We start from the raw sequence: 144,179 nt of genomic DNA on the forward strand, positions 1-144,179 counted from the left end.
TTTACATTGATTGATTTTCTAATGTTGAACCATCCTTGCATACCTGGTATGAATCCCACTTGGTCATGGTGTATTATTTTTTTTTTGAAATGATGCTGGATTCTATTAGCTAGAATTTTGCTGAGGATTTTTGCTCTATAATCATGAGTGATATTTGTCTGCAATTTTCTTTTCTTGTGGTATCTTTGCCTGGTTTTGGTATCAGGGCTATGCTGGCTTCGTAGAATTAATTCAGAAGCATCCCTTCTTTTTCTGTGTTCTGATAGTTTGAGTAATACTGATGTAAGCTCTTCTCTGAATGTTTGGTAGAATTCCCCAGTGAAGCTATCTGGGTGAGGGTTTTTTTTTTTTTTGTTGTTGTTGTTGGAAGTTTTTGTTATTACTTTTCAGTCTCTTCTCTTGTTATGGGTCTGTTCAGGTTTTCAACTTCTATTTGTGTCAGTTTGGCTACGTAGTGTTTTTCTGGAAATTTGTCCATTTCCTCTAGGTTTTCAAATTTGTTGGAGTATAGTTTTTCATGGTACTCTGTTATGATCCTTTTTATTTCAGTTGGGTCTGTTATAATGTTCCCAATTTCATTTCTTATTTGGGTTATTTGTGTTCTCTCCTGTTTTTCTTTTGTCAATTTGCCAATGGTTTGTCGATTTTGTAAAGGACCAACTTTTGGTTTTGTTGGTTCTTTCTATTGTTTTTCTATTCTCTAACTTATTTCTGCTCTGATCTTTATCGTTTCCTTTCTTCTGGTGGCTGTGGGCTTCTTTTGGTGTTCTCTTTCTATTTGTTTGAGTTGTGTAGCTAATATTTTAATTTTTCCCTTTCTTTTTTTGGTGTGTGCATCTGTTGCTGTAAATTGACCTGTGAGCACTGCCTTTGCTGTGTCCCAAAAGTTTTGGTATGGAGCATTTTCATTCTCATTTGATTCTAGGAATTTTTTTATTCCATCTTTGATATCTTCTATTACCCAGTGGTTTTTAAGCAGGATGTTATTCAGTTTCCAGGTATTTGATTTTTTTTCCTTGCTCTTCTTGTTATTAATTTCTACCCTTATGGTGTTGTGATCAGAGAAGATACTTTGTATTATCTCAGTGTTTTGGATCTTGTTGAGGGTTGCTTTGTGGCCTAAGATGTGCTCTATTCTGGAAAATGTTCCATGTGCACTGGAAAAGAATGTGTACTTTACTGCTCTTGGGTGGAGTGTTTTATATATGTCTATAAGGTCAATTTGGTTGATTATGGCCTTTAGATCTTCTGTGTCGTTGCTGAGTTTCTTTCTAGATGTTCTGTCCTTTACTGAGAGTGGTGTTTTGAAGTCTCCTACTATTGTTGTAGAACTGTTAGTCTCTCTTTTCAGTTCTGTTAGAGTTTGTTTTATGTATTTCAAAACCCTGTTGTTGGGTGCATAGATATTTATTATGGTTATGTCTTCAGGATGGATTGTCCCTTTCATCATTATATTATTTTCTTCTTTGTCTTTTATGATGGGTTTTGTTTTAAAGTCTATTTTATCTGAGAATAGTATTGCCACTCCTGCTCTTTTTTGGTTGCTCTTTGCTTGATATATATTTTTTCCATCCTTTGATTTTTAATATGTTTATATCTTTGTTTCTAAGGTGTGTCTCTTGTAGAAAACATATTAATGGGTCTTGCTTTTTTTTTTTCCAGTCCATTCTGTCACTCTCTATCTCTTTATGTGTGCATTTAAGCCATTTATGTTCAGTGTGATTATTGATAGGTGTGAGTTTATTGCCATCATTTTGTAGCGCTTTCTTTTTGTGGTGCTCACACTTTCTTTGTTCCTCTTATTCTCCTGTGTTGAATTGTTTTTGTCTGTGGATTGTTTTCTTTCGTTTTTGTAGATTTTGTGTTTATTGAGACTTTTTTTAGTCTTTATTTTGGTGAATAGGTTTGTAAACTTTCTTTGTGGTTACCTTGTAATTGACCCCTATCTTCCTAAGTTTGAATCAGCTTTTTATTGCTTGATATTGACTTGACTTCCTCTCCATTTGAAAGTTCTATACTTATACTGTTTATTCCCTCTTTTATGGTTCTGACATTGTTGTCATTTACAGATTGACATCTCTGGTTCCCTGTTGTACATTTTTTAGTTTTGTTTTATCCTTGAGAGTTCATCACTTAGTTTGGTATCTGGCTGATGTGGTCTTGTATCCTAGATTCAAACTATTGTCTGATGTTGTGGGCTTTCTAACCAAAGGACTCCCTTTTATAATTCTTGTAAGATTTGTTTGATTTTTACATATTCCCTTAATTACTGTTTATCTGGAAATGTCCTAATTTCACCATCATATTTGAGCGAGAGTTTTGCAGGATACATTATTCTTGGCTGGCAATTTTTTTTCTTCCAAGATTTTATGTATGTCATCGCATTGCCTTCTTGCCTGCATGATTTCTGCCAAGTAATCAGAGCTTAGTCTTATTGTTTCCCCTCTGTATGTGACTTTTCATTTTTCTCAAGCTGCTCTCAGAATTCTTTCTTTGTCTTTGGTTTTAGTGAGTGTGGTTATGATATGTCTCGGTGATTTTCTTTTGGGATCTATCCTATATGGGGCTCATTGAGCTTCTTGGATAGTCAGCTTTTTGTCTTTCAAGATATCAGGGAAGTTTTCTGTCAGTAAATCTTCAATGATTCTCTCTGTGTTTTCTGTCTTCTCCCCCATTCTGGAACTCTGATCACAAGCAAATTTTCACTTTTGATTGTATCTCACATCCTTCTCAGGCTTTCTTCATTTTTCTTCACTCTTTTCTCTGATTTTTCCTGAAACAAATTGGTACCCAAGGATTTGTCTTCAATTTCATTGATCCTGTCTTTCATTGTTTCAGATTTGTTACTAAAACCTTCTATGGCACTGTCTTTTTCTGAAACTTTATTGTTTATCTTTTGCATTTCTAATTCTTCTTTTTGTATGATTTCTAGCTGTTTGTTTATTTTGACATTTTGTTCCATTATTATTTTCCTGTATCTTCCATTGTATTGTCTGTCTTTTCAATGATTTATTCTGTATTTTCCATGACTTTGTCTATTTTTTCCATATTTTTGTCTGGGTTTTCCTTCATCTCTTGGATAGCCCTGAATGTTAGAGTTCTGAATTCCCTATCAGGTAGTTCCAGCACCTTTTCTTCTCCTGGAAGGTCATCTCATGTCTTGTTTTGGATGTTTTCTGAAGCCATCCTGTTCTGTTTTTTTTTGTATACATTTTGATATTGTCTGCTCTCTTTGGGACATTCGGGAATTATTTTCTTTGTTTCTTGATTGTGGATTTGATTGTTTCATCATGCTTTTTTGCTTTATTTGGTTATGTCTGGGCAGGTGAGCTGGGTGTTCTTTGTTCTTTGCTTGTCTGTGGGCATGATACTTCTCACCACCGTGTACAGGTGGGCTGGGCTGGTCACTCAGCTGTGGTGCAGCAAGGCAGGTCCAGTGGAGGGGGAGGGGTAGGGATGGGTCATTTGCGGCATATACTGGGGCTAACAGGGCAGGGCTGCGGGCAGTGAAGGATGGGGCGTGGTGGTCCACACCTATGCCACTCGGGGATGTGGGGTTCAGCATGCAGTACAATTGGGCAGGAGGGGAGGGACAGCATGTGTTGTGTGGAGCTAGGTGGTTGTGGAAAAAAGGAGAGAGAAACAGAAGCTCAAAGCAAAAGAAAAAAAAAAAAGAAAACCAAAACAAAACAAAGCAAAAGATAAAATAAAAATAAATAAATACAGTGAAAAAAAAATCAAGGAAGCCCACTGGTGTGGCGGTGTGATTCAGGGAGGGTGTGTGTCAGTAGTTCCCTAGCTGAGTGGTGTGTCACTGCACATCAAAAAGCAATGGAGGAGGCGGAGCCAAGGTGGTGGAATAGACAGGTGCTTCTATCGAGCCCTCTTTACAAAAAAGACCCCCCAAAAACAAGTGAAAGGAGTATATTTGTGACAAGCTGGGAGCCCTGAGCATCAAAGGCAAGCTTACGCAATGAACTGAGGGGCAGGGGAAGGAAGAGACTGTTCAGAAGCGGAGAGGAGTTGCCGAAATTGAATTGCGGAGACCTCAGGCACCATCCCCGGAGTAGTGGTGGTGGTGGTGGGCTGGTAGTAGTGTTCAGCTCCAGTTTCCTCAGGGAGAAGCAGCCAGCCACACAGCCCACTCACACCTCCGGAACCTGAGGAGAACTGCAAAAGCTAAGTACTTGAGTACATTTTACCGTGCCCTCCCCACCCCCAAGCCAGCTTCAGCGGCCGAATCCCTGGGCCTGAGATAGAGCCTGGTGAGCACCTAGAGCCCTTCTCCTGGCCTTGGGGAAGGAAAAAATTTGCAACTGGGGGGAAAAGATAATTTGCTAGCTCCATTAACTGGGGGAGCTCAGGACAGAAGCAGCTCCTGTCCAGGCATAAACCGTCCATGGACCTTGAGCACCTGTGCCTTCTGCATGGACCTGTGTGGGCCTATTCCGGGAGAATAGGCCCTTGCTGGCAAACTCCAACCATTTCAGCTGTGCGGTGGAGAGGTAGCTGTTTGACATTTGACATTGCTTTGCCTATTAAACAAGGTTCTCACCTACCCACAACAGGGACCTAAGGACTGGTGGCTCCACTTGGGTCGGCCAGCCACCCATGACAGGGGTCCAGGGATAACTGGTACCTCCCAGTCCTTACAACAAAAAATTTGGGTGCCCATGGTCACTCTGCAGAGCCCACCCACCAGCATGCTGTAGGGAACAGAGACACGTTTTCCTCAGGGACACTTGGGGGTTGGTTCTCAACCCCCTGCCTTGTTCAGAGGGTGACTCCCTGCTACAATCAGATACCGGTATATACGCCAATCACTCCTGCCCCTCTAAGACTGTAGGACAGAGCCTGTACCACACACTTGATATCAGCTACCTGGAAACCTGAGCTGAATTCATACAAGAAAACTGAATGGACTCCTAGACTGATATACCTGATAACAGCTCTAGTCAGCTGGGGACAGGACACCAGAGCTCCAAAGGTGAAAATAATCAAGCTAGGTCACTCAAGCAACCCATAGCCATATACCAAAACAAAACAAAGCAAGCAGCTATGACACAATAAGCAAGCATGAACAAATACAATAACTTATAGATGGCTCAGAGACAACAGTCAATAGCAAGTCACATAAAGAAACAGGCCATGATCACCTCAACAGGCTCTCAAAACAAAGAATCCAGGGATCTTCTAGATGAGAGAGCATTCCTGGAATTACCAGATGCAGAATACAAAAGTTTAATATACAGAACTCTTCAAGACATCAGGAAGGAAACGAGGCAATACACAGAACAAACCAAGGAACACACAGATAAAGCAACTGAAGAAATCAGAAAGATTATTCAGGAACATAATGAAAAGTTTCATAAGCTGGAAGAATCCATAGACAGACAGCAATCAGAAATTCAGAAGATTAACAATAAAATTACAGAATTAGATAACTCAATAGAAAGTCAGAGGAGTAGAATTGAGCAAGTAGAAACTAGAATTTCTGAACTTGAAGATAAATCACTTGGCACTAATATATTTGAAGAAAAATCAGATAAAAGAATTAAAAAAAATGAAGAAACCCTAAGAATCATGTGGGACTCCATCAAGAGAAATAACCTATAAGTGATTGGAGTACCAGAACAGGGAGGGATAACAGAAAATACAGAGAAAATTGTTGAGGATTTGTTGGCAGAAAACTTCCCTGATATTGTGAAAGACGAGAAGATATCTACCCAAGATGCTCATCGAACTCCACATAAGGTAGATATTAAAAGAAAGTCACCAAGACATATTATAATCAAGCTGGCCAAAACCAAAGATAAAGAGAAAATCATAAGAGCAGTGAGGGATAAAAGAAAAGTCACCTATGAAGGAGAATCAATAAGAATAAGGTCGGACTACTCGGCAGAAACCATGCAGGCAAGAAGGCAATGGGATGACTTATACAAAGTTTTGAAGGAAAAAAACTGCCAGCCAAGAATCATATATCCAGCAAAACTGTCTCTTAAATATGAAGGTGAGATTAAGACTTTCCAGATAAACAGAAGTTGAAGGAATTTGTAAAAACCAAACCAAACCAAAACTACAAGAAATACTAAAGGGAGTTCTTTGGTTAGAAAATCAATAATATCAGGTGTTGACCCAAGACTAGAACACTGGGCAGAGCAACCAGAAGTCAACCCAGACAGGGAAATCCAAAAGAAAAAGAAAGCAAAGCAAGATTTAAAAAGAAAAAAAAAAAAAAAAAGCCAAACACAGGGTAACGGCAATGTTATTCTATAAAAGAAGACAACATTAAAATAATAAAAAGGGACTAAGAAATGTAATCATACACCTTCCATATGGAGAGGAAGATACGGCGATACAAAGAAATAAAAGTTAGTTATAAATTCAGAAAAATAGGGGTAAATAACAAGGTAACCACAAAGGAGACAAACTATCTGGAACATCAAAATAAAATACAAGGGAAAAATACAGACTCAGCAGAAACAAAATCAACAACACATATGAGGAAAGGACAATATACAAAGAAAATCTACTCAGCACATAAAATCAAGTGGGAAAAAGAAGCTGTCAATACACAAAGAAAGACATCAAAATGATAGCACTAAATTCATACCTATCATAATTATCCTGAATCTAAATGGACTAAATGCACCAATAAAGAGACAGAAAGTGGCAGAATGGATTAAAAAACAAGATCCATCTATATGCTGCCTACAAGAGACACACCTTAGGCTTAGAGAAACAAACAAACTAAAACTCAAAGGACGGAAAAAAATATGTCAAGCAAACAACAATCAAAAAAGAGCAGGAGTGGCAATTTAAATTTCTGACAAAATAGACTTTAAAGTTAAATCCACCAGAAAGGATAAGGAAGGACACTATATAATGATTAAAGGGACACCAAGAAGGTATAACCATATTAAATATTTATGCACCCAATGACAGGGCTGCAAGATACATAAAACAAATTCTGTCAGCATTGAAAAGTGAGATAGACAGCTCCACAACAATACTAGGAGACTTCAACACACCACTTTCGGTGAAGGACAGGGCATCCAGAAAGAAGCTCAATAAAGACATGAAAGATCTAAATGCCACAATCAACCAATTTGGCCTCGTAGACATATACAGAACACTCCACCCAACAGCAACCAAGTATACTTTCTTTTCTAGTGCATATGGAACATTCTCTAGAAGAGACCACATATTAGGTCATAAAGCAAGCCTTAGCAGAATCCAAAACATTGAAATATTAGAAAGCATCTTCTCTGACCATAAGGCCATAAAGTGGAAATCAGCAACAGGAAAAGCAGGGAAAAGAAATCAAACACTTGGAAACTGAACAATACCTTGCTCAAAAAAGACTGGATTATAGAAGACATTAAGGATGGAATAAAGAAATTCAGAGAATCCAATGAGAATGAAAACACTTCGTATCAGAACCTTTGGGACACAGCAAAAGCGGTGCTCAGAGGCCAATTTATATCAATAAAGGCACACACCCAAAAAGAAGGGCCAAAATCAAAGAACTATCCCTACAACTTGAACAAATAGAAAGGGAGCAACAAAAGAAACCCACAGGCACCAGAAGAAAAGAAATAATAAAAATTAGAGCAGAACTAAATGAAATAGAAAACAGAAAAACAATTGAAAGAATTAACAAGACCAAAAGCAGGTTTTTTGAAAAACTCAACAAAATTGATAAACCACTGGCCAAACTGACAAAAGAAAAACAGGAGAGGAAGCAAATAACCCGAATAAGAAATGAGAGGGGTGATATTACAACAGACCCAACTGAAATTAAAAGAATCATATCAGATTACTATGAAAAACTATACTCAAATTTGAAAACCTAGAAGAAATGGATGAATTCCTACAAACACACTACCTACCTAAACTAACACAGAGGTAGAACAACTAAATAGACCCATAACAAAAGAAGAGATTGAAAAAGTAATCAACCCCCCCCCAAAAAAAAACACTGGTCCAGACAGCTTCACTGCAGAGTTCTACCGAACTTTCAGACAAGAGGAGTTAACACCACTACTACTAAAGGTATTTCAGAGCATAGAAAAGGGTGCAATACTACCAAACTCGTTCTATGAAGCCAGCATATCCCTGATACCAAAACCAGGTAGAGACACTACAAGAAAAGAAAATTATCAACCTATATCCCTCATGAACTTAGATGCAAAAATTCTCAACATAATTCTAGCCAATAGAATTCAACAACATATCAAAAGAATAATTCACCATGACCAAGTGGTATTCAAACCGGGTATGCACGGATGGTTCAACATTAGAAAAACAATTAATGTAATCCACCACATAAATAAAACAAAAGACAAGAATCACATGATTTTATCAATTGACGCAGAAAAGGCACTTGACAAAGTTCAACACTCATTCACGATTAAAAAAACTATCAGCAAAATAGGAATAGAAGGAAAATTCCTCAACATAATAAAGGGCATTTATACAAAGCCAACAGCCAACATCACCCTAAATGGAGAGAGCCTGAAAACATTGCCACTGAGATCGGGAACCAGACAAGGATGCCCATTATCACCACTCTTATTCAACATTGTGCTGGAAGTCCTAGCCAGAGCAATTAGGCTAAATAAAGAAACAAAGCGCATCCAGATTGGCAAGGAAGAAGTAAAAGCATCTCTATTTGCAGATGACATGATCTTATACACAGAAAACCCTAAGGAATCCTCCACAAAACTACTGAAACTAATAGAAGAGTTCAGCAGAGTATCGGGATACAAGATAAACGTACAAAACTCAGTTGGATTCGTCTACATCAACAAAAAGAACATAGAAGAGGAAATCACCAAATCAATGCCATTTAGAGTAGCCCCCAAGAAGATAAAATACTTACGAATAAATCTTATCAGGGATGTAAAAGACTTATACAAAGCATACTAGAGTACACTTCTGCAAGAAACCAAAAGAGACTTTCATAAGTGGAAGAACATACCTTGCTCATGGATAGGAAAACTTAACATTATAAAAATGTCTATTCTACCAAAAGCGATCTATACATTTAATGCAATTCTGATCCAAATCCCAAGGACATTCTTTAATGAGATGGAGAAACAAATCACCAATTTCATATGGAAGGGAAAGAGGTCCTGGATAAATAAGGCATTACTGAAAAAGAAGAACAAAGTGGGAGGCCTTACTTTACCTGATTTTAGAACCTATTATACTGCCACAGTAGTCAAAACACCCTGGTACTGGTACAACAACAAATACATGGACCAATGGAATAGAATTCAGAATCCAGACATAAATCCATCCACATATGAGCAGTTGATATTTGACAAAGGTCCCAAAACAGTGAAACGGGGAAAAGACAGTCTTTTTAACAAATGGTGCTGGCATCACTGGATATTCAACTGCAAAAAAATGAAACAAAACCCATACCTCACTCCATGCATGAAAACGAACTCAAAATGGATCAAAGACCTGAATATAAAATCTAAAACGATAAAGATCATGGAAGAAAAAATAGGAACAACGTTAGGAGCCCTAATACATGGCATAAACAGTATACAAAACATTATAAAGAATGTAGAAGAGAAACAAGATAACTGGGAGCTCCTAAAAATCAAACACCTATGCTCATCTAAAGATTTCACCAAAAGAGTAAAAACACTATCTACAGACTGGGAAAAAGTTTTTAGCTATGACATTTCTGATTAGTGCCTGGTATCTAAAATCTACATGATACTGCAAAAACTCAATGGCAAAAAGACAAATAACCCAATTAAAAAATGGGCAAAAGATATGAATAGGCACTTCACTAAAGAAGACATTCAGGTAGCTAACAGACATGTGAGGAAATGTTCACGATCCATAGCCATTAGAGAAATGCAGATGAAAACTACAAAGAGATTTCATCTCTCTCCAACAAGGCTGGCATTAATCCAAAAAACACACAATAATAAATGTTGGAGAGGCTGTGGAGAGATTGGAACACTTTTACACTGCTGGTGGGAAAGTAAAATGGTACAACCACTTTGGAAATCGATTTGGTGCTTCCTTAAAAAGCTAGAAATAGAACTACCATATGATCCAGCAATCCCACTCCTAGGAATACACCCTAGAGAATTAAGAGCCTTTACACGAACAGATATATGCACAGCCATGTTTATTGCAGCACTGTTTACAATAGCAAAAAGATGGAAGTAACCAAGGTGCCCATGAACGGATGAATGGATAAATAAATGGTGGTATATTCACACAATGGAATACTACACATCGATAAAGAACGGTGAGGAATCTGTGAAACGTTTCATAACATGGAGGAATCTGGAAGGCATTATGCTGAGTGAAATTAGTCAGTTGCGAAAGGACAAATATTGTGTAAGACCACTATTATAAGAACTTAAGAAATAGTTTAAACTAAGAAGAAAACATTCTTTTGTGGTTATGAGAAGGGGGAGGGAAGGAGGGTAGGAGAGGGGTATTCACTAATTAACTAGTAGATAAGAACTACTTTAGGTGAAGGGAAAGACAGCACACAGTACAGGGGAGGTCAGCACAATTGGACTAAACCAAAAGCAAAGAAGTTTCCTGAATAAACCGAATGTTTCCAAGGGCAGCGTAGCAGGGACAGGGGTCTGGGGACCATGGTTTCAGGGGACATCTAAGTCAATTGGCATAATAAAATCTATTAACAAAACATTCTGCATCCCACTTTGAAGAGTGGCGTCTGGGGTCTTAAACGCTAGCAAGCAGCCATCTAAGATGCATCAGTTGGTCTCAACCCACCTGGATCAAAGGAGAATGAGGAACACCAAGGACACAAGCTGATTACGAGCCCAAGAGACAGAAAAGGCCACATGAACCAGAGACTACATCATCCTGAGACCAGAAGAATTAGATGGTGCCCAGCTACAGCAGATGACTGCCCTGACAGGGAACACAACAGAGAAGCCCTGAGGGAGCAGAAGAGCAGTGGGATGCAGACCCCAAATTCTCATAAGACCAGACTTAATGGTCTGACCGAGATTAGAAGGACCCCGGTGGTCATGGCCCCCAGACCTTCTGTTGGCCCAGGACAAGAACCATTCCTGAAGCCAACTCTTCAAACATGGATTAGACTGGACAATGGGTTGGAGAGGGATGCTGGTGAGGAGTGAGCTTCTTGGATCAGGTGGACACTTGAGACTATGATGGCATCTCCTGCCTGGAAGGGAGATGAGGGGGTGGAGTGGGTTAGAAGCTGGTGTAAAGGACACGAAAAGAGAGAGTGGAAGGAGAGAGCAGGCTGTCTCATTATGGGGAGAGTAATTGGGAGTGTGTAGCAAGGTGTATATGGGTTTTTGTGTGAGAGACTGACTTGATTTGTAAACTTCCACTTAAAACACAATAAAAATTATTAAAAAAAAAAAGCAATGGAGATGACACATGTGGCCAGGTGGTCAGGAGAAAGGGAAGGAAGGAAGGTGAAGAGAGACATGAAGCTGAGAAAGAAAAAAATGCCTCAAGAAGCTCACTCACATGGCGGTATGGACTGGGGAAGCCATGTGCCAGTGGTTCCTTAGCTGAGTGGTGTGGTACAGCCTGTCAGAAAGTGGCGGAGATGGCACCTGGATAAAGGAAAGGATGGAAGGTAGAGTTAAGAAATCAAGAAAAGAAAAGCCCTGAGGGAGCCCACCGGCATAGTGGCACTGACAGGGGAAGTGGCTCCCCAGCTGAGCAGCATGGCACAGCCTGTCAAAAAGCAGTGGAGATGGCACCTGGAGAAAGAAGAGGAAGGAAGGTACAGAGAGTCAGGAACCAAGAAAAGAAAAGAAAAGAAAAAAATGTCCCGAGGGAGCCCACCAGCGTGGCAGCGCGGATGGGGTAAGTGGCTCCCCAGCTGAGTGGTGGGACACAGCCCATCAAGAAGCAGTAGAGATGACACACCAAGCTAGGTAGAGGGCAGAAAGGAAAGGAAGGTGGCAAGAGAGAGACAAAATTAAAAGAAGCCAAACAACAAAAACAACAACAAAATTGCCCTGAAGCAACTGCCTGGTGGGGGTGGAGTGAGTCCAGGTGGCAAGGAGCCATCATCTCTCCAGCCGAGGCCTTTCTGGTAGAGGCCACAAAGAGGGAAGAAGGGTAGTGGGTGGGAAAGCATGTGTTCCTGGTTACCGGGTGCTCTATCTCCTGCTGGGAGTGACATGAATTTGACTTCTCCCACTCCCTGTGGAATGCTCTTGGTGGCTGAGGGGTCCAAGATGGCATCTCTGCACTGCATTAGTTGGTAGAGGATCTCCACTCCTTAGCTTTCCTCACTCTCTGCTCTCTGTCAGTTTCCTACTTCCTTTGGTGCTTGGTTGAGTTTCCTATCCCTTCATTTGATGCCCAGGGTTCCAGGGTTGACGATTGTAACTATTTTACTTAGTTTTTTTGGTCTTTGTTGTAGAGGAATGGTGTGGTGTTTCTGTCTGTAATGCCATTTTGGCTCTGCCCCCAGAATCTACATTTTGAGGTATTATTTTAGTTTTGGAAACTGGTAGTGTGTAATGAAGCGTCTGACACCACTTTCTGATGTTCGACTGCTAACAGCGTTTAAGCTCCACCCTTACTTCTTCCCCTTCTGCCTCACATCCTGGCAAGCAGATCAGAAAGTACAGGCCTACTTGGGCAAGTGGGAGGATCAAAGCACCCATACCTCTGCGGGGGTGTTGTCACCCTCACCCCAACCCCACCCCCTAAAAAACTACCATAAAAACTGTAAGCCAGTTTTATATCCTTTCTCTTTCATGGCACTTTTGGACTTGCTTGGGAGCCACCCTGCTCTCCCTAGAAAGTCTCATTATGAGAGTATTAAACAGTGTGTCATCATCACTTTCCACACCTGAATGAAATTTTGGGTAGAGAGTCCCCCAGCCCTTTGGCCACCATCCTCTTGGGCTGATGTGAGCTTGTATGAGAGGCAGAGCAAGCAAGGAGTTAGACTGGCAAAGGTAAGTTACTGAATTTCAAAATGGTTTTGAAAGTTCAGTTTCTATTTCTTATAACAATAGCGGAAGACATAACCACCACCTGCAAATCTAGTCTTTTTTCCCATGATATTTCTTCAGACATGAGGAAGACAAGCATCATGGCCACATCTTCTTCTTTTCTCTCAGCTAAACAGTCCATCCCAATGTAATTAGGGTCCTGGATTAGATGTTGGAAAAGGAAAAGGGCATTAAATAAAAGTGGGCAAAATTCAAATAAGGTCTATAGATTAGGCATATTTTATATTTTAGATATATTTTTCTAACATTTTCTAGCAAAAACAAGAAATTCTGTTTCTAGCGTTTCTTGTTCCTTTTATACTTAATCATCATACACTTCCTCTTTGCTACTCTGTTGCACTCCACCCTGACCACACTTTTGAAATTTGTGTATTTTTTTTTTTACTGCACTTTAGATGAAGGTTTACAGAGCAAACTAGTTCTCATTAAACAATTAATACACATATTGTTCTGTGACATTGGTTGCCCACCCCATGGTGTGTCAACACTCTCCCCTTCTTGACCTTGGGTTCCCCATTAACAGCTTTCCTGTCCCATCCTGCCTTCTCATTCTTGCTCGGCTGGTGGGCCCCTTTAGTCTCGTTTTATTTTTATGAGCCTGTCTTATCTTTGGCTGAATGATGGACCTTAGGAGTGACTTCAGAACTGAGCTTAAAAAGGTGTCTGGGAGCCATACTCTCGGGGTTTCTCCGGTCTCTGTCAGACCAGTAAGTCTAGTCCTTTTTTTGTGAGTTAGAACTTCGCTCTACATTTTTCTCCAGCTCTGTCCGGGACTCTCTATTGGGATCCCTGTCAGAGCAGTTGGTGGTAGCCAGCACCATCTAGTTGTGATGGACTCAGTCTGGTGGAGGCTGTGATAGTTATGGTCCATTAATCGTTTGGACTAATCTTTCCCTTCTGTCTTTCATTTTCTTCATTCTCTTTTGCTCGAGATGGAATGGGATCAGTGGAGTATCTAAGATGGCTGCTCACAAGCTTTTAAGACCCCAGACACTACTCACCAAAGTAGGATATACACATTTTCTTTATAAACTATGTTATGCCAGTTGAGCTGGATATCCCCCAAGACTATAGTCCCTAGCCCTCAGCCTAGAAATTCAGTCCCTAAGGGAGTTTGGATGAAATTTGTATATATATATATATTTTAATAATTTTTATTGTGCTTTAAGTGAAAGTTTACAAATCAAGTCAGTCTCTCACACAAAAACCCATATACACCTTGCTACACACTCCCAATTACTTTCCCCATAATGAGACAGCCTGCTCTCTCCTTCCACTCTCTCTTTTCGTTTCCTTTTCGCCAGCTTCTAACCCACTCCACCCTCTCATCTCCCTTCCAGGCAGGAGATGCCATCATAGTCTCAAGTGTCCACCTGATCCAAGAAGCTCAGTCCTCACCAGCATCCCTCTCCAACCCATTGTCCAGTCTAATCCATGTTTGAAGAGTTGGCTTCAGGAATGGTTCCTGTCCTGGGCCAACAGAAGGTCTGGGGGCCATGACCACCGGGGTCCTTCTAATCTCGGTCAGACCATTAAGTCTGGTCTTATGAGAACTTGGGGTCTGCATCCCACTGCTCTCCTGCTCCCTCAGGGCTTCTCTGTTGTGTTCCCTGTCAGGGTAGTCATCGGTTGTAGCCAGGCACCATCTAGTTCTCCTGGTCTCAGGATGATGTAGTCTCTGGTTCATGTGGCCATTTCTGTCTCTTGGGCTCATAATCACCTTGTGTCCTTGGTGTTCCTCATTCTCCTTTGATCCAGGTGGGTTGAGACCAACTGATGCATCTTAGATGGCTGCTTGCTAGCGTTTAAGACCCCAGATGCCTCTCTCCAAGGTGGATGCAGAATGTTTTCTTAATAGATTTTATTATGCCAATTGACTTAGATGTCCCCTGAAACCATGGTCCCTAGACCCCTGCCCTGACTATGCTGGCTTTCGAAGCATTCGTCTTGTTCAGGAAACTTCTTTGCTTTTGGTTTAGTCCAATTGTGCTGACCTAGCCTGTATTGTGTGCTGTCTTTCCCTTCACCTAAAGTAGTTCTTATCTACTATCTAATTAGTGGATACCCCTCTCCCACTCTTCCTCCCTCCCCCCTATCGTAACCATCAAAGAACATTTTCTTCTCAGTTTAAACTATTTCTCAAGTTCTTATAATAGTGGTCTTATCCAGTATCTGTCCTTTTGCAACTGACTAATTTCACTCAGCATAATGCCTTCCAGATTCCTCCATGTTATGAAACGTTTCACAGATTCCTCACTGTTCTTTATCAATGCGTCGTGTTCCATTGTGTGAATATACCCTAGTTTATTTATCCATTCATCTGTTGATGGGCACCTAGGTTGCTTCCATCTTTTTGCTATTGTAAACAGTGCTGCAATAAACATGAGTGTGCATGTATCTGTTTGTGTAAAGGCTCTTATTTCTCTAGGATATATTCTGAGGAGTGGGATTGCTGGATCATATGGTAGTTCTATTTCTAGCTTTTTAAGGAAGCACCAAATCGATTTCCAAAGTGGTTGTACCATTTTACTTTCCCACCAGCAGTGTAAAAGTGTTCCAATCTCTCCACAGCCTCTCCAACATTTATTATTGTGTGTTTTTTGGATTAATGCCAGCCTTGTTGGAGAGAGATGAAATCTCTTTGTAGTTTTCATCTGCATTTCTCTAACGGCTATGGATCGTGAACATTTCCTCACATGTCTGTTAGCTACCTGAATGTCTTCTTTAGTGAAGTGTCTATTCATATCTTTTGCCCATTTTTTAATTGGATTATTTGTCTTTTTGCCGTTGAGTTTTTGCAGTATCATGTAGATTTTAGATATCAGGCACTAATCAGAAATGTCATAGCTAAAAACTTTTTCCCAGTCTGTAGGTAGTCTTTTTACTCTTTTGGTGAAATCTTTGGATGAGCATAGGTGTTTGATTTTTAGGAGCTCCCAGTTATCTAGTTTGTCTTCTATATTCTTTATAATGTTTTGTATATGGTTTATGCCATGTAATAGGGCTCCTAACGTTGTCCCTATTTTTTCTTCCATGATCTTCATTGTTTCAGATTTTATATTCAGGTCTTTGATCCATTTTGAGTTCGTTTTCGTGCATGGAGTGAGGTATGGGTCTTGTTTCATTTTTTTGCAGTTGAATATCCAGTGATGCCAGCACCATTTGTTAAAAAGACTGTCTTTCCCCCATTGCCCTGTTTTGGGACCTTTGTCAAATATCGACTGCTCATATGTGGATGGATTTATGTCTGGATTCTGAATTCTATTCCATTGGTCCATGTATCTGTTGTTGTACCAGTACCAGGGTGTTTTGACTGCTGTGGCAGTATAATAGGTTCTAAAATCAGGTAAAGTAAGGCCTCCCACTTTGTTCTTCTTTTTCAGTAATGCCTTATTTATCTGGGGCTTCTTTCCCTTCCATATGAAGTTGCTGATGTGTTTCTCCATGAAATTGGTATATTTTTGAGGGACTAAAATATTTGGATTAGTACCTTAATTAAAAAAATGGTCTTTTCCCATCAGTTAAAAAGATCATATATGTCTTGTGAATACATTAAAAAAAAAAAAAAAAAGACAATTGTCATCAAGTCGACCCTAGCTCGTGTGCCAGAGTAGAGCTGCGCTCCACAGGGTTCCCAATGGCCAATTTTTCAGAAGAAGATCAACAGCTGCCCCCACTCCCCCGTTCCCCGCAGGCACCTCTGGGTCAATTCGAATCTCCAACCCCTCGGCCAGCAGCTGAGCCCACCAACTGCCTGCGCCACCCAGGGACTCCTGTGAGTATATAGATGAAGGTAATAAATCCTTGAAGGCTGACTGTCATATATTTACACTGGGCTTCTACATCATGTCAGGTTTATCTTTAAAACCTTCCCTTCTGAAAAACAGCACTGCTTCTCCCACCTAAGTAATAAACGTCATCCTAGTTGCCCTGTGTGTGTAGGCCCTGAAATGTTTCACTGCCAAACTTTTTTCTCTCAATATCAATATAGGTATATAATAAAATATAATACCTATTTTATATATATGTATATAGGAGACACATACATATATATGCATACACACACACACGCACACACACATGCACACACACACATATACATACATATATCTCCTTGGAAACCCCACGGGGCAACTGACTTAATGGTAACGGGTTTGGTTCAGTATATATATATATATATATATATATATATATATATATATATACACACACACACACACACACACACTCCTATCTGGTGGCACAGTGGCTAAGAGCTTAGCTGTCAATCAAAATGTAGGCAGTTGGAATCCACCAGCCGCTTCCCAGAAACCCCACGGGGGAGCTCTACTCCATCTCACAGATTTGCCATGAGATGGCTGACCACATTTCTGGCAACCCATGAGAAATTTTTGGGTCTGAGGATTATGCCTACCTCCTAGTTTTTCTGAAATGGAGTTTGCATGGGCTTATTGCTTTCATTGATATTTCATTCACTTTAATGCCTTCATTGATATTCAGTAAGAGAAAGGGAAGCAGTTATTCCATATTTCCTTGTTCATACCAAGAGTCCTGGATAGAGTTTTACAAATAAGCTTGATATATATTTCTAGTAATTGTTCAGTGGCTTAATTGTATTTTGCTTGGGTTACATATTATAACATTATTAACTGGATTTTGGATATCAGAATTCATAATTCTTAAGGTAATTAGTATTTGTACTTATCCAAACATATGAGAAATTAGAACTGCTATAATTGATTATTAGGCTGTTAATATATGTATAAGGAGCTCTGGTGGTACAGTGGCTAAAGTACTCGACTGCTAACAGAATGGTTGGCGGTTCCAACCCACCAGCTGCTCCTCGGGAGAAAGATGTGGCAGTCTGCCTCCATAAAGATTACAGCCTTGGAAACCCTATGGGGTAGTTCTACCCTGTCCTATAGGATCGCTATGGGTCGGAATCGACTCGACAGCAGTGGTTTTTTTTGAAATCTATGTATAATGAAAGTAAGGAATGCTTTTTGACTCATGAATCGTAAAAAGACTGTAGACAGTATCTCAATAAATGCGTATGTACTTGTGGTAACGGTGACCGCACGTGTGTAAGAGTAGAACTGGGCTCCATAGGGTTTTTGGTGGCTGATTTTATGAAAGTACATTGCCAGGCCTTTATTTTGAGGTGCCTCTGGGTGGACTCCAGCCTCCAACCTTTCAGTTAGCACAGAGTAAGTGATCACTTGCACTCCCCAGGGGCACAGATGAGGTTGCCAGGAGTTGGAATTGACTTGATGACAACTGGTTAGCCAACCAGTTACTTCTAGTTAACCCTAGAGAACTTCAGCCAAGATATCTTATACCTTCTTTAAAATTTTTGTGCAGGAAAATTAAAAATGTATGATTAGTATTAAGTAAAATAGTACTAATTTTGGGAATCATTTGGGTACATACAATATTAACTCCAGAATAACAATGCATTGCATACTTGAGTAAAAGGAAATTGTATGTTACATAAGAAAAGGAAAGCTTGTAGTTCAGGAAGAAGTAAGTAAAATTAAATTTGTTGCAAGTCCCTGGAGAAGGACATCATGCTTGGTAAGTTAGAAGGTTATCAGAAAGGAGGAAGACCCTCAATGAGATGGATTGACACAGTGGCTACAACAATGGGCTCAAGCACAACAACGATTGTAAGGATGGCACAGGAAGGGGCAGTGTTTCGTTCTGTTGTACACAGGGTCACTGTGAGTCAGAACTGACTTGATGGCACCTAACAACAACAACAATGACATGTATAATAACTGAACTTAAATGGAATACTTAAAAGTATGTAGATTTTAATATAGTCATTACAAGTTGGATTGTTGTTATTGTTGTTAGTTGTTTTTGAGTATTGTGACTCATGGTGACCCCATTTGTGCAAAGTAGAACTGCTCCACAGGGTTTTTAAGGTTGTGACCTTTTGGAAGCAGATAGCCAGGCCTGTCTTTCGAGGCCTCTCTGGGTGGGTTCAAATTGCCAACCTTTCGATAATAGTCAAGTGCTCAAACGTTTGCATCACCAGGGACTTGTACAAACTGGATAGAAGGCAGAATTGGTTTTCCCAGTTGGCACAGATATGAATAACTATTATACCTATAACTAGATATTTAGTAATTGTAGATGGACCAGTTGGTGGCAAAAAAATTTTTTTGTTTCTTACTTTGGAAGTTGAAATGCTGAAACTTACTTCTCCTAATTCCCATGTGCTGATTATTCCCACGGAGAACTTCAGCTGAAAACCATCACCTGCTAAGAAGTTACAAGGCTTGGATTTTAGATGGCCATTGGCCTTAAACTTAAAAAAAAAAAAAAAAAAAAAACCCTAAAAATTGAAATGAAAGTGTACTTTGAAAAATTAATTGAATTACCCTACCAAATGAAAAATTATGAAGGACCCCCAAATTATGTGACTGTATAACATTGGAGCCCTGGTGGCATAATGGGTAAGAAAGCTGCTGTTAATCAAAAGGTCAGCAGTTCAAATCTACTAGCCACGCCTTGGAAACCCTAGGGGTCAGTTCTACTCTGTTGCTATGAGTTGAAATCACTCAACGGCAATGGGTTTGGGTTTTCTTTTTTTTCTTATGTATAATGATAAAAAAAAAAATAGTGAGAGGCAAACGAAGGGCAAAAAAAATAATAAAATAAAATAAACAGCTGCAAAAAGAACTGAATTTCATTCAGTAGTTTTAGTGTTAGTAATAGCATGGAGTATTTTGGGATTGTTTTTGCATTGCTAGATAAAGCTGAGAAGTAATTAGTTTTGTTATATGCACACATGTAGATGTAAAAATATATTCTTTTTGGCTTTGTCTAGGAGTCCCTGCTGGCACAAACTGTTGAGCTCATGGCTACTAGCTGAAAGGTTAGAGGTTCAAACCCACCCAGAGGCACCTCAGAAGACACACCTGAAGATCTGTTTCTGAAAAGTCACAGCATTGAAAACCCAATGGAGCAGTTCTACTCTACACACACAGGGTCGCCATGAGTAGGAATCAACTCGACGGCAACTAACAATAACAACAAGCTTTGTCTACTGAAATGATTTATGGACGGTGTCAACCCAGAAACAAGAACCTGATATGTCCACCTAGAGTCTATCTATTTTAAATCCTAAATCTCTAATACCAGTTGGATTAGAGGTCAACTCAGTATGAGAACCAATCCAGTTCAGCTGTGAGAACTGATCCAGCCAGATATTTTTCTTAAGAATTTTAAATAAACAATACGGAGTCTGAAGTCATGCTATGCTGTTGTTTTTAGCGGCTGTTGAGTTGACATTGGATCGCGGTGGCCTTATGTACAACAGAAGGAAACGCCGCCTGGTTTCACATCATCCTCATGATTACTGGCATGTTCAAGTCCATCGCTGTGGCTATTTTGTCAATCCATCTCACTGAGGGTCTCCCTCGCCCTCAGTGGCCCTCTACTTCACCAAACACGATGTTCTCTAGCAATTAATCCCTCCTGATGACATTTGTTTTTTTTTGATGACATACCCAAAACAAGCGAGTCAGACAATGTTCTGTTGTGATCCCTAAGGTGTTCACTGGCAACTTTTCTGAAGTATATCACCAGGCCTTTCTTCCTACTTTGCCTTAGTCTGGAATCTCTGCTGAAACTTGTCCACCATGGGTGACCTTGCTGGTATGTAAGATACTGGTGGCACAGCTTCCAGCATCATAGCAAATGCAAGCCACCACAGAACGACAAATTGACAGACAGGTGATGGTCTCTAACACCAGAAGTTATTGTTTCTATGTCTTTTTTATTTGAACAAAAACAGCTGTACCAAAAATAAAAATTACTGAAATAATCCAGATTATACCATTCTAGGGAAAAAAAGTTATTCTTTTCCTACTTCACATTTTATGCTCTTTGTTCCAAGTGCATACCACTATTGGAGACAACTCAACTGATAGATCTCTTTTGAATGGACAATAAGCAATTCTGGCTATTTTGTAGAGATAAAAAATGCTAACATTTGTTTGAAGGTTCCTCTGACTTACACAATACAACCTTATTTTTTCAGGGTTCCTAGAGACACAGTGGAGAGAGAAAGACAACATTTGATAAATGGAACAAAAAAAATCTCTGGAAAAGGAGAATTCTAGCCTCAGTAGAAAGCTCCAAACATGGTGAGAGAGTGTGTGGACTCTTGATGGCTTTGATTCCTGTGTGTCTTGTTGTTCCATGAGATACAGAATACCATGGACTTGTTCTAAGATAGAAAATGTGGCTTACATTTTTTTTTAAAACAGTATTTTATTGTGTCTTTGGTGGAGGTTTACCCAGCAGTTTAGGTTCCCATTCAATAATTTCTACACCAGTTGTTCGATGACATTGGCTACATTCTTCACGAAGTGTGAACATTGTCATTATTTTGCTCTGGTTGTTCCGTTTCCATTAGTCTAGCTTCCCTTCCCCCTTATATTCTCATCTTTGTTTAAAAGTAATTGTTGGCTGTTTGGTCTTATATAGGTGATGTTTTAAAGGAGCGCAGCACTTATGGCTGATATTAGTTATTTTGTGAACCAATCAGTTATACAGCCACAAAACGACCTCAGGTGTTAGTTTCAGTTCAAAGTTTGAAGAATATCTCAGGGCAATAGTCTCAGGGAGTCCTCCAGTCTCCATCTGTCCAGTAAGTCTTTTTTTTTTTTTTTTTTTTTAGGAATTTGAGGTTCTGTTCCACTTATTTCTCCCATTCTCTCAGGGTCAATCTATTGTGGCCCAGATTAGAACGGTTGGTAGTGGTAGCTGAGCACGATCTAGTTCTTCTGGTGCTGCTTACATTTTTATTCATTCACTTGATTTCCATATAACAGAACAGAAAGCCCCCCATGGACACCCAGTATATTTCCGAGACCTGTCCTCCTCATCACTGGTTTCATAACCTTGATTCTGACCATGATAATTCACACCAGTACAAAAGGGAGTCCAGGGGTGTTCCTCCAGCTAGTTCCCTGTGGTATGGATTATATGGCCTTGGGCATGCTCTTGACAATCTCATAGCGTGAATCTCAGATCCAAGCAGAACATTGTAGCCCGAGCCACTGAGCTGTCTTCATGGAGCTTCTGCTTTGCATCAACATGCTTTCCAGAGGCTCATGTCTCTTCTGTGATGAATAAACGCACAGTTTTGCACGCACTTGGAATCCAAAATAGATGAACATGACCAAAGATTTCTATGTATCCAATTCAGATACTCTGGCATGCATAGAAGTCTACAGACTAGGGACTATTGAGAATGATTGGGGTAAGTTATTTTGTTTGGGAAACCAACATACTACGTAATTTTACACTTTTTTTATTAACTTTTTTTTATTATTACTGTCACAAGAATTTTTCGATGATGGTATAAAATCCTTGTTTTGCACATTAAAAAATTGAGTACTAAGAGAGGTTCCAAATTTCTTGGCATAGACGAGTGAACACATCCAGTGCAGCATCCATTCGTCGAAACATCTCAGTTGAGATTCCATCAATTCCTGGAGCCTTGTTTTTTGCCAGTGCCCTTAGCGCAGCTTGGACTTCTTCCTTCGTATTTGTGCCTATACCCAAGAAAGGTGATCCAACCAAATGGGGAAATTATTGAACAATATCATTGACCTCACACACAAGTAAAATTTTGCTGAAGATCATTCAAAAGTGGCTGCAGCAGTATATCGACGGGGAACTGCCATAAATTCAGCCAGATTCAGAAGGGGATGTGGAACCAGGGATATCGTTGCTGATGTCAGATGGATCCTGGCTGAAAGCAGAGAATACCAGAAAGATGTTTACCTGTGTTTTACTGGCTATGCAAAGGCATTTGACCGTGTGGATCATAACAAATTATGGATAACATTGCGAAGAATGGGAATTCCAGAACACTTAATTGTGCTCGTGAGGAACCTGCACATAAATCAAGAGGTGGTCTTTCAAACAGAACAAGAGGATACTGAGTAGTTTAAAGTTAGGAAAGGTGTGCCTCAAGGTTGTATCCTTTCACCATACCTATTCAATCTGTGTGCTGAGCAAATAATCTGAGAAGCTAGACTCTATGAAGAAAAACAGGGCATCAAAATTGGAGGAAGACTCATTAACAACCTGCGTTATGCGGATAACACAACCTTGCTTGCTGAAAGTGAAGAGGACTTGAAGCACTTAATGATGAAGATCAAAGACCACAGCCTTCAGTATGGATTACACCTCAACATAAAGAAAACAAAAATCTTCACAATTGGACCAATAAGCAACATCATGATAAATGGAGAAAAGATTGAAGTTGTCAAGGATTTCATTTTTCCTTGGATCCACAATCAATGCCCATGGAAGCAGCAGTCAAGAAATCAAAAGACACATTGCATTGGGCAAATCTGCTGCAAAAGATCTCTTTAAAGTGTTGAAAAGCAAAGATGTCACCTTGAAGACTAAGGTGCACCTGACCCAAGCCATGGTGTTTTCAATTGCCTCATATGCATAGCTGGCTGATGAATAAGGAATTGTGGTGTTGGCAAACAATATTGAATATACTATGGACTGCTAAAAGAAAGAACAAATTTGTCTTGGAAGAAGTACAACCAAAATGCTCTTTAGAACCAAAGATGGCAAGACTATGTCTCACATACTTTGGGTATGTTATCAGGAGGGATCAGTCCCTGGAGAAGGACATCATACTTGGTAAAGAACAGGGTCGGTGAAAAACAGGAAGACTCTCAACAAGACGGATTGACACAGTGGCTGCAACAATGGGTTCAAGTATAACAGCTATTGTGAGAATGGCGCAGGACTGGGAGTGTTTCATTCTGTTGTATATAGGGTCACTATGGATCAGAAATGGCTCCACGGCACCTAACAACAACGAGAGGTTAAACAGCAATTTTGTCATGAATGTAACTGCTAGGAAAGGGCAATACAGGCACTGAATTCAGGGCTCTTTGTTCTTCATGTTATTGTCATTAGTTGCCATAGATTTGATTCCTACACAGGACTACCCCATGTATGTCAGAGTAGAACTGCTCCATAGGATTTTCAAGGCTGTGAGCTTCTGGAAGTAGATTCCAAATTGCCTCTGGGTGGATTGAAACCACCAACTTTCAGTTAGTAGCCGAGCACTTGAGCCTCTTCACCACCAGGGGAGGAGGGCTATTGTTGTCAGTTGCTGTCGAGCCCATTCTGACTCATGAGGACCCCATGAGTGAAGGATAGAACTGCCTCATAGGGTTTTCAAGGCTGTGCCCTTTCAGAAGCAGATGGCCAGTCCTGTCTTCTGAGGTGCCTTTGGGTGGGCCTGAACAGCTAGTAGTAGGGAGGTTAAATGCTTGCACCACCATGGATTCCTATGGTCTTTACAGTTCATGAGAAAATAACACTAAAACAGAGATACTGGTTTTTAAGAAATTTAGTTCAATTTAACTTAAACAGACTAATACTCTTTACTCTTTTGAACTAGTTGAAGATGCAGGAAGTAAGGAACTTTTTATCCTCCTATAAGTGGCATCACTAAGGTTGGTGTCACCCTTCCCCCCATGAAACTAAATCATGAGATAATTTCACAAAATCTGCTAGTATAAAAACACCGGCAGCAACAAAAACAATAGAAAGTACATGTAGTGTGTGTGGATGAAACCAAGTGATTCGAAGCATTATGGTAACTGGGTAATTATGACAGCTCGGACTGGAGTATGTTAGAAGGATCAAAAAGTAAATTAGCATAGAGTTTTAGCCTTGTAGGTATATTGACACATGTAAACTGGGATTAAAACAGATATTATTGTTATAACTAACTGCAGGGATATTCTTATAAAAAATAATAAATTACTTCTGAAACACTGCATAGAATTTCACAGACAGTCATGTTGGTGTCACCCCCCTGACAGTGTCTGCAGTCTGCACTCCCGTCACCCCTAGTGACGCCACTGTTCCTACAGTTTTCAAGAATGCAGCATCCTTCGACAAGCATAGAATGAGTCTTGCCAAGTAACAGGCACCGTAACAAACATCATGTTAGGTAAAGTAGACGGTCAGCAAAATGAGGGAAACCCTCCATGAGATGCATTAACATGATGGCTGCAACAATGGGCTCAAACACACCAAAGATCTTGAGGATGACCTGGCTGTCATACATAAGGTTGCCATGAGTTGGAGCCAACTTGAGGGCAACTGACAACGACAAACAAGTGTTAAAATTGAAACCAGTTCCCATGAAGTAAATTCTCCAACTCATGACAACCCCATGTGTGTCAGATTAGAACTGTGCTCCAAAAGGCTTTCAATGTCTGTGATCTTTCGAAAATAGATTGACAGGCATCACTGGGTGAATTTGAACCACCAACCTTTCAGTTTACAGTTGAGCACATAACCATTTGTTCTACCCAGGGGCTCTGTAGCAAGCATTGGGGATTGAGAATGGAATGAGGCATTTCTCCTGAGATAAGAGCAGAGACAGAGGTATAGTAAATTCAATGAGATATAGAGAGGAATGGGCTCTTGCTATAGGACAGGCATCAGAGAAGACATCTCTCAAGATGTGACAACTCACCTAGGCCCCTTCCACTACATCACAGTGAAGGGAATGTCCCACCACCCAGTGCCTCCCACCTGCTCACATTACATCTCCCTTTGTGTTTTTCCCAGGGTTCATCCATGGAGGTCCAATGCATGCAGACAGGAAGGCTCATTGCAACGTTCGTCTGGTTTTGCAGTCTGTAAAAGGCTAAGTTCCAGTGCCAGCTCTTCTGACCAGCGTGAATCACTTATGAGATTCACTCCTAGGTAAGGGAAACTATAGACTGTGGGATGAAAATGAGGTTTTTGTGCCCTGCTCCTCTCTTTCTTAGAGCTTCATGTCTGAATCAGAAGTCCCGAATAAGTCTTCTCCGTGGAAGAAGAAAAAGGAGTGAAATATCCAGCATTTCTTTCCTCTGACCATTCTCTTGCTCTGCCCAGAGCACCTCACCGTGCAGAAGCAGGAAGCAGAAGCAGAGTCATATGGGCTCATATAACACATACATCATCTCACTAAGGCTCTGGAGTTTCAATCAGTCAGGTTAGGGTCCCCATTCTCTTGGGCACCAATGAGGGATGAAGGTAGAATATAAATTCAGAGTCTCCTCTCTCCTTAAAATTCTCAGCAAGGTAGATTAGACCAACAAGCACATTGAACTTTTATGAAACAAAACTTCGTTATGAGCACTAACCATAAGAAAACCAAACCTGTTGCCAGTCAATTCCGAATCACAGTGACCCTTTAGGAGAGAATAGAACTGCCCCAGAGGGTTTCCATGGCTGTAAATCTTTAAAAAAATTTTTTTTATTGTGCTTTAAGTGAAAGTTTACAAATCAAGTCAGTCTCTTATGCAAAAACTTACATACAGCTTGCCACATACTCCCAATTGCTCTCCCCCTAATGAGACAGTGTGCTCCCCCCTCCTCTCTCTCTTTTCGTGTCCATTTGCCAGCTTCTAACCCCCTTTACCCTCTCATCTCCCCTCCAGGGAGGAGATGCCAACATAGTCTCAAGTGTCCACCTGATTCAAGAAGCTCACTCCTCAGCAGCATCCCTCTCCAACCCATTGTCCAGTCCAATCCCTGTCCGAAGAGTTGGCTTTGAGAATGGTTCCTGCCCTGGGCCAAAGGAAGGTCTGGGGGTCATGACCACCGGGGTCCTTCCAGTCTCAGTCAGACCATAAGTCTGGGCTTTTTACGAGAATTTGGTGTCTGCATCCCACTGCTCTCCTGCTCCCTCAGGGATTCTCTGTTGTGTTCCCTGTCAGGGCAGTCACCGGTTGTAGCTAGGCACCATCTAGTTCTTCTGGTCTCAGGCTGATGTAGTTTCTGGTTTATGTGGCCCTTTCTGTTTCTTGGGCTTATAATCGCCTTATGTCTTTGGTGTTCTTCATTCTCTTTGATCCAGGTGGGTTGAGACCAATTGATGCCTCTTAGATGGCTGCTTGCTAGCGTTTAAGACCCCAGATGCCTCTCTCCAAGGTGGATGCAGAATGTTTTCTTAATAGATTTTATTATGCCAGTTGACTTAGATGTCCCCTGAAACCATGGTCCCCAAACCCCTGCCCCTGCTATGCTGGCCTTTGAAGCATTCAGTTTATTCAAGAAACTTCTTTGCTTTTGGTTTAGTCCAGTTGTGCTGACCTTGCCTGTATTGCGTGTTGTCTTTCTCGTCACCTAAAGTAGTTCTTATCTACTATCTAATTAGTGAATACCCCTCTCCCACTCTTCCTCCCTCCCTCCTATTGTAATCATCAAAGAATATTTTCTTCTCAGTTTAAACTATTACTCAAGTTCTTATAATAGTGGTCTTATACAATATCTGTCCTTTTGCAACTGACTCATTTCACTGAGCATAATGCGTTCCAGATTCCTCCATGTTATGAAATGTTTCATGGATTCCTCACTGTTCTTTATCGATATGTAGTATTCCATTGTGTGAATATACCCTAGTTTATCCATTCATCCGTTGATGGGCACCTTGGTTGCTTCCATCTTTTTGCTATTGTAAACAGTGCTGCAATAAACATGGGTGTGCACATATCTGTTTGTGTAAGCCTCTTATTTCTCTAGGATATATTCTAAGGAGTTGGATTGCTGGATCGTATTCTATTCCTAGCTTTTTAAGGAAGTGCCAAATTGATTTTCAAAGTGGTTGTACCATTTTACATTCCCACCAGCAGTGTATAAGTGTTCTAATCTCTCCACAGCCTCTCCAATATTTATTATTTTGTGTTTTTTGGATTAATGCCAGCCTTGTTGGAGTGAGATGGAATCTCACTGTAGTTCTGATTTGCATTACTAGTGGTTAAGTGCTACAGCTACTAACCAAAGGGTCGGCAGTTCAAATCCTCCAGGCGCTCCTTGGAAACTCTATGGGACAGTTCTACTCTGTCCTATAGGGTCGCTGTGAGTTGGAATCGACTCGACGGCCCTGGGTTTTCTGGGTAATGGCTAGTAATGATTGTGAGCATTTCCTCATGTATCTGTTAGTTACCTGAATGTCTTCTTTAGTAAAGTGTCTATTCATATCTTTTGCCCATTTTTTAATTGGGTTATTTGTAGTTGAGTTTTTGCAGTATGATGTAGATTTTAGAGATCAGGTGCTGATCAGAAATGTCATAGCTAAAGACTTCTTCCCAGTCTGTAGGTAGTCTTTTTACTCTTTTGGTGAAGTCTTTGGATGAGCATAGGTGTTTGATTTTTAGCAGCTCCCAGTTATCTAGTTTCTCTTCTGCATTTTTAATAATGTTTTGTATACTGTTTATGCCATGTATTAGGGCTCCTAACGTTGTCCCTATTTTTTCTTCCATGATCTTTATCGTTTTAGATTTTATATTTAGGTGTTTGATCCGTTTTGAGCTCGTTTTTGTGCATGGAATGAGGTATGGGTCTTGTTTCATTTTTTTGCAGATGGATATCCAGTGATGCCAGCACCATTTGTTAAAAAGAGTGTCTTTCCCCCTTTTAATTGTTTTGGGGCCTTTGTCAAATATCAACTGCTCATATGTGGATGGGTTTATGTCTGGATTCTCAGTTCCGTTCCACTGGTCCATGTATCTGTTGTACCAATACCAGGGTGTTTTGACTACTGTGGAGGTATAATAGGTTCTAAAATCAGGTAGAGTGAACCCTCCAACTTTGTTCTTCTTTTTCAGTAATGTTTCACTTATCCAGGGCCTCTTTCCCTTTCATATGAAGTTGGTTATTTGTTTCTCAATCTCATTAAAGAATGTTGTTGGAATTTGGATCGGAATTGCATTAAATGTATAGATCGCTTTTGGTAGAATAGACGTTCTTATAATGTTAAGTCTTTCTCTGCATGAGCAAGGTATGTTTTTCTACTTATGTAGGTCTCTTTTGGTTTCTTGCAGAAGCGTATTGAAGTTTTCTTTGTATAAGTCTTTTACATCTCTGGTAAGATTTATTCCTAGGTATTTTATCTTCTTGGGGGCTACTGTAAATGGTATTGATTTGGGGATTTCCTCTTCGATGTTCTTTTTGTTGGCGTAGAGGAATCCAGCTGAGTTTTGTATGTTTATCTTGTATCCCAATAATATGCTGTATTCTTCTATTTGTTTCAGTAGTTTTCTGGAGGATTCCTTAGGGTTTTCTGTGTCATCTCAAATAGAGATAATTTTACTTCGTCTTTGCCAATCTGGATGCCCTTTATTTCTCTACCTAGCCTAATTGCTCTGGCTAGGACTTCCAGCACAATGTTGAATAAGAGCGGTGATAAAGGGCATTCTTGCCTGGTTCCCGACCACAGTGGGAATGCTTTCAGGCTCTCTCCATTTAGGGAGATGTTGGCTGTTGGCTTTGTATAAATGCCCTTTATTATGTTGAGGAATTTTCCTTCTATTCCTATTTTGCTGATAGTTTTTTTTTTTTAATCATGAATGAGTGTTCAACTTTGTCAAATGCCTTTTCTGCATCAATTGATAAAATCATGTGATTCTTGTCTTCTGTTTTATTTATGTGATGGATTACATTAATTGTTTTTCTAATGCTGAACCATCCCTGCATACCCGGTGTGAATACCACTTGGTCATGGTGAATTATTTTTTTGATGTATTGTTGAATTCTATTGGCTAGAATTTTGTTGAGGATTTTTGCATCTAAGTTCATGAGGGATATAGGTCTATAATTTTCTTTTCTTGTGGTGTCTCTACCTGGTTTTGGTATCAGGGATATGCTGGCTTCATAGAATGAGTTTGGTAGTATTGCACCCTTTTCTATGCTCTGAAATACCTTTAGTAGTAGTGGTGTTAACTCTTGTCTGAAAGTTCGGTAGAACTCTGCAGTGAAGCTGTCTGGACCACAGCTTTTTTTTAGGGGGGAGGAGTTTTTTGATTACTTTTTCAATCTCTTCTTTTGTTATGGGTCTATTTAGTTGTTCTACCTCTGTTTGTGTTACTTTAGGTAGGTAGTGTGTTTGTAGGAATTCATCCATTTCTTCTAGGTTTTCAAATTTGAGTATAGTTTTTCATAGTAATCTGATACGATTCTTTTAATTTCAGTTAGGTCTGTTGTAATATTGCCCATCTCATTTCTTATTCAGGTTATTTGCTTCCTCTCCTGTTTTTCTTTTGTCAGTTTGGCCAGTGGCTTATCAGTTTTGTTGATTTTTTCAAAGAACCACATTTGGTCTTGTTAGTTCTTTCAGTTGTTTTTCTGTTTTTTATTTCAGCTCTAATTTTTATGATTTGTTTTCTTCCGGTACCTAAGGGTTTCTTTTGTTGCTCTCTTTCTATTTGTTCAAGTTGTAGGGATAATTCTTTGATTTTAGCCCTTTATTCTTTGTGGATGTGTGTATTTATTGATATAAATTGACCTCTGAGCACTGCTTTCGCTGTGTCCCAAAGGTTCTGATAGGAAGTGTTTTCATTCTCTTTGGATTCTGTGGATTTCTTTATTCCACCCTTAATGTCTTCTATAATCCAGTCTTTTCTGAGCAGGGTATTGTTCAGTTTCCAAGTGTTTAATTTCTTTTCCCTGCTTTTCCTTTTATTGATTTCCACTTTTATGGCCTTATGGTCAGAGAAGATGCTTTGTAATATTTCAGTGTTTTGGATTCTGCTAAGGCTTGCTTTATGACCTAATATGTGGTCTATTCTAGGGAATGTTCCATGTGCACTAGAAAAGAAAGTATACTTGGTTGCTGTTGGGTGAAATGTTCTGTATATGTCTATGAAGTCAAGTTGGTTGATTGTGGCATTTAGATCTTCCGTGTCTTTATTGAGCTTCTTTCTGGACGCCCTGTCCTTCACCGAAAGTGGTGTGTTGAAGTCTCCTACTATTTTTGTGGGGCTGTCTATCTCACTTTTCAATGCTGATAGAGTTTGTTTTATGTATCTTGCAGCCCTGACATTGGGTGCATAAATATTTAATATGGTTATATCTTCTTGGTGTCCCTTTAATCATTATATAGTGTCCTTCCTTATCCTTTCTGGTGGATTTAACTTTAAAGTCTATTTTGTCAGAAATTAATATTGCCAGTCCTGCTCTTTTTTGATTTTGTCTGCTTGATATATTTTTTTCTATCCTTTGAGTTTTAGTTTGTTTGTGTCTCTAAGCCTAAGGTGTGTATCTTGTAGGCAGCACATAGATGGATCTTGTGTTTTAATCCATTCTGCCACTCTCTGTCTCTTTATTGGTGCATTTAGTCCATTTAGATTCAGGATAATTATGGATAGGTATGAATTTAGTGCTATCATTTTGATGTCTTTTTTTGTGTGTTGTTGACAGTTTCTTTTTCCCACTTAATTTTATGTGCTAAGTAGATTATCTTTATATATTGTCCTTTCCTCATACTTGTTGTTGTTGATTTTGTTTCTGCTGAGTCTCTACTTTTCCCTTGTATTTTTTTTTTTTTTTGATGTGTAGGTTAGTTTGTCTCCTTTGTGGTTACCTTATTATTTACTCCTATTTTTCTAAATTTAAACCTAACTTTCATTTGTTTGTATCACCGTATTTTCCTCTCCATATGGAAGGTGTATGATTACATTTCTTAGTCCCTCTTGTTGTTTTAACATTGTCTTCTTTTATATAATAACATTGCTGTTACCCTGGTTTGAGCTTTGTAAGAATCTTGCTTTGTTTTTTTGATTTCCCTGTCTGGGATGGCTTCTGATTGCTCTGCCCAGTGTGCTAGGCTTGGGTTGATACCTGATATTATTGATTTTCTAACCAAAGAACTCCCTTTAGTATTTCTTGTAGTTTTGGTTTTGTTTTTATGAATTCCCTGAACTTCTGTTTATCTGGAAATGTCCTAATTTCATCTGCATATTTAAGAGACAGTTTTGCTGGATATATGATTCTTGGCTGGCAATTTTTTTCCTTCAGTTTTTAAAATAAGTCATCTCATTGCCTTCTTGCCTGCATGGTTTCTGCTGAGTAGTCCAAGCTTATTCTCATTGGCTCTCCTTTGTAGGTGACTTTTCGTTTACCCCTAGCTGCTCTTAAAATTCTCTTTTTATCCTTGGTTTTGGCAAGTTTGATTAAAGTATGTCTTGGTGACTTTCTTTAACAGCTATGTGGAGTTCAATGAGCATCTTGGATAGATATCTTCTCATCTTTCATGACATCAGGGAAGTTTTCTGCCAACAAATCAACAATTCTCTCTTTATTTTCTGTTATCCCTCCTTGTTCTGTTACTCCAATCACTCATAAGTTATTTCTCTTGGTAGAGTCCCACATGATTCTTAAGGTTTCTTCATTTTTTTTAACTCTTTTATCTGATTTTTCTTCAGATATATTAGTGCCAAATGCTTTATCTTCAAGTTCAGAAATTTTGCCTTCCACTTGCTCATTTCTGCTCCTTTTTCTATTGAGTTGTCTACTTCTGTAATTTTATTGTTAATCTTCTGAATTTCTGATTGCTATGGATTTTTCCAGCTTCTTAAATTTTTCATTATGTTCCTGAACAATCTTTTTAATTTCTTCAATTGTTTTATCTGTGTGTTCCTTGCCTTTTTCTGTGTGTTGCCACATTGCCTTCCCAATGTCTTGAAGGGTTCTGTATATTAATCTTTTGTATTCTGCCTCTGGTAATTCCAGGAATGCATTTTCATCTAGAAGATCCCTGGATTCTTTGTTTTGAGAGATTGTTGAGGCAATCATGGTCTGTTTCTTCATGTGACTTGATATTGACTCTTGTCTCCAAGCCCTCTATAAGCTATTGTATTAGTTTATTTTATGTTTGCTTACTGTGTTGTAGCTTTTTGCTTTTTTTTTTGATATGCCCAAATGGGTTGCTTGAGTGAGCTAGCTTGATTATTTTTGCCTTTGGAGCTCTGACGTCCTGTCCCCAGATGACTAGAGCTGTTATCAATTATATTAGTCTAGGAGTTCATTCACTTCTCTCATATGAATCCAGCTCAAGTGTCCAGGTAGCTGATCATCAAGTATGTGGTACAGGCTCTGTCCTATAGTCTTAGAGGGGCAGGGTTGATTGGCAAATATAGGGGTATCTGATTGCAGCAGGAGGTCACACTCTGAACAAGGCAGGGGGACAAGAATCTTCCCCTACATGTCTCTGCGGAAAGCCTGTCCCTGATCCCTACAGCATACATGTGGGTGGGTTCTGCAGATGGACCACGGGAACCCAATGTTTTTGGTTGTAAGAACTGGGAGGTACCAGTTATCCTTGGACCCTTGTCTCAGGTGACTCGGTGACCTGAGTGGAGCTACCAGTCCTTAGGCCCTTGATGTGGGTAGGTAAGGACCCTGTTTAATAGGGAAAGCAGTGTGAAACATCAAACACCCAGCTCTCCTGCACACAGCTGAAATGGTTGGAGTCTGCCAACAAGGGCCTATTCTCCTGAAATAGGCCCACGCAGGTCCACGTGGGGGGAAAAGGTACTCAAAGTGTACAGACCGTTTTTGCCTGGACAGGAGCCACTTCTGTCCTGAGCTCTCCTGGTTAGTGGAGCTGGCAAATTATCTATTCCCCCAATTGCAAATTTTTTCCTTCTCCAAGGCTGGGAGGATGGGTCTAGGCACTCAACAGGGGCTTTCTCAGGCCCGGGGAATTCAGCCGCTGAAGCCGGCTTGGGGGTGGGGAGGGCACGATAAAATATACCCAATTACTTAGCTTTTGGGGAGTGCTCCGTTCTTCTTTGGTTCCAGAGGTGTGAGTAGGCTGCGTGGTTGGCTGCTTCTCCCTGAGGAAACTGTGGCCGAACACTAGTACCAGCCCACCACTGACACTCTGGGAATGGTGCCTGGGGGCTCCCCGTGTTTCAGGTCTGGTAACTTCTCTCCATTTCTGCCCTCAGTTTGTTTTCTAAGCTTGCCTTTGATGCTCAGGGCTCCTAGCTTGTCATAAATATACTCGTTTCACTTGTTTTTTTTCGAGTCTTTGTTGAAAAGAGGGCTTGCTGGAAGTGTCTGTCTTTTCCGCCATCTTGGCTCCCCTGGTCTTTCTTTTTGAGTTAGAATTTTGCTCTGCATTTTTCTCCAGCTCTGTCCGGGACCCACTATTGTGGCCCCTGTCAGAGCAGTCAGTGGTGGTAGCTGGGCACCATGTCTTTGTACTAGACTCAGTCTGGTGGAGGCTGTAGTCCATTAGTCTTTGGACTAATGTTTCCCTTGTATCTTTAGTTTTCTTCATTATTCCTTGCTCCCAAAGGGGTGAGACCAGTAGAGTATCCTAGATGGCTGCTCACAGGCTTTTAAGACCCCAGACGCTACTCATGAAAGTAGAGTGTAGAACATATTCTTTATAAACTATGTTATGCCGATTGAGCTAGATGTTCCCTTAGATCACGGTCCCCGCAGTCCTCAGCCCAGCAATTCGGTCCCTCAGGGAGTTTGGATGTGTCTATGGAGCTAATATGACCTTGCCTTTTACAGGTTGTGCTGGTTTCCCCAGCATTGTATACTGTCTTACCCTTCACCGAAGTTTCCACTTATCTATTGTCTGTTAAGTGTTCTTCTATCCCCACCCCTCCCCTCCCTCATAACCATGAAAAATTGCATCTTTTTGTATGTAAACCTTTTCATGGTTTTTTTACAGTAGTGGTCTTGTACAGTATTTATCCTTTTGTGATTGACTTGTTTCACTCAGCGTAATGCCCTCCAAATTCATCCGTGTTATGAGATGTTTTACAGATTCATCATTGCTCTTTATTGTTGCATAATACTCCATTGTGGGTATGTATCACAGTTTGTTTATCCATTCATCTGTTGAAGGGCCTCTAGGTTGCTTTCATCTTTTTGCTATTGTGAACAATGCTGCAATGAACATGGGTGTGCATGTCTGTTCTTGTGACAGCTCTTATTTCTCTAGGATATATTCCTAGGAGTGGAATTTCTGGATCACATGGTATTTGTATTTCTAGCTTTCTAAGGAAGCGCCATATCATTTTCCAAAATGGTTGTATCATTTTGCATTTCCACCGACAGTGTGTAAGAGTTCCGATCTCCCCGCAGCCTCTCCAACCTTTGTTATTTCCTGTTTTATTCATCGGTGGGTGGCTGTAAATCTTGATGGAAGCAGACTGACACATTTTTCTCCCAGGGAGCGACTTATGGGTTCGAACTGCCAACGTTTTGGTTAGGAGCTGAGCACTTAACCACTGTTCTACCAGGGCCCTAACTCGTAAAAATGAAAACAAAGACAAAGAAACAAACGGAAAAATCATTGCTGCGGAGTCGATTCCAACTCATAGTGACCCTATAGGACAGAGTAGAATTGCTTCATGGGGTTTCCAAGGCTATAAATCTTTTTGGAAGGAGACTGGCACATCTTTCTCCTGCTGAGTGGCTGGTGGGTTAGAATCGCAGAACTTTTGGTTAACAGCCTAGCACTTTAACCACTATTCCATCAGAGCTCCTTATTTATCCCCCTAACTTACTGAATTTATTAATCTTATAGTCATTTTCAGATAATTTGTTGGGCTTGTTTATGGAATCATTCGCAATTACTTATTCTTTAATCTTTTCCCTTTTAATAATCTTACTTCTAATTCATTAGTCTTTTCCAGTGGTATTGATGAATGCTTTCAATATTTTAATAAAAACAGTGTTCCCATTTTCTGGACTTTAGTGGGATCATTCCATAGTTTCCACATGAAACGTGGTTCCATCTTTGGCCTGATGGACATATTTTATCGAGGGAATATTTGTCACTTTCTATACATTAATTATGTTTCAATTGTGTAAAATAGTTATAGCTTTTTGTGAATGATTTTTTGATCTTTTTAAAAAACTTTATTGTGTTTTAGGTGAAAGTTACAACACAAATTAATTTCTTCTTAAAATATTTATACACAAAATTTTTTGTGACATTGGTTGCAATCACCACGATGTGTCAGCACTCTCTCCCTTTCCCTTTCCACTTGGGGTTCTCTGTGTCCTTTTGTCCAGCTTTTCTGTCCTTTCCTGGATTTTCATCTTTGCTTTTTGGGCACGTGTTGCCCATTTGTTCTGATTGAACTAAGAAGCATGTTCTTCACGTGTGTAATTGGTTGTTTTACAGGCCTGCCTAATCTTTGGCTGAAAGGTGGTCTTAGGGAGTAGCTTCAGTTCTGAGTTAGCAGGGAGTTCTGTGGCTATAGCCTTGGGAGTTCCTCCAGAGCTGGAGATAGAAAACCAAAAGGGAAGAACAGCCTCGGCATTTCTCAAGCTGAAAGAACTGAAGAAAAAATTTAAGCCTCAAGTTGCAATAGTGAAGAAGTCTATGAGTGAAAATATTAAATGATGCAGGAAGCATCAAAAGAAGATGGAGGGAATACATAGACTCATTATACCAAAAAGAATTGGTTGATGTTCAACCATTTCAAGAGGTACCATATGATCAAGAATCGATGTTACTGAAGGAATAATTCTAAGCTGCACTAAAGGTGTTGGTGAAAAACAAGGCTCCGGGAATTGACAGGACACCAATTGAGATGTTTCAACAAACGGATGCCGCACTGGAAGTGCTCACTAGTCTATGCCAAGAAATTTGGAAGACAGCTACCTGGCCAACCAACTGAAAGAGGTCCATATGTATGCCTATTCCCAAGAAACGTGATCCAACTGAATGTGGAAATTATTGTACAACATCATTAATATCACGCACAAGCAAAATTTTGCTGAAGATCATTCAAAAGCAGCTACAGTGGTATATTGACAATAAACTGCCAGAAAGTCAGGCCCGAATCAGAAGAGGACATGGATGCAGGGATATCATTGCTGATGTCACATGGAACCTGGCTGAAAACAGAGAATGCCAGAAGGATGTTTGTCTGTTTTATTGACTATGCAAAGTCATTTGACTGTGTGGATCATGACAAATTATGGATAACATTGCAAAGAATGGGAATTCTGGAGCACTAAATCGTCCTCATGAGGAAACTGTACATAGATCAAGAGGCAGTTGTTTGGACAGAACAAGGGGATACTGCGTGGCTTAAAGTCAGGAAATGAGTGCATTAGGGTTGTATCCTTTCACCATACCTATTCAATCTGTATGCTGAGCAAATAATCTGAGAAGCTGGACTACATGAAGAAGAATGGGGCATCAAGATTGGAGGAAGACTCATTAACAATCTGCATTATGCAGATGACACAACCTCGCTTGCTGAAAGCAAAGAGGACTTGAAGTACTTAGTAATGAAGGTCAAAGACCACAGCCTTCAGTATGGATTACACCTCAACATAAAGAAGACAAAAATCCTCACAACTGGGCCAATAAGTGACATCAGGATAAATGGAGAAAAGCCTGAAGCTGTGAAGGATGACATTTTACTTGGATCCACCATCAACACCCATGGAAGCAGCAGTAAAGAAATAAAAAGACACGTTGCATTGGGAAATCTGCTTCAAAGGGCCTCTTAAAAATGTTGAAAAGCAAAGACATCACCTTGAAGACTATGGTGCGTCTGACCCAAGCCACGGTATTTTCAATCCCATTGCATGCATGAGAAAGCTTGACAATAAATACGGAAGACAGAAGAGAATTGACACCTTTGAATTGTGGTTTTGGCGAAAAGTACTGAACATATCTTGGACTGCCAAAAGAATGAACAAATCTGTCTCGGAGGAAGTACAACCAGAATGCTCTTAGAAGCAAGGATGGCGATGCTACGTATTACATACTTTGGACATGTTATCAGGAGAAATCAGTCCCTAGAGAAGGACATCATGCTTGGTAAAGCACAAGGCCATTGAAAAAGAGGAAGACCCTCAATGAGACGGATTGACACAGTGGCTATAACAGTGGGTTCAAGCATAACAATCACTATGAGCATGGTGCAGGACTGGGCAGTGTTTCATTCTGTGATACATAGGGTCGCTATGAGTCAGAACTGACTCGATGGCACATAGCAACAACAACAACACTGACAAACAAACATTAAAACTAAAACCACTTGCCATGAAGACAGCTTTCCAACTCATGACGACCCCATGTGTGTCAGATTAGACCTGTGCTCCATAATGCTTTCAATGGCTGTGATCTTTCGAAAGTAGATCGACGGGCATCACTGGGTGAATTTGAACCACCAACCTTTCAGTTTGCAACTGAGCACATAACCATTTGTACTACCCAGGGGCTCTGTAGCAAGCACTAGAGATTGAGAATGGAATGAGGCATGCCTCTTGAGATAAGAGCAGAGGCAGAGGTATAGTAAATTCAATGAGATATAGAGAGGAATGGGCTCTTGCTATAGGACAGGCATCAGAGAAGACATCTCTCAAGATGTGACAACTCACCTAGGCCCCTTCCACTACATCACAGTGAAGGGAATGTCCCACCACCCAGTGCCTCCCACCTGCTTACATTATATCTCCCTTTGTGTTTTTCCCAGGGTTCATCCATGGAGGTCCAATGCATGCAGACAGGAAGACTTATCACAACTTTTGTCTGATTTTCGGATCAGTAAAAGTTCCAGTGCCAGCTCTTCTGACCAGCTTAACTCACTTATAAGAATCACTCCTAGGTAAGGAAAACTATAGTCTGTGGAGTGAAAATGAGGTTTTTGTGCCCTGCTCCTCTCTTTCTTAGAGCTTCATGTCTGAATCAGAAGCCCCGAATAAGTCTTCTCCGTGGAAGAAGAAAAAGGAGTGAAATATCCAGTATTTCTTTCCTCTGACCATTCTCATGCTCTGCCCAGAACAGCTCACTGTGCAAAAGCAGAAAGCAGAAGCAGAGGAGCAGATTCATTTGGGCTCATATAACACATACATCATCTTACTAAGGTTCTGAAGTTTCAATCAGTCAGGTTAGGGTTCCCATTCTCTTGGGCACCAATGAGGGATGAAGGTAGAATATAAATTCAGAGTCTCCTCTCTCCTTAAAATTCTCAGCAAGGTAGATTAGACCAACAAGCACATTGAACTTTTATGAAACAAAACTTCATTATGAGCACTAACCATAAGAAAACCAAACCTGTTGCCAGTCAATTCCGAATCACAGTGACCCTTTAGGATAGAACTGCCCTAGAGGGTTTCCATGGCTGTAAATCTTTTTTTTTTCTTTTTTATTGTACTTTAAATGATGGTTTACAGAACAAACTAGTTTCTCATCAGTTAATATACCCATTGTTCTATGACACTGGTTAACAACCACATGACATGTCAACACTCTCCCTTCTCAACCCTGAGTTACACATTACCAGCTTTCCTGTTCCCTCCTGCCTTCCAGTCCCTGCCAGGGCTGGTGCGTCCCTTTACTCTTTTTTAAAAATAATTTTTATTGTGCTTTAAGTGAAAGCTTACAAATAAAGTCAGTCTCTCACACAAAAACCTATGCGACAGCCAGCTCTCTCCCCTCCACTCTTTCTTTTCGTGCTTCTAACCCTCTCCACTCTCTCATCTCCCCTCCAGGCAGGAGATGCCAACATAGTCTCAAGTGTCCACCTGATCCAAGAAGCTCACTCCTCTCCAGCATCCCTCTCCAACCCATTGTCCAGTCCAATCCATGTCTGAAGAGTGGCTTTGGGAATGGTTCCTGTCCTGGGACAACAGAAGGTCTGGAGGCCATGACTACCGGGGTCCTTCTAGTCTCAGTCAGACCATTAAGTCTGGTCTTATGAGAATTTGGGGTCTGCATCCCACTGCTGTCCCGCTCCCTCAGGGGTTCTCTGTTGTGTTCCCTGTCAGGGCAGTCATCGGTTGTAGCTGGGCACCATCTAGTTCTTCTGGTCTCAGGATGAAGTAGTCGCTGGTTCATGTGGCCCTTTCTGTCTCTTGGGCTCGTAATCGTCTTGTGTCCTTGGTGTTCTTCATTCTCCTTTGATCCAGGTGGGTTGAGACCAACTGATACATCTTAGATGGCTGCTTGCTAGCGTTTAAGAGCCCAGACGCCACTCTTCAAAGTGGGATGCAGAATGTTTTGTTAATAGATTTTATTATGCCAATTGACTTAGATGTCCCCTGAAACCATGGTCCCCAGACCCCTGCCCCTGCTATGCTGGCCTTCGAAGCATTCAGTTTATTCAGGAAACTTCTTTGCTTTTGGTTTAGTCCAATTGTGCTGACCTTTCCTGTATTGTGTGCTGTCTTTCTGTTCACCTAAAGTAGTTCTTATCTACTATCTAATTAGTTAATGCCCCTCTCCTACCCTCCCTCCCTCCCCCTCTCATAACCACAAAAGAATGTTTTCTTCTCAGTTTAGACTATTTCTCAAGTTCTTATAATAGTGGTCTTATGCAATATTTGTCCTTTTGCAACTGACTAATTTCACACAGCATAATGCCTTCCAGGTTCCTCCATGTTATGAAATGTTTCACAGATACCTCACTGTTCTTTATCGATGCATAGTATTCCATTGTGTGAATATACCACCATTTATTTATCCATTCATCTGTTGGTGGGCACCATGGTTCCTTCCATCTTTTTGCTATTGTAAACAGAGCTGCAATAAATATGGGTGTGCACATATCTGTTCGTGTAAGGCTCTTATTTCTCTAGCATATATTCCAAGGAGTGGGATTGCTGGATCGTGTGGTAGTTTTATTTCTAGCTTTTTAAGGAAGCGCCAAATCGATTTCCAAAGTGGTTGTACCATTTGACATTCCCACCAGCAGTGTATAAGTGTTCCAATCTCTCCACAGCTCTCCAACATTTATTATTGTGTGTTTTTTGGATTAATGCCAGCCTTGTTGGAGAGAGATGAAATCTCTTTGTAGTTTTCATCTGCATTTCTCTAACGGCTAATCATCGTGAACATTTCCTCATATGTCTGTTAGCTACCTGAATGTCTTCTTTAGTGAAGTGTCTATTCATATCTTTTGCCCATTAATTGGGTTATTTGTCTTTTTGCAGTTGAGTTTTTGCAGTATTATGTAAATTTTAGAGATCAGGCACTGATCAGAAATGTCATAGCTAGAAACTTTCTCCCAGTCTGTAGGTAGTCTTTTTACTCTTTTGGTGAAGTCTTTGGATGAGCATAGGTGTTTGATTTTTAGCAGCTCCCAGTTACCCAGTTTTTCTTCTACATTCTTTATAATGTTTCCTATACTGTTTATGCCATGTATTAGGGCTCCTAACGTTGTCCCTATTTTTTCTTCCAGGATCTTTATTGTTTTAGATTTTATATTTAGGTCTTTGATCCATTTTGAGCTTGTTTTTGTGCATGGAGTGAGGTATGGGTCTTGTTTCATTTTTTTGCAGATGGATATCCAGTGATGCCAGCACCATTTGTTAAAAAGACTGTCTTTCCCCCATTTCCCTGTTTTGAGGACTTTGTCAAATATCAACTGCTCATATATGGATGGATTTATGTCTGAATTCTCAATTCTGTTCCACTGGTCCATGTATCTGTTGTTGTACCAGTACCAGGCTGTTTTGAATACTGTAGTGGTATAATAGGTTCTAAAATCAGGTAAAGTAAGGCCTCCCACTTTGTTCTTCTTTTTCAGTAATGCCTTATTTATCTGGGGCCTCTTTCCCTTTCATATGAAGTTGGTGATTTGTTTCTCCATCTCATTAAGGAATGTCCTTGGGATTTGGATCGGAATTGCATTAAATGTATAGATCGCTTTTGGTAGAACAGACATTTTTATAATGTTAAGTCTTCCTATCCACGACCAAGGTATGTTCTTCCACTTATGTAAGTCTCTTTTGGTTTCTTACAGAAGTGTACTGTAGTTTTCTTCATATAAGTCTTTTACATCCCTGGTAAGATTTATTCCTGAGTATTTTATCTTCTTGGGGGCTGCTGTGAATGGCATTGACTTGGTGATTTCCTCTTCGATGTTCTTTTTGTTGATGTAGAGGAATCCAACGGATATTTGTATGTTTATCTTGTATCCTGATACTCTGCTCAACTCTTCTATTAGTTTCAGTAGTTTTCTGGAGGATTCCTTAGAATGAGATCCTTAGAATGAATTCCTTAGGATTCCTGTGTATAAGATCATGTCGTCTGCAAATAGAGATACTTTTACCTCTTCCTTGCCAATCCGGATGCCCTTTATTTCTTTATCTAGCCTAATTGCTCTGGCTAGGACTTCCAGCACAATGTTGAATAAGAATGGTGATAAAGGGCATCCTTGTCTGGCTCCCGATCTCAGTGGGAATGTTTTCAGGCTCTCTCCATTTAGGGTGATGTTGGCTGTTGGCTTTGTGTTAATGCCCTCTATTATGTTGAGGAATTTTCCTTCTATTCCTATTTTGCTGATAGTTTTTTTTTTTTTTTTATCATCATGAATGAGTGTTCAACTTTGTCAAATGTCTTTTCTGCATCAATTGATAAAATCATGTGATTCTTGTCTTTTGTTTTATATATGTGGTGGATTACATTAATTGTTTTTCTAATGTTGAACCATCTCTGCATACCTGGTATGAATACCACTTGGTCATGGTGAATTATTTTTTTGATATATTGTTGAATTCTATTGGTTAGAATTTTGTTGAGGATTTTTGCATCTAAGTTCATGAGGGATATAGGTCTATAATTTTCTTTTCTTGTGGTGTCTTTACCTGGTTTTGATATCACGGATATGCTGGCTTCATAGAATGAGTTTGGTACTATTGCACCCTTTTCTATGCTCTGAAATACCTTTAGTAATAGTGGCGTTAACTCTTCTCTGAAAGTTTGGTAGAAGCCGTTGGGACCAGGGCTTTTTTGGGGGGGGGGGGGAGTTTTTTTATTACCTTTTCAATCTCTTCTTTTGTTATGGGACTATTTAGTTGTTCCTCCTCTGTTTGTGTTAGTTTAGGTAGGTAGTGTGTTTCTAGGAATTCATCTATTTTCTAGGCTTTCAAATTTGAGTATAGTTTTTCATAGTAATCTGATATGATTCTTTTAATTTCAGTTGGGTCTGTTGTAATATCACCCATCTCAATTCTTATTCAGGTTATTTGCTTCCTCTCCTGTTTTTCTTTTGTCAGTTTGGCCAGTGGCTTATCAATTTTGTTGATTTTTTCAAAAAACCTGCTTTTGGTCTTGTTAATTCTTTCAATTGTTTTTCTGTTTTCTATTTCATTTAGTTCAGCTCTAATTTTTATGATTTGTTTTCTTCTGGTGCCTGTGGGTTTCTTTTGTTGCTCTCTTTCTATTTGTTCCAGTTGTAGGGATAATTCTTTGATTTTGGCCCTTTCTTCTTTGTGGATGTGTGCATTTATTGATATAAATTGGCCTTTGAGCACTGCTTTTGCTGTGTCCCAAAGGTTCTGATAGGAAGTGTTTTCATTCTCATTGGATTCTCTAAATTTCTTTATTCCATCCTTAATGTCTTCTATGATCCAGTCTTTTTTGAGCAGGGTATTGTTCAGTTTCCAAGTGTTTGATTTCTTTTCCTGTTATTGATTTCCACTTACAGGCTTTTAAGACCCCAGGTGCTACTCACCAAAGTATAATGTAGAACATATGCTTTATAAACTATGTTATACCAATTGAGCTAGATGTTCCCTTAGATCATGGTCCCCACAGTCCTCAGCCCAGCAATTCATTCCCTCAGGGAGTTTGGATGTGTATATGGAGCTAGTATGACCTTGCCTTTTACAGGTTGTGCTGGTTTTCCCAGTATTGTGTACTGGCTTAGCCTTCACCAAAGTTTCCACTTACCTACTGTCTATGAGGAAACCCCGGTGTCATAGTGGTTAAGTGCCACAGCTGGTTACCAAGAGGCCGGCAGCTCGAATCCACTAAGTGCTTCTTGGAAACTCTATTGGGCAGTTCTACTCTGTCCTATAGGGTCACTATGAGTCGAAATCGACTCGAGGGCAGTGGGAGTTTGGTTTCTATTGTCTATTAAGCGTTCTTCCATCCCCACCCCTCCCCTCTGTTGTAACCATCAAAGACTGGGTCTTTTTGTAGGTAAACCTTTTCATGGGTTTTTACAGTAGTGGTCTCATACAATCCTTTTGTGATTGACTTGTTTCACTCAGCAAAATGCCCTCCAGGTTCATCCATGTTATGAGATGTTTCACAGATTTATCATTGCTCTTTATCATTGCATAATACTCCATTGTACATATGTACCACAGTTTGTTTACCCATCCATCTGTTGAAGGGCCTCTAGGTTGTTTTCATCTTTTTGCTATAGTGAACAATCTGCAATGAACATCGGTGTGCATATGTCTGTTCATGTGACGGCTCTTATTTCTCTAGGATGTATTCCTAGGAGTGGAATTTCTGGATCATATGGTATTTGTATTTTTAGTTGTCTCTCCAGAACACTTAATTGTGCTCAGGAGGAACCTGTACATAGATCAAGAGGCAGTCTTTAGAACAGAACAAGGGAATACCGCGTGGTTTAAAGTCAGGAAAGGTGTCATCAGGGTTGTTTTCTTTCATCATATTTATTGACTCTATATGCTGAGCAAATAATCTGAGAACTATGTGCAGAAGAATGGGGCATCAGGATTGGAGGAAGACTCATTAACAGCCTGCGTTATGCAGATGACACAACCTTGCTTGCTGAAAGTGAAGAGGACTTGAAGCACTTACTGATGAAGATCGAAGACCACTGCCTTCAGTATGGATTACACCTCAACATAAAGAAAACAAAAATCTTTACAACTGGACCAATAAGCAACATTATGATAAATGAAGAAAAGATTGAAGTTGTCAAGGATTTCATTTTACTTGTATCCACAATCAACACCCATGGATGCAGAGGTCAAGAAATCAAAAGATGTGTTGCATTGGGGAAATCTGTGGCAAAAGACCTCTTTCAAGTGTTAAAAAGCAAAGATGTCACCTTGAATACTAAGGTGAACCTGACCCAAGCCATGGTTTTTTCAGTCACCTGATATGCATGTGAAAGCTGGGCAATGAATAAGGAAGACCACAGAAGAATTGACACCTTTGAATTATGGTATTGGTGGAGAATATTGAATATACTGTGGACTGCCAAAAGAACGAACAAATCTGTCTCAGAAGGAGTACAACCAGGATGCTCTTAGAGGCAAGGATGGTGAGACTATGTCTCACATACTTTGGACATGTTATCAGGAGGTATCAGCCCCTGGAGAAGGACATCACGCTTAGTAAAATAGCGGAATAAAAGGAAGATCCTGGATGAGATGGATTGACACCGTGGCTGCAACAATGAGTTCAAGCACAACAATGATGGCAAGGATGGTACAGGGCTGGGCAGTGTTTGATTCTGTTGTACATAGGGTCGCTATGAGTCAGAACCGACTTGATGGCTCCTAACAATAACAGCAGCAACAAAGATCTCTTTTGGTTTCTTGCAATAGTTTTTAGCAGTTTACCCTGGTAGCACAGTGGTTAAGAGCTACAGCTGCTAACCAAAAGGCCAGCAGTTTAGATCTACAGGTGCTCCTTGGAAACCCTATTGAGTGGTTCTACTCTGTCCTATAGGTTCTTTATGAGTCCGAATTGACTCTACAGCAATGGGTTTGGTTTTGGGTTTTTTTAATGCCCCTGGTTAGATATAATCCTAAGTATTTTATCTTTTTTAGAGCCTATTATAAATGGCATTGATTTCCTGATTTTCTTTTTGAAGTTCTCTTTGTTGGTGTAGACCCACTGCCATCGAGTCAATTCCAACTCATAGCGACCCTATGAGTCAGAATCGACAAGATGGCAGTGGGTTTGATTTGGCTGTTTGGTTGTTGGTGTAGAGGAATCCAACTGATTTTTGTATGTTGATCTTGTATCCTGCTACTTTGTTGAATTCTTCTATTAATTCTAGTAGCTTTTTTGTATAATATATGGAGTTTTCTATGTATAGGGTCACATGATCTGTAAATACGGAGAATTCTACTTTTTCCTTACCAATTTGGATACCGTTTCTTTTTCTTGTCTTATTGCTTTAACTAGCACTTCCAGCAAAATGTTGAATCAGACTAATGATAAAGGACACCCTTCTCAAGGCGATTTCTTTCAGTCTCTCCTCATTAAGAAAAATATTTGCTGTTGATTTTGTATAAATGCTTTTTATCATGTTGAGGAATATCTCTTTTGTTCTTATTTTGCTGAGAGTTTTTATCAGGAATGCATGCTGGACTTTATCAAATGCCTTTTGTGCATTGATTGAGATGATCATGTGATTCTTTTCTTTTGCTTTGTCTATGTGGTGGATTACATTGATTGATTTTGTAATGTTGAACCATTATTGCATACCCAGTATGAATCCCACTTGGTCGTGATGTATTATTTTTTTGATAAGCTGTTGAATTCTAAGGAGCCCCGGTGGCACAATGGTTAAGCACTTGGCTCCTAACTGAAAGGTCAATGGTTTGAACCCACCGGACACTGCACGGGAGGAAGACATGGCATCCTGGTTCTGTAAAGATTACAGCCTTGGAAACTCCAGGGGCGGGTCTACTCTGTCCTGTAGGGTCACTATGACTTAGAATAGACTTGACAGCAAGGGCTTTTTTTTGTTGTTGTTGTTGAATTCTGTCGGGTAGAATATTTCTGAGAATTTTTGCATCTGTATTCATGAGGGATATTGTTTTTTTGTGGTGTTTTTGCCTGGGTTTGTTATGATGGCTATTTTGGCTTCATAGAATGAATTTGGAAGTATTCTTTCCTTTTCTATGCTCTGAAATGGTTTCGGTAGTATTGGTGTGAGGTCTTTGAATGTTTGTTTGAATTCTCCAGTGAAGCCACCCAGGTCAGGGTTTTTTTTGTCGTCGTTGGGGTTTTTTTTTTTTTTTTATTACCTCTTCAATTTCTTCTTTCGTTATTAGTCTTCTTAGTTTTTCTATCACAGTTTGTGTTAGTTTAGGTACGTAGTGTGTTTCCAGAAATTTGTCCATTTCCTTTAGGTTTTCACGTTTGTTGGAGTATAGTTTTTCATAGAACTCTGTTAGGATTCTTTCTGTTTCAGTTGGTTCTGTTGTGGCATTACCACTCTCCTTTCTTATTCGGGTTATTTGAAATTCCTGCTTTTCTTTTGTCAGTTTGGCCAGTGGTTTGTTGATTTTGTTGATCCTTTCAAAGAACCAACTTCTGGTCTGGTTGATTCTATTGGTTTTTTTTGTTGTTGTTGTTCTCTATTTCATTTTATTTCTGGTGTAATCTTTATTATTTTCCTTCTTTTGGTGACTGTGGGCATCTTTCGCTGCTCTTTTTCTATTTGTTTGCATTGTAGGGCTAATGTTTTGATTTTGATACTTTCTTCTTTTTTTGATGAGTGCGTTTATTGCTATGACTTCACCTCCAAACACTGCTTTTGCTATGTCCCAAAGATTTTGGTAAGATAAGTTTTCATTCTTGTTAAATTCTAGGAAATTTTTCATTCCATCTCTGATTTCTTCTATTACCCAGTGGTTTTTAAGGGAGGTGTTGTTCAGTTTCCATGTATTTGACTTTTTTCCCTTGCTATTCCTATTATTGATTTCTACTTTTATGGCATTGTATCAGTAGGCGTTTCAGGATACCCCACAGGAAAAATCTGCAGATGCTCAAGTCCCTTATATAAAATGGCATAGTATTTGCATATAACCTATGCACATTCTCTGGTGTACTTTAGTTTATCTCTAGATTACTTATAATAGTTAATACAATGTAAATAGTTGTTATACAGTACTGTATTGTTTAGGGAATAATGACAAGACACGAGGCAAATGATGCTCAAACAATGAGTGCTGGAGTATCTGTGAAATGATGGGAGGCTACAGCAGGGTATGCCTACATATCATTTCATTCAGGTGGATTCAGCATAGTGCTTGGCATGAGGCAATTTTGCTTTTCTGGAACTTTCTTTTTTTCAAATATTTTCAACCTGTGGTTGTTTGAGTCTTCAGATTTGGAACTCGCAGATAAGGAGGGCCTACTTTTATGGGATTATGATAAGAGAAGGTGCTTTGCATTATTTCGATCTTTTGGATTTTGTTAAGGCTCGCTTTGTGGCCTAAAATGTGGTCTGTTGTGGAGGACGTTCCACATGTTTTGGAAAAGAATGTATTCTTTGCTGCTGTTGAGTGGAGCGTTCTATATATGTCTATGAGGTTGCGTTAGTTGATTGTGATGTTTAGATCTTCTGTATCTTTACTGAGTTTCTTTCTAGACTTTCTGTCCTTCACTGAAAGTTGTGTGTTGAAATCTCCTACTATTATCGTGGAACTATCTATTTGTCTTTTCAGTGCTGTTGTAGCTGTCATTGGATGTGTATATAATTATTATGGTTATGTCCCCCTGGTGGATTGACACTTTAATCATTATATGTGTCCTTCCTCATCTTTCATGCTGTATTTTGCTTTAAAGTCAATTTTATCAGCTTAATATTGCTACGCCTGCTCTTTTTTGATTATTATTTGCTTCATATATTTTTTTCCTTTTTTTGAGTTTTAGTTTGTTTATGTCTTTGTGTCTAAGGTGTGTCCTTGTAAATAGCATATTGATGGATTTTTTTTTTTTTTAATTCATTCTGCCACTCTCTGTCTCTTTACTGGTGCATTTAATCCGTTTACATTCAGTGTAATTATTGATAGGTATGAGTTTACTTCTGTCATTTTGTACTTTTTTTTGTGATGTCGGCAGTTTCTTTGTTCTGCTTAATTTTTTGTGCTGAGTTCTTTTTGTTTGTGGATTTTCTTTTCATTTCTTTGTTATTATTGATTTTGTGTTTTGTGTGAGTCTTTATGTTTTTCTTCTTTTTTATTTTGAAAGGTAGGTTGGTTAACTTCCTTTGTGGTTCCTTTGAAATTTACGTTTATCTTCCTAAGTTTAAAATGGTCTTTTATTTCTTGATATTGTCTTCACTTCCTCTCCATGTGAAAGTTCTATATCTACACTTTCATGGATGGAGATCTAGTGTATGCATACCAGAAAACGCACCACAATCTTGGTCTCATGGTCAAATCTTGCAAACTGTAGGTTCCAATGCCATCCCTTCTATTTGGCTTAACTATTTTTTTTTTTTTTATCACAAGACAATGAAACATAGATAAGAGAAACTATAGTCTGTGCGGGTGAAAATGAGGATTTTATGCCCTGTGCCTCTCTTTCATAGAGCTTCATGTGTGAATAAGAAGCCCCAAATACGTCTTCCCCATGTTGATGTTGTTACTGGGTGCTGTCAAGTCATTTCTGACTCATATCAACCCCATTACAACAGAATCAAACACTGCCTGGTCCTGCACTATCCTCACAGTTGTTATTATACTTGAGCTCATCTTTGTAGCCACTGTGTCAGTCCATCTTGTTGAGGGTCTTCCTCTTTTTTCTGAGATGAAGTCTCACCTTCCTTGCTTCTAAGGAGTATTTTGGCTATGCTTCTTGCAAGACAGATTTTTCCTTCTTTTGGCAGTCCATGGTATAGTCAGTATATACCATAGTTGGCACATAATTCAATTTTTCTTCAGTCTTCATTATTCGTTGTCCAGCTTTCAAATGCATATGAGGTGATTGAAAATACCATGGCTTCTGGTCAGGCACACCTTAGTCTCCAAAGTGAAATCTTTGCTTTTGAACACTTTAAAGAGGTCTTTTGCCATACATTTGCCCAACTCAATATGTAGTTTGATTTCTTGACTGCTGCTTGCATGGGCGTTGATTGTGGATCCAAGTAAAATAAAATCCTTGGCAAATTCAGTTCTTTCTCTGTTTATCATGATGTTGTTTGTTGGTGCAGTTGTGAGGATTTTTCTTTTCTTTATGTGGAGGTGCAATCCATACTGAAGGCTGTAGTCTTTGATCCTCATCAGTAAGTGCTTCAAGTCCTCTTCATTTTCAGAAAGCAAGGTTGTGTCATCTGCATATCACATGTTGTTAATGAGTCTTCCGTCAATCCTGATGCTGCATGCTCCTTCATATACTCCAGCTTCTCAGATTATTACCCAAGCCATGGTGTTTTCAGTTGCCTCATATGCATGCAAAAGCCGGATAATTAATAAGGAAGACCAAAGAAGAACTAATGGCTTTAAATTGTGGTGTTGGTGAAGAATATTGTATATACTATGGCCTGCCAAAAGAACAAACAAATCTGTCTTGAGAGAAGTACAGCCAGGATGCTCCTTAGAAGCAAGTATGGTGAGACTACCTCTCACATACTTTAGACATGTTATCAGGAGGGATCTGTTCTTGGAGAAGGACTTCACGCTTGGTAAAATACAGGGTCAGCAAAGAAGAGGAAGACCCACAATGAGAAGAATTGACGTGGCGAGCACAACAATGGGCTCAAACATAATAACTCTTGTGAGGATGGTGCAGGACAGGCAGTGTTTCATTCTGTTGTACATAGGGTTGTTATGAGTCGAAACTGACTCAGTGACACCTGATAACAACATATAAATTGAATAAGTATGATGAAAGAATACAACCCTGATGCACACCTTTACTGACTTTAAACCATGCAGTATCCCCTTGTTCTGTTCAAAAGACTGCCTCTTGGTCTATGTCCAGGTTCCTCATGAGCAAAATTAAATGTTCTGGAAATTCCGTTCTTCATAATGTTATCCTTAATTTGTTATCAGTCACAGAGTCGAAAGCTTTTGCATAGTCAATAAAACACAGGTAAACGCCTTTCTGGTATTCCCTGCTTTTCAGCCATAATGCACCTGGCATCAGTGATGATATCTTTCATTCCATGTCCTCTTCTGAATCTGGCTTGAATTTCTGGGAGTTACATGCTGATGTACTGTCATAACCACTTTTGAATGATCTTCAGCAAAAATTGACTTGTGTGTGATATTAATGACATTGTTTGATAATTTCCGCATTCTGTTGGATCACCTTTCTTCACAATGGGCACAAATACAGATCTCTTCCAGTCAGTTGGCCAGGTAGCTGTCTTCCAAATTTCTTGGCATAGATGAGCGAGTACCTCCAGCACTGCATCCATTTGTTGAAACTTCTCAATTGGTATTCCGTCAATTCCTGGAGCCTTGTTTTTCGCCGATGCCTTCAGTGCAGCTTAGACTTCTTCCTTCAATACCATCAGTTCTTGATCATATGCTACCTCCTGAAATCGTTGAACGTTGACCAATTCTTTTTGGTACAGTGACTTTGTGTACCCCTTCCATCTTCTTTTGATACTTCCTGCGTGGTTGGATATTTTCCCCATAGAAAACTTTAATATTGCAACTTGAGGCTTGAAATTTTTCTTCGGTTCTTTTTAGATTGAGAAATGCCAAACGTGTTCTTCTCTTTTGGTTTTCTAACTCCAGATCTTTGCACATGTCATTATAATACTTTACTTTGTCTTCTCCAGCCGCCCTTTGAAATCCTCTGTTCAGCTCCTTTACTTCGTCATTTCTTCCATTTGCTTTAGCTACTCGACTTTCAAGAGCAGGTTGCAGAGTCTCTTCTGACATCCATTTTGGTCTTTTCTTTCTTTCCTGTCTTTTAATGACCTCTTGCATTCTTCATGTATGCTGTTCTTGATGCCATTCCACAACTCGTCCGGCCTTCGGTCATTAGAGTTCAACGCATCGAATCTGTTCTTGAGGTGGTCTCTAAATTCAGGTAGGATATACTCAAGGTCATACTTTGTATCTCATAGACTTGTTCTAATTTTCTTCAGTTTCAGTTGTAACTTACATATGAGCAACTGACGATCTGTTTTTCAGTTGGCTCTTCCCTTGTTCTGACTGATGATCTTGAGCTTTTCCATCATCTCTTTCCACAGATTTAGTAGATTTGATTTCTCTGTATTCCGTAATAGCCCTTTATGTTGTTGAAAAAAAAGTATTTGCAATGAAAAAGTCTTTGGTCTTGCAAAATGCTATCATACAATATCCAGTGTGGTTTCTAATACCAAGGCCATATTTTCCAGCTACTGATCCTTCTTCTCTGTTTTCAACTTTTGCTTTCCAATCACCTGTAATTTTCAGTGCATCTTGATTGCATGTTTAATCAGCGTCAGACCCCAGAAGTTGGTAAAAATCTTCAGTTTATTCATCTTTGACCTTAGGGGTTAGTGGATAAATTTGAATAATAGTCATATTAACTGGTATTCCTTGTTTGTTGTTGTTGTTAGGTGCCATTGAGTTGGTTCCGGCTCATAGCTACCCTATGTACAACAGCACAAAACACTTCCCTGTACTGTGACATCCTCACAATCGTTGGTATGCTTGAGCCCATTGTTGCAGCCACTGTGTTAATCCGTCTTGTCCAAGATCTTCCTCTTTTTTGCTGACCCTCTACTTTACCAAGCATGATGTCCTTCTCCAGGGACTGATCACTCCTGATAACATGTCCAAAGTATGTGAGACATAGTCTTGCCATCCTTGCTCCTAAGGAGTACCCTGGTTGTACTTCTTCCAAGACAGATTTGTTCATTCTTTTGGCAGTCTTTTGTGTATTCAGTGCTCTTCTCAAACACTGTAATTCAAGGTGTCAATTCTTCTTTGACCTTCCTTATTCATTGTAGGTGTATGGATGTTACTCTGTCACTGACAGCATTTCCTCCAGGATAGATCTTGAAACCTGTCCACCATGAATGACCTGCTGGTATTTGAAACACCGGTGGCATTGGTCCAGCATCACAGCAACATGCAAGCCACTATAGTATAAAAAACTGACAGACAAGTCTTTCCCATGGAAGAAGAAAAAAGAATGAAATATCTAACATTTCTCTCCCTCTGACCATTCTCATGCTCTGCCCAGAGAACCTCACCATGCAGAAGCAGAAGCCAGAAGCAGAGGACCAGAGTCATATGAGTTCATATAACACATACATCATCTCACTAAGGCCCAGGAGTTTCAATCAATCAGATTAGGGTCCCCATTGTCTTGGGCATCAATGAGGGATGAAGGTAGAACATAAACTCAGAATCTCGTCTCTCCGGAAAATTCTCAGCAAGGTAGATTAGGTCAACTAGCATGTTGAAATATTATGAAACAAAACCTTATGATGAGCACTAAACAAAAAAACACTAAATCCATTGTCATTGATTCCAACTTGTAGTGACCCTACAGGACAGAGTAGAGGTGCCCAACACGGTTTCCGAGGCTGTAATCTGTAAGGGAGCAGACTGCCACATCTTTCTCCCATGGAGTGGCTTATGAGTTCAAATGGCTGAACATTTGCTTAGCAGCTGAATGCTTAACCACTGTGCCACCAGTGTAGATCCCATAAAGATTAAAACCAAAAATAACCATTATCATCAAGTTGACTCTGACTCATAGTGACCCTATGGGACAGAGTAGAACTGCTGCATAGTGTTTCCAAGGCTGTAAACTTTCAGGGAGCCTACCCGCCACATCTTTCCCCTGAGGAGAGGTTAGTGGGTTCAAATCGCTTACCTTTTGGTTAGCAGCTGAGTGCTTTAACCACTGGGCCATGAGGGCTCCTTATTTATTCCCCCAACTTACTAAATTTATTAATTTTAGAGCCATTATCAGATAATTTGTTGAGCTTGCTTATGGAATCATATCATTTGCAATTACTTATTTTTAATCTCTTCCCTCTTAATAATTTTACTTCTAATTTATTTATATTTTCTGGTCATATTGATGAATGCTTCCAATATTTTAATAAAAAGAGTAGTGAGGTGCACACTTCCCATTTTATGGACTTTAGTGGAATCATTCCATAGTTAATACATTAAGCTTGATGCCATCTGTCTTTGTAATCTAGTGCTGCTATAACAGAAACACCACAGGTGGATGCCTTTAACAACAGAAGTTAATTCTCTAACTGTCTGCTAAGCTAGAAGTTCGAATTCGGGGTGCCAGCTCCAACGGAAGGCTTTCTCTCTCTGTTGGCCACAGACGAAGGTCCTTGTCATCGATCCTTCCTGGTCTTTTATATCTCAAGAGAGAATGAATCAACATACAACCTAATCTTGTACATGGAGCCCTGCTTTATTAATGTAACTGCCTCTAATCCCACCTCATTAACATCATAGAGGTAGGATTTACAACACATAGGAAAATCACATCAGATGACAAAATGGTGGACAATCACATAATGCTGGGAAACATGGCCTAGCCAAGTTGATACATTGTTGGGGGACACAATTCAGTTTTTAACACCATCTTTGGCCTGATAGACACACCTTATCAAGGAAATATTCATGCCTTCCTACTTAAAAAAAAAAAGTGTTTTAGTTGTTTAAAATGTTTGCTGATTTTTATAAATGATTTTCTTTTGATTGTTCTTTACCTCATAAGTCTTGCTGGTCCTTCTCATCTATTTTCTTGTCGTGTTTTGTAGCCATCTTCTGCCATCTTCTTTCTATTAATTATCATAGAATGAGTTGGATTATTCCATGCCTACTTATATATCTACTTTTATTAGTATTTTGTGAAATCTGTCACTTCTGGACCATTTTTCTATTCTTTGGGATTGTCAATGCACCCTGCTCCTACCATGTTTGTCTCTTGTTCAGTCTCCACTCCAATAGCCCCAAACCACAAGGCTCTTGTACACAAGGTCTATAGTTTTATCATGTTAATATATTTTTCTAATATTTTCTTGCAAAGGCAAGAAATTATTCTTCTAGCATTTCCTGCCTTCTTTATGCTTCCTCACCATGCACTTCCTCCCTGCAACTCTGCCACACTCCACTCTGACCTGATACACTTTTGGCAGCCCAGGAGAAACTTTTGAGTCTGGGGACTATATCTACCTCCTAGTTTTTCTAAAAATGGAGTTTACATGGGATTTTCCATTCATGTTATTGCTTTTATAGATATCTATAAGAGAAAAGGGGAGTTCTTTTCTCACATTGCCTTTTACATACCAGAAGTACTAGGTAGAGTTTTAAAAATAAGCTTGATACATACTTCTCATAATTATTTAGTGACTTAATTATATTTTGTGATGATATTACTTGGGTTATATATTATAACATCATTATTTTGTCTTTTGATATCTGAATTTGTATAGCTATAAGGTAAGTAGTATTTGTATATATCCAAAGTTCTGAGAAATGACCTGCTGTATTAATAATAAGGCTACTATTTTTTTTTATTATAGATATAACTGACATCACAGATGCATTTTAACTTACGAATTGTAAGACAACTGTGAACAAAGTCTCGATAAATGTGGACATACTTCTAATTAATCCTAGAAAACTTTAGCTAAGATAATGTATATCTTCTATAAAATTCCCAAAAAGTAAATTGAAAAATGTGTAATTACTACTACGAAAAAATAATATAAATTTGGGGCATAGTATTAATTCTTGAATAACAATACATTGCAGTAAGTAAAAGAAAATTGTATGTTATAAAGAAAAAGAAAACTTGCAGTTTAGAGAATTAAAAAAAAAAAAAACCCAAACCCCTTGCCATAGAGTCAATTCTGACTCATAGCAACCAGGGAATAGGTAAATTTAATTAAATTTATTGCATGTTATGACAGGTATCATTACTGAACTGGAAAAGCACACATAAATATATGTATATTTTAATATTTTCATTCAAAATTAGAGGGGACAATTGGTTTTCCCAGTTGGACATACAACTATGTAACATAAGCTAGACATTCAGTAATTGCAGGAGAATCAGTTTTAGCAAAATAAAATGTTTGTGTAGGACTTGGGAAGTTGAAATGCTTAAACTCATTTCTCCTTCCAATTCCTGTTAGATAATTATCACCACCAAGAAAACTCTAGTAACTGAAAACAACCACCTTTTAAGAACTCAGAACTCTCAAATTCAAGGGGGCAGGGAAGCTAGAGTACTGGAAATGAAACAACCAGAATGCAATTAATGAGAATGTTGACACATTATAAAAAATGTAACTAATGTCACTGAACAACTTGTGTAGAAATTTTCAAATGGGAACCTAATTTGTTGTGTAAACTTTCACTGAAAACACATAAAAAATTATGAACAAACAAACAAACAAACAAACAAAAAACCCTGTGGAGCACAGTTCTACTCTCATATACATGGGATCATCATGACTTTGAATTAACTCAGTGGCAAACTGACTTGGTTTAATATTTACAAGAAAAATTTAGATTGTCATTAGCCTGAACTTAAAAACAAAGTAAAACTTTTAGAAAAAAGAGTACTTTGAAAAATAATTGAATTAACTTTCTGAGAGGTGTGGAACCCCCTTTTCAGTAAACAATTTGGTCTTTGGTCCTGGTTCCTGAGAGCTGGACCACACCTGAGGCCAATGAGTGGGGGCTGACCCAGCCCGGAGGCCCAATGATGACTGAGCCTCAGGTAGCTGATGTAATGTATCATGGTCACATGTTGAAGCCAATAAAGGCTCAATGGAGCTTCCTGGGTGGTGAGAGCTAACATCTGCTCTTAGGAGGGTAAGCGGATCCCTGGAAACATAGAAGCTCTGCACCAAGACCCATCCCAGACCTTGCCCTATGTGTTTGTATCCTTTTTTTCTGCTAGATTGAAGATACTCCTTTTCCTGTAGTGTATGAGTCATTTAAATGTATTATTAGACCTGAGAAACAGAGAAAGGTCGGTACCCACCAACCGAGGCCCAGGGGAATGGGGATGAGAGACAAAGGGCTTGAGGATCAGCTGGTGTCTGGACTGACCAGGGAAGGGAAGCTGAGATTTCCACAGATGCAGTTGGCGTGTATAATGGGGTTGATTATCCATCACAAATTTGGCATCAGAAGTGGATGATCTCAGCCTCCCTGGACGGGTTTGAAACAATTGGTACAATGAGCAGGGTTAGCTAGAGAAAACTCTGACCATTGGACTTGCCAAGTAAGAAATTATAAGGGACCTGAAAATTATATGAGATACAATGTTACTGAGATGAAAACTCAGGATAAAAATATTGCAAAAATGTATATGGATTTCATTCAGTATTTTCAGCATTAGTATTAATATGGAGCTAATTTAGAGTTGTTTTAGCATTGTTAGATAAAACAGAAATAATTGTTTTGTTTTACATATATACGTATATGTATATAAAAAAAATAATAATTAAAAAAATCCATTGCCCTCCAGTTGATTCCGACTCACGGTGACCTTATGGGACAGAGTAGAACTGTCCCATAGAGTTTCCAAGAAGCAGCCTACCATTTGGTTAGCAGCCATAGCCCTTAAGTACTGTAACACCAGGGCTCCGTGTGTGTGTGTATATATATATATACACACACATCATCTTGGAACAAAATTCTTGTTGACTTTATAATTACAGTGTACCCAATATAATATGACCTCGAGGTCTGTGCTGCTTATTTAAAATTCTTATAAAAAATTGTTCCCCCACACATCTGTCAGTTTGTCGTACTGTGGGGGCTTGTGTGTTGCTATGACGTTGGAAGCTATGCCACTGATATTAAAATACCAGCAGGGTCACCCATGGTGGACAGGTTTCAGCTCAGCTTCCAGACAAAGAGAGACTAGAAAGAAGGACCCAGTGGTATATTTCTGAAAAGAATTAGCCAGCGAAACCTTATGAATAGTAGCAGAACATTGTCTGATATAGGACCAGAAGATGAGCCCTTCAGGCTGAAAGACACTCAAAATATGACTGGGGAAGTGCTGCCGCCTCAAAATAGAGTTGACCTTAATGATGTGGACTGAGTAAAACTTTTGGAACCTTCATTTGCTGATGTGGCATGACGCAAAATGAGAAGAAACAACTACAAACATCCATTAATAATATGAATCTAGGAAAATTGGAAGTAGTCAAAAATGAAATGGAATGCATGAATATCAATATTCTAGGCATTAGTGAACTGAAATGGACTGATATTGACCATTTTGAATGGGGCAATCATATGATCTACTATGCTGGGAATGACAACTTGAAGAGGAATGCTGTTGCATTCATCGTCAAAAGGAATATTTCAAAATCTATCCTGCCAGTGAAAGTATAATATCCGTATGCCTACAAGGAAGACCAGTTAATAGGACTATTATTATTCAAACTTATACACCAAACACTAAGGCCAAGGATGAAGAAATTGAAGATTTTTACCAGCTTCTGCAGTCTGAAATTGATGGAACATACAATCAGGATTCATTGATAGTTACTGGTGATTCGAATGCAAAAGTTGGAAACAAAGAAGAAGGAGGATCAGTAGTTGGAAAATGTAGCCTTGGTGATAGAAACAATGTCAGAGACTACCTGATAGAATTTCACAGAACCAATGACTTCTTCATTGCAAATACCTTTTTTCAACAACATAAATGGAGACTATACATGTGGACCTTGCCAGATGGAACACATAGGATTCAAATTGATTACATCTGTGGAAAAAGACAACCAACAAGCTCAATATTATCAGTCAGAACAAGTCCAGGGGCTGACTGTGGAATAGACCATCAATTGCTCATATGCAAGTTCAAGTCGAAGCTGAAGAAAATTAGAACAAGTGCACGAGAGCCAAAGTATGACCCTGAGTACATCCCACCTGAATTTAGAGACCATCTCAAGAATAGATTTGACACATTGAACGCTAATGCCCAAAGACCAGATGAGTTGTGGAATGACATCAAGGACATCATACATGAAGAAAGCAAGAGGTCATTAAAAAGACAGGAAAGACCAAAATGGATATCAGAAGAGACTCTGAAACTTGCTCTTGAACACCGAGTAGCTACAGTGAAAGGAAGAAATGATGAAGTAAAACTGCTGAACAGAAGATTTCAAAGGGCGGTACAAGAAGACAAAGTAAAATATTATAATGACATGTGCAAAGACCTGGAGCTAGAAAACCAAAAAGGAAGAACAGGCTCGGCATTTCTCAAGCCGAAAGAACTGAAGAAAAAATTCAAACCTTGAGTTGTGATATTGAAGGATTTTACGAGGAAAATATTAAACGATGCAGGAAGCATCAAAAGAGGATGGAAGGAATACACAGAGCCACTGTACCAAAAAGAATTGGTGGACATTTGGCCATTTCAGGAGGTAACATATGATCAAGAACTGATGGTATTGAAGGAAGAAGTCCAAGGTGCACTGAAAGCATTGGCAAAAAACAAGGCTCCGGGAATTGATAGAATATCAACTGAGATGTTTTCAACAAAGGAGTGCTGCGCTGAAAGTGCTCACTTGTCCATGCCAAGAAATTTGGACGACAACTACCTGGCCAACTGACTGGAAGGAATCCATATTTATACCTATTCCCAAGAAAGGTGATCCAACTGAATGTGGAAATTATTGAACAATATAATTAATATCACATGCAAGTAAAATTTTACTGAAAATCATTCAAAAACAGCTGCAGCAGTACGTCAGCAGAGAACTACCAGAAATTCAAGCCAGATTCAGAAGAGGACGTGGAATGAAAGATATCATCACTAATGTCAGATGCATTATGGCTGAAAGCAGAGAATACCAGAAAGATGTTTGCCTGTGTTTTTTTGATTATGCAAAGGCATTTGACTTTGTGGATCATAACAAATTATGGATAACATTGCAAAGAATGGGATTTTCAGAACACTTAATTGTGCTCATGAGGAACCTGTACATAGATTGAGAGAAACTTGTTCTAACAGAACAAGGGGATACTGCATGGCTTAAAGTCAGGAAAGGTGTGCATCAAGGTTGCATCCTTTTACTATGCTTATTCAGTCTGTATGCTGAGCAAATTATCTGAGGAGCTGGAGTATATGAAGAACAGGGCATCAGGATTGGAGAAAGACTCATGAACAACCTGAGATATGCAGATGATGCAACCTTGCTTGCTGAAACTGAAGAGGACTTGAAGCACTTACTGATGAAGATCAAAGACCACAGCCTTCAGTATGGATTACACCTCAAAACATAAAGAAGACAAAAATCTTCACAACTGGACCAATAAACAACATCGTGATAAAGGGAGAAAAACTCGAAGTTGTTAAGAATTTCATTTTACTTGAACCCACCATCAACACCCATGGAATCAGCAGTCAAGAAATCAAAAGATGCATTGATTTGGGCAAATCTTCTGCAAAAAGATCTCTTTAAAGGGTTAAAACATAAAGATGTCACCTTGAAGACTAAGGTGCACCTGACCCAAACCATGGTGTTTTCAGTCACCTCATATAGATGCGAAAGCTGGACGATGAACAAGGAAGACCGAAGAAGAATTGATGCCTTTGAACTGTGGTGCTGGCGAAGAATATTGAATATACTATGGACTGCCAAAAGAATGAACAAATCTGTCTTGGAAGAAGTACAATCAGAACGCTCCTTAGAAGCAAGGATGGTGAGCTTAAGTCTTACATACTTTGGACATGTTGTCAGGAAGGATCAGTTCCTGGAGAAGGACGTCATGCCTGGTAAAGTAGAGGGTCGGTGAAAAAGAGAAAGACCCTCAATGTGATGGACTGACACAGTGGCTGCAATCATGGCTCAAGCGTAACAACGATTGTGAGCAAGGTGCAGGACTGGGCAGTGTTTCTTTCTGTTGTCACTATGAATCTAAACTGACTCAACGGCACTTAATAACAACATAAAAAATGGTTAGTTTCCACATTGAGTTGATCTCTTATGTAACCAGTTTTAGAAATTTAGAGACCAAAATATGGACTCTAGGTCAATATATCAGGTTCTTGTTGCTGGGGTTATATTCTCCCTAAATCATCTAGTAGATAAAATTAGAGTGTATATATCTATACGTACACATTATTCATAATAGCCTCAAATTGGAACAAACCCAAATGTCCATCAACTGGTGAGTGGATAAGCAAAATTTGGTATACTCATACAATGGGATAGTATTTGGCCACTGATACACGCTACAACGTGGATGAACCTTGAAAACATTATGAGAAAAGACAGTTATGAAAGACCACATATTGTATGATTCTACTTACATAAAATGTGCAGGATAGACAAGTCCATACAACCAGAAAACTGGTTGCCCAGAGCTGGTAGTTGAGGAGGGAAGGGGAGTGCCTGCTAATGGGCACAGGGTTTCTTTTTGGTGATGAAAATGTTCCAGGTGTGGTGATGGTGCTTGTTGCCCCACTCTGTAAATAACTTGTTTATTTGTTTTTTAACATTCAGTTGTCTACTTTAAATGGATGAATTGTATGTTGTGAGAATTTATCTCAATAAAGCTGTTATTAAAAACTGAATCTTTAGAAAAACTTGCAGGGCAGAACACATGAAAGTTAGGGGTTGGGCAATTATTCATCAACCTAAGAGTTTGAAAGGAAAAAAAATGATGAAAAATTTAGGAGAGGAAAAAGATAAGAGTTCTCCTACGAGAGAAGTATGTTGTGGCAAAGCAAGGAAAAAAAAATCACATTCGTAGTGGTACCTTTCGGGTGGGATTCTCTAACATAGAAGTTATTATTTCTATCTTTTTTTATTTGAATACAAAGGCCTGAATCGAAAATAAAACAATTCTTAAAATCCAGAACCCTGCTAGTCTAGGCACACACAAAAATAACATCCTATACCATAATCATTGCGAAAACCATAGTCATTACAAAACACAGTCATTTTCTAAACCAGGAAATTAATATTAACACAATACTATTAACTCAGGTACAGATTTTATTTCAGAGTGATATTTGATGGGCCGATGGTACTGCAGGAGCCCTAGTGGTACATTGGTTAAAGTGCTCTGCTGCTAACCAAAAGGTTGGCCGTTTGAACCCAACAGCTGCTCAGCAGGAGAAAGATGTGGCAGTCTGCTTCTGTTAGGTTTATAGCCTTGGAAACCCTATTATGCTGTTCTACTCTCTCCTATAGGGTCACTATGAGTCGGAATCAACTTGACAGCAGTGGGTTTTTGGTTTGGAGGTATTGTCTGTCATATTTCCTTAGTCCTTCTTAGCCTATGCTCCCTTTCTTCAAGGGATATTTGCAGGGCAGTGATACAGATAAGAAACCATGACTTTCAAGGACTCAAAGAACAACTTTATTTTGGTTGGCCAATGCCAGATACCCCAAAGCAGGTCTCTGTAGTCAATTGAACTTAGCAGATGGCTACGGCAAGGCCTAAGAGAACTTTTGCCATGAGGAAATGATCTATATCTGTGCTGTAGAATATGGAAGCCACTGGATACATTGGTTTTAGAGTACTTGAAATATGGCTTGCACAATGAGGAGCTGATTTTCAAATTTTAATCACAGTTAGTCTCCGATCTACAACAGGCTACATTCTGATGAATCTGTCCTAAGTTGGATCTGAAGTAAGTTGAATACCACATTTTTTTTTAAGTTTTCATTTCAAAACATGGCAGTGTTTTGGACAGTAAATCATAAAATCGTACTTCTGAGAGTGAACATCAAGAATGATTAACATTAACAAATTGCCCTGTGCAATATTCTATGTAGTAAATATTACTAATGATAAAACCAAAACCAAACCAAACCCACTGCCATTGAGTCGATTCCGACTCATAGTGACCCTACACTAATGATAAGATGTATAGAAACAAATGGACAGTCATAAATGTGGTCTGGAATACATCCTAAGTTGGGGACTACCTGTAATTTAACTTTAAATATGCTCATGTGGTTGGTGGCTATCATACTGAGCAGTGCAGATTTTACCTCAAGGGACTTTCCCTTGCTGTTAACCCCAGTCTAGGTCTTAGCCAGCCAAAGGAGATCAAAGAACCTACCCCTCAAGAGTGAACAAGTAGAAAGGACCTAGCCTAGGGATGTCCTGTTCCATGTCTGAATCAGGAGCCTTAAATAAATCTGCCCCATTGGAGAAGAAAAAGGAAGTAAAATATCCAACATTTCGTTCCCTATGAGGTTCTCATGCTCTGCCCAGAGTACCTCACAGTGTAGAGGCAGAAGGCAGAAAAGGAGCACCACAGTTGTATGGGTTCATAGAACACAAACACCATCTTGCTAAGGTCCTGCAGCTTCAACCAATCAAATTAGGTCCCCTTCTCTTGGGCACCAATGATGGGTGAAGGTAAAATATGAACTAGGAATCTCTTTCTCCCTAAAATTCTCAGCAAGGTAGTTATGTCAAGAAGGATGTTGACCAGTTATAAAACCAAATCTTGTGCTGCGTATTAGGTGTTGAGAACTGACTAAGGTCTGCTTCCTGGGATGAAAAGAGCACTATTTAGTGGGAGACAGAGACACAAACTGTTAAATTCAATATATTGAGGGATGAGATGGATTTGTGTCATAGAATGAACCTGAAGGAAGACTTCCCAAAAGAAAAACACAGAGTCTATGGCTATTTAGAGACTGTCCTACCACGAGATCCATCCCTTAAATGCTCAGTACAACTCCCATTTGTGTTAAAAATTTTTTTTTGTGGTGAAATATATGTTACAAACATTTTCAACTGTTTTTTTTTTTAAATGCCAAAAAACAAAAGTAGGACTTCTTTTTTTTGTGCTTCAAGTGAAAGTTTACCAATCAAGTCAGTCTCTCATACAAAAATTTATATACACATTGCTATAAAAAAAAAATTTTTTTTTAATGTACTCTTAGTTTCTCTCCCCCTAATGAGACAGCACACTCCTCTCCCCCCTCTATTTCCATGTCCATTCAGCCAGCTTCTGACCACCTCTGTCTTCTCATCTGGCCTCCAGACAGGAGCTGCCCACATAGTCTCATGTGTCTACTTGATCCAAGAAGCTCACTCCTCACCAGTATCATTTTCTATCTTATAGTCCAGTCCAATCTCTGTCTGAAAAGTTGGCTTTGGGAATGGTTCCTGTCTTGGGCTAACAGAAGGTCTGGGGACAATGACCTTCAGGGTCCTTCTAGTCTCAGACCATTAAGTCTGGTCTTTTTAGGAGAATTTGAGGTCTGCATCGCACTCAACTGTTCTTATTTGTACAATTCAGTGAGATTAACTACATTCACTGTGCTGTGCAGCAAGGACCACTATCAGTTTCGAAAGTTTTTTTAACACCCGTGGAAGCAGCAGTCAAGAAATCAAAAGACGCATTGCATTGCATTGGGTAAATCTACTGCAAAGGACCTCTTCAAACTGTTGAAGAGCAAAGATGTCACCTTGAAGACTAAGGTGCGCCTGACCCAAGCCGTAGTATTTCCAATCGCGTCACATGATGTGAAAGCTGGACAATGAATGAGGAAGACAGAAGAAGAATTGACGGCTTTGAATTGTGGTGTTGGTGAAGAATATTGAATATACCATGGACTGCCGAAAGAACAAACAAACCTGTCTTAGAAGAAGTACGGCCAGAATGCTCCTTAGAGACAAGGATGGCGAAACTGCGTCTTACATACTTTGGACATGTTGTCAGGAGGGATCAGTCCCTGGAGAAGGACATCATGCTTGGCAGAGTACAGGGTCAGCGGAAAAGAGGAAGACCCTCAATGAGGTGGATTGACACAGTGGCTGCAACAATGGGCTCAAACAACAACGATTGTAAGGATGGCGCAGGAGCGGGCAGTGTTTCGTTCTGTTGTGCGTAGGGTCGTTATGAGTCGAAACCGACTTGACGGCACCTAACAACAACAGCAGCAGCAACAACAACAATGTAAATCTATTGCATTTTCCAAGGGATATTTTAGAGAAATTGGATGTTACTGGAGATGATATCTGTATCCAGCAATGTGAGGAGGTGATGACGTTGGAGCAACTGCTTTATGACCTTAGTTTTAAATATAATTTATTTAAATGTAAGTTTAAATGATTTAATTTTTAATGAGTGTATTGAACAACTACTTTAGTTTGCTACCACTGCTATAACAGAAATACCATGAGTGGGTAGCTTTGAAGAACAGAAATTTATTTTCTCACAGTCTAGAAAGCTAAAAGTCCAAGTCAGAGTCTAGTCCATGTCGATTACTTTGGTGTGTCTCTCTCGTAGTTTCTGTGATCCACAGATAATCCTTGGCTTGTATATGGGCCATCCATTGTGTCTGTCTCCCCTCCTCCCCGTATATGTCTCTGTGTCTATTCAGCTCTTTTTATAACTCTGAAGTGATTAGGTTTAGGATCCACCCTGCTCTGGTAAGGCCTCATTAACATAACAAAAGAAAACCCCTATTTCCAAACAGGATCACATTCATAGGTACGGAGGTTAGGACTTCCATATACATCTTTGAGAAACACAATTCAATTCATAATAGCAACCTATTTGGAATTCCTGAAAATTTAATAACTCATCATTTGGTATGAGCTGGCTACAGCTCACCACTGTGTTTCTGCTGTACTCCTGAATTTGGCCTTATCAGACAGCCAGCCACCAGTATCCAGGTTGCACATGCATCATGAAAGAGACTATAAAATGACATATTCATCATCAGTGCTTTGTGTGGGGCTGGCATAATCCTGGGCTAAATTAGTAGCCCTGAACATAGCACCAAGTCTAAGGAAGGCAGCCCAAGTGTCTCTGACTTTATGGCCTGCCCACAGAGCCCTTCTGAAAGAAGAACTATAGACCCTTTCTTCTAATCCCCTCCCATGTTAGTCATATCATATATATCATTTTCTCTGTAATCCCTTCACATTGAAATGAATACATATATCCAATACATCAATGACTCCTTGGATATATCAAGAAATCAAGGGAACCTAAGAAAATGTCAGCAGAAAACTGGACCACATTTCGTGATGCCCCAGCAGCACCTATCATGGAATAACAGTCTTCTCCACAGAAGTAGATATTTTTATTTTGCTGTTTAATCACATCCCCTCTTAGTGATGGGGACTTGAGCCTTCTAATTCCCCAGGTGTTGATTTGTTCCAGGTTCAAATTCCCCAAGGTAGAGAAATGGATTGAGTTGGTTGTCTTCCTCCAGAAGGCAACATCTCTGTTAAGACATATTTCTTACACCAGACACTGAATGAACCACTAGCTGTCCCTATAGATCATGTGTTTTAACCTTGGCACAACATTGGGATCACTTGGGAAGGTTTAAAAGTACTGAAAGCTGGGTTCTACCTCTAACATTTTGATTTAATTGATCTGGACTGTGACTTGGGTATGGAGGGGTGATGGGTTAAAACTCCCAGGCATGGTCAAGGTTGGGTACCAATGCTAATGCATGCATTTTACTCATGGGTCAACTACTGATTCACTATTTTGATCCCAATGGTCATATGATACCAATCAGAAAATTTCAGTAAAAGAAACTGGCTGTTATGGATTGAATTGTGTTTCCCCAAAATGTGTCAGCTTAGGCCATGATTACCAGTATTGTGTGGTTGTCCACCATTTTGTGATCTGATGTGATTATCCTATGTGTTGTAAATCCTAATCTCTATGAAGTTAATGAGGCAGGGCTTGATCTACAGGATTAAGTTGTATCTTGAGTCAAACTCTTTTGAGATATAAAAGAGAGAAGCAAATAGAGAGGAAAAGGACCTTATACCACCAAGAACGGAGCACTAGGCATGGAGCTTGTCCTTTGAACCTGGGGTTCCTGTGCTGAGAGACTCCTAGACCCAGGGGAAGATTGATGACAAGTGCCTTCTCCCAGAGTCGACAGAAAGAGAAAGCCTTCACCTGGGGCTAGAGCCCTAATTTGGAATTGTAGCCTCCTAGACTGTTTGAGAATAAACTTCAGTTAGTGAAAGCCACCCAGACATTTCTGTTGTAGCAGCACAAGATAGCTAAGTCAGAATTTGGTACCAGGAGAGTGGAGTGGTGCTTTAACAGATACCTAAAATGTAGAGGCATATTTGAAACTGTGAATGAGTAGAGGCTGGAAGAATTTTAAGTTGTGTGCAGTAGTTAAGAGCTTGGCTGCTAACCAAGAGGTTGGCAGTTCGAATCCACCAGCCACTCCTTGGAAATCCTATAGGGCAGTTGTACTCTGTCATACAGGGTTGCTATGAGTCAGGGTTGACTCAATGGCAATTTTTTTTTTTTTTAATAATAGAATGCTAGATTGCCTTGAAAAGACTGTTGATAGAATTATGGACATCAAAGACAGTTCTGGTGAGGGCTCAGAAGGAAGTGGGAAGAGATGTAACAGCTGAGGCAGAGCAGATGGTGAGAAGCAGCAGCAGAGAAATGGCAGGAGCAGAACCAGGAGACCAACAGGAGACAGTGTGGGAGCCAACTTACAGAGCCAGAGATGACTGCCTTTGGCAGGAGATTTCCTGGCGGAGTGGGGTACCTCCAGGCACTTATCAATAAAGAGCTTTGGAACACTTGCCTGAGCAAAGTGTTTGGACACTGGTACAATAGAAGGAGTAAAGGAAGAATAGTCAAGACACATTTGGTTCCAGAGAGTCTATTAATTTAAACTATCTATAAATTTGGTTGACAAATCTCACTATCCAAGCCATCTCTTTTTTTTGATTGTCTATATCAGCTCTGTCCAATAAAACTTTCTTTGATGATGGAAGTGTTCTGTTCTGTATTTTCCAGTATGTAGCCATCAGCCACATGTGGTTATTGAGCACTTGAAATGTGAATAGTACAATGGATGAACTGAAATTTTTTAAAAAATTATTTTTATTGTGCTTTAAGTAAAAGTTTACAAATCAAGTCAGTCTCTCACACAAAAACCCATATACACCTTGCTACACACTCCCAATTACTCTCCCCCTAGCCTGCTCTCTCCCTCCACTCTTTCTTTTCATGTCCTTTTCACCAGCTTCTAACCCCCTCCACCCTCTCATCTCCCCTCCAGGCAGGAGATGCCAACATAGTCTCAAGTGTCCACCTGATCCAAGAAGCCCACTCCTCACCAGCATCCCTTTCCAACCCATTGTCCAGTCCAATCCATGTCTGAAGAGTTGGCTTCTGAAATGGTTCCTGTCCTGGGCCAAAGGAAGGTCTGGGGGCCATGACCACCGGGGTCCTTCCGGTCTCAGTCCGACCATTAAGTCTGGGCTTTTTACGAGAATTTGGTGTCTGCATCCCACTGCTCTCCTGCTCCCTCAGGGGTTCTCTGTTGTGTTCCCTGTCAGGGCAGTCACCGGTTGTAGCTGGGAACCATCTAGTTCTCCTGGTCTCAGGATGATGTAGTCTCTGGTTCATGTGGCCCTTTCTGTCTCTTGGGCTCATAATCTCCTTGTGTCTTTGGTGTTCTTCATTCTCTTTGATCTGGGTGGGTTGAGACCAATTGATGCCTCTTAGATGGCTGCTTGCTAGCGTTTAAGACCCCAGATGCCTCTCTCCAAGGTGGGATGCAGAATGTTTTCTTAATAGATTTTATTATACCAATTGACTTAGATGTCCCCTGAAACCATGGTCCCCAGACCCCTGCCCCTGCTACGCTGGCCTTCGAAGCATTCAGTTTATTCAGGAAACTTCTTTGCTTTTGGTTTAGTCCAATTGTGCTGACCTCCCCTGTATTGTGTACTGTCTTTCCCTTCACCTAAAGTAGTTCTTATCTACTATCTAGTGAATACCCCCTCCCACCTCCCTCCCCCCTCTCGTAACCACAAAAGAATGTTTTCTTCTCATGAACTGAATTTTTAATTTAATTTTAATTAGTTTAAATTTAAATAGCCACATGTGGCTAGTGGCTACTGTATTGAACAATACGGATTTAGTTTTTAATTGCCTCCCCTTCATATTCATGAACTGATTCTTAGTATTTTTCAAATTTTTGAAACACAAGGCCCACAGACACCAATGAGCCAGAAGACCAGCAATCTCTACAGATGCAACAGAGACAAGTAACAGGTAATTTGCTAATATAGAGAATGATCCAAAGGTGTGTCAGCCAGTTCACTGAAATGTTCTGTTTGTTTACATGGAGAACACAATTTCGAGGTCTTTAGTGGATTTGGGGAAGATTAAAAGGGAGCCCCAGGGTGGTACAAATGGTTAAAGTGCTCAGCTGCTAACCAAAATTTTGGAAGTTCCACCCAGAAGCACTTTGGAAGACAGGCCTGATGATTTACTTTGGAAAAAGTCAGCCATTGAAAACCCTGTGAAGTACAGTTCTATCCTGACACACATAGGTCACCATGAGTCAGAGTTGACTTGATGGCAGCTTGTTTTTACCATAGTGCACTATGCAGCCTAAATGGGGATACTAAATATTTGTAATTTTAGGTATTAATTCTCAAATGCGTTCTATAATTCCACCATTGTTAGGTATTTTATACACGTTCTCTTTTTATAATCCATGGAAACTGTATTAGTGGATTCTATAGCTTTTAGAAATGAGTAAAATAAAGTGGCAGATGAGAAGTCACTCAACTTCATTCAGCCAGTAGGAGGTGTGAGTCGGCATTTGACCGTATTTGGCTTAATCAAAAGGAGCTCAGTTTTTGTGTTTGTTTTATCTTAATCCATCTCAGTCTTCACAAAATAGGCAATGGGTTGTTAAGGGCCTTGATATTTTAAGACATTTGTACTGTGGAGGACCGGGCTAAAAGACTTTCCTAGTCTTATGGCATAAGATTTTTAAAAAACATTAGTCAAAGCTTGACAATTCTAGGTCCTGTTACAAGGCCCGCCTCTAAGTACTATGGTTTGAAAACGTCCCACATGGTGTGGAATAGTTTGAAAGTCATGTGAGATTCAAGAGCACGGAAATGGTGTTACATGTACTGTGATGCCCAGCTCAGACCACATGCTTACTAGCCATGTGGTCATGAGGTAAGTTCATTTGTATTAACATTAATAGCTGACATAGAGTGCACATAGTTCTCTGGGTACCAGGCTATAGGTACCAGGGTTCACATTAACTCTAAGATTTGGAAAGTATTGTTCTCCATTTTACACAGAAGGAAACAGGCTTGGAGAGGTTGGGTAACTGAGACTGTTTATTTTGCCTAAAAATAATCTTTGCTCTCCACAAACACAAGACAATGAGATCCCTTCAATTGTAATTCTTTGAAAACTAAATTCATCAAATGACAATATAGCAGAGACTTTTATGATATAGTGTATACATATTTACTGTGTGTAAACAGTCCTTGTCCCAGAGCCTGAGCAGTGGACATGGAATAGAGCAGAGTAGGTGTGGAGGGTCCTGAGAGTTGCTGATAGTCTGCTTCCTGCTGGATTGTAGAAATGCTCAGGGGAACCAGGCATGGTCTGGGGTCATTTGGGAGGGTGGTGGCAGGGTACTTAGGAGGAACACATGTTCTTCTTCCTCTTCAGCTTTTGTGCTTCTTCCTTTTTTGGCAACTTTCCTTACCAACAGAAGGTAATATCAGCTATTTAGGACAATATACAAATTGAACTGGTGTGGTTCCAACCCTAGAGAAATAGTTCCCAGCACCAAAGCTATCAAATGTGGCTTTCCAGAAAAAAACACTTTGAGATTTTGGGGATACAAATTTGTCCAGATTAAAAAACCACAAGCCTAAGTTCTAGCAACATATTGTTCTCTCCAATATCTACATTCTCAATATCATGTGTATAATTCAGCATCCAGCACTCCTACAGACCATGCCTTTTCCATCAATTTGCTTCTTATATGCACAATGTATTTTGCTTCATTTTCAGAAAATATTTGTTCAGTAGAGAAGTAACTAATATTTTCCTAATCTCTCATTTGATATTGAAACAGATTGCAAAAATAATCAGTTTCATGGACCTGGAGGAAATGTGGATGTTGAGTTGATTGACAAAAGCCTAAACAGACACAGGTAAGAATAGAATATAGAGATTATGTAAATACAACTCTAATATAAGGGGAATATACATGATTCCTCATTTAAGATACCTGAAATGTTATCAATTATCTGTTTATTTCCTGCACTGTCGAGTTGGTATTTTAATTTCAACATATACAGATGTGAGGATGGCAAGGTGGTCCCTACCAATGGCTCTATAAAAAGGTTAAGGAGAGCAAACCCCAATGTTCAGGACTAAATTGTTTCCTCCCAAAATAAGTGTGGTAAACCCTAACCTCTACTATACTTGTTTTTATAATCCCATTTGGGTATAGACTTTCTTTGTTAGGTTAATGAGGCAGTATTAGTATAGGGTGTGTCTTAAATCAATCTTTTTTGAGATATTAAAAGAGATTAAGTAAGAAAGCAAGCAAAGATGGGGGAAGATGGATGCCAAGCCACATGAAGATTGCTGAGGAACAGAAGTTCAAAAGGGACAAGGGCCTTCATCCAGAGGGGACAGAGAAAGACTTCTAGACTTGGCACCCTGCATTCAGACTTCTGGCCTCCTGTCTTGGTCATCTAGTGCTGCCGTAACAGAAATACCAGAAGTGGATGGCTTTAACAAAGAGAAATTTATTTTCTCACAGTCTAGTGGCTTAGAAGGCCAAATTCAGGGCATTGGCTCTAGGGGAAAGCTTTCTCTCTCTGTCGGCTCTGGAAAACGGTCCTTGTTCTCAGTCTTCCCATGGCCGAGGAGCTTCTCAGGCACAGGGACCCCATGCCCAAAGGACGTGCTCTGCTCCTGGTGCTGCTCTCTTGGTGGTATGAGGTCCCCCTGTCTCTCTGCTTGCTTCTATCTTTTATACCTCAAGAGAGTGCCTCAAGACACAATCCAATATTTAAGATTGAGTCCTGCCTCACTAACACAACTGCTGCCTATCATACTCCCTGTTAACATCATAGAGGCAGGATTTACAACATATGGGAAAATCATACAATACTGGGAATCATGGCCCAGCCCACTTGATACACACATTTTTTGGAGGACATAATTCAATCCATGACATCTCCTAACTGTGAGAAAATAAATTTATGTTTGCTGAAGCCACCTACTTGCAGTTTTCTGTTATAGCAGCACTAGATAACTAAAACACCCACCTTTATCACTAACTGCTTAGGAAGGTTCAGCATAAATCCAATTCCCACCTAAAAGCGGATCCATGCGTCACCTTCCCACATTTCCATGCCTTGTTGCCACCCACTTCTGTGGCAATTCCTCTCTCTGAATCTAACCACCCAGTGTTAGATCAGACCTCATCTCCAGGTATCCTGAGCTGGGGCAAAACATCCCTGACCACTTGAGGCTGGGTCATCAGGGAGCAGCTGTAGGCTCAATAGTCTGCACAACTTTCTGTACTTCAGACCAGCCAGTCTGTCTCTTGTCCTCTAGGACTAGGTCACAAGCTAGAAGAACTCTATCTTCTTCATTGACTGCCCTTGCAGCCTTTCTCTATCACCCAGACATCCAGAGCTGGGTCTACACAAACCAAGTCTGTACTGCCAACCCCTGCTAGCTCATGGCCTCTGTGGGTTTATTAATTCTCTAGAAAAAAAACAACAAAACAAAACAAAACCTGTTGCCATCCAGTTGAGTCTGACTCATAACAACCTTACAGGACAGAGTAGAACTGATCAACAGGGTTTTCAAGGCTCTTTATGGAAGCAGACTGCCACATCTTTCTTCCACGTAGTGTCTGGTGGGTTCCAACTGCTGACCTTTCAGTTAGTAGCCGAGTACTTAACCACTGTGCCACCAGAGCTCCTTAATTCTCTAGAACAGCTCACAAAGTTCATGGAGACTGTTACCTATACTTACAGTTACCGATTTATTATAATCAGAAAGGATACAAAGGAAGAGACTTATTAGAAAAGGTCTGGGGGAGTTCGTGGCACGGGGCCCTCCACGTCCCCAGGGATGTGCAGCTCCCTTCTCTGTGCATGGATGGTCTCACCAATACAGGAGGCCTCAAAGAGAGCACTTCAAGGTCCCGAGTCCCTGAGTCATGAAACCTCAATGAATATGCTATGACATGACCTTAGTGCATATTATGATACCTCCAATCAATGAAAAAGCATGACTGCATTAGGCCCCCCCCTTTCCTGAAGTTAATTTGCCTAATGTGGAGCCTGTGCAGCTCCTTCTTGCTTGATTATTTTGTAAAACAAAGGCATTTTGATTGCTTGGGTTATTTTCAGAAACCAGACTTTAAGGACCAAACCAAGTTCTTTGTCTCACAATGGAGAGAAATTGGGGCTCAGAGAGCTTAATTAAATTCCCAGATTTTTCTAATTTAGTAAGGTTGTAGATGGATCTTGAACCTTTTCCTAATACCAAATACTACATCCTCTACACAATGTGATTTAATTTAGAGTCTTGGTGCCTCTCCCGTCATGATGCTCTCCTCTGGCTCTTTCAGTGTCCACTTCCCCACCGCTGGGTGGTATCTGTGGCCAGCCACAGGCCTGGGCTTTGGTGTCAGGGAGGCGGTGACTGTGACGATTTCGTTTGAGTCTTGGGGTCAGCACCTGGACCTGGCCCTGCAGCAGGATGAGCACTGGATGGTGGCAGGTCCTTTGTTTGATATCACTGCAGAGCCTGAGGGGGCCATAGCCAAAATCCAGCTGCCCCACTTCATCTCCCTCCAAGGTAACGTGGGGAAAGAGGAGGCTGTGGGAATTATTCAGCAACATTTTGCACAATTGTCATTGTGGCTCTCCTACAGGAGGTGAGGTTGATATCTCCTGGTTCCAAGTTGCCCATTTTAAGAATGAAGGAATGGTCCTGGAGCAACCAACCCGGGTGGAGCCTTTCTATGCTGTTCTAGAAAACCCCAGCTTCTCTCTGATGGGAATCCTGCTGTTGATTGCCAGTGGTACCCGACTCTCAGTTCCTGTCACTTCCACCACACTGATCCTCAAGATCCTCATCACCCACATCCTCAAGATATTAAATTCCACTTGTACCTTATCCCCAGCGATAATACGCTAACAAAGGTAAGGCTGACCGATTCTTTCTGTGTTACAAGAAGACAAGAATTATATTTCTATGTGATCACGTTGGTCTGCCCATCTCCTTGTCAAACAGAAAGGACGTGAACAGCTTTAATTGAAGGAAGCATGAATCACCTGCCATGATGTCATTTAATGTGTGCTTACCATTGTACCATAGGCAACAATCTGTGATAGAAATTCAGTTCCACTGAAAACTGAGCTTCCCTTTTCTGACTCTCAAAGAAAGGAGAAAGGGGCAGGATTCTTTGGGGGGTTTTCAGAAGGAGTAAGATCCAGAGATTTCATCATCATGTTTAAAATTGATTGTAGCTGAATTAAGACATGCACGCACATGTTTGAATCATACCATACGTTCTACTTAAAAAAATTATAATTTTTTATGCCACTGTTTTTGCTTATTTACTTTTTTTTTTTCCTTTCTAACTTCTTTCTGTCTTAGGCAATAGATGAAGAGGAAGACAGGTTCCATGGTGTGCGTCTGCAGAACTCGCCCCCAGTGGAACCCCTGAACTTTGGTTCTCGTTACATTGTGTCTGGATGTGCACATCTGGAAATAGTTCCCAAGGTCAGTAGCATCTGAATTTAACTCAGCAGGTTTCACTGTACATTATACTTTCAAAACAAATGGTAGAATCTTGGGAAAATGCAATACTTTTCATTATGAATATCAAATATGCCCCTTTAAAAAACTGAAAACAGAGACTATAAAAACGGCACGGTGGGGGCATCATCTGACCTTCTCTAACTTCATAAGGGGGAAGGAAAAACATTATCAAACTGCCCAAGACTGATTCCCATGAGGTGGAAGTCAGACATACCTCCTCTCAGCAACCGTTTTACAAATTCTGACACCAGCACTCTCTACTTCTCTACTGGTTTCGATAATTCATTGCAATAGCCACCCAGAACTCACAGACCATACTCACAATTGTGGGGTTTATTAGGGAAGTAACAAGATACAGCTTGAGATCAGGACCAAATTAGAAGTAACAGGAACAACTAAGAGCAGAGCTTTTATACAGAATACAAAATACAGCTTAATTAGGACAACTTCTTCTCCCCTCTGCCGTGGGGTCTTTCTTGGGGCCTTCTGCTGCTGGGCTCTGCTTGGTGCATTCTTGTGCAAATGTTCAACTCTTAGCTCTGTGGATCAGCTAGCCTAGTTCCGCCAAGTGCCTGGAGGCACTCCGCTCTGCCAGCAAGTCTCCTATCCGAAATCGCTCAGCTTTCTTGCCCTGTGGGCTAGAAAGCCCGCCACACGGTGGTAGTCTCCTAGTTCTGCTGCCCCTGCTGCTGCCGTTTCTCTCCTGCTGCTTCTCGCCATCTTCTCTTGCTGTCTTCCGTGTTACAGCTTTCTCTCTATCTCCTGGGCCTAGGAGGTTCCCAGCACAGGGACTGCTTGTCCAAAGGACGGGCATTGCTCTCATCTCTTCTTGGTGGTAGTGAGTTCCCCCTGTCCACCTCTGGGATGGCTCATTTTAAGCCTAGTGGGTTGATAAAACTGACCATGCCTCATTAAGGTTCCATACACCTCATTTGCATGGTCCCAACCCCACAATGGTGCCATGACCTTTATTTGCATTATTAGCAAGCTGTCCAATCGCCTTGTGGGACACAGCACCTCATCTGCGTAGTCCCACCCAGTCATTTGGTGGGAGTTTCAAAGACTATGGCTAGAAGGGCCATATCAAGTAATTCGCTGCACTACAGTGACACATAGTATTAATCACATTACATGCTTCCAAGACACATAAGCAGAGTTAACATTTTGGCCTTTAGTGTATTTATTTTGTGGTAAAAATTATACATTGTTAGTTCCTTTTTTATAACCAGAAGTTCAGTTTGCCTGGCATCGTTGCTTCCAGGCCTGACACCTTGCCCAAGGAATGCACTTCGTGTGTGTATGTTAAAGTAGGCAAATGAGGAGCTGATTTTATACTATAAACTTAATTTTATGCATTTTTCAATTAAGATTGTTATATGTGTTCTGTATAATTAAAATTATTCCTATATATTATTTAAACAGGGCATAATATGCCATGTAGCTAAAATCCTTAAGCTTACTTAAGCACTCCACTACTATCCATCATTTAGATAGATAGATAGATAGATGCTATGGAGTCAGCTCCAACTCATGGTGACCTTATGTACAACAAAACAAAACAGTTCCTTATCCTATGTCATCCTCACGATTGCTGTTATGCTAGTGTCCAGTGGCACAACTGTTGTGCCAATACAGCTCACCAAGGGTCTCCCTCGCCCCAACTGGCCTGCTACTTCACCAAATATGATATCCTCCACCAGCGATACCTATTGATATATCCAAAGTAAGCAAGTTGGACAATGTTCCTTTGTGATCCAAAAGGTTTTCATTGGCTAATATTCGGAAGTAGACTGTCAGGCCCTTCTTCCTGGTATGTCTTAGTCTGGGAAGCTCCTCTGAAACCTGTCCACTATGGGTGAAACTGCTGGTATTTGAAATACTGGTGGCATATCTTCCAGGATCACATCAACACACAAGTCACCACAGTAGCATAAACTGACAGATGGGTGGTGATATTCAGCATTTAGTTGCTTCTAACAACAACAATTTCTCATTATAGGTACCCTGACAACAAATATTTCCATACATACAGTTTTACACTATACCTGTTGGAGCTACAGTATCCTAAGTGAAATTACCTATTCAAGGGGTATTAACAAATTTAAAGCTAGGGTATTTCCAAATAGATCTCTAAAGTTTTTGTACAATATAATTTCCAATAGTGAGAATGAGATTGGCCAGCTAATTACATGACCTATAGCATAAAGTACCAAAATTTATTTGTTTTTCAATTTGGATGGAAAAAACAAATTTCAATCAGTTTTAATTCTTTCATCGAAAGTGATTGATCCATTATACTGTTTTTGGATCGATATTGTTTTGTTTTGTTTTCCTATTATAAATTCACGAAGATAAAGACTCAGGGTTGGCAAAATCAAGAGGGTTAAGTGTCTATATTATCATTTTTCCTTTTTGAACACTGAGGCTAAAGTACAAAAATTATTTTTCCCAAAGTCACACGGACAACAAGTTGTAAAGCCAATTGCAAACATCAATTTAGAGCCCTTTTTCTAAGTATACTACACCATAAGAATATAATAAAGTGCCTCTTCTTGGTCTGCTTATAGTTTCCAATTTTCTTTAAAAACTCTGAATCTTCCAAGGCACAACAATTGATCTCTATTTGCCTGGAGCAACAGAGAAAGAAGGAGGGTCAGGAATAGAAGGAGGAAATGGAACGCGTGGCTAATTGCCTCCACAAACAACTGTCTCCTTTGCCATGAGACCAGAAGACTGGATGGTGCCCAGATACCGTTACTGAACATTTTGATCAAAGTTTCTGTAGAACAATACTGATAAAAAGGGGGGAAATTGAGAACAGAATTTCAAACTTTCATGGACTCTGGACTTCCTGGAGCCATGGAAGGTGAATGAAACCCTGAAATTATTGCCTGAGATAATCTCTAAACCTTAAACCAAAAATATCCCCTGAAGTCTTCTTAAAACCAAAAGACAATTTAGCTTAACTAATAAAGAATGTCTACCTTGAGCATCGTGCTATTTTAAGATCAATTTATACGGAACCAAAGTGTCAACAGGAACTGGAAAGATTAGATAGGAAACTTAGGAGGCAATGAGTTTATGTTAATGCGGGAGGAACAACTCAGAAAAGGAAGGTGAGAATGGTTGCACAACCCAAAGAATGTAATCAATATCACTGAATTGTGCACATAGAAATTGTCGAATTGGTGTATGTTTTGCTGTGTAGATTCTCAACAACAACAACAACGAAATTCTGAATTAACCATTCAGAGCAAGAACTGCCTTTCAGACACTTGGTCAGACACTTGGTCGTCCTCTAGGCAAGATATATCCTTGGCTATTGCAGGACTTGCCATAACCACTGGTGATACGGAGACGAATAAGACACAGTGTGTTCCTGTGAGAGTAGAATATCGTAAACATGAGCTATGAAATGGAAAATTTTAATATGCGGTGATAAGTAATCCTAAGCAAGGTAAATGGTCCTCAAGATCATCTTCCATCTGAAAGACAGAACCAATTATTTCACCTCTGACAATTTTTTTTCATTATTATTATTTTCCAAAAGGTGTGAGGCTTGTCTCCAAAAGGAACCAGGCTTGCTTCAGCCAAACTTTTCTTCATTCTGTCCTGGTCAGGAAGTTAGCGCCAATTCCCGCATGGCAGGAGTCCTTGGGAATCCTGAGGGAATGTGGAGCAGAGCATAGTGATCTGAAATGACCCTCGGTATTCCCAGTTAGGCTGAATAAGGACTGATGAGGTTCCCTTGACAGAACTCTCACTTCTCCGAACAGCCTCAGATTCTGATCTGCTGGCATCATTAATGAAGGACCTTAAGAACCTAAGAGTTTGTATTCAGTCAGTAGCTCAGACAATTTTTTCTCTGACAATGCAAAGTTGAGTCTGAGGCTACTCTGCCTTCCGTGGAATAATTATATTTCCTGAAAAATTGTAAATATAAAAGCATGTTGACCTGTCTCTGTCCTTTTAGTCTTCAAAGAGCCATGAGATACATGCAGAAAACAGGGGTTAAGTTCCATTGGCTTGTTCATTCTAGGGATCCATTCTTTTTCACCGTCCACTGCTTCAAAGTAAGTGGTATATTCTCTCTAGGAGTTGAAATTATCCTACAGGAGCCCTGGAGAGATCCAGCCCTTCTCTAAAATCTATGCTGGGCAGATGAAAGAACCAATCCAACTGAAAATTACTGACAAAAGACTTGGGAGTCTTACCTGGGAGACTTTTGTAAAACCAGGTAGGTAAAAATATGATGACGAATTTTTTGAGAAGGAAAAACCAAGACCCTTAATCCTTGGGTGTAGCAAAGTGGGTCAAAAAAGATAGTCTGTTTCTAGTCCCATTCCAGAGAAGAAAATAAATCTACTATCAGTTTATATTTAATAAGAATGAAATAAAGATGGCGGCAATGGTTCATCTCTAGGGAGTGAAACATGTAAGTGGAGTGGAGACAGATGTCAGTGCAGAGAATAGGACCACTCACACCTAGAGGGTTAATAATAACAAAAGCAAAAGCAAACTCATTGCCGTTGTGTCAATTCTGAATCACAGTGACCCTATAGGACAGAGTAGAACTGCCCCATAGGGTTTCCAAGGCTGTAATCTTTACAGAAGCAGGCTCCTACATATTTTTCCCATGGAAGGTGTCTTAGTTATCTAGTGCTGCTATAACAGAAATACCACAAGTGGATGGCTTTAATGAAGAGAAATTTATTATCTCAGAGTCTAAAACCCAGAAATCTAGGAGGCTAGAAGTCCAAATTCAGGGTGCCAGCTGTAAGGGAAGGCTTTCTCTCTCAGTCAGCTCTGGGGGAAGGTCCTTGTCGTCAATATTCCCCTGGTCAAGGTGCTTCTCAGTGCAGGGACTCTGGGTCCAAAGGTCCTGGTTCTTCATTCTTGGTGACATGAGGTCCGCCTGTTTCTCTGCTTACTCTTTTATATATCAAAAGAGATTGATTTAAGACACAACCTAATCTTATAGACTGAGTCCAGCCTCATTAACATAACTGCCTCTAATCCCACCTCATTAACATCATAGAGGTAGGATTTACAACACATAGGAAAATCACATCAGATGACAAAATGGGGGACAATCATGCAGTACTGGGAACCATGGCCTAGCCAAATTGGCACACATTTTGGGGGAACACAATTCAATCTATATAAGAGGGGTTGGTGGGTTCGCACTGCTTGATCTCTTGGTTAGCAGCCAAGCACTTTAACCACTGACCAGGGCTCCTTGGGGTAAAGAAGAGGAGACACTAATTTTAAGAGTCAGAAGGAACATAAAGGCCAATTAATTCCATCTTCTGCACAACTTCATAATGTCCTCTATGGTCACAAATCCCAATTTTTGGAGTGTTATATGCCTTTAGACAATCTGATGAAAACTCTTGTAAAACGTTTTATTGATTCACACAAACTCAACAACCTAAACATAATTTCAGGAAGTTTAGTAATTTGTAGACTTCAGCCAAAGATCTTCCATGGGTCCTCAAATCCCCAGATAAAAGCAAAAATCGTAAGACAGCACCGCTTGCAAAGGCCACCCTCTGCTTGAATACCTACAAGGATGGAGACACGAACATTTTTTAAAGTAATTAATCATTACCTTGGGCAATATTATGCAAGAAAGAACTTTTAGAAAGCTTTATTGGGAGATGTGCATTAAGATAAAATTAGCAGAGGAGCTATAAATTGTTTAATCTTTTTTGTACTAAAAAAAAAAACCTATTGTCATCAAGTCGATCCCAACTCCTAGCAAGCTTATAGGCCGGAATGCAACTGCCCCATAGAGTTTCCAAGGAGCAGCTGGATTCGAACTGCCAACGTTTTGGTTAGTAGCCGTAGCACTTAAACACTATTTCACCAGGGTTACCTTTTTTGTATAGTAATATGGAAATATAGATTGAACTTTAGAATTGTTCCTTGATCCAGGAAGTCACTTTTAGAAATCTATTCTGTAGAATAAAAGCGCTCATATGCTTTTCCATATGCAGGGAAATAGAACGCAGAGCTATTCCTTGAATAAGTAAGGTATATAATTGATCTTATCCTCCAATTTTCCTTCTTTCCTAGTGGATATCCAGCTTGGCGCTGCATCAGCCCCTCCTACTTTCTCAGGTCAGTGAAATGTTTTTATTAAAAGCCAGAGAGATGGGTCTGATTTGAGGAGGTCTTTGAGTGGTTTGATATACTCAGTGAGGGTTCATTCCTTTCATCTGTGTTATTTACAAAGACTGACTAATGTTAGAGACAAACACAGAAAATGAGTATGATTTCCTTATGCATGGATTTTAGGGTGTGTCTCAGTCATCTGGTGCTGCTGTAACAGAAATACCACAAGTGAATGGCTTTAACAAAGATAAATTTATTCTCTCATAGTCTAGGGGGCTAGATGTCTGAATTCAGGGTGCCATCTCCAGGGGAAAGCTTTCTCTCTCTGTCAGCTCTGGGGGAAGGTCCTTGTCATCAATCTTCTGCTGGTCTAGGAGATTTCAGTGCAGAGACCCCAGGTCCCAAGGGTGTGAGCTCCTGGCTCTTCTTGCTTGGTTGTAATGAGATCCCCATGTCTCTCTGCTCGCTTCTCTCTTTTACATCTCAAAAGAGATTCATTTAAGACACAACCTAATCTTATAGACTGAGTCCAAACTCAGTAACATAACTGCTTCTAATCCTACCTCATTAACATCATAGAGGTAGGATTTACAACACATAGGAAAATCACATCAGATGACAAAATGGTGGACAATCACACAATGCTAGGAATCACGGACTTGCCAAGTTGACAGATTTTTTGGGGGACACAATTCAATTCATGACAGGGTGTAATATGCAGACAGAAGAGCATGCAACAACAAATTATTGGAGAAAACATCTTGCATCTGGGGAAGTATAAGTAAAAGTAGTTTATGTGACTGGAACATAAATTATTAGAAGGACAAAGTAAACATGAGACTGGAGAGGCAGGTAACCAAAGATGATGGTCCAAATATTTTAGAGTTTAGACTAAAAACATGGGAGAACTGTTAAAAGGTGTGTAACTGTGTTCTGACTCCTCCAAACAGTGTGATTGACTGATCGTGGTTGGCAATAAGACATTGGAAGTGAAGAACTGGGTTATGAGGCTGTTAGGAAAAACAAGACCAGACATTAGCAGGAAATTGTTTAAGGTAATGGAGTTGTTATGTAAAAGAGAAAGGAATTCTTTAAAATAAGGATTCAACATTCCCAGGATCTAAAGTCCACCATTGGAGCCCTGGTGGCTGCTAACCAAAAGGTCGGCAGTTCGAATCCACCAGGCACTCCTTGGAAACCCTATGGGGCAGTTCTACTCTGACTTATAGGGTCACCATGAGTCAGAATTGACTCGTTGGAAACATAGTTTTTTTTTTTTTTTTAAGCCCATCATCTGGTAAGCAGTGGATCCAGATCTGCAAATATCTGTCTTCTGATGTCCTCATCTCCATATTAACATTAAAAATCACACAAGGCAGCAATCAGCATTGTGCTTTGCATCTGTTTAAACATAGTGTGAGAAAGGACAGAAAGTCCAACTTAAATTGACTTAAATGATAAAGGGAGTATCCTGGCTCAGGTGAATGAAAGGGCAAGAAGTGGGACTGACTTTGTATGAGGCTGATTCATTGGCTCATGTGATGATGTCACAAGGGTTTGATATCACTCCACGTCTCCGCCCTGCCTTCCATAATGTTGGCTTCATTGTCGGAATCTACACAGTCTAAAAGGCAAGGCTCACATCTTAGAACAGACCACACAGAGAAGAAAGAGAGCATCTTCTGATACCTCCCAATGAAGTGAAGGCTTGTCAAGGTGTCACATTGACATGGGATTGGTATAATTTCATTTCCCAACCACCCCTGTTGCCAGGAGGTTCAGTGAGGCTGACTAGTGAAAATAAATCATGTCCCACACCTGGAGTTGCAATTGGGGTCAAACTCAACTAAAGAGCATGGTTAAGAGTCAGGTAAAGGTGATTTCATGACAGACAGTCAAAGAACTTCCCTATAGTTGGGGGCCTCTACACCTCCTAAATGTGTAGGGCTTTTTAGCAGGAGATGTCATCTATTGACTGCAGGATAACATCTAAGCTCATTAGCTCAGCGTACAAGACCTTTCACAAGCTAGCCTTAGCCTACCTCTTGAATCAACTCCTCATCCCAGCCACCATGCACACTGCACTACAGCCACGCTCTTTCCCCCCCTTTCCTATTTGCCTGCTGTCATCTGGGCTATTGTACCAAAATCCTACTCCTTCAAACTCTTCTATGATACTAACTCTTCTGTGAAGACTTTACCAGCCCCACTTGCCTCCAAGGTCTAATTATCCCCCCTTTGTGATCTGAATGCAATTGTTGCTTTTCTCCTTTACGCCATTTATAATCATAGCAATGATGATGATGATGATAATGGTGATGTAGGTAAATGTACGATAAATATTCCGAGGCCTATATGTGTGCTTTATAGCCACCATTTAATTTAGTCCTGTTAATCAACTTTGCCTGGGCTACAACTGAGAAATATGGAGTAGCATCAGGGTGAACATGGAAATATCCAGGAGTTAACAATCATGTATCGAGTATCTCTGAACACACAGTGAAGCACAGAGTAGACACAGACCGTGCTCTCATGGGGTTTATAGTCTACCAAAGTGACTAAAATGAAACTAATTACACAGTGATTTTTTAAAATTGTACTATAATATATATAACAAAACATTTGCCACCATGTGTACACCTCAGTAATAAAAATTTTGTTCACCATGTTATGCAACCATCAACACAGTGATTTTTAAAAATAATTTTTATTGTGCTTTAAGTGAAAGTTTACAAATCAAGTCAGTCTCTCACATATAAACTTATATACACCTTGCTACATACTCCCAATTACTCTCCCCCTAATGAGACAGCCCGCTCTCTCCCTCCACTCTCTCTTTTCGTGTCCATTTCGCCAGCTTCTAATCCCCTCTATCCTCTCATCTCCCCTCCAGGCAGGAGATGCCAACATAGTCTCAAGTGTCCACCTGATCCAAGAAGCTCACTCCTCACCAGCATCCATCTCTAACCCATTGTCCAGTCCAATCCATGTCTGAAGAGTTGGCTTGGGGAATGGTTCCTGTCCTGGGGCAACAGAAGGTCTGGGGGCCATGACCACCAGGGTCCTTCCAGTCTCAGTCAGACCATTAAGTCTGGTCTTATGAGAATTTGGGGTCTGCATTCCACTGCTCTCCTGCTCCCTCAGGGGTTCTCTGTTGTGTTCCCTGTCAGGACAGTCATCGGTTGTAGCCGGGCACCATCTAGTTTTTCTGGTTTCAGGATGATGTAGACTCTGGTTCATGTGGCCTTTCCGTCTCTTGGGCTCTTAATTACCTTGTATTCTTGGTGTTCTTCATTCTCCTTTGATCCAGGTGGGTTGAGACCAATTGATGCATCTTAGATGGCTGCTTGCTAGTGTTTAAGATCCCAGACGCCACTCTTCAAAGTGGGATGCAGAATGTTTTCTTAATAGATTTTGTTCTGCCAATTGACTCAGATGTCCCCTGATATCATGGTCCCCAAACCCCTTCCCCTGCTACACTGGCCTTCGAAGCATTCAGTTTATTCAGGAAACTGCTTTTGGTTTAGTCCAGTTGTGCTGACCTCCCTTGTATTGTGTGTTGTCTTTCCCTTCACCTAAAGTAGTTCTTATCTACCAACTAATTACTGAATACCCCTCTCCCACTTTCCCACCCTCCCTCCTCTCGTAACCATAAAAGAATGTTTTCTTCTCAGTTTAAACTATTTCTCAAGTTCTTATAATAGTGGTCTTAGACAATATTCGTCCTTTTGCAACTGACTAACACAGTGATTTTTTAAATACAACTGTGATACATGTTCTAAGGAAAAATTAGAGGGATTTAGGACTGTACATAACAGAGTCCTTTGGTCCAACCTTGAGGGAATGAGAAAGTCACAGAAGAGCATTCCTGAAAACATAAAAAAGTGAAGTTCATGTCAAGATCAGAAGATTGATGAGAAGTTGCTAGACAAATGGGATGTGTAGGAAAAAAAAAAATCCAGGCAGCAGGAAGAGATAAGAAAAATCTTTTTGTGGCACTAACTTCACTCAAATTTAGGAAAACTTGAATATAAAATTCCAATGAAAATTTTCAAGATCAATCCCAAGACTTCACAGTCTTGAATTATAGCCCCAGATGATGTGGCATTAATTATCCCTACCATTGTTGTAAAAAAAAAAAAAAAAAAAAAGAAGTTTTCAAGGCACCAGCTGATTGTAAAAAAGTAACCCTTCTTTTAATCGAAAAAAAAAAAAAGAAAGGAGGATGGGAATTGATTTGACTTGGCCAAGCTTACACAGATGTTAAATATGGAAACCACTATGAACCCTACAAAACCCTGGTGGAGTAGTGCTTAAGTGCTATAGTTGCTAACTAAAAGGTTGGCAGTTCAAATCTACCAGGAGCTCCTTGGAAACTCTATGGGGCAGCTCTACTCTGACCTATAGGTTCGCTATGAGTAGGAATCGACTTGAAGGCAACAGTTTTGGATGACCCTTAAGTCTGCATGATGGGAAATGCCATGTTTTTCCCCCAAAGGCTTCTCTGTCAGCCTGTGTGGTAGCTCTTCATTTAAATTTCTTCTTGCACAGTTTAGCAGAAAAATCCTTGAGAATAAGGAACCTGCCAAATCCATCTCCATATCTCTAGCATCATGCATAGCTTCTGATCATTTATGGACTTGAATGTTTTGGTTGTATTGTTAAGAGTAATGAATTTATGAATGTTTAGCAATATAGAGACCTGTCTAGAGTTTAAATGAAAAACAAAAGCTAGTAAAGGAGAAGCTGTCAAACCTCGTAGAGGAGAGAAGAAATTGGGGAAGACACATTCACTGAATGTTCCTAAATTCATGGACCACTGTCAATGGACTATTTACCTTGTGAATGTGTGTGTAAGACAAGCAACAATATCCCCACTCCAGGTAAATTACTTTTGTATGAGCATAGGTCCTGAATCCCTTGTGTGATCTATTCCTCTCTGAGTCTGCAAACCTTTCTTTCATCCAGGTGCAGCCTTTGTGAGGGAACACCACCGGCAACTCCGAGACAGAATGGGGGACCTGAGTGGGGTTCTGGATGATCTTCAGGACAGTGAGATCCTCACCAAGAATGAGAGGGAGCTGGTGGAGCAGGCACAGACACAGCAGAGGAAGAATGAGACCCTGTTAAGGATGGTGGAGAACAAAGGGGAACGAGCCCTGGAGCTGTTCTACAGCAGTCTCCAAGAAAGGGATCCTTACCTTGTGCACAGCCTCAGATAACTGAGCTGTCATCATTACTCAGACAGAGAGTGTGTTAGTGAAAGATTAAGCTTGTCCAAAGATAAGTTTGTTTTTTGCCTCTGACTCTTGGCAGTAACCTCTAAGTCCTTTGAATGTCCTGTTTAATAAGACCGTCTTTGCTTACCTGGAGATCTTGGATCTGCCAGAAGATACACCATAGCCATGTTATTTATGATGGGCATTTAGGGCAATGGTGTATCAGCTTGAATTCCAGAGGGATGGGAGACTAAGGTCAGGCACATGGGCCTACATGACCAACCTAAAGTAAAAACTCTGAACATCAAAGGTTTGGATGAGCTTCCCTGGTTAGCAATACTCCATGAATGTATGATTCCACTGAGAGAGGACATGTGGCAGCTGTGCAGCTGGAACTCTCCTGAGTCAAATGCTATGTGCTTCCTCCCTTTGCCAATTTTAATCTGTATCCTTTCACTATAATAAACTTTAACTGTGAGTGTGATGGTTTCATGCGTGCTCTGGGTCCTCACTGGACTCCTCAGTCGAACACAAGGAGAGGGAATCTACCTTTCTTCATTCGAAACAGGTAAATGGAAATGGTTACCATTGAGTTCTATGTCCAAGACAGAAGCTTGCTCTCGAACATTGGGCAGCCAAAGCAAAAGCAAGAAATGACAAAGTAAAAGAATTGAACAGAAGATTTCAAAGGATGGCTCAAGAAGACAAAGCAAAGTATTATAATGACATGTGTGAAGAGCTGGAGGTAGGAACCCAAAAGGGAAGAACATGCTTGGCATTTCTCAAGCTGAAAGAACTGAAGAAAAAATTCAAGCCTTGAGCTGCAATAGTGAAGGATTTTATGGGGAAAATATTAAATGACCCAGGAAGCATCAAAAAAAAGATGGAAGGAATACACAGAGTTACTATACCAAAAAGTATTGGTCGATGTTCAGCCATTTCAAGAGGTAGCATGTGATCAGGAACCAATGGTACTGAAAGAAGAAGTCCAAGCTGCACTGAAGGTATTGGCAAAAAACAAGGCTCCAGGAATTGACAGAATATCAATTCAGATGTTTCAACAAATGGAGGCAGCACTGGAAGTACTCACTCTTCTGTGCCAAGAAATTTGGAAGACAGCTACCTGGCCAACCAAATGGAAGGGATCCATATTTATGCCTATTCCCAAGAAAGGTGATCCAACCGAATGCAGAAATTATCAAACAATATCATGAATATCACGGGCAAAATTTTGCTGAAGATCATTCAAAAGTGGCTGCAGCAGTATATCTATAGGGAACTGCCAGAAATTCAGGTCAGATTCAGAAGAGAATGTGGAACCAGGGATATCATTGCTGACGTCAGATGGATACTGGCGGAAAGCAGAGAAAACCAGCAGGGTGTTTATCTGTGTTTTATTGACTATGCAAAGGCATTTAACTGTGTGGATCATAACAAATTATGGATAATGTTGTGAAGAATGGAAATTCCCAAACACTTAACGGTGCTCATGAGGAGCCTGTACATAGATCGAGAGGCAGTTGTTCAGACAGAACAAGGGGATACTGATTGGTTTAAAGTCAGGAAAGATATGTGTCAGGGTTGTATCCGTTCACCATACCTATTCAATCTGTATGCTGAACAAATAATCTGAGAAGCTGGACTATATGAAGAAGAACAGGGCATCAGGATTGAAGGAAGACTCATTAACAATCAGCATTATGCAGATGACACAACCTTGCGTGGTGAAAGTGAATAGGACTTGAAGCACTTACTGATGAAAACCAAAGACCACAGCCTTCAGTATGTATTACACCTCAACATAAAGAAAACAAAAATCCTCACAAGCAAACCAATAAGCCACATCACGATAAATGGAGAGAAGATTGACATTGTCAAGGATTTCATTTTACCTGGGATCCTCAATCAACACCCATGGAAGAAGCAGTCAAGAAATCAAAAGATGTGTTGCATTGGGCAAATCTACTGCAAAGGACCTCTTTAAAGCGCTGAAAAGCAAAGACGCCACCTTGAAGACTAAAGTACGCCTGACCCAAGCCATGGTATTTTCAAGCGCATCATATGCATGTGAAAGCTGGATGGTGAATAAGGAAGACCGAAGAAGAACTGAGGCCTTTGAATTGTGGTGTTGGCGAAGAATATTGAATATACCACGGACTGCCAAAAGAACGGACAAATCTGTTTTGGAAGAAGTACAACCAGAATGCTCCTTAGAAGCAAGGATGGTGAGACTGTGTCTTATATACTCTGGACATGTTGTCAGGAGGGATCAGTCCCTAGAGAAGTACATCATGCTTGGTAAAGCAGAGGGTCAGCGGAAAAGAGGAAGACCCTAAATGAGATGGATTGACACAGTGGCTGCAACAATGGGCTCAAGCATAACAATGATTGTAAGGATGGCGCAGGACCGGGCAGTATTTTGCTCTGTTGTACATAGGGTCGCTTTGAGTCAGAACCTACTCCATGGCACCTAACAACAACCACCACCACAGCACAGGCTGTGTTGAGGACAGGCATGTAAACTGGCAGGTACCCATTTACTGTATCCCAGACTTGGAGGAGGGGATACAAAATGCAATCAAGAGAATTTGTGACTTCTGCTTCTGACCTAAATGAAAAAAAGATGAAATAAGAGGGACCATATTTACCTTCCTTCTTGAAATAACTCACAAATTAAACAAAATATAGGAAACAATAGTTTTGATGATATTAGACATCAGACAATGAAGGGCAGTGACCCTAAGAGATGGGAAACCAATGAAGTGATCCCTATGATTGCCTAGATTAATGCCTGGAGACTTACCAGGCCACAGTGAAGTTGGTTGACTCAGACAGAATCTGGCAGTCTTTCCAAGTTGCAGAGAGAGAACTGTGTCCAGGGCCAACAAGGTGACAGAGTTCACAGGGTAGAGTACTGGAATGGGAAGGCTTGTCAGAGAGAGAAGTCTAGAGAACTGCAGAGGGTCCCCTCAAGTATTGACGTGAGTAAGGATCAGTGCATGCATGTGAGGACGCTACCAGAAGTTGAGAAAGAACCACTTCAAAGAATTAGGAGGAAACAATACCTAGAACTTCCATGGGGCTTGAAACAGTGACTCTCCACCAGCCAGACTGGAAAACCTCATAACTCATGGGGATTGGGGTATGTACTCAGAAGTGGGCAGATTAGCCTTAGACCAAATACTGTTTTGGTTCCATCTAACAAAGCTTAGAAAGAAAACTTGGAGGGTTTTTGCAGAACGAAGGCTAAGAAGCATTATGGGGATGTAACAGTATTAATCAGAGTAATTCACCATATTAATAGAACAAAGAAGAAAAGCCCCATGATCATCTAAATAAACACAGTAAAAGAATTTGAAAAAAATCAACATCAGTTTCTAATAAAAACTCTCAGAAAGCTAGAAACAGAATGGAATTTCCTCAATTTGACAAAGGGCATCAACAAAAAACTTGTAGCTAACGTCATAACTCATGATGAAAGAGAGAATGCTTTCTCTCTAAGATCAGGAAGGAGGTAAGGATGCCCACTCTCACCACTTCAATTCAACATGGAACTGGAAGTTCTAGCCACCAATAGGCAAGAAAAAGAAATCAAAGGCATACAGATTGGAAAGGAAGAAGGAAACAGCATAAAGGGGGAGAGCTGAATGGGAGCAGAGGTTTTGTATGCTATTGAAGCTAAGTTGCTATCAGTTGAAACTAGATGGATATAAATTTAGGATGTTAATTGTAATTCCCATGATAACCACTAAGAAGATATCTAAATATATATACAGAAAAGAAGAAGGGAATCAAAGCTGTACACTATAAAAAAATCGACTAAACACAAAAGAAGGTAGTAACGGAGGAAATGAGAGAAAAAAAGCATAAGAAAAACCAACACACAGAAAAACTGCAGAAGTAATTCCTTCCTTATCAGTAATTAAATATAAATGACATTTTTTGTTACTTCTTTCTTATTATTACCTGGAAACACTGATGGCGTAGTGGTTAAGAGCTATGGCTGCTAACCAAAAGGTCAGCAGTTCAAATCTACCAGGCGCTCCTTGGAAACTCTATGAGGCAGTTCTACTCTGTCTTATAGGGTCGCTATGAGTCAGCATGACTCAAAATGAGAAGAAACAGCTGCAAACATCCATTAATAATTGGAACCTGGAATGTACGAAGTATGAATCTAGGAAAATTGGAAATAGTCAAAAATGAAATGGAACACATAAACATCGATATCCTAGGTGTTAGTGAGCTGAAATGGACTGGTACTGGCCATTTTGATTCAGACAATCATATAGTCTTCTATGCTGGGAATGACAACTTGAAGGGGAATGGTGTTGCATTCATCTTCAAAAAGAACATTTCAAGATCTATCCTGAAGTACAACGCTGTCAGTGATAGGGTAATATTCATACACTTACAAGGAAGATCAGTTAATACAACTATTATTCAAATTTACACACCAATCACTAGGGCCAAAGATGAAGAAATAGAAGATTTTTATCAGCTGCTGCAGTCTGAAATTGATTGAACATACAATCAAGATGCATTGATAATTACTGGTAATTGGAATGCGAAAGTTGGAAACAAAGAAGAAGAGTCAGTAGTTGGAAAATATGGCCTTAGTGATAGAAACAATACCGGATATTGAATGATAGAATTTTGCAAGACCAACGACTTCTTCATGGCAAATACCTTCTTTCACCAACATAAACAGTGACTGTACACACGGACCTTGCCAGATGGAACACACAGAAATCAAATCGACTACATCTGTGGAAAGAGACGGTGGAAAAGCTCAGTATCATCAGTCAGAACAAGTCCAGGGGCCGACTATGGAACAGACCATCAATTGCTCATATGCAAGTTCAAGCTGAAACTGAAGAAAATCAGAGCAAGTTCACGAGAGCCAAAATATGACCTTGAGTATATCCCACCTGAATTTAGAGGCCATCTGAAGGATAGATTTGATGCATTGAACACTAGTGACTGAAGACCAGACGAGTTGTGGAATGACATCAAGGACATTGTCCACGAAGAAAGCAAGAGGTCGCTGAAAAGACAGGAAAGAAAGAAAAGACCAAGATGGATGTCAGAGGAGACTCTGAAACTTGCTCTCGAACATTGAGGAGCTAAAGCAAAAGGAAAAATTGATGAAGTAAAAGAACCGAATAGAAGATTTCAAAGGGCCTCTCGAGAAGACAAAGTAAAGTATTATAATGACATGTGCAAAGAGCTGGAGGTGGAAAACCAAAACGGAAGAATATGCTTGGCGTTTCTCAAGCTAAAAGAACTGAAGAAAAAATTCAAGCCTCGAGTTGCAATAGTGAAGGATTCTATGGGGAAAATATTAAACGACGCAGGAAGCATCAAAAGAAGATGGAAGGAATACACAGAGTCATTATACCAAAAAGAATTAGTCAATGTTCAACCATTTCAAGAGGTGGCATATGATCAGGAACTGGTGGTACTGAAGAAAGAAGTCCAAGCTGCTCTGAAGGCACTGGAGAAAAACAAGGCTCCAGGAATTGACGGAATATCAATTGAGATATTTCCACAAAACTGATGCAGTACTAGAAGTGCTCACTTGTTTATCCCAAGAAATATGGAAGACAGCTTCCTGGCCAACTGACTGGAAGAGATCCATATTTATGCCTATTCCCAAGAAAGGTGATCCAACTGAATGCGGAAATCATAAAACAATATCATTAATATCACACTCAAGCAAAATTTTGCTGAAGATCATTCAAAAACGGCTGCAGCAGGGAATGCCAGAAATTCAGGCTGGTTTTAGAAGAGACATGGAACCAGGGATATCATTGCTGATGTCAGGTGGATACTGGCTGAAAGCAGAGAATACCAGAAGGATGTTTACCTGTGTTTTATTGACTATGCAAAGGTATTTGACTGTGTGGATCATAACAAATTATGGATAACATTGCGAAGAATGGGAATTCCAGAACACTTAATTATGCTCATGAGGAGCGTTTACATAGATGAAGAGGCAGTTGTTCGGACAGAACAAGGGGATATTGATTGGCTTAAAGTTAGGAAAGGTGTGCGTCAGGGTTGTATTCTTTCACCTATGAGTACCTATTCAATCTGTATGCTGAGCAAATAATACGAGAAGCTGGACTATATGAAGAAGAACAGGGCATCAGGATTGGAGGAAGACTCATTAACAACCTGTGTTATGCAGATGACACAACCTTGCTTGCTGAAAGTGAAGAGGACTTGAAGCACTTACTAATGAAGATCAAAGACGGCAGCCTTCAGCATGGATTGCGCCTCAACATAAAGAAAGCAAAAATCCTCACAACTGGACCAACAAGCAACATCATGATAAACGGAGAAAAGATTGAAGTTGTCAAGGATTTCATTTTACCTGGATCCACAATCAACGGCCATGGAAGCAGCAGTTGAGAAATCAAAAGACTCATTGCATTGGGTAAATCTGCCACAAAGGACCTCTTTAAAGTGTTGAAGAACAAAGACGCACCTTGAAGACTAAGGTGCGCCTGACCTAAGCCATGGTATTTTCAATTGCATCATATGCATGTGAAAGCTGAACAATGAATAAGGAAGACTGAAGAAGAACTGAGGCCTTTGAATTGTGGTGTTGGCTAAGAATATTGAATATACCACGGACTGCCAAAAGAACAAACAAATCCGTCTTGGAAGAAGTACAACCAGAATGCTCCTTAGAAGCAAGGATGGTGAGGCTGCGTCTTGCATACTCTGGACTTGTTGTCAGGAGGGATCAGTCCCTGGAGAAGGACATCATGCTTGGCAGAGGACAGGGTCAGCAGAAAAGAGGGAGACCCTCAACGAGGTGGATTGACACAGTGGCTGCAACAATGAGCTCAAGCATAACAACGATTGTAAGGAGGGCTCAGGACTGGGCAGTGTTTCGTTCTGTTGTGCATAGGTCGCTATGAGTTGGAACTGACTCGACGGCCCCTAACAACAACAACCACATGAGTCGGAATGGACTCGACGGTAGCGGGTTTGGTTTGGTTGGTTTTGTCTTGCCTACTGCAACGGCTTCAACTGCCAATACAATGGTTGATGTAAGAGGTGAAAGAGGGTATCTTTGTCTTGTTCGTTATCTTCAAGTAAAGGCATTCAATGTTTATCAATTAGGATGTTTTCTTTGGTTTTTTTTTTTAAGCAAAAATAAAAGTTTTATTCTGCATATATTCAAAGAGGAAAAGTGGGAAACAGTCACACTGCCAAAGCCAAGTCTGCCTGAGTCCCTAGTTTCATTTTTTTTTGAGGATAAAGTTTTATCAAGTCACAAAAGACTTCCTTTGCTGCTAATTGACTAATGGTTTGGTTTATAATCATAAAAGAATTTTTAAATTCTCGAATACCTTTTTTGCACTTATTTAGGTGATCATAAGATCCAGCTTCTTTAATATTTTCATATGATCACACATTGTGTGACCTCATGGATTTTATTTTGCTGTAATTTTTCAAAATGATGGAACAGGTACAAGATTTGTACACCACCACCTGTAAATAATTCATTCTAATTCATCAATTGGTCACATTTTTCCTGGTTTATTCTCTCTGTCTCATTCAATATTGGAAAACCGTGGGAGAGTAGAACCATTGGAGAGTAAGCTGAAGACAGAATATTGCTTTGCACTTAAATATTTCAGGGCATATTTTCTAAGAACAAGGTCATTTGCTTATTCAACCATAGTATAATTCATGGATTAAAAATGGAATGTCAAACTAACCTTGAATTCTTGCAACAAATTCAACCTGTGCATGATAGATTTTTCCTTTTATGTATCACAAAATCTTTCTTTCAAATACTGTTTAAATTTTTGCAATTAGGATTATGAATGTGATTGTGCTAGGTTTTTTTTTTTTTCTACTATTGTCATTTATGGGCTGCAGCATCAAGATTTCTCAAATCCTGTAAAAAAAAAAAAAAAAAAAGGGAACCCTAGTGGTGTAGTGGTTGAGAGCTACGGCTGCTAACCAATAAGGTCAGTAGTTCGAACCCACCAGGCGCTCCTTGGAAACCCTATGGAGCAGTTCTACTCTGTCCTATAGGGTCACTATGAGTTGGAATTGACTCGAAGGCTTTTTTTTTGGTATAAAAACTAGGTGAATGTTTATTCACTATCTACTTTCTGGAAGAGTGTTGAAAATTGGAATTATTCTGTCTTTGGAAGTTTTTTAGAACTCACAAAAAGGGAAATTTTGATTTTTGGAAAGTTAATTTTCAGTCTAATGGTTACTTTCTTAAATGGTTAGAAGCCCAATTTGTTCTTCTATTTCCTCTTGAAACAATTTTTGTATGTTCTAATTTTTCTAGAATTTTTTAACTTTTTTGTATTTTTAGATATGTGGCATAAGGTTACTCATAACATTTTTGTATTATAAGCTCTATAGTTTCTGTTCATTTCCTTTTCCTTATTTCTGATTTGGGTTATTTTTGCCTTCTCTTTCTCTGAAGGAATATCACCATAAGTTTATTACTTTTGTTCACATTTGGAAGAAATAGCTTTTTACTTTGTCTATTCCTGCTATTAATTTGTTTTCCCATTTGTAATTTCTTTCTTTCTAATTTATTTGTTTAAGAGAATGCTATTTTATAGACTTCTTGATATGAATGCATATCTTATTAACAATCAACCATTTTTTTTCAATATTTGTATTTCAGGCACTGTATTCCCCACTAAGTAATGCTTGGTTGTATCCAACATGTATATATTTTTGCTTTTCTATCATTCAATTCACATGATTTCTCATTTGTATTGTGATTTCTTCACTTATCAATGGATTATATAAGACAGCGCTTATTAATTTTCAATCATTGGATATCCTTCAGTTTTTTTTTTATTGATTACTCACTCAAATGCATTGAAGTATGAGAATCTATTTACTCTTTAATTCTGTAAAACTTCTTAAAGCAGATGAGGAAATGCTCAATTTCATAATGGTCCATGTTTGCCTACAAATATATTCACATCCTTTGGTAGTTGAGTGAGGTGAGCCGTTTGTCGTAAGGATAAGTTTCTCAACCTTGTTTTTCATACCTCCTATGTCTCTTTTTTTTTTCAATGTATTATGAGAAATGTGTTAAAATCCTCCACTACAAAGTAGATTTATTGTGTCCGTATATTTGTGTCGAATTTTGCTTTCCATTTTGAGACTTCTTTATTTTGTGCATTTATTGTTGTTAGGTGCTGTCGAGTCCATTTGGACCCATAGTGACCCCACATACAACAGAACAGAGCACTGCCAGGTCCTCTGCCATCTTCACAATCATTGCTGTTGGCTATGATTGGTGCAGCCACTATGTCAATCCGTCTCCTTGAGGGTTTTCCCTTTTTTCACTGACCTTCTACTTTACCAAGCATGATGTCCTTCTCCAGGGACTGGTCCCTCCTGATAATATGTCCAAAGTATGTGAGACAAAGTCTCACCATCCTCCCTTCTAAGGAGCATTCTGGCTGTGTACTTCTTCCAAAACAGATTTGTGCATACAGATTTTAAAATGTTATATCAATTGTTTTATCATTAATACATTTGATTTTGGAGAAAACATCCTTAAAAAATTTTTTTTTCCAGATACTAGTATAGCTAAACCACCTGTGAGTGGAATTGCTCGTCTTTAAGTTAGCAAAAAATCAGTTGTATCAGATAATGTGATATTGTCCTTGTCTTGGTCGTCTAGCGCTGTTGTAACAGAAATACCACAAGTGGATGGCTTTAACAAAGAGAAGTTTATTCTCTTGCAGTTCAGTAGGCTACAAGCCCAAATTCAGGGTGTCAGGTCCAGGGGAAGCTTTTCTCTCTCTGTCAGCTCTGGAGGAAGGTCCTTGTGATGCATCAGTCTTCCCTTGGTCTCGGAGCATCTCAGCTCAGGAACCTCGCGTCCAAAGGACGAGCTCTGCTCCTGGCACTGCTTTCTTGGTGGTATGATGTCCCCATGTCTCTCTGCTCATTTCTCTTTTATGTCTCAAAAGAGATTGGCTTAAGACACTAATCTTGTAGACTTGATCAATATAACTGCCGCTAATCCATCTTACTACATCATAGTAACAGGATTTTACAACATGTAGGGAAATGACGTCAGAAGATAAAATGGTAGACAATCATACAAGGAAATCATGACCTAGCCAAGCTGACAGATTTTTTGGGGGACACAATTCAATCCATGACAGTCCTCAACAATGATTATTGACACTTCCACTCTCTCCTCTAATGTAATAAAATTCTAGCTGATTCATATCTTCTCCATCACTTTATTTTCTTAAACTTCTTTATTTTGCCGATGAACTGATGCACCATACTGAGCAATTTAGAGAGCACGAGTATATGAATCCAGACTACAATTGAGATAAATTATTGAAATTTAGAACCAAATTTGACATTCCATTAGGCCAAAAAGAAATATGGTTTTATTCTTTCAAATCCAGCAAAAAAAAAAAAAATCAGACTTACAAAAGTTACACAAACAATTTTTAAAAACTCACGTTTTAGTACTTAACTTAGGATTTAAAGCATTACACATGCAGGTGAAGCCCTGTAGGTACTCTTCTTATATCCTACAAAAGTAACCACCATTCTAACTTACATGTTTCTTCTTTTTTTGTAAATTTTGTTCATTTGGTTGTTGTAGAGAATATACACAGAAAAACATGTACCAATTCAACAACTTTTACATGTCCAATTCAGTAACATTGATTACATTTTTTGAGTTGTGCAACCATTCTCACCTTTCTCTGAGTTGTTTTTCCCACATTAACATAAGCTCACTGTCCCCTCAGGTTCCTATCTGACCTTTCAAGTTGTTTTTGTCACTTTGATCCCACACAGATAGTTCTTAAAAGAACATAATGCTTAAGGCAGACGTTCTGTGCTAGTTAAGCTAAACTGTTGTTTTGTTTTAAGAAGACTTCAGGAGATATTTTTGGTTTAAGGTTTAAAAATTATCTCAGGGCAATAGTTTTAGGGGTTCATCCAGTCTCCATGGATCCAGAAAGTCTGGATTCTGTGAGAATTTGAAATTTTGTTCTGCATTTTCTTCCTTTTGATCAGGGTTCTTCTGTAGAATTTTTGATAAAAAATGTTCAGTAATGGTAGCTAGATACCATCCAGTTCTTTTGGTCTCAGAGCAAAAGAGGCAATTGTTCACGGAGGCAATTAGCCACACATTCCATTTCTTCCTCCTGTTCCTGACTCTTCTTCTTCTGTTGCTCCATGCAACAGAGACCAAATGTTGTGCCATGGATGGCTGCTTGGAAGCTTTTAAGACCCCAGGCATCCCCAACAAACTAGGAGGTAGAACAGAAGCACCAAACACGTTATTAGAACAATTAACTGAGATGTCTCATGAAACAATGACCCTAAACTTCCAAACCAAGGAATTCCGTGAGGTGTTTGGTTGTGTTTAATCAGCCTCAGCAGCTACCCCCCCCCCTTTTTTTGTCATTGTTGTAAACATGTCTATCACACAAATTTTGCCAATCCAACTTTTTACAGGTGTAGAACTTATTCACAGCAATTACAATAATTGGCTGTGCAATCCTACCCTTAATCAATGTGATTTTTCTGTCACTGTAAACTGGAACTTAATGCTCCATAAGCAATAACCCCCTTTCCCCTGCTCCTTTCTGCCCCTGTTAGCCACTAATAAACTTTGGTCTCTATACCCGAGAAACCCAGTGCCCTCGAGTCGATTCCAACTCATAGCGACCCTATATTGGTCTCTATACATGTGCCTTTTCTTGTCTTTTTATATACATGAGGTCATATAATATTTGTCTTTTTGTGATTGACTTATTTCACTCAGCATAATGTCTTCAAGTTCCATCCATATTGTGGCACGTATCAAGGCTCCATTTCTTCTGCTGGCTGAACAGCATTTCATTGTATGTATGTGCCACATTTTGTTTATCCATTAATCTGTTGATAGGCATTCAAGTTGTTTCTATCTTTTGGCTATTGTGAGTAGTGCTGCAGTGAACACAGGTGTACAAGCCTCTGTTTGAATTTCTGCTTTCAAGTCTTTTCTGTATTTACCTAAGAGTGGAATTGCTGGGTCATTCTGGAGCCCTGGTGGCACAGTGATTAAGAGCTTGACTGCTAATCAAAAGGTCAGCAGTTAGAATCCACCAGCCACTCCTTCTACCCTGCCGTATGGGGTTGCTTTGAGTTGGAATCAACTCAATGGCAACGGGTTTGGTTTGGTTTTCTTCCGGTAGTTCTATTTTTAGTTTTTTGAGGATCCGTCACACTTTTCCACAACCACTGTACCGTTTTGCATTCCCATCAGCGATGGATAAGGGTTCCAATTTCCTCATATCCTCACCAACATTTATTATTATATTTATTTATCTTAGACATTCTAGTAGGAGTGAAATGTATCTTATTGTTGTTTTGATTTGCATCTCTCTGATAGTTAGTGACATTGAGCATCTTTTCATGTGTTTGTTGACCATATGAATGTCCTCTTTGGATGTTTCTCTGTTTTTATGTCTGTCTTCATTCTTCACTACTTGTATGGCCCCCTATAAAAAATACATACTATATTACTTTGCACAATTTTGGAATTAATACATAGTTACATATTTTATTAATTCTTCTGAAACTTGTTTTGTATGCCTTGATATAATGATTTAGAATGGATATGTTTTGATAACACTTTTCCAAAATTTAATCTTAGTTTAATAGGGGCTCAGAATTAAACTAAAAATATTTCAAATATCATAGCTTTTTTTTTTTCTACCTCATGTAAATCACTATACAGACTTCTCTATTTCAGAAGGAAGTTGTGGAGTATTGGGTCATTTTTGTTGCTCTTAGGTGCCATCAAGTGAGCTCTGACTAATAGTGATCCCACATAGAACAGAATGAAACGTTGCCCGGTCCTACACCATCCTCACAATAATATATATGTTTGAGCCCATCAGTGCAGCCTCTGTACGAATCCACATAATTGAGAGTCTTTCTCTTTTCCTCTGACCCTCTATTTTGACAAGCATAATGTTGTTCTCCAGAGATTGGTCCCTCTTGATAATATGTCCAAAATAAGTGAGATGAAGTCTAGGCCACCCTCACTTCTAAGGTGCATTCTGGATGTACCTCCTCTAAGACAGACTGCCAAAAGAACTGTCAGAGATATTGGATCAGCCACTGAATATTCTTGGAGAAAACATAATTCTCATTTTCAAAGGATAAGAAGTAAACTTGAAAATAATTTTATTATTTTTCAACAACACAAAAGGACAGATGGTTGGGTAACCCGATAAAATAATTCCAGTAATGCTCTCCATTCTCAGGTTTTTCACAGATCCATAAGATGAATAAATGGAGAGGCAGCTGCTTATGCAGTAAAAGACAACAAAACAACTTACCAGCCAGAGGATGCTGTGAGTGGCTTTGTTTTCAGGAGATGGCCGAAAAGAGAGGCTGCTGCTGTGGAGGTGCTGGACTCTTCTGTGGTGTCTGAAGAGAACACTCACCATGTGGACACTGGTCCAGATCATGAGGACCACAAAAAGGAGATCTCGAATCATCATGGCACTTACACATGCTACCAAACGACCATGCTCAAAATCGTTATCTTTACAGTATACTTGATGGAACCCAGACCCAGCAACAGCGAGATTTCTATTGGCTTCAATGCTTATATGATTCTGATGTAGATCAGCATGTTGATGATCCAGAAGAAAAGGAAAGAGGGAAAAATGCATGCGGAGATTTTAGATTTAAACCACGCCCATTTAGAATTACTGGGGCTGATGGTGATGGCTTGAAATGCACTCAGGAGAGAGGTGATACAGATGGAAAGACCCCAGGTAACTCTATAAATGTGTAACACTGTCTTACGACCAACATCGTCCATAAAATATTTTACTCTAAAGGATGCCATTATATCTGGAATCAGCCTAAACATGATGATCATACCGTTGGTCAATGTCAAGTGTATTACAATCATATCTATGGGCTTCTTCAGGTGAGGTTGAACTAAGAAGGTATACGTATATAACGTGAGGAACAATGAATTTCCCGTGAACCCAATACAAATTTGAGATATGAAGAAACTCCTCAAAGTCATATCATTGGGAATCATCATCTTCTTGGTTTTTTACGTGTTTTAATTAGTTGAGCCAGACTCCACTGAAATGCAAATATATTATAATGTAAAAGTTAGCAATAATTGAGCTTGTGGAAGAAATTAATAGTTAACAATCAGTATGAGGGGAGGGTATTGAAATGTTTGACTCCTGTGTATTTCAGGTCAAGATGTGTCAATTCCAGAAGCTGAATTCCAGCAATTCTTGTGAACCCTAAAGAGCAGAATTAGGTTTTATAAAGATGGTGGAATTCAAATACTATGACCTTTCATTCTAGTATATTTCCCTGGGATGTTTGTTCTGTACAAATAACAAATTTACATGTTATAAGGCATTTTTCTTCAGAGCATTGGATTGGTTTTTAACTCTAATCTAAATGTTTCAAAATTCTGACCTTTCTATAAAACATTATAGAACGTAACGATTAGCAAGTGCATTTGAACTGTTTTTGAGAATTTTGACTGTGTTACACAATTCATCTTTAAAAAATTGTTCTCTTTTTTAATATTAACCTAACACTGGGGCTTACGAGTGGGGGCCGTTTTCCCCTACTCCACATGGGAGAATTGGCAGAGGTTAGAGACATTTTGGTACTCACAAGTGGTGAAATGGTACTGGAATCTATTGGATAGAGGGCAGGGATGCTTCTAAACATTCTACAATGCACAGGACAGTCCCAAGAAATTTTCTGGACAAAATGGCAATCATGCCAAGGTTAAGAAACACTCATTCAATAAATCTTACATGCACATTGCTGGCTACAACATATATGAAACCCGCATTTTGTCCTGAACATTTTGCTTGTATGCTTGTTATGGCAATAGAACATACATTCTGTACAGGTGCATTCACAAATGTAGGTAGAATTTGAATGTCATGAAGGTTGATGTTCAAACTCGTAAGCTTATTACCTCATCTATATTAACTGATTTTAGAGTCGTTTTACTAAATCGTCCGCTCTCAAACTCATCCTTCCAGGCAGACAGTTGTGTGGTCATCTAAAACATAATTCTTCTTTGCTTCTTAGGCCTCTGGAGAATTTCATATGTGTCTCCTTCCTTATATTGAAAAGGTACATAAGAGTATTCTCAGTTTAGTAAGTTGTATTTTCTTCCTTCGCCACAATGTGGGAGATATTCCTCCATTATCTCATTTGTTTCCCTAGTGACTTGATAATTTAGGTGTTATGACCTTGATTTGTTTGACTGTGGTTCTTGGTATAGTTGACAACTATTGACCATATTCTGGTTCTTATCTCTAATTCTATAGCCTAACTGTTTTCAGGTTTACCCTCAAGTTCTTATACCATTCATCCTGCCCAGAATTGGCCCTCTTCCTCTCCTTAGTGTTAACCAGAATGCTTCCTTCTGTCCTAGTCTCTCCTCACTCCACACACCTTGGCTTTACAAACCAATCTGTTTCAATAACTTTATCATCCAGCTCAATTCTCAAAATTCCCACAGGTCTTTATGTAGTTCAGACTTCTTTCTGTCAAGGGGAGTATAATATATAAATGAGTCTACGATGGCCTTTGTGTATTGGTCCCAGATTTCTTCATAGCCGGCCGACGTCCATTATTCCAGAAAAGCCAGCTGGCACCAAACTCAGATTTGCACACATCCAGTTGTTTTAAAAATAGCCAAGTAAGCATATTTTTAGATCCTTAGAGCCTACCTGCTTTACATAGCCTAAAAAAGTGCACCCACTATCTGCTAGCCATAGATAAAATACAACTCTGTAGTTATTGGCACCCAAGCTGCTCCTGTCCTTTGGAACTGTCTGATCCCAAATCCCCACCTTTCTGTAGAAGTCTATCACCTAGGCACATATAAGTCCCCCCCTCCCCAGTTCTACTCTTCCATGGAAGTTTCCTTGCCCTCTTCTTCTGTGCTGTTTGCCTCTGGGGGTCCTCCTGCTGTGGGAACTATCTCCTGTATGTGATTGTTAATACATCAGCCCCAATAAATAGTTCGTTGTCCATTGCTACTACCTCATAGTCATTCCTTTTTCTAGATCAGCCTAGAACACCTTTGGATTCACTACAGAGGGGCCTTGTAGCATACCAGGGTCTCATCTGAACTTGGCCCAGCCTCCACTCTGAGTAGTACCTGATTGGATAAATGGTCTCAGCCTCTGCTCTTTAAGAGTTGCAGTGGAAAAAGTGAGCACCCTACAATGGAAGACAGCATCGTCTGGATCTGTTATAGCGTAGCATAAAAACAACAACAAAAAACCAAACCCATTGCTATTGAGTAGATTCCAACTCATAGCGACACTATAGGACAGAGTAGAGCTTCCCCACAGAGTTTACAAGGCTGTGATCATTACTGGAGCAGATTGCTACATCTTTCTCCTGGGGAGCAGCTGGTGGGTTTGAGCTGCCCAACTGTGGGTTAGCAGCTGTGCGCTTAACAACTGTGCCACCAGAGGTCCTATAATGTAGCATAGGAAACCAAAAACTCATTGCTGTTGAGTTGATTCTGACTCCTACTGACAGTATAGGACAGAACAGAACTGCCCTATAGGGTTTCCAAGGAGAAGCTGATGGATTCAAACTGCTGGCCTTTTGGTTAGCAGCCAAGCTCTTAACCTCTATGCCACCAGGGCTCCAAAGTATAGCATACAAGAGTATAAATACACGGGGATGAATAATTTTTAAACCATGAAAAAACCAGCAATAAGGACAGAACAACAGATGATTCAGATGTAGAAAAAGCATGTAACCAAAAACCCAAACCCACTGCCATCGAGTCGATTCCAACTCATAGTGACCCTATTGGACGGGGTAGAACTGCCCTATGGGATTTCCAAGGAGTGTCTGGTGGATTCAAACTGCCAATCTTTTTGTTAGCAGCCGTAGCTCTTAACCTCTACGCCACCAATGTGTAGGGAGTTTAAAATAACTAGGATAATATTATGTCAGTGGAGTTAAGTCAAGGAAATAGAGCCATTAAAAACTTTTTGGCATAAGAGATTCAGTATAGGAATTAGAGCTTATTCAAATGAGAGAGCAGGTGTGGAAGTGCAGGTCTAGAAACGATGGGTCAAAGGTACAGAAAGATCCACTAATGCCTATACCGTGAGGCACTATCATGGGAAGACAGGTAGGAGATGGTGGGTAAATCCAACAATTGATGGATGTCTGGTCACTGAAGTTGGTTTGTGAAGGGGTAGCTTGTGGAGATGTCTGTGAAAGATGCCAAACCTATAGAAACTGCAGTTGAGAGCTTGCTGGATGGCTTGGGACCATTTTTAGGAAGACATGTTGGAAGCTGGGACCTGCTGGGAACTTCTGTGTCTGTCACTGAGTCTGAAAGCCATAACATTGCAAGATTAACGGCCTTTGCTTCACTCTTACCTTCCCAAATTCAAGTGGGTTTTTCTTTGCCCAAATCAACCTAGATATCTACAGGAAAGGATATTCTGGAAAGTGTGACACCACATAACTATGGATGATTATTTAACTAAATGATGTGCCAATGCATGCCACAATATTGATCAGTATTCATTTACCACTGGCAATGTGATTAGTAATGCTTTTAAGTGTAGTTGAATAAGAGAAAAAATACCATATCCTTTTTTTCCCCCCTGAAGTTTCTGATACCCCAGAACCACTTGTGTTACTAAAAATTGTATCAGTTGGGAAGAATGATTGACCAAAATTATTATTAAATGTAGGGGATGACTACTAGAATATAAACTTATTAAAATGTAGGAGGAGTTAGGGAGTTGAAGATCTAGAGAAGAGTTAAAGGATCCAAGACAACCAGTAGCTATGGCCATGTAGAACACTGGCACAGGTGGGCAGGGCAGGATAACTGGAAAATAAAAACCTTTATATGAGTTCTAGTCACTGTAGTGGTGTTGTGAAGGGGAAGCTCACGGAGAAGTCTGTGGAAGTTACCTCTGTGAGAACAGCAGCTAAATTCTGGCCAGTTGGTCTGGGGATGCTTTTATTCTTAGGGACCAGTAGTCAGGAAGATGAGGTGGAAGTGTGGCCTGTGAGGTACCTATGGCTCTGTCTGTCATCAATTCTGGCTGCCACGACCCTATTAGTATAATGCTCTCTGCTTTATTTCTATGTTTTCAATTTAACATTAATAATATCTTGGCTAACTCTAATCCTGGGGATTCTGGGAAAAATAGCTTCCACTTTAGAAAGAAGGTGTTGACAATAGCAATCAGTGGAAATATGTTTAAGGAGACCGAGGAAAAGATGGAGAAAATACCTGAATAGTTGAAATGAATAGTTAAAAAGATCTAGTATTTTTAAAACAATCAATTATTAATTTTACAAAGAAAAAAATGCTAAGAACCTTGGTAATTGTGACAGTGTGAAATAACTTTCTTGAGGTAATTTAATACTGACTCTAAGCAGAATGTGAAAAGTTACAGGTAATTATTATGATTCCTAGAGCAACTACTGAAAAATAATGTAAAGAGATACAGTAGAACAGCCAACAGAAGAATTGAAATGGAATGATAAAAAACGATTAATGCAAAAGAGGCTAGGGAAGACGGAATGGAAGACAAAAGAGAGATTACTTGGAAACAGCAAAATTGGAGAACTAAATCCAACTGTATCAATAATTACATGAAATGATGGCAAGACCAAAATGTACTATGTCCCAACTATGTTTATTTAATGGAACCACATTATAATAGAATATTATATCTAACAAAATCTAAATAAATCCAAAGATGTAATGAAGTTGAAAGTAATAGGATGGAAAGAGATATGGCATGGAAATGCTAATTAGATAAACTAGACTTCAAGACCATCTACCAGTGGTTTATAAGACGATTTACCTGTAGTTTATAAGAGACACATCCAAAGAAGAAGATACTGAAAATTCACAAATAAAAGGAAAGATGACAACCTCTGTGAAATCTAATCAACAAAAGCTGATGCCCCTTCGATAATGTTTGATAAAATTTTAAAGGAACAGCATTACTGGATATAAATAAAATTATTTCAATAATAATAAAACTTTGAAATTTGTGGGTACAAATGAACATAGCCTCAATATATGCAAAAGAAAAATGGAACGATGAGAATGATATAAAAAATACACCACTACTGTGGTAGATTTGATCAAAAGTCTTTTAGTAATTTACAGCACAAACAGACAAAATATCAACAGAGACAAAGAAAATTTGAGCAAGACAATTCACAAACTTGACTTAACTGCCACAGAGCAACAATGCACACAGTCATGAAAAAAATGCCCATCCTTCTCAGGCTCGGATGAAACACTTAGAAAATGTAACCATACAGCAAACCCTGAAGTGGGTATCAACAAGGTTCAGGGTTATATTCATAGCAAGCAAATGATCTGTGTACAATTACAACAAGTTATCAATAAAGGAATAACCGATTAAGTAAGAAAAAATAACTCATACCTCATGTGTTCCAATTTAACAAATGCACTTTCAAGTAACCAGTCAATGAAATAAAACTCTCTTATTGAAACTCATAATGGAAAGAAAGTCCATTACGGAAATAAAAGTGAAGACTACATAAGAATCATAGAAGAAAACAATGACAGTTAGAAAAGAATAGCAAAATAAATTCCCTAAAGGAAATAGATGGAAATGACCAAGTCACAAGCAAAATATAATGGAAAACACCTCTAAAATGGAAAGGAAAAATAAAGCCCAAAGTCAGTTCTTGGAGAAAAGTAATAAAATTAACAAACCTTTAGTGTGAGGGTACCATTCCATGAAAGGAACACACAAATAAAATAAGGATTACAAATTTTAAAGGGATAGTAGGTAAGAAAAAGCTGCAAATATTAAGAAATAAAATGACATTATGACTAACTATGCCAATGAATTTGGAAATTTTGAAGATACAGGAAAATTCCTAGATGACTCAATGCAGCAAAAAGACATTAGAATACTAGAAAGTAAGAACTGTGCATTGCTTTCCAGCATGAAGTTGAATCGTGGGCAAAACTCCTTCTAAAAGAAACCCCCAAGAATGCTTCACTGACGAAGCATGCCCAACAGAGTAGATACAAATACCATCTACAGACACTACCTAAGGAGAGAAATGTGGGAACTTGCCCTTAATCACATTATGAAGTTAGTATAACCCTGGTAGGAAAATTTAACAAGGATAGTTTAAAAAAGAAAATGACAGGACTATTTATTTCATCAACCTAGAAGAAAAAAAACCTATACAAAATAATTGGAAAATATTACATTCACAATATGTAATCATTATCAAGCATTTGACCAAGAGAATTATCCCAAAGATGCGAATGAGTTGACCATTAGATAGTTCGTCTCTATGATTAGCCACACTATGAGATTAAAGGAGCAAAAATATAAGATCATGTCAATAGATGCATAAAGTCATTTGATAAAATTTGATATACATTTATGATAATATTCTTAGCAAAGTAGCAACAGAATGTACTAACTGCACCCTCATGAAAGTGTCTAAAACGTGTCAACAGTAAATATCATATTAAAGGTTAATTATTGAAAGCCTTTCCTTTGAGATTGTAAATAAGAAAAAAAAAAGTCTGCTATCATCCTTTCTATTCCTCATGTTTTTCCTTCTTTTAAAGGAAAGAATGTAAAATTATAATAGTTGGGAAGAAACTAGTACTATATTTTTAAATCAATGGATGATTATATGACTTCAAAGAGGATATCTACAGAATCATTGGCTACATCATTAGAATTATCGAGAAATCTTCAAGTTTGCTGCCACCAAAGTTAGTATGAGCAATTTTTGGATTTCTATTACTACCATAAAAATGTTTAAAAAATGCAGTTGAAAGAATTAAAAAAAAATTATATCACTTAAGTAACATAAAAAATATGGAGCGCTTAGGAATCAATATATGGTAAATACTGAATAAAACCTCTAAAAGGAAATAATATCATAAATTAACTTAAATGTCACTGAAACACTTTTAAATGAAAATGAGTGGCCGATAAATCGAAATAAAGAGAATTATCTCCAAAAGTAGAATGGTGCTGGAAAAATAAAAAATGAGTATAGCAGTGAAGTAGAAAAAGAAGTAATGAAGTAAAGCAGAAGAAAATTAAGTCAAGTGTAAGTAAATACCAGATAAGTTATAGAAAATAAAGAAGAGAGCAAGAAAGAAAAGCATAAAATATGGGAGACATAAGTCAATACATGGATTTATATGAAATTTTCAAATAGCTGTTAATAATAAATAAAAATGGTCAAAATACAATGAAGAAAGTGTGATGTTGTTTTAAAAAGAAGCTATAATGATTGAAGATAATGAGAAAGATTTGGAGAGCAATAAGAGAAGTAGAGAATAAAAGAAATAAAAAGGAGAAGAGAGTGAAAATGACATACACCAGAAAAGAAGCGAGGAATGGAAAAAAGAGAAATAGTAATAATAAAAATAAGAAAGAAGACAAAATTTAGGTATGTCATAAGATGAAAGTAATAGGAGAAATCTGCAGCAAAAATCTAAGTCTCTGAAGGAAGCGTAGAATGAGGAAAGTATTGAAAAAAAATCTTGATACCTCCCTCTGACTCTCAAGGCTGAGTATTGAAGAATACCTATTAAAGGCAGTCCACTTACCCAGGAAAAAGACATCTCATAAAGGCTGCATATGATGGCAAGGACTGTATATCAGGGACGAGATGGCAGGACTTCTCCCAGTGGACATATCACCTTGTCACCTGCTGTCCCAATGACCTTGTTTACTGTGGATCATTTTGATGTCCCCAGAGCAGCAGCAAGTGACTCTCCCAGTTGCGAGATGACTTCTGGTAAATGTATTAGCTTTATTAATTAAGAGTGCAAAGGCACCATCTGATGATGTATGTTTTCCCAAGTTGAACTACAGAAAAAAGTCAAATTCAGGATCTAGAAAAGGGATCAGAAGTTAGTTCTAACTCAGCTGGTAGAAATTACCCCAGGACTTGTTGTGACCTGGCCACAGAGCTGCTCTCGGAGAAAAAAATTCCCTTTCCAACTGAGCCTGCTGTGCCTCCTTCTAATGATGTTGAGCCTCGTTTCATGTACTTATTGGACGATTGAATATCTCCTTTGGAGAAAAGTGTGTGCAAGTCCTTTGTCCTTTTTTCAGCTGGGTCGTTTATCTCTTTGTTGTTTAGTTGTAGGAATTCTTTATATATTCTGGATACTAAATTCTTATCACATATAAGGTTTCCAAATATTTTCTCCCACTCTGTAGGTTGTCTTTTCGATTTCTTAATAACGTCCTTTGATGCACAAAAGTGTTTAGTTTTGATCAAGTCCAGTTTATCTATTTTTTTTTTCTTTTGTTACTTGTGCTTTTATGACAGGGAAGAGAGAGGCCCCAAGATTGCCTTGCAGCCATATAAACAAACCAAAGCGACAAAGTGACAGGAAATAGTCAGGGTCTAAGAACAAAGCCATTTCCCAGATCAATGGGGCAGGGCATCTAAAAACAGCCCACGAACTTCCTTAAAGTTGTTTTTCAGAAGCAAAAGGATGAAACCAGCCCCAAGGACATGTGTAGAACATCCACCTGTGGCTGCCGTGTGACCTTCCACCGGGCAGGGAGAGGCTGCAGCTGCAGCTGAGGAACTGAACTCAGAGAACAGAAGACTGCTTAAGCGTGACACCCCATAATAAGTCCTGCTACAAATCCCAGAAACCTCTGGGACAGGAGCCGTCTGAAAGCCATCTTAGAAAGCTGCTGCATGCGCAGCATATCCCCTCCCAGAGGGGCCATTTCCTGGAAAACCCAGCCTATACCTATGAATAAATGTAAATTTTCTCCCCTCCCCCTCAAAAACCTTTAAAAATCCATGCAAATCCTTTGTTCTTGGAGACGGGGGTAAGTGTTGCCTAGGCCCTCCTCATCTCCGCTTGTGAGCCTCTTTTAATAAAGCTTTGCTCCTGTGGAAAATTCTCCGTTTCTTACCTGTCCATTCTTGACCAGTGAGAGGCAAGAATCTTATTTCATTAAAGGTGTAGAGGCGCTGGCAACACTTTTGGTATCACATTTAAGAATCCATTGCCCAATGCAAAGACTTGAAGATTTAACTCTGTTTTCTTCAGGAGTTTTGTAGATTGATCTTTTATATTTACGTCATTGATTCATTTCTTTCAGCAATGTTCTATAGTTTTTCACATCCAAGTCTTTTACCTCCCTCTTTATATATTTTTTTTTTATAGGTATTCTATTCTTTGGAAATCTTGGTGGTGTAGCGGTTAAGTGCTACAGCTGCTAACCAAAGGGTCAGCAGTTCGAATCCACCAGGCGCTCCTTGGAAACTCTATGGGGCAGTTCTACTCTGACCTATAGGGTCGCTATGAGTCGGAATCGACTTGAAGGCACTGGGTTTTGTTTTTTTTTTTAATAATTGGGTGCCAAATAGCATAAATTTATAACTATTTTATGTATTTGTCTTTTAAATCATGTAGGGTGTAGGGTGTATCAATTAGTGCTATAAAGCATGAATACAATAAACTTGGCATTTATAATTGCCTATAAAGCTTTTTTTTTTTTTTTATATAAAGCTACCTTCACCTGGGATCTGTATTTTTTCTTATGGCTTTGTGTTACCATCTAGTGTCTTTTTATTTCAAGCTCAGGAATTCCCTTTAGCATTTCTTGTAGGGCAGATCTGGTGCTAATGAACTTCTTCAGCTTTTGTTCATCTGGGAATGTCTTAATTTTGACCACATTTTTGAAGGACAATTCTGTTGGATATAGAATTCTTAGTCAGCAGTTCTTTTCTTTCAGCACTCTATGTATGTTACTCCATTGCCTTCTGGCCTCCGTGGTTTCTGATAAGAAATAGGCATTTAATCTTCCTGAAGATCCCTTGTACATTTGACTTGTCACTTCTCTCTTGCTACTTTCAAGACTGCCTCTTTGTCTTTTGAAAGCTTAATTATACTCTGTCTCAGTGTAGATTTCTTTGCATTTCTCCTGTCTGTATTTCGTTAAGCTTATTGTTTGTATAGATTTATGTCTTTCATCAGTTTTGGGAAGTTTTTGGCCTTTATCCCATCAAATATTCTTTCTGTCCCCTTCTCTCTCTTCTCCCCCTGGGACATCCACAATGCATATGTTGATCTGCTTGATGGTGTTCCACTGGTCTCTTAGCCTCTGTTCATTTTTCCTTTTTTTTTTTTTTTACCTCTCTATTCCTGAGACTGGATCATTTCAATTGTCCTGTCTTCAAGTTTAGTGATTCTTTCTTCTGTTACCTGAAATCTGCTGTTGGACCTCTCTAGTGAATTTGGTTATTTCTTTTTAACTTCAGAATTCTTGTTTTATTCAGTTCATAATTTCCATCTCTCTTATGATATTTTCATTTTGTTCATACATCATTTTTCCGATTTCCTTCAGTTCTTTGTGTTTCTCTTTAGCTCTTTGAGAACATTTTAGACAGTTGTTTTAAAGTTTTTTATCTAGTTTGTACACAATGTGCTTCCTTGGGGCTGGTTTCTATCTATTTTGTGCCTTTGAAAGGAACATCCTTTACTGTTTTTGTATGCTTTCTGATTCTTTGTAGAAAGTGGCAATTTTGAATAATGTGATGACTCTGATATCATATTCTCCTCCTTCCTTGAAGTTTGATTTTTTTAAATTATTATGAATATTGTAGTAGTACATTAGTTTAGTGACTTCCAAAATATTTTATCAAAGATTGGATTCCCTGATGTGCATGTTCACTAAAGTCTCTGTTCCTTTAGCTTGTGTTCAGCTAGTGTTTGGACACAGATTTTCTTAAATGTTAGAAATTAAGAAGAAAAAAGAAACAGAGAGAGAAGAAAAGAACAAACAAATAAAAATAATAGACATTCAAAGTTTGCTCATAGAATCCTTCAATACTGCAACTTGAGGCTTGAATTTTTTCTTCAGTTCTTTCAGCTTGAGAAATGGCAAGCCTGTTCTTCCCCTTTGGTTTTCTACCTCTAGGTCTTTGCACATGTCATTATAATACATTTACTTTGTCTTCTGGATCTGCCCTTTGAAATCTTCTATTCAGCTCTTTCACTTCATAATTTCTTCCTTTTGTTTTAGCTACCGGACTTTGAAGAACAAGTTTCAGCACCTCTTCTGATATCCATTTTGGTCTTTCCTTTCTTTCCTGTCTTTTTAATGACCTCTTGTTTTCTTCATGTATGATGTCTGGTCTGGTCCTTGGTCGTTAATGTTCAACTCGTCAAATCTGTTCTTTAGATGGTCTCTAAATTCAGGTGGGATATGCTCAAGGTTGTACTTTGGCTGTTGTGGATTTATTCTAATTTTCTTCAGTTTCAACTTGAACTTGCATAGGAGCAACTGCTGGTCTGTTCTACAGTCGGCCCCTGGCCTTGTTCTGACTGGTGATATTGAGCTTTTCTATCATCTCTTTCCCCAGATGCAGTTGATTTGATTCCTGTGTATTCCATCTGGCGAGATCCACGTGTATAATTGCCATTTACGTTAGTGAAAAAAGGTATTTGCAATGAAGAAGTCGTTGGTCTTGCAAAATTCTATTGTCCAATCTCCAGCATGGTTTGTATCACCAAGGCCACATTTCCCAACTACCAATCCTTCTTCTCTGTCTCTAACTTTTGCATTCCAATCACCAGTAGTTATCGATGCATCCTGATTGCATGTTCCGTCAATTTCAGACTGCACAAGTTGGTAAAAATCTACAGTTTCTTCATCTTTGGCCTTAATGGTTGGTGTATAAATTTTAATAACAGTAATATTAACTGGCCTTCCTTGTAGGCATATAGATATTATCCTATCACTGACAGCATTGTACTTCAGGATAGGTCTTGACATGTTTCTGCTGTAATCGTTATTATTCCCCTTCCTTTGGTGACTGTGGGCTTCTTTTGCTGTTCTATTTCTATTTGTTTGAGTTGTATGGTTAATGTTTTGATTTTGGCTCTTTAATTACGTGAGTTGGGCCGCTAGCAACAATGCCAATGTTCTAACATTGTCTATCACTCTATGTTCACTGTTGTTATTAATATTCAGTCTCCCACAACAGAATATAAACTCCTTGAAAGTAGGAACCTTGTCTATTTTGTTTTCTGTTGTATCCCAAGTGTCTAGAACGGTGCCTAGGGCAAAATCAGCACTCACTGAGAAAGATCAAAGGATAAAAATGGCGGACTGGCTAGTAAGGCTAGCAAGTCACCCTTGTCATGGTGACAGCTGCCTGAAAAGTCCCCCCATCAATAGCTTTGTATCTATCATCATCCTGGAAACCCTGGTGGCACAGTGCTTAAGTGCTATGGCTGCTAACCAAAAAGTGGGCAGTTTGAATCCACCAGGCACTCCTTGGAAACTCTATGCGGCAGTTCTACTCGGTCCTGTAGGGTCGCTATGAGTCAGAATCCACTCCATGGCAACGGTTACCAGTATCATCATCCTGGGCCCTGGTGGTGCAGTGGTTAAGGGTTTGGCCACTACACCAGCTGCTCCTCGGAAACCCTATGGGGCAGTTTCTACTCTGTCTTATGAGTCAGAATCCACTTGGCGGCAACGGGTTATTTTATCCTCATCCTGCTCGCCCACTGGCCACTGGGGACTGTTCCCAGTGTCCGGCTGTGGCAACCAGAAAACTACAACTCCCAGCAGGCTGAGCGCCGTCAATTCCTTTGGGCGTCTGCGCAGTAGAATGTGCTGCCTTGAGGCTCCATTTGAGCTTGTGCCGGCTGGAGAACGCTTAGAAGGGTGTCTAGAGGCTATGGGTGGGGAATGGGGGGTTAGGCTGGGGCGGTGGGGGAACAGTTTGTGAACTGAGTGTTGTGCGGCCCTCTTGTCACGTGGGTCTCTTTCCGTGTCCAAAGGGTTTGGGTTCAAGGTCTCCATCTTGGGGTGAGAGGACTGGGGAAGCAGGCTTCCGTCTCCATGGTGACGGGCGGGCAGGACGCTGGAAGGACAAGAAGTAAGCCAAAAGTTGTCGTTGCCATGGTAACCCTGGAGTGGATGGAGAGGCAGGGATGAAATGAAAGGAATTAGGGAAATCGTGGAAGGAATTTGAGCAACAACCAGGGAACTGGGTGCTAATGGGGCAATGGAGAGCGTGATGGAGGAATTGGTTTGAAATAGGGGGAGTTTAGGGGTGATATTAGGAGGCTTGGGGTTTTTTGAAGGAGTGGGAGTGTTAAGGTGAATCGGGATGGAATGAAGGGATTTGAGAAGGTCATCGGAGAAATCGATATGTTAGTAGATAATTGGGATGTTTTGGGCGAAGCGGACATTCAGCAAGGTAAATTGAGGGTGTTAGAAACACATTTATCATTCAGCAATTAATCTATAGAGCTCTTACTATGTACCAGGCACTGCGAGACACTGGAAATGCAGTGGTGAGCAGGACAGACGAAACTATAGAGGGAGTTGGGGGTTTTATGGAGGAGCTGGGTAGTACAGAAAAAGGGAGGTGTTGTCCACTATGGAGTGATGGGGGGTCGAATGGAGGAACTGGAGCCACGAGGAGAAGCTAAAGGTTTTAAAGGGAATTGGGGTATTATATAAATAAATTCTATCACTATTAATGGAAGGCCACTAAGTGCCACTTTCTGGGAGGCCTTGAGGATTCCTCAGTGAGAAAAGTTGACATCATGCTACGGCTGGGGCAGTTCTACTCTGACATATAGAGTCTCTATGAGTCGGAATCGACCCCATGGCAATGGGTTTGGTTTTGGTTTTGGCTGCCGGATTAGGGGAAAAATGCCCAGTTAGATTTGAATTTTGGGTAAACAACACATGATTTTTTAGTTATTGTTTCTCTTAAATTCAGATTTACCTGGACATCCTGTGTTTTATCTGGCAACCCTAATTATGGGGAATTGGGGCATCCAAGAAGAGTGGATTATTATATTTTAATCTCTCAGCTTCTAACCAAAAGGTTGGTGGTTTGAACCTACCCATTGGCTCCACCAGAGAAAGACCTGGTGATCTGCTCCTGTAAAGATTGCAGTCAAGAAAACCTTATGGAGCAGTTCTTCTCTGTCACATGGGGTAACTATGAGTCCAGTGTGGCACCTAATGAGAACAACCACATGGGGTATTATTCTCACAATTGGGTTGTTATGGGAGGAGCAGGAGTTAGGAAAAGTAGTGGTGTTGATGCCAATACTAATGTCAGTACTTTCTATCTGCTGGGACTATGCAAAGTGTTTATTTGTTAAAACTTTTTATTATGGAAATTTTCATCCACATACAAGAGTGGAACAGATGATGTAATGAAGCTACTTCCTTTACATGAGCATCATATTGAACCGTAACAACCCTATGAAGTAGCATTGTTGTTGTTGTTGTCATCTCATTCCACTTAGGAATATTGAGTCTGAACAACACTTTTGAAGCTAAGCCTGTTACATAAATTAATGACTAGTTTCTGGATGGCACAAATGCTTAACGTGCTTGGTGGTGGGTTGAACCCATGAGCCAGTTCTCAGGAAAAAGATGTGACGATCTTCTTCCACAAAGATTACCATCTTGGGAACCTATGGGGGAGTTCTACTCTGTCCTATAGGGCTGCTATGAGTCCGAATCTACTCGATCTAACGCAACAACAACAAGCTTTTGCACCATCTGTGCAAATGTTAACATGGCTGTCCAGGATAAAACATGAGATTCACAGCAGTTATTTCAGCACTACCTGTGTTTATTGCTAAGTGCTCAAATCAAAAGAAGATAAAATCTGCTTTGATAATTAGCCCATCTATCCATTCATCCATTCTTAAGGCAAAGATGTCAACCTGCAGATGAGATATTAACCCAGTCTTCACGTTTGTAGCAAACTTCCCATTTCGAGGCTTTATTATTGTGTTGGAAAGTTGCAGTGCGTAATGAAGAGTCTGACCCCAGTTTTTGATGTTTGCTGACAGCTTTTAAGATCCACTCCTTCTTCCTGTCTGTTCCACATCTGCATACATCGTCAAAAAGAACATTTCAAGATCTATCCTGAAGTACGGCACTCTCAGTGATAAGGTAATATCGTACACCATAAGGAAGACCAGTTAATACAACTAGTAGTCAAATTAACACACCAACCTCTAACGCCAAAGATGGGGAAATTGAAGATTTTTACCATCATCTGCATTCTGAAATTGATCAAGTGTGCAATTAAGATGCATTAATAATTACTGGTGATTGGAATTCAAAAATTGGAATCAAAGAAGGATCTGTTGTTGGAAAATATGGCCTTGGAGATGGAAATGACACTGGCGATCCCATGACAGAATTTTGCAAGACCAACGACTTATTCATTGCAGTGACCTTTTTTTCAACAATATAAATGGTGGCTATAAACATGGACCTCGCCTGGTGGAATGTACAGGAATCGAAGACTCCATCTGTGGAAAGAGACAATGTAGAAGCTCAATATCAAAAGTCAGAACAAGGCCAGGGGCCAGCTGCAAAACAGACCATCAATTGCTCATATGCAAGTTCAAGTTGAAGCTGAAGAAAATTAAAACAAGACCACAAGAGCCAAAATATGGCCTTGAGTATATCTCACCTGAATTTAGAGACGCTCTGAAGAATAGGTTTGATGGGTTGAACACTAATGACCAAATACCAGACAAGTTATGGAATGACATCAAGAACATCATACATGAAGAAAACAAGAGGTCATTGAAAAGACAGGAAAGAAAGAAAAGACCAAAATGGATGTCAAGAGAAACTCTGGAACTTACTCTTGAACATAGAGTAGCTAAAGTGAACAGAAGAAATGAAGTAAAAGAGCTGAACAGAAGATTTCAAAGGGCAACTTGGGAAGACAAACTATAATGAAATGGGGAAAGACCTGGAGTAAGAAAACCAAATGGGAAGAACAGGCTCAACATTTCTCAAGCTGAAAGAACTGAAGAAAACATTCAAGCCTCAAGTTGCAATATCGAAGGATTCTATGGGCAAACTTTGAGTGATGCAGGAAGCATTAAAAGAAGATGGAGGAGGCGGGGCCAAGATGGCTGACTAGGTAGAAGCTACCTCAGATCCCTCTTGCAACAAAGACTCGGAAAAACAAGTGAATCAATCACGTACATGACAATCTACAAACCCTGACCATCGAACACAGATCTAAAGACTTGATCTGAGTGACAGAGACTGAGAACGAACAACCAAGGGGAGGCAGCGACTGTTTTCGGAGCCTGGAGCCAGCATCCCAGTCAGGAAACCTTGGCTCCGGGCTTTGGACTGGGAGAAGGGGAGCTGAGCACGGCATCCTGAGATAGCGCAAACACAGGACGCAGTCCTAGCCCCCAGAAGTGACCTCGGGGGAAGCCCAGCCAGTGCACGCAGACAACGCAGCGACACGGCTGACAGGAGGAGAAGTCACCGGGAGGCAGCGACTGGTTTTGGAGCTGGGAGTGCGGCGTCCCAGCCGGGGAACCTTGGCACTGGGCTTTGGACTGGGAGCAGAGGAACTGACCAAGGCTTCTGAGACAGTGCAGTTATGGGACGCAGGCCTGACCCTCGGGGGCAATCTCTACCCAGCCAGTGCACACAGTCTCAGATAAAACAGTCATCCCAAGCAAGATAAGTAACTTTGTCTATATTCCGGGATGCTACTCTCTTCTATTTATCTGAACCCTCCCCTCCCCTTCCCAGGCGGCTTGGAATTTCCTGAGCCAGAGAGTGAAGTGCGCTGTGGGGTTTTTTTTTTTTTTTTTGGTCTTTTCCTAACCCAATCTCCTGGCCTGAGAGAAGCAGCTACAAAAAACCTAGGGACCAAAAATCCTTCCCTAATTGTACTAAAAACACAGAACCAGCTCCAGCCAAACATATGTGATCCACAGTCTTGGGCTTTCATCACTACAGGGAACAAGGTGGCTATTATAATGCAAAGGCAATTCTGATAGGGATCTGACTGTAATTGTTTCAGCAGATTACTGGAAAGACAAGTTTCCCAGGTCTGATATCTCTGCTTTTCAACAGAGCCCTCACTGACCCACAACAGGGAACTGAGGGCGGAAGCTGCCCCCAGACCACCTAGCCTCCTGCCTTAGGGGTCTAAGGAGGGTGACACCTACCAATCTGTAGAGGTACTTGCATTGGGGGCCTAAGGTACAGCTGCAGAGCCCACCCACCAAAGTGTTTTAGGAATAGAGACACACCTACCACACTGGCACTTGGGGGAAGCCTGTCAGCATCCTGCCCCCCGCCCACGGAGTGTGAAACCCTGCTGCTACTAGAATCTGGTGCACACAACTATCACCACTACTTCTCTAGGTGGATAGGTGACAGCCTGCACCACACACTTGATGACCCAAAATCAGATTCTACTCAAGAATAGTGAATGGACTCTTAGGCTTATATATCTGGTAATAGCCCAAACCAGCTGGTAATAGGACATAAGTGATTCAAGGGCTACAACAATCAAGACAGCACAATCTAGTAGCCCATCTACGTATATTGAAAGAAAACAAGATAAGACTCAGTGAGCAAATATGGAATAAATCACTACAATATCTTAGAGATGGCTCAGAGACAGCAGTCAATATCAAACCACATAAAGGAATAGACCATGATTGCTTCCACAACTCCCCAAACTAAAGAATCAAAATCTTTCCCAAATGAAGATACAATCCTGGAATTGCCAGATGCAGAATATAAAAAACTAATTTACAGAATGCTTCGAGACATCAGGGATCACCTCAGAAATGAAATAAGGCAATCTACAGAAAAAGCCAAGGAACACACTGATAAAACAGTTGAAGAACTCAAAAAGATTATTCAAGAACATAGTGGAAAAATTAATAAGCTGCAAGAATCCGTAGAGAGACACCATTCAGAAATCCAAAAGATTAATAGTAAAATCACAGAATTAGACAACGCAATAGGAAGTCAGAGGAGCAGACTCAAGCAATTGGAATGCAGGGTGGGGGATCTGGAGAACAAGGGAATTGACACTAATATAGCTGAAAAAAAATCAGATAAAAGAATTCAAAAAAACGAAGAAACCCTAAGAATCATGTGGGACTCTATCAAGAAGAATAACTTGCTTGTGATTGGAGTTCCAGAACAGGGAGGGATAACAGAAAATACAGAGAGAATAGTTGAAGATCTGTTGGCAGAAAACTTCCCTGACATCATGAAAGACGAAAGGATATCTATCCAAGATGTTCATCGAACCCCATTTAAGATTGATCCGAAAAGAAAATCACCAAGACATATTATCATCCAACTTGCCAAAACCAAAGATAAGGACAAAATTTTAAAAGCAGCCAGGGATAAAAGAAAGGTCTCCTGCAAGGGAGAATCAATAAGAATAAGTTCAGACTACTCAGCAGAAACCATGCAGGCAAGAAGGCAATGGGATGACATATACAGAGCACTGAAGGAGAAAAACTGCCAGCCAAGGATCATATATCCAGCAAAACTCTCTCTAAAATATGAAGACAAAATTAAAACATTTACGGATAAACACAAGGTTAGAGAATTTGCAAAAACCAAACCAAAGCTACAAGAAATACTAAAGGAAATTCTTTGGTCAGAAAACCAATAATATCAGATACCAGCACAACACAAGGTCACAGAACAGAACATCCTGATATCAACTCAAATAGGGAAATCACAAAAACAAATTAAGATTAATTTTAAAAAGAAAAAAATGCTCAAAACAGGGAATCATTGAAGTCAATATGTAAAAGATCACAATAATCAAAAAGAGGGACTAAATATAGGAGGCATTGAACTGCCAGATGGAGAGGGAAACAAGGCAATATAGAACAATACAAGTTAGGTTTTTACTTAGAAAAATAGGGGTAAATATTAAGGTAACCACAAAGAGGTCTAACAACTCCATAACTCAAAATAAAAACCAAGAAAAACATAACGACTCAGCAAACATAAAGTCAAATACTATGAAAATGAGGAACACACAATTTACAAAGAAAAACGTCTCAGCACAAAAAACTAAGTGGAAAAATGAAATTGCCAACAACACACATAAAAAGGCATCAAAATGACAGCACTAAACACATAAAAAAAAAAAAACACATACTTATCTATAATTACACTGAATGTAAATGGACTAAATGCACCAATAAAGAGACAGAGAGTCTCAGACTGGATAAAGAAACATGATCCGTCTATATGCTGCCTACAAGAGACACACCTTAGACTTAGAGACACAATCAAACTAAAACTCAAAGGATGGAAAAAAAGATATCAAGCAAACAACAAGCAAAAAAGAGCAGGAGTAGCAATATTAATTTCTGACAAAATAGACTTTAAAGTTAAATCCACCACAAAGGATAAAGAAGGACACTGCATAATGATTAAAGGGACAATTGACCAGGAAGATATAATCATATTAAATATTTATGCACCCAATGACAGGGTGGCAAGATACATAAAACAAACTTTAACAGAACTGAAAAGTGAGATAGACACCTCCAGAATTATAGTAGGAGACTTCAACACACCACTTTCGGAGAAAGACAGGACTTCCAGTAAGAAGCTCAATAGAGACACGGAAGACCTAACTGCTACAATCAACCAACTTGACCTCATAGACTTATACAGAACACTCCACCCAACTGCTGCAAAGTATACTTTTTTTTCTAGCGCCCATGGAACATTCTCTGGAATAGACCACATATTACGTCATAAAACAAACCTTTGCAGAATCCAAAACATCGAAATATTACAAAGCATCTTCTCAGACCACAAGGCCATAAAAGTGGAAATCAATAAGAGAAAAATTAGGGAAAAGAAATCAAATATTTGGAAACGGAACAATACCCTCCTGAAAAAAGACTGGGTTATAGAAGACATTAAGGAGGGAATAAAGAAATTCATAGAATGCAACGAGAATGAAAACACTTCCTATCAAAACCTCTGGGACACAGCAAAAGCAGTGCTCAGAGGTCAATTTGTATCGATAAATGCACACATACAAAAAGAAGAAAGAGCCAAAATCAGAGAACCGTCCCTACAACTTGAACAAATAGAAAGTGAGCAACAAAAGAACCCATCAGGCACCAGAAGAAAACAAATAATAAAAATTAGAGCTGAACTAAATGAATTTAAAAAAAAGAACAGAAAAACAGTTGAAAGAATTAACAAAGCCAAAAGCTGGTTCTTTGAAAAAATTAACAAAATTGATAAACCATTGGCCAGACTGACTAAAGAAATACAGAAAAGGAAACAAATAACCCGAATAAGAAATGAGATGGGCCACATCACAACAGACCCAACTGAAATTAAAAGAATCATACCAGATTATTACGAAAAATCGTACTCTAACAAATTTGAAAACTTAGAAGAAATGGATGAATTCCTGGAAAAACACTACCTACCTAAACTAACACAATCAGAAGTAGAACAACTAAATAAACCCATAACAAAAAAAGAGATTGAAAAGGTAATCAAAAAACTCCCACCAAAAAAAAGCCCTGGCCCGGATGACTTTACTGCAGAGTTCTACCAAACTTTCAGAGAAGAGTTAACACCACTACTACTAAAGGTATTTCAAAGCATAGAAAATGGCGGAATACTTCCTAACTCATTCTATGAAGCCACCATATCCCTGATACCAAAACCAGGGAAAGACATCACAAAAAAAGGAAATTACAGACCTATATCCCTCATGAACATAGATGCAAAAATCCTCAACAAAATTCTAGCCAATAGAATTCAACAGCATATCAAAAAGATAATCCACCACGACCAAGTGGGATTTATACCAGGTATGCAAGGCTGGTTTAATATTAGAAAAACCATTAATGTAATCCACCATATAAATAAAACAAAAGACAAAAACCACATGATCTTATCAATTGGGATGCAGAAAAGGCATTTGACAAAGTCCAACACCCATTTATGATAAAAACTCTCAGCAAAATAGGAATTGAAGGAAAATTCCTCAACATAATAAAGGGCATCTATACAAAGCCAACAGCCAACATCACTCTAAATGGAGAGAGCCTGAAAGCATTTCCCTTGAGAACGGGAACCAGACAAGGATGCCCTTTATCACCGCTCTTATTCAACATTGTGCTAGAGGTCCTAGCCAGAGCAATTAGGCTAGACAAAGAAATAAAGGGCATCTGGATTGGCAAGGAGGAAGTAAAATTATCTCTATTTGCAGATGACATGATTTTATACACAGAAAACCCTAAGGAATCCTTCAGAAAACTACTGAAACTAATAGAAGAGTTTGGCAGAGTCTCAGGTTATAAGATAAACATACAAAAATCACTTGGATTCCTCTACATCAACAAAAAGAACATCGAAGAGGAAATCACTGAATCAATACCATTCACAGTAGCCCCCAAGAAGATAAAATACTTAGGAATAAATCTTACCAAAGATGTAAAAGACGTATACAAAGAAAACTACAAAGTACTAGTGCAAGAAACTAAAAAGGACCTACATAAGTGGAAAAACATACCTTGCTCATGGACAGGAAGACTTAACATAGTAAAAATGTCTATTCTACCAAAAGCCATCTATACATACAATGCACTTCCGATCCAAATTCCAATGACATTTTATAATGTGGTGGAGAGACAAATCACCAACTTCATATGGAAGGGAAAGCAGCCTCGGATAAGTAAAGCATTACTGAAAAAGAAGAAGAAAGTGGGAGGCCTCACTCTACCTGATTTTAGAACATACTATACAGCCACAATAGTCAAAACAGCTTGGTACTGGTACAACAACAGGCACATAGACCAATGGAACAGAATTGAGAACCCAGATATAAATCTATCCACATATGAGCAGCTGATATTTGACAAAGGCCCAGTGTCAGTTAATTGGGGAAAAGATAGTCTTTTTAACAAATGGTGCTGGCATAACTGGATATCCATTTGCAAAAGAATGAAACAGGACCCATACCTCACACCATGCACAAAAACTAACTCCAAGTGGATCAAAGACCTAAACATAAAGACTAAAACGATAAAGATCATGGAAGAAAAAATAGGGACAACGTTAGGAGCTCTAATACAAGGCATAAACAGAATACAAAACATTACCAAAAATGATGAAGAGAAACCAGATAACTGGGAGCTCCTAAAAATCAAACACCTATGCTCATCTAAAGACTTCACCAAAAGAGTAAAAAGACCACCTACAGACTGGGAAAGAATTTTCAGCTATGACATCTCCGACCAGCGCCTGATCTCTAAAATCTACATGATTCTGTCAAAACTCAACCACAAAAAGACAAACAACCCAATCAAGAAGTGGGCAAAGGATATGAACACGCACATCACTAAAGAAGATATTCAGGCAGCTAACAGATACATGAGAAAATGCTCTCGATCATTAGCCATTCGAGAAAAGCAAATTAAAACTATGATGAGATTCCATCTCACTCCAACAAGGCTGGCATTAATCCAAGAAACACAAAATAATAAATGTTGGAGAGGCTGCGGAGAGATTGGAACTCTTATACACTGCTTGTGGGAATGTAAAATGGTACAACCACTTTGGAAATCTATCTGGCATTTCCTTAAAAAGTTAGAAATAGAACTACCATACAACCCAGAAATCCCACTCCTCGGAATATACCCTAGAGAAATAAGTGCCTTTACATGAACAGATATATGCACACCCATGTTTATTGCAGCTCTGTTTACAATACCAAAAAGCTGGAAGCAACCAAGGTGTCCATCAGCGGATGAATGGTTAAATAAATTGTGGTATATTCACACAATGGAATACTACGCATCAATAAAGAACAGTGAGGAATCTGTGAAACATTTCATAACGTGGAGGAACCTGGAAGGCATTATGCTGAGTGAAATTAGAGGCAAAAGGACAAATACTGTATAAGACCACTATTATAAGATCTTGAGAAATAGTATAAACTGAGAAGAACACATACTTTTGTGGTTACGAGGAGGGCAGGGAGGGAAGGTGGGAGAGTGTTATTTACTGCTTAGTTAGTAGATAAGAACTACTTTAGGTGAAGGGAAGGACAATACTCAATACACGGAAGGTCAGCTCAACTGGACTGGACCAAAAGCAAAGAAGTTTCTGGGATAAAATGAATGCTTCAAAGGTCAACGGAGGAAGGGCAGGGGTTTGGGGACTATGGCTTAAGGGGACTTCTAAGTCAATTGGAAAAATAATTCTATTATGAAAACATTCTGCATCCCACTTTGAAATGTGGCATCTGGGGTCTTAAATGCTACCAAGCGGCCATCTAAGATGCATCAATTGGTCTCAACCCACCTGGATCAAAGGAGAATGAAGAACAGCAAGGTCACACGATAACTATGAGCCCAAGAGACAGAAAGGGCCACGTGAACCAGAGACTTACATCATCCTGAGACCAGAGAAACTAGTTGGTGCCCGGCCACAACCGATGACTGCCCTGACAGGGAGCACAACAGAGAACCCCTGAAGGAGCAGGAGATCAGTGGGATGCAGACCCCAAATTCTCATAAAAAGACCAGACTTAATGGTCTGACTGAGGCTAGAGGAATCCCAGCAGTCATGGCCCCCAAACCTTCTGTTGGCCCAGGACAGGAGCCATTTCCAAAGACAACTCATCAGACATGGAAGGGACTCGACAATGGGTTGGAGAGAGATGCTGACGAAGAGTGAGTTACTTGTATCAGGGGGACACTTGAGACTGTGTTGGCATCTCCTGTCTGGATGGGAGATAGGAGGGTAGAGAGGGTTAGAAACTGGCAAAATTGTCACGAAAGGAGAGACTGGAAGGAGGGTGCGGGCTGACTCATTAGGGGGAGAGTAAGTGAAAGTACGGAGTAAGGTGTATATAAGCTTATATGTGACAGACTGACTTGATTTGTAAACTTTCACTTAAAGCCCAATAAAAAATATAAAAAAAAAATCTACAAAATGTCAACAGTAAATGTAATATTAAAGGTTAAATATTGACAGCTTTTCCTTACAGATTCTAAGTAAGAAAAAATGTCTTTTATCACCACTTCTATCCCTCACTTTTTTGGGAGCACTTGGGCTTTATAGTAAAGAAAGAAAGTAAAATGTGTAATAGCTGGAAAGAGAGTAACGCTATTTTTTAATCACTTACAAATTATAGAATTTCAAGGAAGGAAATCTATAGAATAATTGGCTTAATCATTAGAATTATTAAGAGAATTTTTATGTTTGCTGAAATGAAAGTAAATAGAAAAATTATTTGGATTTCTATTCACCAGCGTACAAATAGTTCGACACGTACTCGGAGAACCTAGCAATCAACATCACCATGAACAAATCAATTGTGTAAAACCTCTAAGAGGAAATGATGCTATAAATTATCTTTAATGTGATTGAAGCATTTTTAAATGACAATGAGTATATGATAAATTGAAATAAAGTGTGTCATTTATAAAGATAGACGGTGCAGGGGAAAACAAAAGTGAGCATAGCAGTAAAGTGGAAAAGAGAGTGGTGAAATAAAACTGAGAGGAAAATTATATCAAATGCAAATAAATATCAAGATACAGAGAATCAAGAAGAGAATGAAAAAAGAAAAAAATATGGGAGACATATCAATACGTGCAATTTTATAGAATTTTTAAATAGTTAGCAATAAAGTAAAACGTGGTCTAAACACAATGAAGAGAGTATGATGTGGTCATAAAAAGAAACTATATGGACTAAAGGTGAAGAAAGACATTTGGAGAGCAATGAAGAGCAGTTAAAGAATAAGAGAAATAAGAGGAAGAAAGTGAAAACAACCTACATCAGAAAATGAGAAGTGAGAAATGGAAGAAAAGAGAAATAGTGATGATCAAAATAAGAAGGAAGACAAAATCTAGATATGTCCAATCAGAAAAGTAATAGAAGAAATCTGAAAAAAAAAAAAAGAAGTTTCAGTAAGGAAGTATGCAATGAGAAAAGAAAATACTGAAAAAAGTTGCTGTACCTCCCTCTTATTTTCAAGGCTGGGCATTGCAGAATACATACAATAGACAGCCAGCTTCCCCAAGAAAGTGAGACATCTCAGAAAGACTGATTACGATGGCCAGGGTTGTATATCAGGGATGAGATGGCAGGACTCCTCCCAGTGGACAGGATCACCTTGTCACCTGCTGCCCCAATGACCCTGTTTACTGTGGATCATTTTGATGCCCCCAGAGCAGCAGCAAATGACTCTCCCAGATGCAAGATGACTTCTGGTAAATGTATTAGGTCTGTTAATGAAGAGTGCAAAGGCACCCTCTGATGATGTATGGTGTCCCAAGTTGAACTACAGAAAAAAGTAAACTGCAGGGTCTTGAAAAAGGATCAGAAGTTAGTTTTCACTCAGCTGATAGAAATTACCCCAGGGCTCGATGTGACCTGGCCCCAGAGCAGCACCCTGAGAACACGTGTTGTTTTCCAACTGAGCCTTTTGTGCCTCCTTCTTTTCAAAGTGTTTTCACTTCCTTTGCATTCCATGAAGCTCAAGCATAATGCAGCGAGCGCAGTGAGCCTTACTGCAACCCAACCATTACCGGACCTGCTCAGGATTGTAACTGACATACGTGGTGTGCTATGCACTCAGTTTTCTTTCTTTTTTTTAATTGCTTGCCACAATCAAAATTTTTACATTACTCTCAAATGTTTACTATTACGTATTTCATGCATAATATATGATACAAATTTTCTTAAAAATGTGTATATTCATATACAATACAACTTAATTAATAGAATGTTGTTAAAAAATCTAAACACTTGTGAGTGTGTCTATAAATTACCATATTCCTTCCTTTTTACAACTGTTAGTCCCTCCTGAAATTTTTTCTTATAATTCCTTTAATCTTCCTTATGGAGCCCTGGTTGCACAGTGGTTAAGGCTTGGCTGCTAACCACGTGGTCAACAATTCGAATCCACCAGCTGCTCCTTGGGAACCCTATGGGACAGTTCTACTCTGTCCTATAGCGTCACCATGAGTCAGAATTGACTCGATGGCAATGAGTTTGGTTGGTTTGGCTTACATTTTCTTATAGACTTAACATATGTGTATGTTTTGATTTTTACAAGTATATAATATTTGAGGTAAATTTCTATGGATGGCTTGTTTTTTTTAACAAACTTGGGCTTTTATCCTCAAAGATATTTTTGTGGAATTATAGATGCTCATTTTGAAGCTTTAGTTAATTCATTCACTTGCTGTGTATCCTGTTTTATCAATGTACTAAATTTTTTTCTATCCATTCTCAACATGATAAGTGTTATTTGTGCATATTTTCTATGACCCAGAACGTGACAATGAACGGATCTCTATGTGAATTTTGCATTGTTAATAGATTATAGAAAAAGGTGTGGTATTAAGGTGTATGCATCTTTAATTTCACTACCTGAGTTCAAACCATTTTCCAAAGTGTAATTACAAATAAAGCTGCTTTAAACATTCATGTGCGGATTTTCATGTGACATAAATTTTCAAGTCATTTGGGTAAGCACCAAGGAGCACAATTACTGGGTCATATGGTAAGCCTATGTTTAGCTTGGTTAGAAACTACCAGACTGTCTTCCAAAGTTTGTGCACCATGTTGCATCCCCACCAGCAATGAATGAGAGTTCCTGTTGCTCCACACCCTCACCAACATTTGGTGGTGTCAGTGTCTTGCACTTTAGCCATTCTAATAGATGTGTAATTGTATCTCATTGTTTTAATTTGCAATTTCCTAATGACATATGATGTTGCGCATCTTTTCATATGCTTATTTGCCATCTGTGTATCTTCTTTGGTGATGTGTCTGTTCAGATCTTTTGCCCATTTTTAAGTGGGTTGTTTGATTTCTTATTGTTGCATTTTTTAAGCGTCCTTTGTATGTTTTGAATATACGCCCTCACCATATATGTGTTTTGCAAATATTTTTTCCCGGTCTGTAGCTTATCCATTATCCTAATTAAGTAAGCATTATTTATTATTTGAGTTTATGTCTGCTATTAGCTTCTTAACTATGCCCTCTTTTTAAAGGTTGCTCTAGGATTTACAGCATACATCCTTGAACTTTATGATAGCCTATCTATAAATAATACAACACTTCACCTGTATTGTGAGAGCTTCACAACAGTAACTTGCAATTCTTCTTTGTCATCATTTGTACTGTTATTGTTAAACATTTTATGCCTACATCTGTTATAAACCTCAAAATATATTGTTAAAACTTTTTTGCTTTAAATAATCAACTACCTTATAAAGACCTTCTCAAAAACAAGGAAAATATCTATTATATTCATGCACATAGTAGCCATTTCTCACATGGATCCATATTTCCATCTGGTATCGTTTCCCATCTGCCTGAAGGACTTTATATTCAACATTTCTTGTAGTTCCATTCTAAGTGATGAATCATTTCAACTTTTGTTTGCCTGAAAAAAGTCTTTATTTCTCTTTCAGTTTGAAAAGGTAATCTTGTGTGTATAGATTTCTAGGTTGAAATTTTTTTCTTTCATACTGTATAGATATCACTTCAATGTCATCTGGCTCGCATGGTTTCCAATGTAAAGTTTGCTGTCACCCTTATTGCTCCTCTGTATGTCCTTCGTTTTCCCTGCTTTGGTTGTTTTTAGGATTTTTTTTTTCTTTATCGGTGGTTTACAGGAATTTAACTATGTGTCGTGTAGTTTTCTTCATGTGACTTCTACTCAGAGCCTTTGAGCTTCTTCTATCTGAGGATTTATAGTTTTTATCACATTTAGGGAAATTTCAGACATTATTTCTTTTTTAAAAATTTGTTTACCTCTGTTTTACTATGGACTCTATTTCCCTTTTAAAAATTACTTGCCACAATATAAAATTTAAATAGCTTTAAAAGAATGCATATTCATATACAATACAGTTTAATTAATAGAATATTTTCAATAATTCTGACCAACCATATGAACTTCTATCTATTACCATAGTCCTCCTTTTCCAACAAGGTTAGCCACTCCTGAATATTTTATTACTCCTTTGTTTTTCTTTTCTTTATTATTGTACTTTAGATAAAGGTTTACAGAACAAACTAGTTTCTCATTAAACAATTAGTACACATACTGATTTGTGACATTGGTTCCCAACCCCACGACATGTCAACACTCTCCCTTCTTGACCTTGGGTTCCCTATTACCAACTTTACTGTCCCCTCCTGCCTCCTAGTCCTTACCCCTGGGCTGGTATGCCCCTTTAGTCTCATTTTGTTTTATGGGACTGTCTAATCTTTGGCTGAAGGGTGAATCTCAAGAATGGCTTCATTACTGAGCTAAAAGTGTGTCTGGGGTCCATACGTGGGGTTTCTTCAGTCTCTGTCAGGCCAGTAAGTCTGGTCTCATTTTGTGAGTTAGAATTTTGTTCTACATTTTTCTCCAGCTCTGTTCAGGATCCTCTATTGTGATCTCTGTCAAAGCAGTCAGTGGTGGTAGCCGAACACTATCTAGTTGTGTTGGACTCAGTCTGGTGGAGGCTGTGGTAGTTGTGGTCCATCAGCCCTTTGGACTAATCTTTCCCTTGTGTCTTTCTTGTTTTCATTCTACCTTGCTCCAAATGGGGTGAGACCAGTGGAGTATCTTAGATGGCTGCTTACAAGCTTTTAAGACCCCAGACGCTACTCACCGACGTTAGAACGTAGAACTTTTTCTTTATAAACTAAGTTATGCCAATTAAGTTAGATGTTCCTCAAGGCCATGGTCTCCACAGCCCTCAGCCCAGTAATTCTGTCCCTCAGAATTTTGGATGTGTCTATGGAGCTTCCATGACCTTGCCTTGGACAAATTGTGCTGGCTTTCCCTAGAATTGTGTATTGTTTTACCATTCACCAAAGTTACCACTTATCTGTTGTCTATTTAGTGTTTTTGCTTCCCCACCCCTCCTCTCCCTTGTAACCATGAAAAATTCCTTTTGCGTGTAAACCTTTTCATGAGTTTTTATAGTAGTGGTCTCATACAATGTTTGTCCTTTCGTGATTGACTTATTTCACTCAGCATGATGCCCACCAGATTCATCCATGTTGTGAGATGCTTCACAGTTAATCACTGTTCTTTATTGTTGTGTAGTACTCCATTGCTTATCCATTTATCTGTTGATGGGCACCTAGGTTGTTTCCACTTAGGTTGTGAACAACGCTGCAATGAACATGGGTGTGCATATGTCTATTCATGTGATGGCCCTTATTTCTAGGAGTGGGATTGCTGGATCATAAGGTATTTCTATTTCTAGCTTTCTAAGGAAAAGCCATATCATTTTCCAAAATGGTTGTAACATTTTGCATTTTTGCCAGCAGTGCATAAGAGTTCCAATCTCCCCGCAGCCTCTCCAACATTTGCTATTTTCTGTTTTTTTGATTGGTGCCAGTAATGCTGGGGTGAATGGTATCTCGTTGTGGTTTTGATTTGCGTTTCTCTGATGGCTAGCAATTGTGAGCATTTCCTCAGGTACCTGTTAGCCAAATGAATGTCTTTGGTGAAGGGTCTGTTCATTTCTTTGCCCATTTTTTAGTTGGATTATTTGTCTTTTTGTTGTAGAGGTGTTGGATTTTCCTGTAGATTTTAGAGATTAGAACTTTGTCAGATTTGCCATAGCCAAAATTTTTTCCCAGTCTGTAAGTTCTCTTTTTACTCTTTTGGTAAAATCTTTTAATGAGTATAAGTGTTTAATTTTTGGAAGATCCCGGTTATCTAGCTTATCTTCTGGAGTTTGTGTGTTGTTAGTTATGGTTTATATCCTGTTAATACAATGTATTAGGGCCTCTAGCATTGATTCTAATTTTTCTTCTGTGACCTTTATAGCTTTTGCTTTTATATTTAGGTCTTTGATCCATTTTGAATTGGCTTTTGTGTATGGTGTGAGGTCTGGATCCTGTTTCATTTTTTTGCAGATGGACATATAGTTTTGCCAAAAAAAGAAAGCCAAACCCAGTGCCATCGAGTCGATTCTGACTCATAGCGACCCTACAGGACAGAGTAGAACTGCCCCATAGAGTTTCCAAGGAGCACCTGGTGGATTCAAACTGCTGACCTTTGGTTAGCAGCCATAGCACTTAACCACTACACCACCAGGGTTTCCATAGTTTTGCCAGCCCCTGTTAAAAAGACTGTCTTTTCCCCGGTTGATGGACTTTGGGCCCTTGTCGAAGATCACATGACCATAGGTGGATGAATTTACATCTGGGTTCTCAATTCTGTTCCATTGGTCAATATTTTTGTCATTGTACCAGTACCAGGCTGTTTTGACTACCGTAGCTGTACAGTAGGCTCTGAGGTCAGGTAGTGCTAGTTTTCCTACTTTATTCTTCTTCCGTAGTGTTTTACTTATCTGGTACCGCTTCTCTTTCCATATAAAGTTAATTATCAGTTTTTCCATCTCTTTAAAGAATGCTGTTGGTATTTGGAAGGGATTGCATTGTATTTGTAGGTTGCTTGGGTAGAATTGACATTTTCACAATGTTGAGTCTACCTACCCATAAGCAAGGTATGTTTTTCCATTTATATAGATCTCTTTTTGTTTCTTGCAGCAGTGTTCTGTAGTTTTCATTGCTTAGGTATTTTACATCCCTGGTTAGATTTATCCCTAAGTATTTTATTTTTTTAGGGGCAATTATAAATGGTATTGTTTTCCTCATTTCGTTTTTGTTGTTCTTTTTGTTGATGCATAGGAATCCAAAAAGATTTTTTGTATGTTTACCTTGTATCCTGCTCGTCTGCTGAATCTATTAGTTCCAGTAGTTTTCTCATGGAGTCTTTCGGGGTTTCTATGTATCTTTAGCATCATATCATCTGCAAATAGGGGCAGTTTTACTTCTTCCTTAGCAATTTGGATGCCCTTTATTTCTTTTTCTTGCCTCGTTGCTAGGACTTAGTGTTAGGGCTTCCAGCACAATGTTAAATAGGAGTGGTGATAAAGGGCAACCTTGTCTTGCTCCTGTTCTCAAGGGGAATGTTTTCAGCCTGTCTCCATTAAGAATGATGTTGGCTGTTGGTTTTGTATGAAAAATATGGGTGCCCTTTATTATGTTGAGGAATTTCCCTTCTATACCTATTATATTGAGAGTTTTTATCAGGAATAGGTATTAGGCTTTGTTGAATGCCTTTTCTGAGTTGATTGAGATGATCATGTGATTCTTTTATTCATGTGGTAGATTCTGTTGGTTGATTTTCTAGTGTTGAACCATCCTTGCATACCTGCTATGAATCCCACTTGGTTGTGGTGTGTTAGTTTTTTGATATGAGGCTGTATTCTATTGGTTAGAATTTTGTTGAGAATTTTTGTTTCTATATTCATGGATGCTATTGGTCTGTAATTTTCTTTCTTTGTGGTGTCTCTGCCTGGTTTTGGTATTAGGGTTATGCTGGCTTCATAGAATGAATTTGGAAGTATCCCTTCCATTTCTACTTTCTGAAATAGTTTGAGTAGTACTGGTATGAACTCTTCTCTGAATGCTTGGTAGGATCCTGCAGTAAAACCATCTGGGCCAGGCCTTTTTATTTTTTGTTAGGAATTTTCTTTATTACCTTTTCAACTCTTGTTTTGGACCTTTTCAGATTTTCAACATCATTTTGTGTTAGTTTGGGTAAATAGTGTTTTTCTAGAAATTTGTCCATTTCCTCTAGGTTTTCAAATTTGTGGGAGTATAGCTTTTCATAGTACTCTGTTTTGATCCTTTTTATTTCAGGTGAGTCTGTTGTAATGTTCCCCATTTCATCTCTTATTGAAATTATTTGCATCCTCTTCTGTTTTTCATTTGTCAGTTTAGCCAGTGGTTTGTTGATTTTTTGGATCCTTTCAAAGAACCAGCTTCTGGTTTTGATTCTTTCTATCGTTTTTCTACTATTTCATTTATTTCTGCTCTGATCTTTATTATTCCCTCTCTTCTCTTGGCTGTGGGCTACTTTTGCTGTTCTCTTTCTATTTGTTTGAGTTGTATAGCTGATGTTTTGATATTGTCCCTTTCTTCTTTTTTTTTCTTAATTAATTTTTATTAAGCTTCAAGTGAACATTTACCATTCCAATCAGTCTGTCACATGTAAGTTTACATACATCTTACTCCCTTCTCCCACTTGCTCTCCCCCATCGAGTCAGCCCTTTCAGTCTCTAGTTTCGTGCCAATTTTGCGATCTTCCCTCTCTCTCTATCTTCCCATCCCCCCTCCAGTCAAGAGTTGCCAACACACTCTCCAGTGTCCACCTGATTTAATTAGCTCACTCTTCATCAGCATCTCTCTCCCCCCTGCTGACCAGTCCTTTTCATGCCTGATGAGTTGTCTTCGGGGATGGTTCCTGTCCTGTGCCATTAGAAGGTCTGGGGAGCATTGCCTCTGGGATTCCTCTAGTCGCAGTCATACCATTAAGTATGGGCTTTTTATGAGAATTTGGGGTCTGTATCCCATTGGTCTCCTGCTCCCTCAGGAGTTGTCTGTTGTGCTCCCTGACAGGGCAGACATCGATTGTGGCCGGGCACCAACTAGTTCTTCTGGTCTCAGGATAATGTAGGTCTCTGGTTCATGTGGCCCTTTCTGTCTCTTGGGTTCTTAGTTGTCGTGTGGCCTTGGTGTTCTTCCTTTGCCTTTGCTCCAGGTGGGTTGAGACCAATTGATATATCTTAGATGGCTGCTTGTTGGCATTTAGGACCCCAGACGCCACATTTCAAAGTGGGATGCAGAATGTTTTCATAATAGAATTATTTTGCCCATTGACTTAGAAGTCCCCTTAAGTCATAGTCCCCAAACCCCTGCCCTTCCTCCGTTGACCTTTGAAGCTTTCATTTTATCCCGGAAACCTCTTTGCTTTTAGTCCAGTCCAATTAGGCTGATCTTCCTTGTACTAAGTGTTGTCTTTCCCTTCACCCAAAGCAGTTCTTACCTACTGATTGATCAATAAAAAACCCTCTCCCTCCCTCCCTCCCTCCCTCCCCGCTTTGTAACCACAAAAGTATGTGTTCTTCTCCGTTTTTTCTATTTCTCAAGATCTTATAATAGTGGTCTTATACAATATTTGTCCTTTTGCCTCTGACCATTTTGCTCAGCATAATGCCTTCCAGATTCCTCCATGTTATGAAATGTTTCAGAGATTCGTCACTGTTCTTTATCGATGCGTAGTATTCCATTGTGTGAATATACCACAATTTATTTACCCATTCATCCATTGACGGACATCTTGGTTGCTTCCAGCTTTTTGCTATTGTAAACAGAGCTGCAATAAACATGGGTGTGCGTATATGTGTTTGTGTGAAGGCTCTTGTATCTCTAGGGTATATTCCGAGGAGTGGGATTTCTGGGTTGTATGGTAGTTCTATTTCTAACTGTTTAAGATAACGCCAGATGGATTTCCAAAGTGGTTGTACCATTTTACAATCCCACCAGCAGTGTATGAGAGTTCCAATCTCTCCGCAGCCTCTCCAACATTTATTATTTTGTGTTTTTTGGATTAATGCCAGTCTAGTTGGTGTGAGATGGAATCTCATCGTAGTTTTAATTTGCATTTCTCTAATGGCTAATGATCGGGAGCATTTTCTCATGTATCTGTTGGCTGCCTGAATATCTTCTTTAGTGAAATGTGTGTTCATATCCTTTGCCCACTTCTTGATTGGGTTATTTGTCTTTTTGTGGATGAGTTTTGACAGAATCATGTAGATTTTAGAGATCAGGCGCTGGTCGGAGATGTCATAGCTGAAAATTCTTTCCCAGTCTGTAGGTGGTCTTTTTACTCTTTTGGTGAAGTCTTTAGATGAGCATAGGTGTTTGATTTTTAGGAGCTCCCAGTTATCTGGTTTCTCTTCGTCATTTTTGGTAATGTTTTGTATTCTGTTTATGCCCTGTATTAGGGCTCCTAGGGTTGTCCCTATTTTTTCTTCCATGATCTTTATCGTTTTAGTCTTTATGTTTAGGTCTTTGATCCACTTGGAGTTAGTTTTTGTGCATAGTGTGAGGTATGGGTCCTGTTTCATTCTTTTGCAAATGGATATCCAGTTATGCCAGCACCATTTGTTAAAAAGACTATTATTTCCCCAATTGACTGACACTGGTCCTTTGTCAAATATCAGCTGCTCATACATGGATGGATTTATATCTGGGTTCTCAATTCTGTTCCATTGGTCTATGTGCCTGTTGTTGTACCAGTACCAGGCTGTTTTGACTACTGTGGCTGTATAATAGGCTCTGAAATCAGGTAGAGTGAGGCCTCCCACTTTCTTCTTCTTTTTCATTAATGCTTTGCTTATCCGGGGGTTCTTTCCCTTCCATATGAAATTAGTGATTTGTTTCTCTATCCCCTTAAAATATGACATTGGTATTTGGATTGGAAGTGCGTTATATGTATAGATGGCTTTTGGTAGAATAGACATTTTTACTATGTTAAGTCTTCCTATCCATGAGCAGGGTATGTTTTCCCACTTAAGTATGTCCTTTTGAATTTCTTGTAGCAGAGTTTTATAGTTTTCTTTGTATAGGTCTTTTACATCCTTGGTAAGATTTATTCCTAAGTATTTTATCTTCTTGGGGGCTACTGTGAATGGTATTGATTTGGTTATTTCCTCTTCGGTGTTCTTTTTGTTGATGTAGAGGAATCCAAGTGATTTTTATATGTTTATTTTATAACCTGAGACTCTTCCAAACTTTTCTATTAGTTTCAGTAGTTTTCTGGAGGATTCCTTAGGGTTTTCCATGTATACGATCATGTCATCTGCAAATAGTGATAGCTTTACTTCCTCCTTGCCAATCTGGATACCCTTTATTTCTTTGTCTAGCCTAATTGCCCTGGCTAGGACTTCAAGTACGATGTTGAATAAGAGCGGTGATAAAGGGCATCCTTGTCTGGTTCCCGTTCTCAAAGGAAATGCTTTCAGGTTCTCTCCATTTAGAGTGATATTGGCTGTTGGCTTTGCATAGATGCTCTTTATTATGTTGAGGAATTTTCCTTCAATTCCTATTTTGGTAAGAGTTTTTATCATAAATGGGTGTTGAACTTTGTCAAATGCCTTTTCTGCATCTATTGATAAGATCATGTGGTTTTTATCTTTTGTTTTATTTATGTGATGGATTACATTAATGGTTTTTCTGATATTAAACCAGCCTTGCATACCTGGTATAAATCCCACTTGATCAGGGTGAATTATTTTTTTGATGTGTTGTTGGATTCTATTGGCTAGAATTTTGTTGAGGATTTTTGCATCTATGTTCATGAGGGATATAGGTCTATAATTTTCTTTTTTTGTAATGTCTTTGCCTGGTTTTGGTATCAGGGAGATGGTAGCTTCATAGAATGAGTTGGGTAGTATTCCGTCTTTTTCTATGCTTTGAAATACCTTTAGTAGTAGTGGTGTTAAGTCTTCTCTGAAGGTTTGGTAGAACTCTGCAGTGAAGCCGTCTGGGCCAGGACTTTTTTTTGTTGGAAGTTTTTTGATTACCGTTTCAATCTCTTTTTTTGTTAGGGGTCTATTTAGTTGTTCTACTTCTGAATGTGTTAGTTTAGGTAGGTAGTATTTTTCCAAGAAATTATCCATTTCTTCTAGGTTTTCAAATTTGTTAGAGTACAATTTTACGTAGTAATCTGAAATGATTCTTTTAATTTCATTTGGCTCTGTTGTGATGTGGTCCTTCTCGTTTCTTATTCGGGTTATTTGTTTCCTTTCCTGTTTTTCTTTAGTCAGTCTAGCCAATGGTTTATCAATTTTGTTAATTTTTTCAAAGAACCAGCTTTTGGCTTTGTTAATTCTTTCAACTGTTTTTCTGTTCTCTAATTCATTTAGTTCAGCTCTAATTTTTATTATTTGTTTTCTTCTGGTGCCTGATGGATTCTTTTGTTGCTCACTTTCTATTTGTTCAGGTTGTCGGGACAGTTCTCTGATTTTGGCTCTTTCTTATTTTTGTATGTGTGCATTTATCGATATAAATTGGCCTCTGAGCACTGCTTTTGCTGTGTCCCAGAGGTTTTGATAGGAAGTATTTTCATTCTCGTTGCTTTCTAAGAATTTCCTTATTCCCTCCTTGATGTCTTCTATAACCCAGTCTTTTTTCAGGAGGGTATTGTTCATTTTCCAAGTATTTGATTTCTTTTGCCTAGTTTTTCTGTTATTGATTTCTAGCTTCATTGCCTTGTGGTCTGAGAAGATGCTTTGTAATATTTCGATGTTTTGGATTCTGCAAAGATTTGTCTTATGACCTAATATGTGGTCTATTCTAGAGAATGTTCCATGTGCACTAGAAAAAAAAGTATATTTTGCAGCAGTTGGGTGGAGAGTTCTGTATAAGTCAATGAGGTCAAGTTGGTTGATTGTTGTAAGTAGGTCTTCCGTGTCTCTATTGAGCTTCTTACTGGATGTCCTGTCCTTCTCCGAAAGTGGTGTGTTGAAGTCTCCTACTATAAATGTGGAAGTGTCTATCTCACTTTTCAATTCTGTTAAAATTTGATTTATGTATCTTGCAGCCCTGTCATTGGGTGCATAAATATTTAATATGGTTATGTCTTCCTGATCAATTGTCCCTTTTATCATTATATAGTGTCCTTCTTTATCCTTTGTGGCGGATTTAAGTCTAAAGTCTATTTTGTCAGAAATTAATATTGCTACTCCTCTTCTTTTTTGCTTATTGTTTGCTTGATATATTTTTTTCCATCCTTTGAGTTTTAGTTTGATTGTGTCTCTAAGTCTAAGGTGTGTCTCTTGTAGGCAGCATATAGATGGATCGTGTTTCTTTATCCAGTCCGTGACTCTCTGTCTCTTTATTGGTGCATTTAGTCCATTTACATTCAGCGTAATTATAGATAAATAAGTTTTTAGTGCTGTCATTTTGCTGCCTTTTCATTTGTGTTGTTGGCCATTTCATTTTTCCACATACTTTTTTGTGCTGAGACGTTTTTCTTAGTAGATTGTGAGATCCTCATTTTCATAATGTTTAACTTTATGTTAGTTGAGTCGTTACTTTTTTCTTGAGTTATGGAATTGATATTCCTTTTTGTGGTTACCTTATTATTTACCCCTATTTTTCTAAGTAAAAACCTAACTTGTATCGTTCTATATCGCCTTGTATCACTCTCCATCTGGCAGTTCAATGCCTCCTATATTTAGTTCCTCTTTTTGATTATTGTGATCGTTTATCTATTGATTTCCATGATTCCCTGTTATGTGTATTATTTTGTTTATTTATTTTTTTAGAATTAATCTTAATTTGTTTGTTTTTGTGCTTTCCCTATTTGAGTTGCGTTGATATCAGGACATTCTGTCTTGTGACCTTGTATTGTGCTGGTACCTGATATTATTGGTCATCAGGCCCAACAATCTCCTTTAGCATTTCTTGCAGTCTTGGTTTAGTTTTTGCAAATTCTCTAAACTTGTGTTTATCTGTAAATATCTTAATTTCGCCTTCATATTTCAGAGAGAGTTTTGCTGGATATATGATCCTTGGTTGGCAGTTTTTCTCCTTCAGTGCTCTGTATACGTCGTCCCATTCCCTTCTTGCCTGCATGGTTTCTGCTGAGTAGTCTGAACTTATTCTTATTGATTCTCCCTTGAAGGAAACCTTTCTTTTCTCCCTGGCTGCTTTTAAAATTTTCTGTCTTTGGTTTTGGCAAGTTTGATGATAATATGTCTTGGTGTTTTTCTTTTTGGATCAATCTTAAATGGGGTTCGATGAGCATCTTGGATAGATATCCTTTCGTCTTTCATGATGTCAGGGAAGTTTTGTGTCAGGAGTTCTTCAACTATTTTCTCTGTGTTTTCTGTCCCCCCTCCCTGTTCTGGGACTCCAATCACTCGCACGTTATCCTTCTTGATAGAGTCCCACATGATTCTTAGGGTTTCTTCATTTTTTTTAATTCTTTTATCTGATTTTTTTTCAGCTATGTTGGTGTTGATTCCCTGGTCCTCCAGAAGTCCCAATCTACATTCTAATTGCTCGAGTCTGCTCCTCTGACTTCCTATTGTGTTGTCTAATTCTGTAATTTTATTGTTAATCTTTTGGATTTCTACATGCTGTCTCTCTATGGATTCTTGCAACTTATTAATTTTTCCACTATGTTCTTGAATAATCTTTTTGAGTTCTTCAACAGTTTTATCAGTGTGTTCCTTGGCTTTTTCTGCAGTTAGCCTAATTTCATTTGTGATGTCTTGAAGCATTCTGTAAATTAGTTTTTTATATTCTGTATCTGACAATTCCAGGATTGTATCTTCATTTGGGAAAGATTTTGATTCTTTTGTTTGGGGGCTTGGAGAAGCTGTCATGGTCTGTTTCTTTATGTGGTTTGATATGGACTGCTGTCTCCGAGCCATCACTGGGAAACTAGTTTTTCCAGGTAATCAGCTTAAAAAAAAAATGCAGTCAGATCCCTATCTGAATTCTCCCTCTGGCTCAGGGTATTCGGGTGTTAATGGAGCCGCCTGGGGAGGGTGGGGGAGGGATCAGAGAGCTAGGAGTGTAGCACCTCAGAATATAGAGCTGATCCCCACGCTCACGCCCCGCCCACGCTGCCAAAATCCCAGCGGGACGGCTCCCCGGCTGGGACGCTGCTCTCCCCGCTCCGAGACCAGTCACTTCCTCCCGGGGACTTCTCCCTCCGGTGCACCGCACCGCTCGCGCGAACTGGGTGGGCGTCGCCCCCACGAACAGCTGGGCCCGCCCCCAGGGTCAATTCAGGGGAATATAACTGATCCCCGCGCTCATGCCCCACCCACTCCCGCCAAAATCCCAGCGGGATGGCTCCCCAGCTGGGACGCTGCTCTCCCCGCTCCAAGACCAGTCACTTCCTCCCGGGGACTTCTCCCTCCAGTGCGCCGCGCCGCACGTGCAAACTGGGTAGGCGTCACCCGCATGAACGTCTGGGCCCCCCCCCGGGGTCGCTTTAGGGAAATATAGCTGATCCCCACGCTCGCGCCACACCCGCTTCCCGCCAAACTCCCGGCGGGACGGCTCCCTGGCTGGGACGTTGCTCTCCCCGCTCCAAGATCAGTCACTGCCTCCTGGGTGCTTCTCCCACCGGCTGCGCCACTATGCCGCCCGCGCCAACTGGCTAGGCTCCCTCCCGGGATGAGTTCAGGGGGTAGGGCTGGGCCCCTTGTCTGTGCCGTCTGCCCCCCGGGCTCTGCCCCAGATCGGGCTGCGAAGGTCACCTGCCTGGTACGCTGGCTCCTGGTTCTGAAAACGATCACTGTCTGCCCATATTTGTTCGTTCTCTGTCTCTAAGTCTGTGTTTGTTGTTCAGAGTTCATAGATTGTTATGTATGTGATCGATTCACTTGTTTTTCCGAGTCTTTCTTGCAAGAGGGATCCGCGGTAGCGTCCACCTAGTCCGCCATCTTGGCCCCGCCCCCTTTCTTCTTTTTTGATGTGTGCACCTATTGCTGTAAATTGACTTCAGAGCACTGCCTTTGCTGTGTTCCAAAGGTTTTGGTATGAAGTTTTTTCATTCTTGTTTGATTCTAGAAATATTTTATTCCATATTTGTTTTCTTCTATTACCCAGCGGTTTTTAGTCAAAGTGTTATTCAGTGTCCATGTATTTGATTTTTTCCTTGCTTTTCCTCGTTGATTTCTATTTTGATGGCATTGTGATCAGAAAAAATAGTTCGTATTTTATCAATGTTGTGGATTTTGCTGAAGGTTGCTTCTGGCCTAAGATGTGGTCTATTCTGGAGAAGATTCCATGTACATTGGAAAAGAATGTGTACTTTGCAGGTGTTGGGTGGAGGGTCCTCTATATGTCTATGAGGTCAAGTTGGTTGATTGTGGCCTTTAGAACTTCTGTGTCTTTGTTGAGTTTCTTTCTAGTTATTCTGTTTTTTTACCAAGAGTGGTGTGTTGAAGTCTCCTACTATTATTATGGAACGGTCAGTTTCTTTTCTAAGTGCTGTTAGAGTTTATTTTATGTATTTTAGAGGCCTGTCATTGGGTGTGTAGATATTTATTATGGTTATGTCATCATGATAGTACCTTTAATCATTATATAATACCTGTCTTTGTCTTTGATTTTGTTTTAACATCTATTTTATCTAAGATTAGGATTGCCACTCCTGCTCTTTTTGGGTAGCTGTTGATTGATATATTTTTTCTATTTTTTGGCTTTTAATAAATTTATATCTTTGTTTCTAAGGTGTGTTTCTTATAGGCAGCAGATTGATGGATCCTGTTTTTTATCCATTCTGTCTCTCTGTCTCTTTATGGGTGCCTTTAGGCTATTTATGTTCAATGTAATTATTGATAGGCATGAGTTTATCGCTGTCATTTTGTAGTGTTTTTTTTTTTTTTTGTGGTGCTGACGTTTTCTTTTTTCCTTTTACTCTCCTGTGCTGAATTCCTTTTGTTTGTGGGTTTTTTTCATTTGTTTTCGATTTTGTATTTTCTTCTTTATTTTGTTGAGTATGTTAACTTTGTGATTACCTTGAAATTTACCCTTATCTTCCTAAGTTTGAACCAGTGTTTTATTCCATGGTATCGCCCTGCCTTCCTTTCCATTAGAAGAATGTTCTATACCCACACCACTTATTATTCCCTCTTTTGTTGTTCTGATGTTGTCATTTACAGATTAACTTCTCTGGTTCCCTGTTGTAAAATTTTCAGTTTTGATTAATCCTTGAGAGCTCATTACCTAGGTTGGTATCTGCCTGATAAGGTCTTGCATCCTAGATTCAGGCTGTCATCTGACGTTGTTTGATCTCAAACCAAGGGACTCCTTTAATAATTCTTGTAAATTTGGTTTGGTTTTTATATATTCCCTTAATTTCTGTTTATATGGAAATGTCCTAATTTCACCCTCATGTTTGAGCAAGAGTTTTACGGGATATATTATTCTTGGTTGGCACTTTTTTTTCTTTCAAGGTTTTATATATATCATCCCATTGTCTCCTTGCCTGCATGGTTTCTGCCAAGTAATCAGATCTTAGTCTTATTGTTTCCACTATGTATCTGACTTTTCATTTTTCTTGAGCTGCTTCCAGGATTCTTTCTTGGTCTTTGGTTTTAGTGAGTTTGATCATGATATACCTCGGTGATTTTCTTTTAGGGCCTATCCTAACTGAGGTTCGTAGAGCTTCTTAAATTGTCAGCTTTTCATCTTTCATGATATTAGGGAAGTGTTCTGTCAACAATTCTTCAATGATCCTCTCTTGTGTTTTCCATTTTCTCCCCCTGTTCTGGAACTCCTATCACTTGCAACTTTTTGCTTTTGATTGTATCCCACATCATTCTCAGTTTCTTCGTTTTTCTTCATTCTTTCCTCTGATTTTTCCTCAAAGTGGTATCCAAGTATTTGTTTTCAATTTCACTGATCCTATCCCTCATTGTTTGAAAGCTGGTCCTCAGACCTCCTATGATACTGTCCATTTCTGAAAACTTGTTATTTACCTTTTATATTTCTAATTGCTGTTTTTGTATGATTTCTAGCTGTGACTTTGTTTTGACATTTTATTCCTGTATTATTTTCCTGAATTATTCCATGGTTTTACCTGTCTTTTCCATGATTTTGTCTGCCTTTTCCATGATTTTGTCTATTTTTCCTTGTTTTTGTCTGCTTTTTCATTCAACTCTTGGATAGCTCTGAATATTAGATATTTGAATTCCCTGTCAGGTAGTTCCAGTGCATTTTTTTCTACTAGAAGGTCATCTGGTGTTTTATTTTGGATGCCTACTGGAGCCATCCTGTCCTGTTTCTTTATATGTTTAGATATTGTCTGCTGTCTTTGGGACATTCAATAGTTATTGTCTTTGTTTATTGATTGTTGATGGGTTTGTTTCATTCTGCTTTTTTGTTTTATTTGGTTATGTCTGTGCAGGCAGTCTGGGTGTTCTTTGTTGTTTGCTCGTCTGTGGGCACAATACTTCTTATCACCTTTCCAATGGGCAGGGTCTGCCACTTAGCTATGGTGCTCAACGCAAGACCAGCAGAAGGGGAGGGGCTGGGATGGGCTGTTTTGGGCACCTGCTGGGGCTGATAGGGCAGGGCTGGGTGTCAGTGCTGGACAGATCCCAGTAGACAGTGCCTGTGCTGCTCGGGGGTGAGATGTTTAGTTCATGGTGCAGCTAAGCAAGAGAAGGGGGGAGGTTGTGATGTGTGTAGTTAAGTGGATGTGGGAAAGGAGAGAGAAACAGGAGGAAAAACAAAAAAAAATAGAGCTGAGGGAGCCTACTGTTGGAGAAGTGCAGACCCAGGGAAGCCCTGTGCCCGTGAGTTTCTAGAGAGAGGTGGCAAGGCACAGCCCCTCAAGAAGGGAAAGATTCAGCACATGCAGCTAGATGGGCAGGAGAAAGGAAAGGGAGGAAAGGAGAGAGAGATAAGAAACTAGGTTAAAAAGAAAAGGAGAGAGAAAGGCACATGTGGCTAGGTGATAGGGAGAAAAGAATGGAAGGAATGTAGAGGGAGACAAGAAACCAAGGGGGGAAAAGATGTCAGGTGGTTGGGAGGAAGGAAAGGAAGGGAGTAGAAAGAGACAAGAAACTGAGAAAACAAAAGTAGAAAGAAGAAAGAAAAAAAACATGCTCCAAGGGAGTACACTGGAAGGGAGTCCCCAGCTGAGCATGCTGCACAGCCCATCCAGAAGGAACAGAGATGGCACACAGCTCCAGGTGTTCAGGAGCAGGAAAAGGAAGGGAGGTAGAGAAAGACAAGAAACCAAGAAAAACAAAGAATAAAGATGGAAAAGAAAAATGCCCCAAGGGAGCCCACTGGAAGCAGGTCCCCAGCTGAGAAGTACTGCCCAGCCCATTAAGAAAGAGCAGAGATGGCAGATGGTGCCAGGTGTTCAGGAGAAAAGAAGGGAAGGATGGTAGACAGAGACAAGAAGTTGAGAAAAAGAAAAAAAAAAAAAATCCCCAAAGGAGCCTACTGACTTGGCACCTCAGACCAGAAAAGTGGCTCCCAAGCTGATTGGCAGACACTTCACACCCCATCTAGAAGGGGCAGAGATGGCACACAATTCCAGGTATTCAAGAGACAGGGAAAGAAGGAAAATAGAGAGGGACAAGAAACTGAGAAATGAAGGAAAAAAAAAAAAAAAAGGTAAAAAGAAAAATAATAAAAAGAAAATACCCCCAGGGAGCCCACTGGCTTGGAGGCACAGACCAGGGAAATGGCTCCCAATCTGCACAGCACAGCCCATCTGTGAAGGGCAGAGATGCCACACAGCACCAGGTATCCAGGAGACAGAAAAAGAAGAAAAGTAAAGAGCGACAAGAAACTGAGAAATGAAGAAAAACAAAAGGGAAAAGAAAAGAAAATCCCTCTAGGGATCCCACAGGCATGGTGGTGCGGATTGGGGAAGCAGTTTCTCATCTGAGTAGCACTTCATAGCCTGTCAAGAAGAAGCAGAGATAGCACACAGAGCTAGATGTTAAAGAGAAAGGAAGGGAAGGAGGTAAGACAGAGAGAAGAAACCAAAAAAAGCAGCAACAGGAACAACAAAAAAAATGGCACTGAAGGAGTCCATCAGTATGGGTGGGGCTAATCCAAGCAGTATGGAGCCAGCGCCTCCCAGCCAAGTGTCCAAGGACAGCCAGAAGGAGGCAGAGGCCTGCCAGGGGGAAGAAGGGTGGGGGGAGGGAAAGCGTGTATCACTGGTTACCGGGTACTCTCCTTCCTGCTGGGAGTTCCTTGAAGCTGTCGTCCACTACTCCCTGCCCACCATTCCCAGTGGCTGAGAAGTACAAGATGGTGAATCCATGCCTCATTAGCTGATAGGGGGCCTCCACTTCATAGCTCTCCTTGCTCTCTGTTCTCTGTCAGTTTCTTATTCCATTCAGTTGAGTTATCTCTCCATTTGATGCTTAGGGTTCCAGGATTCATGTTTGTCTCTGTTTTACTTAGTTTTCTGGGTCTTTGATGTGGAGGGTATGGCCTGGTACTTCTGTCTATAGTGCCATGTTGGCCCCACCTCTGTTTTTCCTTATAGATGTAACACATGTACATATTTTTATTAAAAAATATAGATAATATTTGGGTTCTGTTTTTAATGGATGACATTAGATTTCATGCATTCTTGTCAAAATTGGCTTTTTATCCTCAAAGATATTTTTGTGGCTTCACAGATGCTTAAATTTTTAACTGTAGCTAGCTCATTTTCCCTACTGCACTGTATTCTGTTTTATAAATACATCATAATTTTTAAGTCCATTTTCAACTTGATAAATATTGAGTTGTTTCCACTTATTTTCTATGCCGTGAGTACCACAATAAACAGATCTCTACTTGTACCCTGGAGTATAGTTACTTGCATTTGTTTTTAGAGTTTATAAAGAGGCATAGAATTTCTAGTATTAAGATATATGTATTAATTTCACTATATAACTTTAATTTTCAAAATGGACATTTACATAGAAAATAAAACCAAAAATTAAACCACATGCCATAGAGAGAAGAGCAGAGCAGAGCTGCCCCGACTGAGAGAAAAACTCTTCGAGGGCTGCTGGATGAGAACTGTACTGGGTGTGGCAGTGTCTGGAAGAAGGTAGTGGGCATTTCTGCTCCACAGAGATGTCATGGAGCATTTCTTGGCTGAAGAGTTTCCTGGTTGGTGAAAGTGAACATCTGTCCCTGGAGGGTAAGCATGTCCCCTTAAGATACTGAGTTCCACATTGGGACCCCTCCTGTACCTTGCCCTACGTATTTCTTTATATCCTTCTCCGTTATATTAAAATTGTTATTACAGACATGCTGTTTCCATGAGCTCTGTGAATTATTTCAGTGAATTATCAGGCATAAAGGGAGTAGAGGAGCCAGCTGGTCTGAATTGGAAAGGGGCAGATGAACTCCCAAGTTTAAGATTGGACCCTGAAGGGGTAGAGGAAAATACTAAAGATGGGGTCAGCTAGCCTGAAGTAGAGGGAGTTGGGTGAACTCTGAACTTGTGGCCAACACCCCGTGACCTAGCCCCAGGTGGCTAGGGATGAGATAGAGGGCTTTATGGGAAGCTGAGGTCTAAGTAGACCTGGAAAGGGAAGCTGAGATTTCCAAATGATGTGTATGTAATGGGATATGTTATCCCCCACACAATTTGACATCAGAGGTGGGTGATCTTAGTCTCCCTGGACTGGCTTGA

The 144,179-nt window shown here is 39.5% G+C and overlaps 1 protein-coding gene across 1 annotated transcript; it reads left to right on the plus strand.

Annotated features, from left to right (window-relative positions):
* The first annotated feature begins 12,615 nt into the window (after positions 1-12,615).
* LOC126085383 (caspase recruitment domain-containing protein 8-like) lies at positions 12,616-85,652 on the plus strand. Its single transcript, XM_049900707.1, is given in 12 exon segments — positions 12,616-12,968; positions 25,665-25,802; positions 38,333-38,464; positions 68,243-68,307; positions 70,151-70,229; positions 72,677-72,906; positions 72,983-73,176; positions 73,179-73,253; positions 73,711-73,836; positions 77,971-78,112; positions 79,954-79,998; positions 84,961-85,652. Coding segments are annotated over 12 exon segments (1,518 nt in total). The 5' UTR covers positions 12,616-12,930; the 3' UTR covers positions 85,215-85,652.
* Positions 85,653-144,179: the final 58,527 nt, after the last annotated feature.

This window comes from Elephas maximus, chromosome 11 (genome assembly GCF_024166365.1).
Source record: "Elephas maximus indicus isolate mEleMax1 chromosome 11, mEleMax1 primary haplotype, whole genome shotgun sequence".
Lineage (NCBI taxonomy): Eukaryota > Metazoa > Chordata > Mammalia > Proboscidea > Elephantidae > Elephas > Elephas maximus.